Consider the following 123370-nt stretch of genomic DNA (forward strand, 5'->3'; position numbering starts at 1 on the left):
ACCACTCTTTAGGCTAAATTAGGCCCTGTTTTTATAAAATAAAGTTTCATGGGAATATAGCCAGTTGTTTACATAATGTCTATGATTGCTTTTTCTGACAACAGTAAGGTTGAGTAGTTACTACAGGGATCATACAACCTCAAAGCGTGAAGTATTTATTGTCTGGCCCTTGGCAGAAAACATTTGTTGCTGTAGGAAGAATATATTGGCTTTCTTCCACTCCTTTAACATGGCACATTCTTTGTAAGCACATCCCTAACGACCTTTGCACACACTGATCCCTTTGCCTAAAATTACATTCTCACATCTCACATCTAATCCTCTCCTTTTGAGCCTCCTCACCGTAATCATCTCCTTGAGGAGATCTTTGCCGGTCCCATCCCACCCCCGAATTAGATGAACTTTCCTGGTATCCATTCTCATTGCATCCCTCATAGAGCTTCTTGTGATGGCGATTACCCTAATTATCTGTGTCCTTATTTCTTAAATGTTTTATTCTCTCTGTATACTGCAAACCCATAAAAAAATTCTTGTTAGCCTGCTTGGCGAGGCTCAGTGGTTGAGCATCGACCTATGAGCCAGGAGGTCAAGGTTTGATTCCAGGGTCAGGGCACACGTGCCCAGGTTGCAGGCTTGATCCCCAGCGTGGAGTGTGCAGGAGGCAGCCAATCAATGATTTTCTCTCATCATTGATGTTTCTCTCTCCCTCTCTCTTTCTCTCTGAAATCAATAAAAATATATTTAAAAAATATTCTTTTTAAAAATATATATATTTTATTGATTTTTTACAGAGAGGAAGGGAGAGAGATAGAGAGCTAGAAATGTCGATGAGAGAGAAACATTGGCCAGCTGCCTCTTGCACGCCCCCTACTGGGGATGTGCCTGCAACCAACGTACATGCCCCTGACTGGAATTGAACCCGGGACCTTTCAGTCTGCAGACCAACGCTCTACCACTGAGCCAAACCGGTTACGGCTTAAAAAATATTCTTGTTCAATACCGAATCTTCTGTGCCTAACAAAGTGTCTGGACTATAATGCATGGATACATGCATGCATGAATGCCATACTGTATAAAAGGTACTTATTGTCTTATATATATTGTATACCAATATATGTTATAACAAGTAGCTCACCTAGTAGATGTACAAATGGTTACGAGCACAAATTAAGAGTTAGACATCCTGAGATTGAATCCCAGTTCTTCCATTTCATACATGAGGACCCTTAGACAAGTCCCTTAACCTCTTTTTGTCAGCTTCCCACCTGTAAAGTGGGCATAGTACCTACCTCATGAGATTTGTAAAGAAGACCAAATAAAATTAGCCTAGGGCCTGGCACACATAAAGCATTCAATAGATGCCATCTATAATTATACTAGCAGATATTAATTACTTTATAATTTTTATAATACAAGTCTTAGATAGATGGCAGATATATGACCCCCATAAGATCGACTCTAGTTTGCCCTGGAGTCAGGACTCCTGGGATAAGGTGAACCGAGGTCTCTCACTCAACTCCCGACACAGCCAAACATAAATCAAGCCAGAGCCATGGTTAAGCAATATTCTTTCTTTAATTCCCCTTTGCAAATGGAAGCCCCTGAGCTGGTTCCCACCCCCACCCCTAGGGATTCCATACCCTGGACCGCAGATACAATGCGCCTGCCTCAACCTGGTGGGAGGAAGAGAGGAACCTCCCAGGATGGTCCATTAAAAAAAAAATCCTAGTCTTTTAAGAAATGAGGCTGAGGACAAGAGAAGGGAGCCGGAAGACAAGGCCCAGGTAAGGCCGGATTGGAGATTTTGGGGTTGTGAGGACCCTTGAGAAGGGTTTGCAAGCACATCCCTAAGCTCAAGGCCAGCATGGCTGAGGGAAAGGAGACAGACAGATAATCTGACTCCTCAAGGTCCTGTCTGCCTGATATGAACACGGACACTCACCACCACCACCACCACCACCACCACCACCACCACCACCAAGGCCTCTGGATGGAGAATTTTCCAGTTACTCTGGGGAAGGGTTTGATAAGCATCCCCTCTGGCCCCTGATCTGGGGCATCCCTGGGGTCCTCCTAAGACCAAACTTGGGAGAAGGAACATGCAAAGGTGGGGGGAGCAGAGACCCCCACCCCACCCTGCTGCTCTACAGGATGGTGGCTCCAGCTGCGTCTGGACTCCGAGGGTCCTTCACACCGATGATGAAGTTGTTGGTTCTCCGGCTGCCATGGACCCAGGATAAGACATCTACCTTCTCCACATGGTGACCCCTCGCTTCCAGGAACTCAATCTCTTCCTCTGTGAACTCACCTGAAAACCACCCCACAACATACACACATTCAGAGTTTTCAGAGCACTAGCTCAGGAGTCCTATGGTCAGACCTGAGTCCTGGTCCTGGAAGCTCCACTGAGGAGGTGTATGACCTGGTCAAATTGCTTGACCTTTCTGAGTCTCAGTCTCTTCATGCATAAAATAGGGATCATACAAGAACCTACTACAATATATAAAGTTGTTGCAGGGATTAAAGGATATAATACACAGAAAGCATTGAGTTCAGAGCCTTGCATACAGTAAGTGATCCAAAATATACAATCATTCTTAATATTGGAAAAGGGATTTTGGGGTCTTATCTCCACCTGCATAGGCCAAGCTGCCATCATTGCTTGCTAGGATTGCTGCATAGCCCACTAACTGGTGTTTCTGCTTTCAGTCTTGCCTTCCTTATAGCCTATTAACACAGTAGTCAAAGAGTCCTTTTAAACCATTAGAGTCCAGTGTTTCCCAAAGTGTGGTACACATACCCCCAGGGGTATGGGAAGAGTTTGGTGGGGGTACGCGTTGCACTGGAGTTTGGTGGGAATATGCACTGCACCGAGCTTAGCTGCACCCAATTCTACGTTCTCATGAGTACGAGGGGTACTCAGCGTTACGAAAATTATAGAAGGGGTACACATATGTCAAAAGTTTGGGAAACACTGCATTAGACCATATCACTCCCCCACTCAAAACCCTCTATCAATGATGACAGAATCATTAATCAGCTGCCTCCTAGATGACCCTACTGGGGATTGAGCCAGCAACCCTGGCATGTGCCTGGCCGGGAATTGAACCAGGACCTCCTAGTTCACAAGTCAACGTTCAACAACTGAGCCAGCTGGACCCCTCTAACAGCTTTGATGAGTCTTAGAATAAAATCGAAAGTCCTAACCAAGGCCTCTAAGACCCACCATCAACTGGGTCCTCACTATCTCTCTAAACTCCTCTCTTCACTTCCTTTCACTCTCTTCCTTAACTCTGCTCTAACCTCCTTCATCAAAGAAGCCAAACATGGTTCTACCTCATGGACTTTGCACTTGCTTTCTCTCTGTTTGGAATGTTTCTTCCTAGAGTCACAAAACTGCCTCCCTCACTTCATTCCAATCTTCAAGAACTTCTCTCATCACCATCTAAATCAGCCCATGTTATCTTTACCTTGCTTTGTTTTCTTTCACAGTACTTAATGCTATCTGTATTTGTTTATTTATTTACTGTGTCTCCCTCCACTATATTATAAGCTTTTTAAAGGCAGCGGTGTTTTCTTGTTCATTATTGATCCCCAGAGCCTAGAACTGGGTGAGGACATAGTAAATGTTAAGCCAAGTCTTTCCTGGATAAATTAATAAGTCCTCGCCCTCTTGCACAATTTCCGGTCTTCATCGCTTGCTGGTCCATTATTCAGGGTGCTTCTTATACTTCCCCAACTTAAATTCTCCTCCCTACAGTACACCTACCCTATATGAAATGAATCAGGTCATATCCTTCCCCTACTCAACTGGATAACATCCATGTTCTTAACATGGACCTCCATGATAAGCCCTATAACTTCACCTCCCACTATTCCTCAACAAAAATATTGTCTTATTTTACCAAATGGGACAAAATAATTTTCTGTAACAGAAAGAGCAGCCCTGAGAGCCTTCTATGGGGAACAATATCTAACTAAAACCTAAAAATATTTTATTTTTATAGCTATTTATTGTCTATTTGTGGCATATAATGCCATTTTTCCATTTGAGATTATAAGATTTACTTTAAAAATACATTTAGGTTAAATGTGTTTATAGACACATTGTGTAAATAATGGTTTAGAAGATGTATAAGTGTGCCAAAAGTCATGAAAGTGATGGATACATTCTGAAATTTTGGTATTTAGTCCAACTATCTCTTGGCTGCTCTCTGACCCATTCTTTCTGGCTTTTGCACAGGCAGTTCCCCTATTCACAATGTTGTTGTTGTTGCTGTTCTTTTTCTCCTTCTTCTTCTTCTTCTTCTTCTTCTTCTTCTTCTTCTTCTTCTTCTTCTTCTTTTTAAATATATTCTATTGATTTTTTACAGAGAGGAAGGGAGAGGGATAGAGAGCCAGAAACATCAGTGAGAGAGAAACATCGATCAGCTGCCTCCTGCACACTCCCCACTGGGTATGTGCCTGCAACCAAGGTACATGCCCCTGACCAGAACCGAACCTGGGACCGTTGAGCCCGCAGGCCGACGCTCCATCCACTGAGCCAAACCGGTCAGGGCTGTTCACAATGTTCTTTACCTCCACATGCCAAATTCCTGCTCATACTTAAGGCTCAACCAGTTGTTACTGTAAAGCCTCTCAGAGTCCTCGGGTGGATGAACTTTTCCTTCACCAAGCCTCAAGTCTTCATGCCCATGTCGAGGACTGAAGCCCATACGGCAGGGCTAGGAAGAACCCCCTCATTCCAAGTAACATAGAAAAAAAGCCTCGCATTTGATAGAAACCAGAAGATATTAGTTGAGCAGAATTCATTTTCAAGGAATCCATCAGTTGGGATCCAAAGTGTCATCAGTCAACTATAGGCTGTGACTGCTGAGCATGTAGGTGTGTGGCTTCTAATGTGCTTCAGTCCAGGAGATACTAGAGCCACGCAGTCAAGAACGGAGCCTTTGGTGTCAGCCATGTGTTCTCTCAGTTCTGCCACTTACTAACCGATCATTGACTAGTTTATGGGTATCAGTTTCCTTCTCCATAAAATGGGGATAATGACTCTGAGCAAGCAAGGACCATGTCTCATTCAATATATAATCCCCTTTTGACTTGTATAATACATTGCCTATTGCAATAAAAACTCCCCAAAGGTGCACATACTTCCCCATTTACAAAATTAAGCATCTGTCCTTTTTAAAGGAAAGTCAGCCGAAACCGGTTTGGCTCAGTGGATAGAGTGTCAGCCTGTGGACTGAATGGTCCCAGGTTCGATTCCGGTCAAGGGCATGTACCTTGATTGCAGGCACATCCCCAGTAGGGGGTGTGCAAGAGGCAGCTGATCGATGATTCTCTCTCATTGATGTTTCTAACTCCCTATCCTCTCTCTTCCTCTCTGTAAAAAATCTATCTATCTATCTATCTATCTATCTATATATTTATTTTATTTTATTTTATTTTATTTTATTTATTTATTTATTTTTTTTTAAGAAAAGTCATCTCCTCACCATAACTTATAAGGCCCATGACCTGGCCCCTGCTGCCTCTCTGATCTCATCTCATCCTCACTCACTCTTGTTTCCTTTCTACTCCTAAAACACACCAAGCCCTGAATTCTTGCATTTGTTCCCTTGGCATACAGAGTTCCAGTTCTTTGCACGGTGGGTTTTTTCTCATTCTTCAGATCACAGCTTAAATGTTCCCAAAGAGAGGCCTCCCTCAATCATCGAGTCAGCCCTATACATACATTATCCTAATTCAATGCTCTGTAGGGCATTTATTTTGCTTTCTCTTACTATTATTATTGTTAATTTATTTTCCTGTCTGCTTGTAAATGCAGTATCCCTGGCATCTAAGATAATGCCTGTTGATACTCAATACAAACTGCTGAATTAACGGTTTGCAGAATAAACAACTGCATCTTGTTTTATAAATGAGAACATTGAGGCTCAGAGTGGAGACATAAATTTCCCAAGGTCACTCAGCCAGGAAATGGCAGGATGGTCCTAACCCCCCAGATCTTGTACAGTTAGGAATTAGCTGGAGGAAACCAAACTTGCAATGGCAGGGAGCTGGTGCTGGTTGAGGCAGGGGCACCCTTGGGAAGAACCTCTTTCTCTACCATGCCCAGTGCCCACTCCATGGGGACACTCACTGTCCACCTGTAGGAGGTTGGTCTGCAGGTCCGGGTGTAGGCGACCATGGGCCAGGCTGTCACTCAGGTTCCGGTTCAAGGTCAGGACATTCAGCAGAACCTGCAAACAGCCAAAGGGCAGAAGTCAGGGCTACCCCAGAGATGGGGTTTAGGACTCTATGGTCCTTCTTCCTGGTCCAGACTCCTTAGTCTTTAGATTCCTTTTGAGCTTCTCAACAGTCCCAGAAGACAGGCAGACCTTTGATGACTATCCCCATTTCACAGATGGGTAAATGAGGGCCAGAGAAGAAAAGTGATTCACTCAGAGTTTAGAGAGAGCCAGGGAAGAGGCACTGCTAGCATCCAGTCTCCCAGCCCAGCTGACCTCCCTTGTCCCTGGCCAGGACAGAGTTAATGGCTGGGCATAGTCTAGGTCACAATGTGGATACTTTGAGCTTATTGATTTGCAGTGTGGATAGGCTCTGGAACCAATGCCTGACCATTCTTACTAAACTGGACCTAAATTTTTAACCATTCTTGGCCTCCGTTTTTTTATATATGAAATAGAAATAAGGATTCCTTCCAAAGTTGAGAAGGTTAAAGGAGTTAACACACCTAACACCATGCCCAGTACTTAGTAATAACTCTGTATATGTTAGCTATTTTTATCTCTATTTTACAGGTGAGGAGACAGGTTCAGAGAGGTTAAGTGAATTCTCCAACATCACATAACTGGAAATCAGTAGCACTTGGCCTGGGACTCAGGGGGGTGTGATTCCAAAGCTCAGGTTAGTTAACTCGCCACCTGTCAAATTATGTACCTGGCACATATACATTTGTGGAATTGTTGTGAGGCATTTTGGAGTGTAGCAGACCCTTGCTTTCAAAATCCTAAGAAAGGCTGCTTCTCTATTCAGATGCTGAGTACAGCATGGAACTTGAGATTGAGAGAATTCAGGCAGCCCAGATGCCATATCACCTCTCAATCCCTCTGGCCCTGCAGTTTCTCCTGCAACCTGGGAAGACAGGGAGTTTCAGGGCTACATTTTCCCTCAGAAAGTCAGCACAGCCCACCTCCTTGGTGTCCAGGAGGGGCCTGCCGCAAAGCAGTTCCAGCCCTTGTTTGCTGTGAGTAACAGATGAAAATAAGCAAGAGACATGAAGGCATCTGCAGGCCACCGCTTGGCTCCTGGCCACAAAAGGCCTGCCGTGGAGGACGCCTCACCTGGGTTAGGCCGCTGAGGCCCCGGGCAGCTCCATTGGCCCCCAGGGCGAGGTAGGTTCCACAGAGACCCTCTGCTGGCCGGACCACAGTGGGCAGCAGGAAAGACAGTGGCCGCTTCCCCGGCTGAACCGAATTCTCCTGTTGGCAGAGGACCAAGGCCCCAAGGGAGGCGAGAGGTGGGGTGAGATAGGATAAGGACTACTCCATCACTCTTCCAACCTTCCTCGCTCCCTCCCCTACATCTTCCACAGCCCCAGTTTTCATTGGAGACTGGTCTCTCCCCAGGCCACAGTTTGCTTTATGTGAAATGGTCAGGGTCCTTGGATAACTGGGGTGGAGAGTGAACCCACTAAGTTTTGAGGCAGGGGAGGGGCCAAGCCAAGAAAGATGACTATGGGGATGAACAGAATAATCCCCACCCTGGTCATCTGTCTTCGTCCTGCGGGGCCCCAGCTTGAAGGATGTAAAGGTGCTGACCTCCAACTACACAATAATTCCTATTTCCTTTCTCCTTTGGTGCCCAGCAATAGGGCTGAACCCCATCAGCTCAGCCTTACACAGCCATAGACAATTAGTACTAAAAAGTACCTAAAGCACACTATCCTCCTTATACAGGTGAGAAGAAACTGAGGCCCAGAGAGGGGACAAGGTTTCTTTGGATCCACCAGGCTCCCAAGCCCCAGACTTAGGCTGGGATGAGGTAAGCACCGTGTCTGCGCTCCTTTTCTTTATAATAGAAGTTCCTAGCGGAAATAGGGAGGGAGGAGCAGCCATACTGTAACACATCCTCCCTAGCCTTGGAGTCTGAAGGGTAAGAGGGAAGCAAGACCCTACCAGGCTGGGTGCAGAGTGGTTGGCAGTCCTGTTGGGCCAGGAGAAGTCCAGCATCTGGCTGTTGAGTAGGATCCCCGAGGGGGTGATGAGGCCACTGCCAAAGGGCCGGTTCAGGGAGCTGGGACCGAGATTGGGGCCAGGTGAACCCTGAGCCCACTCTCACTCCTGCCCAGCCCCCACCTAGATGATGATCTCTTGTGCCAAGTGGAGTCTGAGCTTGCCTACCTGACCATGGCCACAATGAAGTCGTCAGGGCCCATGACCAGCACCTGGGCAGCCGTGGGAGCCCCATCCAGCTCGTACACAGGCAGGAGTGGGGCAGGGGCTGCCTGGGAGTCATTGATGTGGCCCCGCAGGTAGGCAGCCTCTACCTTGCTGAAAAGACATGGGGTAGGAGATGAACACACAGCAAGTTCTCATTCCATCCCACCTAACACTCTTTGTGATGTCTGTTTGTGTGATTATTTGATTAATATCTGCCTCCCGTTTTGGTCTGTTCCAGAGAACAGATTACATATTCCTAGCATATAGGAAATATTCAGGAAATAGTTGTTGAACCGAATGAATTTAGTTAGGTGTTATTCAGATTCTCTTCTAGAGCCGATTTTTAATTTATTCAGTGCCTCAATCAAGAGTCTTTTAATTACTTGACTTTACTCATTTAATCCTTTCTATGAAAGTACCTATAGGGTATAGTGAATGCTCAGAAGATATTTATTTTGACGTGAACAAACTGAATTCACTTAACCTGATGTTTGTAATCCCAAAATTAAGTTTCATTAAGAATTTATTGTGTGTGGGGGGCGTGGTTGTGGGGGGAGGTTTGTATACAAGAATCTTTACTTGCAGTTAGAATTTTTTTTGAAGACACAGAAAGACTTGTCACATAGTAAGCCCTTATGAATATTTATTGGATGGCCTGGACGGAGTGGCTCAGTGGTTGAATGTTGACCTATAAACCAGGAAGTCACGGTTCCATTTCTGGCCAGGACACAGGCCCAGGTTTCCAGTTTGATTCCCAGTAGGGGGCATGCAGGAGGCAGCCGATGAATGATTCTCTTTCATCATTGATGTTTCTATCTCTCTCTCCCTCTCTCTTCCTCTCTTAAATCAATAAAAATGTATTTTTTAAAAAATTTATTGAATGAATGGATTTAATATAGGTATGTGCGTGTGTTTTAGAGCTAAATATGCATTGATCTTAAAAGCAAATTTATGAAATCATGAAAATACAAATTTACATTAACTATATTTTTGGTTTCTGATTTTCCCTCAGCCAGCCTTTAAGTCAATTATATTGTAGTAGCAATTAAATGGTAACTATGCTTACCCCTATTGCCAATTAAAACTAATGATGATATTTGTTGAATATTTATTATGTATTAGACAACATGCTCAATACTTTGTATGAGTAACCTTGCTTGGTCTTTACAATTAACCATGTTGTTGGCACTATTATTGTCAGGCCCCCTTGTAGAAACAGATTTAGAGAGGGTAAGGCTGCATAGGCTGAGAATCTGGGATTTGAACTGAGTCAGTCTGACAAGAGCCCACAGTTTTACTATTATATTATCCTGCTAATATAGATACATTTTAATAAAAATCTCCACCACCTCCAATATTTTCTTGGAGACTCTTTTCATTGTTAATAGGCTTTCTTTGTCCACTAAAGGAGGACCAGATGGGCCCTTCTATGTGCCCTGAGAGCCATCTGAAGTAGAACAGCTCATTGTACAGATGGGAACACTGAGGTGCAAGGAGAAGCAATCAAAGTGCCACATTGTGAGTTAGGGTTGAGCTGGAATTGATATGGGACCTCAGGCCTATTTCTTCTAAAAATATATTTTTATTGATTTTTTACAGAGAGAAAGAGAGAGGGGATAGAGAGTTAGAAACATTGATGAGAGAGAATCATCGATCAGCTGCCTCTTGCACACCCCTTACTGGGGATGTGCCCGCAACCAAGGTACATGCCCTTGACTGGAATCGAACCTGGGACCATTCAGTCCTCAGGCCGACGCTCTATCCACTGAGCCAAACCGGTTCGGCAGGCCTATTTTTCTATCAGCTGCTTTACACCTGATCCTTTCCCTACACCACCACCATCTGTCCAGTCCCCACGGTCCTGCCATGGGACCCACCTTAGCATGTCATCCATGCTCTCAATGATGGTAGAATCATAGATGGGGTCTCCCAGTCTGCTGGCCAGGGCTAATGCAATCTTCAGGGTCTGAAAACAGAGCAGAGGTATGGCAGAGGCAGCCAGACTTCTCCCAGCACCCACACCCAGAATTCTTGTGTGTGAGAAAACTTGGAGGGGGTTTAGTCCTGCCCCATGGCAGTACCCCATCCCCCCACTCTCAGTGTCCCCCAGCACAGGGTCGAATGGAGGGGCTGGCCTTACCTCTGCCACCCAGTGAAGAGCCTGCTCCCGGGAGACCAGGCTGGTGAGGTTGAAGCCCTCGAGGATGTTGAGAGCGCTGATGAGGGCAGAGCCTGTGTGCGGGGGTGGGGGGCTGAGAACCAGGTGGCCTGGAAGGACAGGAAATGACCAGATGGCAGGGACAGTCAAGGCACCTCCACATCCCACCGTCACATAGACTGAGACCACAGCACTGAACTCCCTCGTCAGATAGGGGAAAGCGGTGACAGGCAAAGGGACACATGCAAGTTCACATGGCGCTTCAAGGACAGGGCCAGGACTCCAACTCGGAACGCTGGTCTTCTGTTTCCTCTTCCATATGAGGAAACTAAGGCTGAGAGGACTGTCATTTGCCCAGAGTTTCAATGAAGGCCATTGGCACAGCAGGGACAGATGTCCAGATGTTCAGATTCCTGGCCCACCATAGGGCAGGATACTATTCAGGGCCCCTGAGGGTCCCACCCCTGAAACTTCCTGGGAGCACCAACCTCCTCTTCCTATATAAGGCTCTAGTTACTAGATGTTTGGACACCAAAGGAATAATAATATCTGATATAACACAAACCAAAACTAATTAACTCCCTTAATCCTCACAAAGGGTACTTTTACCATTCCCATTTTACAGGTGAGAAAACTGAGGCACAGAGAGGCAGCTGGCCCAAGGCTACAGGATACAAGTGGAACCTAGAGTACTCAAGGTTCTGGCATTGCCAAGAGAATACAGGCTTGAAGGGGAAATGGAAAATCAAATACATATACAGTGCCCATTCTGATCAGGGCAACTTTCAACACCATCTCATCAAATCCTCATAGCCACCTTGAGAGGTAGACACTATTATCTCCATTTTAAGGAGGGAGTCATGGCTCAGAGTGGGAAGTGACTTGTTCAAGGTGAATGGCAGGTCTTCCTGGCTCCCTAGCTACGCTCTTTCTCTGTTCCATATGACATTGCCTCTGGTAGAGGAATTGGGCTCGAGATTGAGGTCTGGAAACTTGAACTCAGAGGCAGTCTCTTCTGGGGCTTGAAGTAATCTGGGCCTTTTAGAGCCGTGGTCGGCAAACTGCAGCTCATGAGCCACATGCGGTTCTTTGGCCCCTCTTCCACAAAATACCACGGCCTGGGCGAGTCTATTTTGAAGTGGCATTAGAAGAAGTTTAAGTTTAAAAAATTTGGCTCTCAAAAGAAATTTCAATCGTTGTACTGTTGATATTTGGCTCTGCTGACTAATGAGTTTGCCCACCACTGACCTAGAGGAAAGACAACTTATGAGCCTTCCTAGGGACCTAGGAGCCTACCACTTTGGGTTCAACAAACATGGACATCATCTATGTCATAAATTTGAATTTATGGGTTTATTATTTTTTTTGAATTTGACAAGTTAAGTTCTTTTCCTTCCGTGGGCCCTGTTTTCTTTTGGCACAATTAGAGGGAGGTCTATGACTGTCTTGAAAAGTTTGTTATAACCAGAAGCTTAGATGGACTTTAGTCTTATGAGTTCTTATTATGTGTAGGGCATTGAGAGGGGGACCAGGAATGGGACAAGACAAAAGAGAGTCCAAATCAACAAACCATATGGCTAGAACCCCAACTTCTAGGCCCGAACCTTTAACCAGACCTCCCTCCCCATATCCTAAATACTTGGGATAATTGACTCCAAAACTACTTCAGAAGGTAGGCTGACTCTGGCTTGCTTCATTAGTTAGCTGTCCAGGCAGCTCACTGCCTCAGTTTCTCTCCTGTTAAATGGGAAGGAGTCTCTAGGCCAAAAGCATACAGCCATGGACTGGGAGGATTTTCCTGAGTGGGGACCCTGGGAGCTGGGAGGAAAGTCACCTCGGTACACGCCACACACAGGCTTCTCCACGAGGGCGCTGTAGTTGCTGAAGTCCTCCTCAGTGATAACACCCCCTGCATGCTGAGCCTGGAAGGGAGAGAATGCCCCCACCACCACTTTGAGCCACACACCACACAGTGAGCGTGTGGATTTGGCCTGTGGTATATGTTTGGATCACAGACAGATCAGATGCTTATAACATTTGTGCCTTTTGCAATTCCCATCAGGAAGAGGAAAAAGCACTAACATTGAGCACCTACTATGTACAAGACATTGTGCTGGGTACATTCTATGAATGACCTTCTTAGGTCAGTATTTAAGGCTCCTTGTGATCTGGCCCCTGCCCTCATCTCGGCCTCATGTCCTGCTATTCCCCAGTGAGCTCTGGGTGACCTGCAGTTCCTGAACTCATGACTCCATGTCTTTGTGTATACTGCCCTCTCTGCCTATGAGAAAGGAAGATTTTTCACTTACAGCAGCACATGCTTGAGAGATATCAAACTGAATCCTGCATTTCACTACAAATAACTATAGCCACTACAAAACCATGGATGGCCCTGGTAGGAATGACAGTGAACCAATCCTGTACAAACCAATGGGCTCATTTCATACTACCCAGCATGCTCATTTTTCAACCCTAAATTAGCATAACACTAGGAATGTCCTCCATCCCCCCCCCCCCCCCCCTAGTATTTGAAACCTCTGACTTTTAATCCACCCTCAGTGAACTATACATTGAATTGCTTGGCTGGTGTGTGCTCCTTTGTTTGACAACTTTGTTTTTTGTTGTTGTTTTTTTAATTTGAAGCTCTGATGGACTTTCTTGATCCCCTTCTCCACCTCTAGGAGAGGATACACAATGCAGGTCTGGTTAATCAGAGCATTTGTTTTCATGGCACAGTGATTGGCTTGGGAATAGCCATGAGACCTATTACAGGCCAATGAGACATAACCTTGAGGCTTTTGCTTGAGTTACTGGAATGAGAAATGCTCTTTCCTTGGGATGGCTTACTGGAAGGATGGCTGCCGGGAGCAGGTGTGGAGAGGATCTGACTGAGAGTGAGTTCAAGCAGAGGAAAGTAGAGTTATAAGACAGAAAGAGAGACAGACCAAGTCTTGACAATGGGGATGGAACCCCTGGGTCTGGGTCCAGCCGACCCAAAGCCAGTTCTCTGCGGGACTTTCCAGTTAAGTCCATCAGAGGTGGCTTCTATCACCACATCCATCTCTCCAGTGCTCAGCACAGGACCTGGCACAGAGCAGGCGCTTTGTGATGAAGAATAAGTGATGGACCTACTCAGTTCCCACTACTGTATGGCAGGGATAGATATAACCACCCTGTTGCCCAGATGAAAGAACCACTGAGTTGGTCTGTGCATCCTTATCTTGAACATAATTTCCCACCGGGAATTTTAAACTATTGACAATAGTTCTAAAACCAATTACTGCCTCAGACTTAGACTCTTTGGGGTTAGTTGGTAAGCCCTTATGCTAATCCCCCCAGTTCCAATGAAGGAGGCCCTTTGCTCAATCCTTAGAAAAACCTAAGGGCAGGGTGAGGTTGTGGGCTCAGGGAGGCTGAGGCTGATCCCGGTTCTCCACCAAGCCTGGGAGGGGCAGGACAGGCCTCTGCACAGGTTGGCGCCAGCCCCGGGGAGCCCAGAGTTACCTCTCTCCATCAAGACAATACATTCCCATCTTCCCAGTAGGTTCTTCCTCCCTCATTCCTGTCAAGCCCTCCCACTCCAACAGCCACTGATCTGATTCCTATCACCAGAGGTTAGTTTTGCCTATCCTAGAATTTCAAGTAAATATATGTAGAGAGAAATCCAGGGAAAGAAGAGGAGGAAGGATGTCCCTGCAGGAGGGTCCATTGGGGCAGATGGGCTTTCTGCATGCTCACCTCGGCCACCATCTCCAGCGTGAGGTTACCACCAGCATAGAAGGCAGCGGGGCCGTAGGTGCCAAGTACATCCAGCACCATGGCCAGGTCAGGCCGTTGCATCAGGGAGCCAGGCAGTGGTGGGCGGCCCGATGGCAGGAACGTCTCATGAAAGTGCTCAGATGCATCGGGCGGCAGCTGTTCTGCCAGGGCACGTGCTATGGGCAGGGACAAGAGGCTGGGCAGGGAATGAGTGTCTGGCCCTAAACTCCAGCCCCCAAGGAGCCTGTTATGGGGGAGGTAGGGTTATAGGGGCCTCTCTAGATCTTCTCATTTGAGTCTGCCTCCTGATAAGGGTGGGAGAGATCTGAGGAGCAAACTGGAAGAGAGGTGCTTTACGGTTTGGGCCCCAAATCTCAGAGGTGTATCTCCCCCCTCCACCAACCGCATGCCTTACCCCTGACCCCCAGGCCCCACTGACCTAGATCATGGGTCACGTTGAAGCCATCTTGGGCCACAGCTGCTGCAAAGGCCAGGACTTGGTACCATGGCAGCCTGGGAAGTGGGGGGGCAGAGAGAAGGGGGTGGAGGAGGTCCTGGGGAGATGAGGAGGGTTGGGGGATGGGGAGGAGAGGAAAGGGTTCTGGGGAAGGAGAGTCCTGGCAAGGGAATGGGATATTGGGAGGGGGAGTTTGGAAGGAAATCATCCAGGAAGGTAGGAGGGCACCAAAGGAGCAGTGCAGGCAGGGGCCCCTGGTCCCCAGGGGGCGGTCTTTACCTGCCATAGAGCTGGTGAGCTTCATGTAGCCCCTTCACCATTCCGGGAACCCCCACCAAGAGCCCAGGCTGGGCAAGGCGGGCAGGCGAGGGAGAGAGGAGACCAGGTCACTGGAAGGGGGGGGGCTGGGCTGAACTCTGCAGAGCCCCAAGCCAGGGATGGGGGGATGGGGGGGCGGCACAGGGGAGAGACAAAGGCCAAGTACCCTAGAGGAGGGACAAGCTGTCCCAGCAGGCATCCTCCCTCCCATCTCCCTGACTTCCTTTCAGTAAATGCAGAAAGGCTTTCTTTAGCTGTCGTAATTGAGGGACTTATAAATTAAGCAAACCCTTTTAAGAGCTAGGACATAACCAATTTAGATGGGAGCCTGTCTTCATTGGGTTATACCTGTTTCTGCTTTTAAAAATAGTGGGCAAGAGACCTTCATTTTACCTTTTCATTATCATACCACCATTACTATGAGCTGTGTTGTGTATTTGGCGTTTACCTCTTCCCTAAATCTATATTTTTCCAAGTTATTCTATCTCTGCCTTTGCTCTCAATGGACAGTGGGTTTTGCTCTAGCAGTTTCTTTCTAGCCTCCCAACATGTGGTGGGCTGGGGAAGTTACAGTCCACAGGCTCAGAGTGGGACGTGTGGGTGATAGTGCAGCAACTTTGAGGTCTCCGGCTGCTCAGTGAGTGGCCTTTTTTCTTCCTTCTCTGTGCCAGATAGGCAAGGTTGCCACAGAAGTTAAGATGTTGCTGCATTGCCTGATATTCACCATCCAGAATTTTTTGTTCATTATCTTACTTGGGGAGTTGCCTGTCTCCCTCATAACCTAAGAGCATCCTGCTCAGCTCGTTTCCTCACCTCCATTGCAAATACTCAGCAAAGTAATGCTTGGGTGAGAAGAAGGGCAGTGAAGGGAGACACCCCCCCCCCCCCATAATTTCTTCTCACCAGGGTCCCCACCTTGGTTTCCCAGGATCTCTGCAGGGCCTCTTCCCGGAGGGCCCCTGGTGCAGACTCCCGGAAATCAATTAGGTGGCTCTCGTTGCGTCGGATGTCATGTACCAGCATCACACCCCCGCTAGAACAGACACAGAAGGGGGCGGGTGGTGATGAAAAGATGCTACCCCTCTGAACAGTTAACCTGCCACCCTTCAACTCCCAATGGTGACGGCTGTAGGCTTAGTTTGTCATCAGGAGGCAAGTGTTTGAGCCCCCTCCCAAATAGGGATTCAGAGATTCAGTCGCCCCACAAGGCAGGGATCCAGAGTTCAAGGACTTCTTTCAGCCTGTCACTGGAGACTTTAATCCCTGATTTAAAAAAAAAAAAAAAAAAGCAAAACACAAAAAAACAGAGACTGGGAGAGCAAGATGTTCTCCCTCCGCCCCAGACCATAGCTGGACCCCTGCCAGCTTCCTGCACCTGCCTCCTTGGTATGCCTCCACTCCCGCTCCCAGGACTGAATTATGTAAGAACAGACTGTGCAAAAACAAAAGGGGATTTCTTTGGTAGGGTCTGGAAGACTGGCCTTACAGGAACCAAGACACGGACTTGGTCAGCTTGTCCCCTTTCTGTGATGTGTTTCCATTTGAGACGGTGGTAGCATCTGGGATGGTGGCCTGCAGCCCAGCAACTAAGGAGTGGTAGCACTGTGGCAAAGTGGGAGGCACAGAAGGGGAAGCGGCTTCTACTCAGGTCCAGGGCGTTGCAGTCATAGGGAACTGTGTGACAGGTCTCTTCAGGCTCAAGAGATGTTGGAAATTCTCAACTTTTTAACAATAGGAAACACATTTTTAAAAAAATTTAAGTCTGCAAACCAAACGTGTCCGTGTGCTGGGGATGGCCCCTGGGTGGCCAATGTGTCTGTTTTAAGAATTCTTAGAGAGGGGCGTATTTTTTGGAGCTTAGAGAGTCCATAGCTTCCATCAGACTCACGGATTTGTGAGCCCGAAAGGTTAAGTATTGCTGCCGTAATTAATTACAGTATACCCCTACCTGTGCACCTCACGTTACAATGGACAACATCATTTTCCAAAAAAATTTTTTTTAAAAGAAAAGGCTTTTGAAAACGCCTCCTCTGACAGTATGGAAGAAAAAAGGGATGAAACTGTATGTGTGTAGAAAGAGCAAGGAGTTGGGGCCCACCTGTTTCTCTGCTCAAACTTGGAGACCCTCCACCGCCCCCCCTCCCCAGGTCTACAGACCAGGACAGGGAGTGAGACCTGGGGGACCCCAACCGTGGGGCGCTCCTTACCCGCCCAGGCCAGAACTGTGCGGAGCCACGATTCCCAAACACAGGGCCGCTGCCACGGCTGCGTCCACAGAAGATCCCTGTTTACTGAGCACCTCGATGCCCAGCGAGGTACAACGGGCAGCATCGGTCACCACGGCGCCCTGGTGGAAGATCTGGGAGAGGGAAGGGGCTGGTTGGGGACAGGAGGAGCCCCCTGCTTCCCTAGGGTACCCCCACTAACCCCAGAACCTCCACGGCGGAGGGGGGTGGGGTGCTGGTGCAAGCCCTGTCCTCTTGCCCCCTGGATTCACCCCTATTTACCTTCCTTTCCCTCACTACCTCAAGTGCCTCCTCTCTGATCAGTCCCTTCCTTGCTCTGTCCCCCCTCAAGCCTCGAGCCACCCCCCTCCCCCTGGGCCCTTCCTCCCCCGTTTCCAATGCCCGGCCCGCTTCCACCACTCAGCCAGCCAATGCCCACCTTCCTCTCACCTGAGGGTCCCCGAAGTAGATCTGCATGATGAGCGCCACGGTGACGCCCGTGGCAAAGGTGAGGCAGGCCGTGACGATGACCGTGAGCCCGTCCTGGCGGCAGGAGCACTCGGCGGCCGCGGCGGAGAACGGGTCTTTGCGGGTCTCGCGCAAAGGCGACCCGTCCTGGCTCCCCATCTCCGAGGAGGACGAGGGCAGCCGCTGCAGGCGCGCGGACTTCAGGAAGGAGTCCGGGTCTGCGGGCGGCGAGGAGCGGAGGTGGGAGTGAGCGGTCGCAGGGGAGGTGGTGTCAGTCTCTCACCCCGCCCTGCAGCCTCCCCGCACTCCTGTCAAACAAACCCCAATATAGAGCACCAGCGTCTACCCACCCCCATGCACCCCAGGGCGGGTGAGGGGGGCAGTCTGGGCTGGGAAGAGACAGGGAGCACCAGAAGGGAGGCTGGGCAGCTGGCTTACTGTCCCTAGGCCAAATTCCCTGAGCACCCGGGACCCACGACTGAGAACACTTCCTGGAGAGGCGGGAGTTGGACCCTCCCTGGAAACCAGATACTCCCAGAGCTGGGCCCAGCCTTCTATGCAAGGAGGCAGTTAACCTACACTGAGTGGATAGGCCTTGGCTTCCAACCTTGCTTCATTCATTCATTCATTCATTCAACAAATATGGAGGATCTGCTATGTTTCGGGCCCTATGCTAGATGCTAGGGGAAACCCTCTGGGGTTCACAGATCAATGGGGAAAGAAGGCAATAAAGAAGTAAACAGATGAGCACGTAATTACAAGTAAATAAAAAGGACGAAATAAGACAACAGTGGTTTGTGTTGGGGGTCTGCTTAGCTGGGGAAATCAGCCCCAGCCTCTCAGCCGCCTCTTAGCTTAGAAGTGCCTTTTAAGCTAAGAACTAAAAGATGAGCAGGAGCCACCCATATGTAGAGCAAGTGGTGAGTACTAAGTGTTCCAGAAAGAAGGAACAGCAGGTGCAAAGGCCCTAAGGTAGGAATGAAATGGCACATAAGAAGAAAAAATAACCACGCTCTGTGTGGTTCCAGTGTAGTGAGCTGTGGGGTGGAGGCCGGGGCAGATCACTGGGCCTTGGCTTAGTGAAAAGCTTGAATTTTACCCTAATGGCATGGGAGGCCATTGAAGATTTTTAAGCGAGAATTTGAAGCTATCTGTTTTATGTTTTAAAAAGACCCCTCTGGCCCTGGTCATTGTCGCTCGGTAGGTTGAGTGTCCTCCCATGCACCAAGAGGTCACCCGTCTGATTCCCCAGTCAAGGGCACATGGCCAGGTTTTTGGGCTCAATTCCCAGTAAGGATGTGCAGGTGGCAGCCAATTTATGTTTGTTTTTTTCTCTCTCTCCTTTCCTCTCTAAAAATCAATAAAAACACATTAAAAAAACAAACAAACAAACAAAAAACCAGGGGTCTTCAAACTACGGCCTGCGGGCCACATGCGGCCCGCAGAGGAGTCTGATCTGGCCCGCCAGGTTTTTTGGGCAGTGAGCGCAGCTGAGGTGTTACAGTAGGAATTAGTAGTTCATATAGTCCGGCCCTCCAGCTCTCTGAGGGACCGTGATCTGGCCCCCACTTTAAAAAGTTTGAGGACCCCTGCAAAAAACCATCCCTCTGGCTGCTATCTGGAGAATGGATCTGAGGATGTAGGCGTGGAGGCAGAAAGACTTAAAAGCCACTTCACTTGCTGAGTAACTATGGATAAGTCACTTCAAATGATAAGTTTCACTTTCTGCGTCCTAATAATGGAACTAATCGCTAATGGGCTGGGTGGTACAGGGAGTCCATGAAGTGATGTATGCCAAGCACCCCATGAGTGCTCACTCAAAGTTATTTCCATTCTTTTGCAACCTTGAGCAACACTGAGAGAGACCCTCTTCTATCCCATAGTTCCCTCTCCTGGGGGAACTTTAGGAACTAAAGGACCTTTAGGACATTTAAAAGCCTCCATCTCTCTACTCGAGATTTTTTTTTTAATTTCACCAATTATTAAGTTACTGATTTATTCAACAGAAGTACTTATTGAGTACCCTATTGTGTAAGTACTGAGGCAATAATAGCATTGATTTTACTGATATGTAAGAGCAACAGCAGGCTGAAACCGGTTTGGCTCAGTGGATAGAGAGTTGGCCTGTGGACTGAAAGGTCCCAGGTTCGATTCCGGTCAAGAGCATGTACCTTGGCTGTAGGCACATCCCCAGTAGAAGGTGTGCAAGAGGCAGCTGATCGATGATTCTCTCTCATCGATGTTTCTAACTCTCTATCCCTCTCTTTTCCTCTCTGTAAAAAATCAAATATATATATAAAGCAACAGCAGGACACTGTGAAAAGGTTAGTTTTGGGACCTGAATAAACAAGTCTTTTGGGAGAAAGATGAGTTTAATTTTAGTTATTCTGAATTTGTGAAAAAAACAGCAAGAATTGTCTGAAGGCAGCAGACCTAGTAGCCATCTAAATTTTTCTGCTTAGATACCATTCCCCATTCCATTTTCTTTTAAATAATATTACTTCCTTAATCATGCCTCATTCCCTTATTACAGACTAGAATAAGTATATGACCTAGGCCTATCTAATCAGAACAGGCACTTCTATACAGTGATTGGTTCAGGGACAGGCATATGACCAGTGCCAGGTCAATCAGGTTCAATCTTTGTTTTTATGCTGGAACTATTGGGAAAGCTGTCTATCTAGGTTACTAAGGTAATAAGATGTAAGCCTGTTGTTGCTGGGGGCAACTTGTCCTGATAAAATGGAAAGCTTTCTGAAGAAGAAGTCCATAAAAAGCAAAGCAAAGCAAAGCAAAGCAAAGCAAAAAAAAAAAAAAAAAAAAAAAAAAAAAAAAAAAAAAAGGAGTACAGCCCATTCCTTTTTAGGCACCTCCATACAGCTATGGCTAAAGCCCCATGCCCCTGAACTTTTCAGTAATGCTACCTAATAAAATTCTCATTTTAGATGTAGCTCAGTTTTAGCCAAGTTTATGACAAAAGAACCCCGAATAGAGTCGGCTTGACAAATCTAGAGCTAACGAGAGAGATCTTGGCTGGAGATTGAGGTCCTTTCTGGCTTGATTATTCCCTGAAGGGGAGAATCACTAAAGATTATTGAACCCTCCCCAGGAGTGACGTGATCAGAAGTGCAGGGTGTGCCCGGCCAGCATGGCTCAGTGGTTGAGTGTTGACCTATGAACCAAGAGGTTATGGCTCAATTCCCCATCAGGGCACATGCCCAGGTTTCAGGCTTGATCCCTAGTGGGGGGCATTCAGGAGGCAGCCTATCTATGATTCTCATCATTGATATTTCCATCTTTCCCTCTCCCTTTCTCTCTGAAATCAATAAAAATAACATATATATGTATATATATTATGTATATGAAGTGCATGGATTGGGATTGAGTGGGAGGCAGAGACAGGAAGAAGAGCTACCCTGTTTCCCCGAAAATAAGACAGTATCTTATATTAATTTTTTCTCCCAAAGTTGCGCTAGGTCTTATTTTCAGGGGATGTCTTATCTTTCTATGCGCTAGGTCTTATTTTCGGGGAAACACGGTAGAAGCCTATGGATAATACAGATAAGAAAGAATAAAGGCTTAGTCTACAGTGGTGCTGACAGAAATTGTGTGATGGAATTTGAAAGATATTTAGGAGGGGGGACATAAAACATTTGATCACCATTTGGAAGTAAGAGGAAGAGGGGGGTGATGGGTAGCTCCTGAGCTTCTACCTTGGAGACTGGATGAAAGGCAGTACTATTCATGGAGAAGGACATTGGGAGAAGAGCAGGCAGATGGAGAAGAGATGATGAGTTCAGCATAGAAAATGCTGAAGGTGAAGTCCTTGCAGGACATCTATCTGGAAGCAAATGCCTGGAATAGAGAGGAACACCTGGGCCTGGAGCTCAGAAGAGAGAAAAGACAGTATTATTCTATTACTCCAAACTTGGAGTGGTTATCTCCAAGTTTTGTGGGGATATATATATATATATATATATATATATATATATATATATATATATTTCAGAGAGGAAGGGAGAAGGAGTTAGAAACATTAATGGTGCCAAAACCGGTTTGGCTCAGTGGATAGAGCGTCAGCCTGCAGACTGAAGGGTCCCAGGTTCGATCCTGGTCAGGGGCATGTACCTTGGTTGTGGGCACATCCCCGGTGGGGGGTGTGCAGGAGGCAGCTGGTAGATGTTTCTCTCTCATCAATGTTTCTATCTCTCTATCCCTCTCCCTTCCTCTCTGTAAAAAAAAATCAATAAAATATATTAAAAAATACAAAAGAAAACATCAATGGTGAGAGAAAATCATTGATCACCTGCCTCCTGCATGCCCCACAATGGAGATCAAGCCCTCAACCCAGGTATGTGCCCTGACTGGAATTGAACTGTTACCTCCTGCTTCATTTATCAACACTCAACCACTGAGTCATGTTGGCCAGATACCTATCTCTGTTTTCCACAGGATTTGCTGTGGGGTGCCCAACACTTGATTCTAGGGTGTGGCAGGCTAGAGGCTAGCTGGACACAGCCATGGTTCTGGATAAGGGGATGGGGCAATGCCACAAGGTAGCACTACCAGATTGAGAACATAGGAGGCCACGTTAGCCAGCAGGCTGGCCCAGCTGGGCCAAAGGAGTCGTGCTTTGAAGCAGTGCTTGGAGACATGGCATTGAAATGACCACACAGGTATGATGGCAAGTTCCTTGGAACCTTAGTGCACAACCTTGGCATATAGTATAGGTTCCCAGCAATGCAGGTGACCGGGGACTCATCTGGATTTTTGTACAGATTAGGGCAGGGTCTGTATTAACTCACCACAGTGCTCCCTGAGTTGAGAACTCCCTCTGCTGCCATTCTTTCACCCTGAGATCTTCTTCCTTATTCATTTATCCATTCAACAATTTTTACTGAGTGCTTAGCACTATGTTGAATGGTGAACAAAACAGTCATGATCCCACCCTCATAGGGTTTACAGACATTGAGTAATTACAGATCACACAAATAAATAACACAGGTTCTGATAAATGCATTTGTATGGGGCCAGGAGAAAACAGGGGCTTCCAATCTCTAGGTTGGGAGAGACAGGCATTCCCAGTTGAGCTGGAAGGGGAAGCCCAGGGTAAGTGTACCCATGGTCATACAGTGAATCAGGGCAATGCCGGGGCAGAACTGGCACTCCTGACCCTGAATAATGAACCTGGTTCAGACTGGAAACTACCAGGACACATCTTCCCACCCCTCTCCCTGATACCTCCTGATTCCAGGGCTACTCCCTCTGGAAAAAATTATTTTAATTTGCAGCTTTGACTTTTGATGCCCATAAGGCTTCCTATTGTCCCCTCTCACCCCCTCCAGGCGAGGTGTGGTCTAGTTAGGTTGGCAGGGGCTGGTGGTCAGGGCCAGATAACCAGGAAGTTGTGGAAGGGGAAAGAATTTGGGGCTGTCAGAGCGGGAGGAACTATAGAAGAGCCAGGCTAGTGAGGGCTGAACCAGAGAAGCGAGGCCTGCCAGGCTGGTAAGGGCTAAGACTCAAGTGCAGGCACTGGGAGGAAGAGAGAGTGAAGCAGAAGGATGCTCTAATGCCAGGAAGTGACGTTGAGGGAAAGAAGGGTGGGGGATGGAGGGTGGGGGATGAAGAACAGAGCTGGGCCACATGGACAGCGGAGAGAGCACTTAGGGAAGACATGCTCCGAGAGCTTTTGGCCCTCAGGTCTCCCCCAGGCACTGTCTCCTCCCTCCCTACTCCCACCCCTGCAGTCTCTGCAGAGGGCTGAAGAGAACACAGTACAATTCTGGAGCCTGCTTCTAGGGCACCTTACTAACATCCCGGCCTGATCCATGGCTCTGGTGGGGGTGAGGGAAACCACAGGGCAGCAAAGGCACTCTGGTCCCCAAGGACTTTGAGAGGTCACTCAGTTCACCCCCCTGTCTCCCAATACCCAGCACATACATACAGGCAGAATCATATTCTCTCTGTCCCTCCCTGGCCATGAAGAGAGCCTCAGCTTCTCCCCCATGGTCCCTCCTTCCCACAATCCCTGGCTGTGGGAAGTTCTTAAGACCTAGCCTCTATTCATCCTGCTGCAATCTTCTATCCTGTTCTCTGTGACTGGAGAAAAGCCTCTTCTGGGTGATGACAGCTGTGCCTCAGGATCTCCCCTCCAACATTCCTTCCTTGTCCTTTGGTTCTTCCCAAAAGGCAACCCCCATCCCTCCTACTGCAGTCTCTGGCATCCCTCTCCCTTGTCGCATCCTAGGACTCCAAAGGCAGAGATGCGCTCCCAGCCCCATCAGATAATTAACAGAAAAAAAAGGAGAAGAGAAAGGTCCAGGAGGAAGGGAATACACTCGGGAGATGGAGCCTGGGAGGTGATGCTCGGTGCGGATGAAGGACCAGGGGCATCCCAGGGGGCAGCGATGGGGGTGGGGGTGCGGGGGGATGAGGGCAGCGGGCCTCACCTGTATCGGGGTCTCCCAAGAAGGCGTCCTCGTCCTTGCGGCCCCTCAGAGGGGCCGCGGGAGCCGGCTCATCCTCCGGCAGCCGCGGGAAGCTGGTGATGCTCATGTAGTCCACCGGCGAGTAGGCGCCCAGAGCGCTCTCCTGACTGGCCTGGTTCTCCGCCGCCATCCTCACCCGCGCCCCCCAGCAGCGCAGCGCCTGCCGGAAGTGGTGCGGGGGGTGGGGTGCGGGGGGTGGGAGGGGCCTGCGCTCCCTGGTCGCCGGGAGGGGGCGCCTCACCCCCACCCTAGCGCCTGTCGGGTCTGCCTCGCTCGCGCCCCGCTCGGCGCTGCCAGCTCGCAGCAGGCGCGCAGGTGGAGAGCGGGTTGTGTTTGCAGAGGGCGGAGGGCAGTTCCGGGTGGCGAAGTGGGAGATAGGGGAGAAGAGCACGTTGCAAGCGCGATCTCAGTGATCCAGGACACTTTATGCAGCCCCGGGGGGCAGATCCCCTCTTCCAGTTAGAGCTAGAATCCCCCTTTGAGACCTCCGTCTCTTCCACGGGCCGTAAACCTCTCCTCGACCCCGGTTCTTCCTCTGATCCCAGACTCCCCAGATCCCAGACCCTTTCGTGGATTCCAAGGTCCTTTTCCTCCGATGTCAGACTCCTCCTCCTCCTCCTCCTCCTCCTCCTCCTCCTCCTCCTCCTCCTTCTCCTTCTCCTCCTCCTCCTCCTCTTCCTCCTCTTCCTTCTCCTCCTTCTCCTCCTCCTCCTCCCCCAGATTCTTCTTTCGACCTTACCCCGCCCCTTGCCCCTGCCCCCTCCAGCACCTGCTTCATCCTCAGACTGCGTCCCTCCTTTGGACATCCTTTCTCATCTCAGGCGTCAGATCCCTCACTGGACCCTCCACGTTTCTCAGACGCCTCTTCCAAGCCCAGCCCCTTCTGGTACCTCTGACCTAAACTCAGAGTGTATTAGGATCCCTAAGAGCCAACGCCCAGATTCCACTCTGGAGAGCAGGATTCAGGACTCTGAGACGGGGGTGGGGGTGGGGGTGTGGGGGTGTGTGTGGGTGTGTTTGTGTCTCTGGAACCTGAATATTTACTCTCATTTTAAGAGTTTTTTTTTTTAAAAATATATATTTTATTGATTTTGTTCAGAGAGGAAGGGAGAGAGATAGTTAGAAACATCAGTGAGAGAGAGTCATCAATCAGCTGCCTCTTGCACACCCCCTACTGGGGATATGCCCGCAACCAAGGTACATGCCCTTGACTGGAATCGAACCCGGAACCCTTCAGTCCCCAAGCCGACGCTCTATCCATTGAGACAAACCGGTCTTGGCCATTTTAAGAGTTTTTGATGTGGTTCTGGAAAGAGTGCTGTAAGAAAGGAACAATGGTCATGAAGGTATGGCAGGAGTGAGGTGGAGGGAGTGGGGAGCGGGTCTCTGTAGTCTAGGTGTTTGTGTTCTATTTCCTGTACTACTACTTACAAACTGTGAGGTCTTGGGCAAGACACTTAATGTTCTTCAGTATCAGTTTCCTCATCTGAAAACTGGAGAGATTAATAGTATCCATCTCAGGGGGTTGTTGTGAGGATTAAGTAACAGGGAGAAAGCTTTTAGTGTAGTCTTGGCCCTACTCAATAAATGCCATTATTACCATTTTCATGTCTTTAATCTTGTGGATTCTCATCTCATTCCACTCTTAGGAATTCCGACTACATGATAGCTTGCATTACTTTCCCATCTCCAAGGATTAGGGGTTCAGTCTTTATTAGGCTTCTTGTCCAAACTTCCTTCATGCAGTTCACAGGGAGGGAGAAGGAGGGGGATGGTCAAGCCCCTGGGCATGCATCCCCTCTTTCACTCCAGGACAGTTTGAAAATCTACTGGGGATAGGGGTAAGGGGAAGTGGGGTTGGAGGGGAAGGTGGGGGGATCTATTATGGGCCCCGAACATGCATTGATACCTGTAGACAGAAGGGGGCAGTAACGGGTTGGGAACAGCTCTAGGACTTGGGAGAAGTTTTGGAGAGGGGAGAGGAAGAGGGCTGCCCAAAGCTGTGACTGTTCACACCTGGAACTGCGTGCCCATTGCTGGTGCCTTTCTCCCCACAGAGAAGCTAGTATCTTCTCAGTGAAGTCCATAGGGGTTATTATGCTTCAGTAAAATATTATCCCCCCTGTAGGGCATGTCTTAACTAAATGAGGTCTGTGTCCCGTCATTGATGTCCATTCCCTCAGTGGTGTGTGAGTCCCTTCAGTGGGGTCAATATATTTTTAGTAAAATCTATATCTTTAGTATCTCCTAGAAGGAAATCCATGTCCCCTCAGTAGGGTAAGTGACCTCCATAATCCATTAAAGTTTTATTAGCAGGGTCCATAGCCCTTCGGTGAGAACTGAGACCTCCCCTCCCCCCAGCAAGATCTGTGCTCCCTTCGTGGAGTCCATGTGCCTTCAGTGAAATGTGTGTCTGCTGAGTGTAATGTCTCTTCAATGAAGTGTCTGTCTTCTCTGTGGGGTCCATGCTCACCCCATGAGATCTGAGACCCTCCCCTCAGGACTAGGCAGGCTCTGGATCATAGGTTTGAACGTGGACATATTATTTTCTGTTTAAGGTGTGCCGGGTTTGTCGTTAGCTGGGCAGAGAACAAGGGAACAGGTGGGAAAGGAGGATGGGCCTGTTGTGGTCACAAACCCTGTGTAGGCTTCAGGAGATGGGGGTTGTCAGCTTTGGGCCTCAAAATCACTCTTAGAGCTAAATATTTAAGGTTCCTTCTTGCCTTGACAACCACTTTGTGAACGGATGGATGGAGTGAGCTTTCCTTCGTGGTTAGTGCAGGTGGGAGACTGAGGGTCCTGCCTGGCCCCTCCTTTCTGGAGTGGAACAGGTAGAGAGAAGCTAATGGTAATTGAGCCCAGGTGTGGCAGGCTGGCGTGGTCGCTTGGTAAAGTCAAGAGACCAGGAAGGAAAGAAGGATATGAGTGATTTCTCCTATTTGCATAGCCTTTGGTACAGGATTTCACAAGCCTTGGCTTGTGAGGAGGTTAAAAAGACTTGGAGTCAAGAAACTAAGATTTGGCCCTAACTTGGTCGTTGTTTTGCTCTGTGACCTTGCACACATTCCTTTTTCCCAACTATACCATTTGTGCAATGAGGAGGTAGGTTTATTAGCAAAGACCTGAACACACCTCCGAATCTTCAATGAATCTTGTACGTTAGAGCTGGATGGGACTTTGTGGAGCCAGGGAGAGTGAAGATTTATCTTCAGGGATGTGAGAAAATCTGAGCTAGCACAAGCAAACGGTAACAGAGAGGGGCCATGCCCTACGCGTTCCTGGGAGGATTTTTTTTTTTTTTTTTTTTCCTGAGGACGCGGAGGGGAAGAGTTTACTTTGAGGGAAAGCGATCCCAGAAGATACAAAAAAAAAAAAAAAAAAAAGCCACACCCCACTCCACCAGGCTTTTCAACTCTGTGGGCGACAGGCTTGTGCAATCAGACCTCGGGGAGACTCCACCTTGAACTTGACTCTCTCGGTTAGTCAAGCTTTTTCCCGCTCAAGCCCCGCCTTAACCCAACCTGTCATCTGCCAGCCCCAAGCCCCACCCCATCCCGGCCACTGCATGGGCCCGCCTCCTCTCCTGTCACGCCTGCCACCCCTCTGTCAATACAGAATCCTCCCCCACCCTCTCTGCTGCCACACCCGGCCTCGCCCCTTCTCCTTTTAAGCTACGGCCCCACCCCTTACGGGGAGAGCACCTCCCCCAGTACCTGAGCCGTGCTCCCCGTTCCTCCATTCCTGCCTCCGCCGACCTGGTCGGGCTCCAGAAGGCCCTCCGGGCAGCCCCGCCCTCCCCGCCCACATAGTCCCCGCCCCCCATCCCAAGGCCCCACCCCGGGCGGCCTGTTTTTCGCCCCCGACAACCGCAAAAACGGTTAGTGCGCTCGGAGCTGGGCGCTATGGGGCTTCCTGAGGAGCGGGGCCGGAGCGGCGGCGGCGGCGGCGGGGCCCGGGAGGAGGCTGGCGCGCCCAGCCGGCCGCGGAGCTGGTCGCCGCCGCCCGAGCTCCGCCGCGCCGCGCACGTCTCCTCGCTGCCGCGCTACCGCGAGCTGCACCGGCGCTCCGTGGAGGAGCCGCGAGGTGAGGCCGCGCCCGCGCGCCCCGGGGCGGGGGGACACGTCAGCGGGGAGGGGAACGGCTCCCCGGGAAGGGAGGGGTTGGGCGCGTTCCGTGAGGGGTCGGGGTGGGCGAACGGGGTTCCGAGAGGAGATGGGGACCCCCCTCGGGAAGTGGAGGGGTCCGTGAGGAGATGCAGGCTGTGGGTGAGGAGAGTTGCGGAGCAGATGGACTAGGGGTTCGGGAGGAGATGGACCGGGGTTCGGGGGGGAGACGGGGATTCTCTGAGAAAGGGGGGTTCCGTTGTGGGAGGAGATGAGGGCTCCCTAGGCGTTGGAGGGCTTTCCTGGCGACTTGTGGGGGTTTCCTGAGATGTGGGGGTCCTGTGAGGAGAGTGAAAGTTTCACGAGAAGAGGAGACTCCTAAGGGGGAAAGTGGGGTTCCCAGGGGCGAGGGGGCACCTTGAGGAGAGGAGGCCCCGAGGGGAGCATGCCTTGCCCGCCCGGCTCACACCAGCTCGGCCGTTGCCTCCCGACACCGGAGCGAGTGAGTTCGTCTCCGCTGCTGAGGGGCGACAGGAACTGGTCTGTTTCCTGTCCTGGGGTTCCCACAATTGGTAATTAAGTCCCAGATCTATTTTTAATATTTCAGAAATATTTAAATTATCCCAATTCAAGACTTAACAAGTCACATTTCAGTCAAGGTTTTTTTTTTTTTTTTTTTTCTGTCCCCCCCCCCCCCCCCCCAATGAGCGGGGCTGGAAATAACTCAGAAATTCTGATAGGCAGGTGCATGTCTTTAGGAACGTGTGAGCAAAGTTGCCTGGCCTTGCCCCTCAGCCTGAGGAAGGCATCAACACTGTTGAAGGCAGCATGGTGTTTGGCACTGGCACAAGCCAGGAATCCAACCCAGAAAAATCTAGATTTAGATTCTGGCTTTACCACTCATTTACTGGATGGTCTTAGGCAGATTTTAAGATATATATATTTATTTAAGGTGGAAGTGTATTGAGAAACAAGCACAGACTCCCACGTGGGGAGGAGGGAGAGTCCCCTTAGCAGATTTTTAAAGTCTTTCTGATATTCCTTTTCTTTATCTGTAAGTTAGGGATAATAATGCTTGTTTCATAGTTTTGTATGATGACAAAAGTGGGTAATAAGTAAAGTGTGCATTATAGAGTATCTGGTGCACATAGATAGTCAATAAATGATTGTTGGTTTGATAATAAAAGCGACATGGATAAAGCCATTACTGAATAATGCAAGACAGGATTGAATCAAGTGTAGAGCCATTGATTGCTGCAGACAGTGTCCAAGTTTGAGTCTTTAGACCTCTTTTCACTTCTCGTCCTCTCTATATTTTATCCCATTGTGATTGTATCTGTTTCCCAGGGGTGAGCTATAACTGCCACAATAATAATTCCTATTCTATACATTTATCTCTGTACCCAGGATCTCACTGATGATCTGGCTTCAAATTTATAACTCCATAGACCATTTTAATCATACATATTCAATATAACTGAGACTTGGATTTACCAATTTCCACCCCCAAACCCGCACACCTACCTAATTTTCTAATCTCTGCCAGTGTCTCTATCACAAACTTTAAATCTCTCATCACCCTCTCCCCTAATAAGGTCTATTTACATATCTTATTTATAGTGTTCTTACTGCTTATCAGAAATCATGTTTGATTTGATGTAAGAGATGGTTACTCAAACACATTTCACAGAGAAGGAAACTGAAACTTAGAGAGGATAACTAACTTGGACAAGGTGACAAAGCTACTTAGTTGTAGAGTTGGGATTTGAACCACTGTAGTCTTTTTTTATTGAATTTATTGGGGTGATATTGATTAATAAAAGTATGTATGCTTAAGAGGTGCTATTCTATAATACATCATCTGAATATTATATTTTGTGTACACCATCTCAAGTCTCCTTCCATCACCATTTATCCCCCTTTTACCCCCTTTCCCTCTGGTAATCACCATACTGTTGTCTGTTTATGAGTTTATTTGTGGTTTGCTTAATCCCTTTACCTTTTCCACTTGTCCCCCAACTCCTTCCCCTTTGACAGCTGTCAGTCTATTCTCCGTATCTACAAATCTTTTTATTTTGTTTGTTGGTTTGTTTTGTTCATTAGATTCCACATATAAGTGAAAGTATATAGTATTTGTCTTTTTCTGACTGGCTGATTTCACTTAGCATAATACTCTCCAGGTCTATCCATGCTGTTGCAAAAAGTAGGATTCTCTTCTTCTTCCTCCTCCTCCTCCTCCTCCTCCTCCTCCTCCTCCTCCTCCTCCTCCTCCTTCTTCCTTCTTCCTCCTTCCTTCCTCCTTCCTCCTCCTCCTCCTCCTTCTTCTTCCTTCTTCCTTCTTCCTCCTTCCTCCTTCCTCCTTCCTCCTCCTCTTCCTCCTCCTCCTCCTTCTTTCTTCTTTCTTCTTTCTTCTTTCTTCTTTCTTCTTTCTTCTTCTTCATAAATGTACCACAGCTTTCTTATCCACTCATTTACTGATGGGTGCTTGGGTTGTTTTCAAATATTGGCTATTGTAAATAATGCTGCAGTGAACACATGGGTGCATATATTCTTTTTGAATTAATGTTTCAAGTTTCTTCAGGTAGATTCCCAGAAGTAGAATTGCTGGGCCATAAGGCAGTTCCACTTTTAATTTTTTTTTAATCTTTTTTTTTTTAATATATTTTATTGATTTTTCACAGAGAGGAAGAGAGAGGGATAGAGAGTCAGAAACATCGATGAGAGAGAATCATCGATCAGCTGCCTCTTGCACACCCCCTACCGGGGATGTGCCCGCAACCAAGGTACATGCCCTTGACCGGAATCGAACCCGGGACCTTTCAGTCTGCAGGCTGACGCTCTATCCACTGAGCCAAACCGGTCTCAGCCCACTTTTAATTTTTTGAGGTCACTCCATACTGCTTTCCACAGTGGCTGCACCAGTCTGAATTCCTACCAACAGTGCACAAGGGTTCCCTTTTGTTCACACCTTTGCCAACAATTGTTGTTTGTTGATCCTGGATAATAAAAGGCTAATATGCAAATTGTTCTTACTGGCGGGTGTGTGTGTGTGTGTGTGTGTGTGTGTGTGTGTGTGTGTTTCCACAGATTGGGAGTTCGACATGCGCTGACCACCAGGGGGCAGTACGGAACATGGCAGGCGTTGATGATGAGGCACTGCTGCCCTGATGGGCCCGAGGCACTGCAGTGGGTTGGTGGAGCAGTTGAGCGGGTTGGGCAAGGCCAAGGCTGGTGCTAAGAGTGGTTGAAGCAGGCAGCCGGGGAAGGGAGGCCCTGGCTGGTAGCCGCTAAGGACTCTACCCGTGCACAAGTTTATTAATAATAGCCATTCTGACAAGTGTGCGGTGATATCTCATTGTGGGTTTTTAAAAATTGATTTTTGAGAGAGAGAGAGAAACATCAGTGTGAGAGAAAAACATCAATCCGTTGCTGCCTCATGTGCCTCAACCATGGATCAAACCTGTAACCTGGGTATGTGCTCTGACTGGGAATCAAACCAGCCATCTTCTAGTGTATGGGATAGTGCTTCAGCCAGCTGAGCCACACCAGGCAGGGTTTATTGTGGTTTTAATTTGCATTTCTCTGATGATTGATGACATTAAGTTCTTTATAAATTTTGGATATTAACCCCTTATCAGATGAATTATTGGTGAATATGTTTTTCCTTGCAATGCGCTGTCTTTTCATTTTGTTGATTGTTCCCTTTACTTTTTAGTGCAAAACTTTTTAGTCTGATGTAGACCCATTTGCTTATTTTTTCTTTTGTTTCCATTGCCCAAGGAGATATATCAGAAAATATATTGCTATGAGAAATATCCAAGATTTTACTGTCTATGCTTTCATCTAAGATTTTTATGATTCGAGTCTAACATTTAAGTCTTTCATCCATTTTGAGTTTATTCTCGTGTATGATGTAAGGAGGTAGTTTAGTTTCATTTTTTTTTTTTGCACATATCTGTTCATTTTTCCAAACACCATTTATTGAACAGACTATCTTTATCCTATTTATGTTCTTGCCTTTTTTGTCAAATATTAGTTGGCCATAAAGGTGTGGGTTTATTTCTGGGCTTCTATTTCATTAATCTAGATATCTGTTTTTATTGCCAGTACCAGGCTGTTTTGATTACTTAGGCTTTGAAATTATGTTTGATATCAGATAGTGAGATTCCTCCAACTATGTTTTTCTTTCTCAAGATTGTTGTGGCTATTTGGGTCTTTTGTGGTTCCATATAAATATTTGGAATATTTTTTCTAGTTCTGTGAAATACACTAATGGTATCTTAACAGAAATTACATTGAATCTATAGATTGCTTGGGTAGTATGGACATTTTAATTATGTTAATTCTTCTTATACACGAACATAGTATATGCTTTCACTTATTTGTATCTTCTTCAATTTCTTTCTTCAGTGTCATAATTTTCTTTTTTTAAAATATATTTTATTGATTTTTTACAGAGAGGAAGGGAGAGAGATAGAGAGCCAGAAACATTGATGAGAGAGAAACATCGACCAGGCGCCTCCTGCACACCCCTCACCGGGGATGTGCCCGCAACCAACGTATATGCCCTTGACTGGAATCGAACCCGGGACCCTTCAGTCCACAGACCGACGCTCTACCACTGAGCCACTGGTTTCGGCAAGGAGTTCTTCTTAACATATACCATTGGTTCCTTTCCATCCCTTAGTACTCGCTTTCCTAATGGGGGAGTAAAGAAAAACTTCTATTTATCTTCCAGATTTTAGCAAAATTATCTTCCTCAGGGAAGTTCAAGTTTTGGCTTAGTAACTATAACCTTGGGCAATTTTTAAAAATTTATGTATATATATTTTAATTAATTTCAGAGGGAGAGAAAGATAGAAACATCAATGATGAGAGAGAATCACTGATCAGCTACCTCCTGCACACCATACACTGGGGATTAAGCCCAGGCATGTGCTCTTGTCTGGAATTGAACCTGGAACCTTTCAGTCCACAGGCTGACGCTCTATCCACTGAGCCAAACTGGCTAGGGCACCTTGAGAAATTTTTAAATCAATAAAAGGATAATGAAAATAAGACCTATCTCCTAGGACTATGGTAAGGACTAAATGGAAAAATATAAAAAACTTAGAGGAACATCTGGCACAGAACAGGTTAACAATTGGGCAAGTAATAATAGACTAAAGAGCAACCCGGCTGTCATGGTTCAGTGGTTGAGTGTCAACCTATGAATCAGGAGGTCCCAGTTTGATTCCCGGTTGGGGCATGTGCCCAGGTTTCAGGCTCAATCCATGTGGGGTGTGCAGGAGACAGTCAATCAATGATTCTCTCTCATCGATGTTTCTATCTCTCTCTCCCTCCCTTTTCCTCTGAAATCAATAAAAATATGTTTTCCTTTAAAGCTGCTCACTAAATAACTGCTGAGAGTGAGTGAACAAATTAAGACAATAACATCGTCATGGGAGTCTCTCTGGGTAAATGATTTCTTTCTTTCACTAATTAATTCATTAAAAAATTGCCTACCCTGTGCTAGGCATTGTGATAAGCTCTGGGTGGCTACAATTGGAATAGTTTGCAAAAAGTGAAGTGCAAATTTTGAGGAGAGAAGAAAGAAATTTGAGTCAAGATTCAGCTCATGGGAATAGATGGAAGCTGTGATTTGGTCCTGTGCATAGACTGGTAAGACATCTGAGGATAAATATGTCTGAGAAGCTTAGTGATGTTAGGCTTTTCTTTCTGTTGCAGAGTTTTGGGGAGACATTGCCAAGGAATTTTACTGGAAGACCCCATGTCCTGGCCCATTCCTCAAGTACAACTTTGATGTGACTAAAGGAAAAATATTCATTGAGTGGATGAAAGGAGCAACTACCAACATCTGTTACAACGTACTGGATCGAATTGTCCATGAGAAAAAACTTGGTGACAAAATTGCCTTTTACTGGTAAAAACATCTATCTTATAATCTATGGTAGATAAAAGTCATCCTTCACATTATATAGTGTTCCATAGTTCATGAAGTGCTTTAAAAATCCATGAATTCATTACAACAACCTGGTACAGTTAGCAAACTATAACTAATTTAATATCTCAGGTGAGGAAAAGTACCTCAAGGAAGTTATTAAAATCACATAAATAGCATGTGACAGAACTGATATACAAACCAAAGTGTTTGATTTCTAGTCTGGTGTTCTTTCCTCTCCACCTTCTAGTTGGAGAGAAAAGAAGGAAGAGAGTAAATGGAAAAGAATAGGACTAAGTAACTTTCTTTCTCATTTTTGCTTTGGGAGAGAAATTGGTATTAGATTTTCCACTACCACCAGCACTGTGCTCAAGTTCTTAAATATCTCATTTGATGCTCACAACAACCAAGAATGCACTATTTATTTTCCTCATTTCACATATGTGAAAACTAAAATTCTGAGACACTAATAAGTGACTTATCCAAAGTTATACAGCTAGCAAGAAGTGGGCTGAGATTCAATCCCAGGTAGTATAATTCCAGAGCTTACACATTTGACCATGATACTACACTATCCCTCTAATTCCTTACATTAGTCTCTCAACAGCTTTACAAAATATATATTGTTACCTCCATTTTACAGGTGAAGAAATGAAGCACAGAAGGGTTACACAGTGAATAAAATCATAGAATAAGTGATAGAAGCCAGAATTAAAAACCAAGTCTGTCTGACTTCTTGCTTATAAAAAATAGGCCATGCTGCCTCCCCAGCAGGAATTTCCTATAAGCCCCTCTTACTGGCAACATAACTCTACAAGAAGTGCTAATATACTGAACCCAAATAGGACCGTAAAGTTCCAGTAATTGGGATGTTGCTTCTGCCATCATCTATGAGCACTCTGAGAACTGATCCTATTTTTAATTGAGCCATATGTAGCAGACTGAATGTGTCATTAAAGAATTAAATTTGTACTTGGTCAAAATTTTCCCAGTTTATATGATATAGTGAGAAAAGCCCTAACCTGAGAGTCAGGAAATTTAGATTCTCCTCATTCTAACTCTGCCATTCACCTGCTGTGTAAGTACAGGGAATTCTCTAAGAGTCAATTTCCTCTTTCATAAAATGGAAATAATAATCCCATCCTTATCTTTCTCCTTAGATAGTTATGAAAACCAAATAAGACAAGCTGAAAACACTTATTTATTAGAAAACAATGTACAAATGTGAATGAGTGTATCATCACATTGCTATTGCTCAATTTGGAATCACCATGCCACTGAAACTCATGTTCTGCATCTGTTTAAGTTTTCTTTAGCTCCTGCCAACACTTGAGCCCACCTCTTAAGTTCCTTAAGGATCAGAAAACCTTTAAAGATCTGCACAGGAGATGCTTGTGTATGACCCCTTGCCCCAGTTTTAAATAATTCAAGTGCATGGTGTTCCAGAGTCCTGAGGTCCTTCTTTCTAGTTTCTCACCATCCATACGTGAACAGGCTCCAGAGAGCCTCTCTTTCCCTATTTGTAAGATTAGGAGAGAGACTAGATCAGTGTTTTCCAAAGAATGCTCCAGAAACCACTGATTACTAGAGATATAGTAAAGTCTCCAAGAAGCCCTACAGTAAGCACATCTGATTAACTTGGTTAACATGAGATTCCTACATTTATATGAGCCCCAAACACTTAATGCAGCATGCTATTAACATCATAACAAGAAATATTGCCCAGCCAGTGTGGCTCAGTGACTGAGTATTGACCCATGAACAAGGAGGTCACGGTTCAATTCCTAGTCAGGGTACATGCCCAGGTTGCAGGCTTAATCCCCAGCAGGGAGCATGCAAGCAGGCAGCTGGTCAGTGATTCTTTTGCATCATTAATGTTTCTAACTCTCCCTATCCCTTCCTCTCTCTGAAATAAATAAAAATATATTTAAAAAAAGAAGAAGAAATATTTCATGGAACACCAATTTAGAAGTACTGGATTAGATAATATCTAATTTAAGTGCAAAATTCTGCAACTCCATAACAAGACATCCTCACTCCATTTTTACAATGGTCATTCAACCAACAGAATTGTTAAAGTCATTGGGTACTTAGCTCTATGTAGGTGTTATGGATACAGGAGTAGAAGAATGGGACACAAGTTCCACATGGGCCATTATTATTCAACCAGAGGCCCAGTGCATGAAATTTATGCACTCGGGGTGGGGGGGGGGGTCCCCCTCAGCCCAGCCTGCAGCCTCTTGCACTCCAGGAGCCCTTGGGGGATGTCTGACTGCCACGGAGGTGGGAGAGGCCCCCACCACCACCACTGCACTCACCAGCTTTTTAAAAAAAAATTTATTTATTTATTTATTTATTTATTTATTTATTTATTTATATTTCATTGATTTTTTACAGAGAGGAAGAGAGAGGGACAGATAGTTAGAAACATCGATAAGAGAGAATCATCGATCAGCTGCCTCTTGCACACCCCCTACTGGAGATGTGCCGGCAACCAATGTACATGCCCTTGACCGGAATCGAACCCGGGACCTTTCAGTCCCCAAGCCGACGCTCTATCCACTGAGCCAAACCGGTTTCGGCTGCACTCACCAGCTTTGAGGCTGGCTTCTGGCTAAGCTGTGCTCCTCATGTGGGAGCACTCTGATCACCAGGGGACAGCTCCTGCATCGAACTTCTGCCTCCTGGTGGTCATTGTTCATCATAGTAACCAGTCATTTCACCATTTCGTCAATTTGCATATTAGCCTTTTATTATGTAGGATTCTTTTTATTTTTTTATTTTTTATTTTATTGATTTTGTACAGAGAGGAAGGGAGAGAGATAGAGAGCCAGAAACATCGATGAGAGAGAGTCATCGATCAGCCGCCTCCTGCACACCCCCTACTGGGGATATGCCCGCAACCAAGGTACATGCCCTTGACCGGAACCGAACCTGGGACCTTTCAGTCCCCAAGCCGACGCTCTATCCATTGAGCCAAACTGGTCTCGGCTATGTAGGATTCTTTTATGTTCACAGTAAATAAATCACGTTTGTTATAAGAAAGTGAAGTCCAAATATGCAAGATATGTGGTTACTTCCCTTTGTTAACTTCATATTTTTATACAACATGCTATATTGCCATATCTTCATCTATTTCTTTAGAAAGTATTTTCTTATTTTAAATCTTCAAAATTTACAGATTTTAAATCCCACTCCCTTCCTCTGAGATTTATCTGTCTGTCCAATTTTTCCATGCCTCTGATTCTATCTTATTCATCAGTTTATTTTGTTCATTAGATTTCTTGTTCGTATATTTTTATTTTTAGATTCAATTATTGATAGATATGTATTTAATGCAATTTTATTGTTCATATATATTTTCTTTTTCTTTTAAAAAAATATATTTTATTGATTTTTTACAGAGAGGAAGGGAGAGGGAGAGAGAGTTAGAAACGTTGATGAGAGAGAAACATTGACCAGCTGCCTCTTGCACACCCCCTACTGGGGATGTGCCCAAAACCAAGGTACATGCCCTTGACCAGAATCGAACCTGGGACCTTTCAGTCCGCAGACCAAGGCTCTACCACTGAGCCAAACCAGTTTCGGCGCATATATATTTTCATCTTCCTCCTCCTCCCCCTCCTCCTCCTCCTCCTCCTCCTCCTCCTTCTCCTCCTCCTCCTCCTTCTTCTAGAATACACTTCAACATTTCATGTATTACTGGTTTGGTGGTGATGAACTCCTTTATCTTTTTCTTGTCTGTGAAGCTCTTTATCTGGCCTTCAATGCTAAATGATAGTTTAAAAAATATATTTTATTGACTTCAGAGAGGAAGGAAGAGGGAGAGTTAGATAGAAACATCAGTGATGAGAGAGAATCATCAATTGGCTGCCTCCTGCATGGCCCCTGCTGTGATCGAGCATCCACAACCTGTGCATGTTCCCTTGACTGGAATTGAACCCCGGACCTTCTGGTCCGCAGGCTGACACTCTGTCCACTTAGCCAAACCAACCAGGGCCTCAATGATAGTTTTGATGGGTAGAGTAATCTTGGCTGTAGGTCCTTGCTATTCATCACTTTAAATACTTCTTGCCACTCCCTTCTGTCCTACAAAGTTTCTGTTGAGAAATCAGCTGATAGTCATATGAACACTCTCTTGCAGGTAACTAACGGCTTTTCTCTTGTGGCTTTTAAGATTTTATCTTTATCTTTAATCCTTGGCATTTTAAGTATGATGTGTTTTGGTGTGAGCCTCTTTGGGTTCCTCTTGTTTGAGACTCTCTGTGATGCCTGGACTTGTAAGTTTATTTCTTTCACCAGATAGGGGAAATTTTCTGTCATTATTTCTTCAAATAGGTTTTCTTTTCTTAAAAAATTTTTTTTTTCAAATAGGTTTTCAATATCTTGCTCTCTCTTTTCTTCTTCTTCTGGTACCCCCATAATGTGAACGTTGGTTCCCTTGAAGTTGTTCCAGAAACTCCGTACACTGTCTTTATATTTTTGGATTTTTTTTTTCTTTTTGCTCTTTTAATTGGGTGTTTTTTTCTTCCTCAGATTCCAAATGTTGATTTGATTGTCCAAATCCTCTACTGTTGAATTCCTGTAAATTAATATTTATTTCAGTTAGTGTATGCTTAATTTTTGAGTAGTCTTTTTTTGTCTTTGACATTCTCACTAAGATTCTTGAAAATCTCACTGAAGATCCTTGAAGCTCTCATGCAGATCCTTAAGCAACCTTATAACCATTGTTTTGAACTCTGTATCTAGTAGCTTGCGTGCTTCCATTTCTTTCATTTGTAACATAGTCCTTTGTCTCCACATTTTGGCTGCTTTATGTGTTTGTTTATATATATTATATTAGGTAGAGCTATTACGTTTCCTGGAATTGGTAGAGTACCCTTATGTAATATGTGTCCTGTAGGGCCCAGTGGCTCAGCCTTCCCAGTCACCTGAGCTGGGCACTCTAGGTGCACCCTTGTATGGGCTGTGTGCACAGTTTTGCTATAGTTGAGCCTTGATTGGTGTCACTTGGAGGAATTGACCTCCAGACCAATTGGCTGTGAGGACCAGCTGCATCTACAATGGAAGAGCTGCTATGCAGGAGATACCACTATGTAGCAGGACTTGCTTTAGTGGGGCTCTGGTGCTCATTGAGCCTACCCTTTGAGTGTGTTGTTTATGGACATGTAGAGTTGTAATCTGGTATGGTCTGAAAGCTGTCTACAAGGTCACTGGCTCTGGGCCCTCCTGGGAGGTGCAAAGTCAGCCACTGCCTGGTGCCACCCAGAAGGAACTATAGAGAGATCTCTGCAGATTGCTGCTATTTGTATTGGATTGGAAGTTCCCAGGCAAGGCCCAGTTGTGAGGCAAGGCAGGCTGGCACTAGTGCTGGGTTGTAGGCCTTTTATTGATAGTTTTGAAGTATTCTAACTCCAGCTTGTTTAAGAGGTTCTAGCAAAGTCTGAAGCATGAACCAGTACAGGCCATTCATATGGAAAAGTAGCTACAAACAGCTTGAGTAGGGCTGAAAATTGGATGGGGTTGGGTCTCAGGGAATCACCAGAGTAGAGCCAACAGTGTGGGCCATGCTGATGGAAACTCTGATATGGCTTCCAATCAGCTCTGCAATGGGGGAAGTTCAAACACAGGAACAATGATCCCTGAAACCACCCCTCTTTGGGAGAAAGCCGCCCCCAAGTTCCTATCCTGATGCCAGACAGTCCAGTTCCTCCCTATATGTCCCTGGATTTCTCCAAAGCTGCCACCTGGTGCTGAAGCTCAGAGGAATTGGGACCATGTAAGTTTGTGTGCTGGCTCTTTAAGAGGAACACCTGGGACTCCTGCAGCCTCCACAATCCCTGTTGGTTTTTATAGCCTGAAGTTACAGGGACTTCTCATCCTAGCTCTGGAACTCTGGGATTGGGGTTTGGTGTGGGGCTGGGACCCCTTGCTTCTCACAGGCGGCCTTGGAGTTATCCCTCTTGATTAAAGAAATGCCATATATGCGTGTTGGACCAGTCTGTTCCTCACCTTCACTCCTCCTACCAGTCTCAGTGCACTTTCTTCTTTATTTCTCTAATTGTAGGACTTCCATTTAGCCAGTTTTCGGGTGGTGCTGAATGATGGTTGTTTTGTATTTTAGTTGTAATTTTAATGTGGTTGTGGGAGACAGTGAGTGCCAGTGTTTAAATATGCCACCATCTTGGTTCCTAGAAAATGTTGACTTCCTATTATAGTAGATGAGAACTTAATTCTTGTATACTTCTCCTTTCATTTTCTAATATAATTATAGCTATGTTTTTAAGTTAATTTAAAAATCAGTGTTTACAGAAGAGTAATATTATGATTGCATTTACTTTTATGTACAAATTTTTGTTTTTTTTTCTGAAGTTAAAAATTGCCTGCCATTTTTCTTGCACAACTTGCCTTTATCATATACTCAATATTTTTCAAATGCTCTATCATATCCTTTATATTCTAGGAAGCCTTCCTTTTCCTCCAAAGTTCTTTGCCTTGGAGCCCACCTTCTACCTGCCCTAATTTTCATTAATGTTTTTTACAATGTCAGATTTTTAATGATTTGCTCCAGTTGATATACTTCTATGGAGCCATAGTATGACTTTATTTTCAACCTATACTGTGTCATTTAGATAGTTGTAGTGCCATTAGAAAACCACATTTGTAGCTTGTTCCTTGTTTAGAGGCATGTCTCATACATACTAGTATACTGAAATACCCTCAAAAGGAAGTAGTGCTCTTAGGAAACTACTCTAATTAGCCAAAATAGAACCATGTTAATGAAGAATTTGGCCTTTTACTTTTAGCTTGATACATTGTAAATATTCATGGAATAATGGTATTTTTAGAACTTGAAGCAGTTTAGAATTCATCTAAGCCAACTCTCTTTATAGATGGGTAGACTAAGGTCAGAAAGGCTAAGTGATTTGCTTAAGGATTATATATTACTTAGAGATGAAGCTGAGACTAATCAGATATTCTTTTTTTAAAATATATTTTATTGATTTTTAACAGAGAGAAAGGGAGAGAGATAGAGAGCTAGAAACCTCGAGAGAGAAACATCGACCAGCTGCCTCTTGCACACCCCCTACTGGGGATGTGCCCGCAACCAAGGTACATGCCCTTGACCGGAATCGAACCTGGGACCTTTCAGTCCGCAGACCGATGCTCTACCACTGAGCCAAACCGACTTCGGCTAATCAGATATTCTTAATCTTAGTCAACTATTCACCATATGATACTACTTCCTTATTCTAGTTGTTCAACACTTGGCTTTGACAATGAAAAGAGGAACTATTCATGTTAGACATAAATTCAATTTAAATTAACTTTCTTTAAAATATCAGAGAAGCCCTAACTGGTTTGGCTCAGTGTATAGAGCATCAGCCTGTGGACTGGAAGGTCCCAGATTTGATCTGGTCATGGGCATGTACCTTGGTTGTGGGCACATCCCAAGTGGGGGGTGTGCAAGAGGCAGCTGATCAATGTTTCTCTTTCATCGATGTTTCTAACTCTCTATCCCTCTCCCTTCCTCTCTGTAAAAAAAAGCAATAAAAAAAATATAAAAAAATATCAGAGAAAATGTGTTATCAGGTTTAAATGGCTCAGACCCTGGTTTAATGGAATTCTGTTTTAGAAGAATAGGCCTATATGAAACAGCCTGAAGCAATTATGGGCCACACTGCAAAAAGTCACTTATGAGTAATTCACAGAAGGGAGAAAGCATGTAGGCAAGCAGTATAACAAAAATTAGGAGGATGGATTTTGGTGTCAAACTAACTTAATTTGAATCTATTCTGCCACTAACTGTATGATTGTGTACAAGTTTCTTAACCTTTTCAAGTCTCAGTTTTCTCAACTTGAAATGTGGATAAAAATAGATGTGGTGTTTTTTTGGTTTGGTTTGTTTGTTTGTTTGTTTGTTTTCATCTCATGGAGTTGTCAATTGAATAGGATAAAAACAAACAAGCTCATGTGTCTGTCTCCTGGTACATTGAAAGCACTCAATAAAATTAGCTACATTATTATTATTGGAACAGTGAGAAGTCCTAATCTCTCTGGAGTAAAGAATTTATTCAGGGAATAATTTATTCATTCAATAAATACTTGAGAACTTACTCTGTACCAGGCACCATTCTGAGCAAACCAATAAAGTTCCTGCCCTCATGAAAGTTATATTGCAGTTTGAGAAGACAAACAATAAACCAATAAATGGCAGGTAGTGATAAATGCTATAGAAAAACAGAGTAGCATAAGGAAAAAGAGAATGAGGATGAAGAATAGGGATTGATAAGGGAAGAACTCTGGTAAAGGTGACCTTTGAGCAGGGATCTGAGGGAAATGAAGTGTGCTATGCAGATAGTTGGATTGGAAAGGAGAAATATTTCAGCAACACAGAAGAGCAAGTGTAAAGGTTCAGAGGTGGGAGTATGCTGCTGCCTGGTATTTTTGAGGAGTTACCTGGGAAGTTCGTGTAGCTGAGGACGTGTGAGCTAGTCAAAAAGAGAGCAGGGGATGAGGTCAGCAGGACACTAGATCAAGTAGAATCTTGAAAGTCAATATAGATTTTGGGGTTTTATTCAAAATGGGGACCACTGGACAATCTTGAGTATAGATGAGGCAATAATTTGAATTATATTTAGAATCTGTCTTTTAGGTTGAGAATAGACTGTGTTGAGACTAAAAGGGCAATAATATATATACTGTGTTGAGAATAGGACAAGAGTAGAAGCAGGGAGACCAATTAGGGTGCTACTATAAAAATCAAGGTGGGCAGTCATGGTGATTTAAACTATCATAGTAGTAGCTTGAAGGTTATTAGTAAAAATCTGTGTCTATTTTGGGTGAAGAACCTATGGAATCTGCTTAGGTTGGGTGTGGGGAGTGAGAGAGAGAGAGGAATGAATCAAGGTTGTTTTCAACAGTGGATGAGGTCCAGGAATGGGAGGTCCTGACTATTATTGGAGACCTCTGAAAAGATTTTATACAGGTAATGATGTGGTCACAGTTGGGCTTATGAAGATTAATCTGGATACATGGGAAGTGGGAGTGTGAAGTCAGAGAACTAGGAGTTTGTTATTCAGGGTAGATTGCCTAAACTGGGATATTGGTGGTGGGAATGGAATGGAAAGATGAAATTTTAGAATAATTTAGAGGAAAGAAACCAATATAAGTAACTGAATGTGTAGATAGTGAGAAGAAAGGGGGAGAAAAGGAGAGAAAAGTCAAGGATCCCTTTAGTCTATATAACACTTTACCGTTTTCAAAGGCACACATTTATCTGATCCAAGGGTTAAATTTGACCTCCAAACAAGATTTTGATTTCAAACTTTCACTTTCTTCTTCCTAGTATGGCAGGTAGAGGTGTTAGTGGGGACTTGTGTGTATATGTATGAGAAGGTGATCTGTGAAAAAAGTTATTGGAATTAGTCATCCAAGGGGAGATAGTCAGTGAAGGATATCATGGGTAGCTTAAGGAGTGGGGGCTGGCTAGTTAATGGGAAACCAGTGTACAGTAGGGAGTTGAGGGATTAATGAAAGGATTTATGGGGAGAGGGTGAAAAGAAGGGTTCATGACTATTATTTTGATTATTTTATTTTATTTTATTTATTTATTTATTTATTTTTTTTAAAAAAATATATTTTATTGATTTTTTACAGAGAGGAAGGGAGAGAGATAGAGAGCTAGAAACGTCGACGAGAGAGAAACATAGACCAGCTGCCTCTTGCACACCCCCTACTGGGGATGTGCCCGCAACCAATGTACATGCCCTTGACCGGAATTGAACCCGGGACCTTTCAGTCCGCAGACCGACGCTATTTTGATGATTTTAATAGCTCCTCATATCTAGGTTTTTCCAGGAGAGGACTCTCATCTCCAAAGCCCAATAAATTTAGTATAGTTCATTCTTTTCATTGTTTGCTTTCAGTTGCCTGTGGCTGTTATTATCTTTGCACCATCTCACCCTTCATCCTCAACTGAAATGATTGCAGTTTCTCCACAGTTCTGAATATTATGCAAACCTTCCTTAGAAACTGGAGCTTCTGTGAAGCAGGTGACTTTACAAGTGACCTTATGATATAAGCTCTGCTCTTAGGATCTCTGTGTGCTCCTGACCTTGAATTCCTGAGTGTGATATTTAAAACTCTCCAGATTCCTGTGGGGTATGTGTAAGTGTGTGTATTTGAGAATGTGAAGATGGTTGGGAAAGTGAGTGAAACCCATGTTCTGACAAGGAGTAGATTGTCAAGGTAGCATAGAAATCCAGAGTCCTAGAGTATATTGTCCTAGCATTCATATACAAGCACTCTCTTAATTATCTAGGTCTATCCTGAAGCTCATTTCAGTGATATGAGAATGGAGGAACATTTTTGTCCTCCATCTATATCTTCAATGGTTTCACAACAGTGTATTTATTGATTAAAATATACTTGGTAAGGAAGTTGCCTGTGGCTGACCATTTGAATGGTCAAATCAGACCATTCTCTTTCCCTCTCTGAGCCTTCCTTTTGTGGGAGTGGTAGGAGATGAACTATGGATACACTTCAAAGTTCCTTCCAGCTCTTATATTTCAGACTTCTATGATTGTTTCTGAAGAGGAAGTAGCTTTAGAAATTCTGTTGCAACCAGTAGTGACTCTATGGTGACTCAGTAGGCAGGCCGGGCTTCTGTTGAAATAGTGAAAGAAAGGGAGGTTAGAAAGAGAGTCTCATCTCTTTTCCTGGGACAATACTGTTGCTGGTAGCATAAGCATTTTAAGCTATTGGGAGATACTAGGTGGGGAAATAACTGTAACTGGGAACCGTCTTTTTCCACTTGAACCAGGTGGGCAGATTGTGGAAGAGGACTGGATGATTTCATGTTTAAGATGCATCTCTAATCTGCTTCTCTCACTTCTCCCTGAGCTTCATGACCTTTGACACCTTAAAGAACCTCTCCCTAAAGTAATAAAAATGAGATAAGTAGGTTGTGCTAACCAAATGAATAATCACATTTTAGAAGTTGGTGGGATATAAGTAAGAAATATATAGTAATAATAATAATAATAATATCTTACATGTTTTATATATACACCAACATTTGTAATAATATATGTATAATAAATGAAGACAGACTTGAGACTTGATTCAGTGTCCTGAGCTCCATGTCAGCTACCTGAGTTTGTGTCCAATTTGATTTTTTATATCGGTGTGTTCAGTAAAATTTAATGAGGAGAATGACTTCAGATAATGCTCTTTTTCCCACCTATAAACTCTGTGGGCATGTGTGTGTGAGAACAGGATACTTTCTCAAGTTATTTCTGGCACTGCCTTTCAGAATTTCTGTCACAAATGTAGAGAACTATAGTGGAGATGCTGGAGGAAGGGGAGGAACCCAGTATTGGACTCCTGCCTTTCTTTAAAAATATTATTATTTTTTATAATATATTTTATTGATTTTTTTTGCAGGCTTTTAAAAAAAATATATATATTTTATTGATTTTTTACAGAGAGGAAGGGAGAGAGATAGAGAGCTAGAAACGTTGATGAGAGAGAAACATTGACCAGCTGCCTCTTGCACACCCCCTACTGGGGATGTGCCCGCAACCAACGTACATGCCCTTTGACCAGAATCGAACCTGGGACCTTTCAGTCCACAGAGCAATGCTCTACCACTGAGCCAAACCGGTTCGGCTTTAAAAATATTTTTAAAGTTGATTTCAGAGAGGAAGGGAGAGGGAGAGAGAGATAAAAACATCAATGATAAGAGAGAGTCATTGATCAGCTGCCTCCTGCATGCCCCTTACTGGGGATTAAGCCGAAACCCAGATATGTATTCTGACCAGGAATCAAACCATGACCTCCTGGTTCATAGATGACACTCAGCCACTGAGTTACACTGGCTGGGCTGGGCTCCTGATCTTCGAAGATAGCAGGTAAACAGGTAGAACTATTGGTTCTTGCCTTAGGGCAGACTCACGTACACAACAGTAAATACAGAAGGCCTGGAGCTGGGGACGGGCTTTCCCCATTTTCCTGGATTTGGTATGGGAGAGACTGGGCCCTGGTAATGTTCCCCAGTGTCTGATACCTTGATCCACTGAGAATTTGAGATTCTCGGTTTCTGTCTTTTGAGTCATTTAGTCCACTTCCTATACTAAACAGGAATTGTAGTCCAAACTATCTCCATCCACCAACAATCCCCGCAAATGATCATCCTGTTCTGGGCCACTATCAAGGCCACAGAGTTTGCTCACTACCTGACCCATTAACTGTTAGGCAGTTCTGTTACCAGGTGCTTATAGATATTCTAGGAGCCCAGCGCGCAATATTGCACGGCGCTGCCCACCCACCTGCAGCCCCTTGACTTCACCTGTCCACGCAGAGCTCCAGCGCGCCTGGCCCAGCCCCCAAACCCTTTGGCCTTCTCTGGCCACTTCACGCCAGGACCTCAGTCCCTCCAGTTGCCTAGGGCTGGTCCCGCCTTCTCTGGGTGCCTCCCTGCTTCCATCCCATCTCAGGAGCAACATGGTGGCTCCGCCCCATCATGACACCAAAGGAGAGCATGGAAGCCGCTTGCCTGCTGTGCTGTGCTTCTTCCTCTGGCAGGTGGGCCACGGGGCACTCAGAGTGCAAGCAGTGGGTGGTGTAGGACTGGTAAGGGAGGCGCTATGGGCTCTCACCCCTGCCCTCCATGGCACAGGATGGTCCTGCCTCCTCCTGGCACCTCCCTGCTTCCACCGGTCACTGGAGCAATGTCCCAGCTAATATGCTAATGACCTGGTTGTTACCCATTATGGAGTCTTGCTCTTTATCAGATTTCCTCTCCATAACTTTCTCTCCATTCTGTTCTCTACTCTTGGTCTTAGTTCTGTATCCTGGTGCCACATAAATAATCCTATTCCCTCCAGCCCCATAGACATTCCTTCAGGTATTTGAGGGCAGTTATATCCTTTTGCCAGGCTGATGGTGTAGAATTATAGTAATTCAAATATAGAAGACACCTTAAAGATCATCTAGTAATTTTCATTTTTTAAGCATTATATCCTTTTTATTCAAATTAATATATATGATATATTGATATAATACAACAATATATAGTGATTAACAGGAACAGACTTTGGACTCTACTTGGGATTCAATCCTTAAACTTACTGGTTGGGCAAGTGGCCTTACCTCTTTTAATCTCAGTTTTATATCTGAAGATGAGGATATAACAGTTCCTAAGACATATTGTGGTGAGGAATAATTGCAGTAATCTGTGTAAAGGGCTTAGTGCTTGGCAGTGTGTTAGCTACTTTTATCACTGTGCCAAGGCCCACACCTAAAACAGGTAAGAGCAGAGCTGATCTTGGTTGAAGCATGGGTGGGAGAACCAGAGCCCCAGTCTATTGTTTCTTCACTTGTCACTGGGCCCCTGGGAGGATGTGTGTGGAACCTCTAGGGATTTGCAAAGCTAGTTTGAAAACCCGTGATCTAGTCCAGTTTTCTTGTTTTAACAACTCTTTCATCATCCATGTCAGTCTCCTCTGGACATACTCTGGTTGGCCGATATCTCGTTAAGTATTCTATTATAGCTGTGGTTTGTCTTGGAAGGGGAACTATTACCGTTTTTGCACTGAATTTACATATCTAAGATTACATTAGCCCTGTTGACAGTCACACTCTACCATTCAGTTTACAATCTCACATAATACCTAAGAGTTTTCTATTTATTCTAATAGTAAACTATGTCTCTGTGTTGTATGTGTATATTTGTTTTTTGGAACCTGGTAATGTTTCACACTAATACTTGATAGATGAGGAACTAGAGGTTTTTGTTATTTGTTTTTTAAAATATTTTTAAAATTTTTAAATGAGAGAGAGAGAAGGAGGAGGAGCAGGAGGAGGAGGAGGAGGAGGAGGAGAGAGAGAGGGAATTGATGTGAGAGAAACATGGATTGGTTGCCTCCTGCACACACCTGACTGGACCAAGGATCAAACCGCCAACCTGGGTATGTGCTCTGACTGGGAATCAAACTTGCCCCCTTTTGGTGTATGGGATGACGCTGCAAACAACTGAGCTACACCCGCCAGGGCAACTTGAGGAACTTGAAGTTTTGAGAGTTGATGTGACTTAGCTAGAATCACATAGCTGATGTAACTTGTTCTTGACAGAAAAACACCTACATGCTTTGTTGTAGACACTATGCTTCAACTCACAGCCTTCTTTGACAATTTGTCATTTGTCTAGCTAGTAGTTTACTTATAGGATTTGGGCTGGCTTTAGAAATGTCAACTACACTTTATAATGATAATTTATAAGGCTAAAAATATTTAAGAGCCCTGGCCAGTTTTCTCAATGTTTAGAGCATTGGCCCACAGACCAAGAGGCCCCAGTGGGGGCATGTGTGGGAGGCAGCCAATCAATGTGTATGTGTGTCTCTCTCCCCAGCTCCTCCCTCCCTTCTAGAAATCAATGGAGAAAATATCCTCGGTTGAGAGTTAAAAAAAAAAATCCAAAAACATTTAAATCTCAAAGAAATAGCATTCTTTCCTTAGTTGAGATATTCTCATTCATGTATTCATTAAACTTTTTTTTTTTTTTTTTTACACTGACTATTATATATCGTCTGTATCCTACCTTGAGAATAGTGGGTGGGCGCACAGGACAATAGCAAGGGAACCAGGAAGGAGGCACTGACGATAGTTCAGAAAATATACGATATTGAAGATAATGGTAGAGGTCATGAAAAGTAGTCAGCTTCTGGAATATTTTTTATTTTTATTTATTTTTAATTTTTTTTTAATTTTGTATGACCTGGATTTTCTTGGAAAGATAGTCAACCTAGAAAATACAAATAAGCTTCTGGAATGTTTTGAAGGCAGAACCCATAGGATTTGCTAATGAACTTGATATGGAGTATAAGAAAATGGAGTCAAGAATATCTAAGGTGTTTTTGTTGTGCAACTGGAAAAATGGATTTTCCATGAGTTGAATTGGAGAACCTGGGAGTAGAAACTTTGGGGAAGGATCAGTAATTTGTGTTTTATACATAGATATGTAAAATTGCAGTTATAACAAATGTGAGGGAGCCAATGAAGTATTTCAAATAAAGGTATGACATATTCCCCAATGAGAAAATAAAAAGAAATTCCCTAATGAGTAGTAATGTTGAACATCTTTTCATCCACTTATTGGCCATTCCTATATCTTTGGGGAGATGATTATTTAAGTCCTTTGCCCATTTGAATTGGATTAGTTGTTGGATCTGCTGCCTCCTACACACCCCACACTGGGGATCCAGCCCACAACCTGGGCATGTGTCCTGACCGGGAATTAAACGCTGACCTCCTGAGCAATACTGGCTGGGCTTAATTGGTTGCTTTGTTGTTGTTTTTGTTCAGTTTTAGGAATTCTTCGTATGTTCTGGATAGTAATCCCTAGGATATATATGATTTTCAAATATCTTCTCCCATTCTTTTTTTTTTTTTAATATATTTTATTGATTTTTCACAGAGTGGAAGAGAGAGGGATAGAGAGTTAGAAACATCAATGAGAGAGAATCATCGATCAGCTGCCTCTTGCACACCCCCTACTGGGGATGTGCCCGCAACCAAGGTACATGCCCTTGCCCGGAATAGAACCCGGGACCTTTCAGTCCGCAGGCCGACGCTCTATCCACTGAGCCAAACCGGTCCCGGCTCTTCTCCCATTCTGAGGGTTGCCTTTTTACTTTGTAGATAGTGTCTTTTGATGTATAACATTTTAAATTTTTGTGAAGTCCAATTTTTCTATTTTTTCTTTTATTGTTTCTGTCATTGGTGTCATATCCAATAAATCATTGCCAAGTCCAATATTGTGAAACTTTTGTTTAGTTAGGTAAGGGTCCAACTTATAGATAGCCATGTTCCAGTAGCAGGTTTAGAAAAAAATAATTTTATTTTATTTAATTTATTTTTTTAGTAAATTAATTTTTAATCCAATGTGACTTTTAAAAAAATATATATATTATTGATTTTTTTACAGAGAGGAAGGGAGAGAGAGAGAGAGCTAGAAACGTTGATGAGAGAGAAACATCGACCAGCTGCCTCTTGCACACCTCCTACCGGGGATGTGCCTGCAACCAATGTACATGCCCTTGACCGGAATTGAACCTGGGACCTTTCAGTCTGCAGACTGACGCTCTACCACTGAGCCAAACCGGTTTCGGCAGAAAAAAATACTTTTATAGATATATGCCAGGCATATAGCAATATGCAAGGGAAATCTGGTGCTTGTCCTTATGGAGCTCACAATCTAGTGGAGCAAGATTTTTGCCTATGAGCTGGAATTTTATTTAGGAAGGAAATGTTGAGGATATTGTATTTTTCCTTATTTCAGGGGAGTGGGGTCATGTCTATAGGAGCAAATGGATGACTAAGAGTTCCTAGCAATGCCAAGGATTATAAAAGTAGACATTTGCAAGCTTCCTTGCCTGAGTTTCTTAAAAATATATTTTTATTAATTTCAGAGAGGAAGAGAAAGATGGGAATATCAGTGATGATGGGTATGTGCCCTTGAGTGGAATCGAACCTGGGACCCTTCAGTTTGCAGGCCAGTGCTCTATCCACTGAGTCAAACTGGCTAGGTGAATAGGGCTGAATTTTTGAATCTTTCAGGAAGTTTTCAAGATATTGACCATAGGTTAAAGCTCAAAGTGATGGCAGTCTTCTCTGCTTCTCACAGTACTCCTGGAAGTTCTTAGTACACAGCCTTCTCCATGTTTATTTAAATACACACCAAATTGGCACAGTGGAACAATTTGGTACCACTGGATATCAGAAACTTGGGGCTTAGTTACAGATTTATCCATAACCATCCTGTGTGGCCTTGGCAAACCATTCTCTCTGGATTCTTATGTCTTTAAAATGGGGATACTACCTGCTCTTCAAGTAGCTGTGAGGATCATGTGAAGGAATATCCTCTAAAGCAGTTTTATACTGTTCTCATGTAAGGAATTAGCAGAATTTTTATTTTTATTTTTTTAATATATTTTTTATTAAATTATTATTTTTGTACATATACCATTGCCCCCCCTCCTGTACATACCCTCCATTCCCAGAGTTTTGTGTCCATTGGTTGTACTTACATGCATGTATACAAGTCCTTCGGTTGATCTCTTATCTCCCCCAGATCTCCCCAACCTCCCTGCTGTAATTTGACAGTCCGCTTGTTGCTTTACTGTCTCTATATCTATCTTTTGGTTCTTCAGTTTATAATGTTCTTTATCATCCATAAATAAGTGAGGTCATGTGGTGTCTCTCTTTCATTGACTGGCTTGTTTCACTCAGCATGATGTTCTCCAATTCCATCCAGGTTGCTGCAAACGATGAGAATTTTTTCTTTTTTATGGCAGCATAATATTCCATTGTGTAAATGTACCATAGTTTTTGGATCCAATCATCTGCTGACGGGCACCTAGGCTGTTTCCAAATCCTAGCTATTATAAATTGTGCTGCTATGAACATAGGGGTGCATATATCCTTTCTGATTGATGTTTCTAGCTTCTTGGGATATATTCCTAGGAGTGGGATTACTGGGTCAAATGTGAGTTCCATTTTCAGTTTTTTGAGGAAGCTCCATACTGTTCTCCACAGTGGTTGCACCAGTCTACATTCCCAACAGCAGTGCACGAGGGTTCCTTTTTCTCTGCAACCTCGCCAACACTTGTCATTTGTTGATTTGTTGATGTTGGCCATTCTGACAGGTGTGAGATGGTACTGCATTGTTATTTTGATTTGCATTTCTCGGATAATTAGTGACTTTGAGCATGTTTTCATGTGCCTCTTGGCCTTCCTTCTGTCTTCTTTTGAGAAGATTCTATTTAGATCCATTGCCCATTTTTTAATTGGGTCATTTATCTTCCTTTTATTAAGTTGTATAAGCTTTCTGTAGATGTTGGAGATTAAACCTTTATCAGTGATAACATTTGCAAATATGTTCTCCCATACAGAGGGCTTTCTTGTTGTTTTGTTGATTGTTTCCTTTGCTGTAAAAAATGTTTTTATTTTGATGTAGTCCCATTTGTTTATTTTCTCTTTAGCTTCCATTGCCCTAGGGGAAGTATCAGTGAAGAAGTTCTTTTGGCATATGTCTGAGATTTTGCTACCTGTGGATGCCTCTAGTATTTTTATTGTTTCCCATCTTATGTTTAAGTCCTGTATCCATTTTGAGTTTATTTTTGTGTATGGTGTAAGTTGGTGATCCAGTTTCATTCTTTTGCATGTATCTGTCCAATTTTCCCAACACCATTTATTGAGACTGTCTTGACTCCATTGTATATTCGTGCCTCCTTTGTCAAATATTAACTGAGCATAGTGATTTGGGTTGATATCTGGGTTCTCAATTCTATTCCATTGATCTATATGTCTGTTCTTGTGCCAGTACCAGGCTGTTTTGAGAACAGTGGCTTTGTAATACAGCTTGAAATCTGGTGTTGAGATCCCTCCTACTTTACTCTTCTTTCTCAGGATTGCTGTGGCTATTCAGGGTCTTTTGTTGTTCCAAATGAACTTTTTTTTTTTTTTTTTTTTTAATATATTTTATTGATTTTTTTACAGAGAGGAAGGGAGAGAGATAGTTAGAAACATCGATGAGAGAGAAACATCAACCAGCTGCCTCCTGCACACCCCCTATTGGGGATGTGCCTGCAACCAAGGTACATGCCCTTGACTGGAATCGAACCTGGGACCCTTCAATCCGCAGGCCGACGCTCTTCCACTGAGCCAAACCTGTCTTGGCTCCAAATGAACTTTTGAAGAGTTTTTTCTAGGTCAGTGAAATATGCCGTTGGTATTTTAATTGGGAGTGCATTGAACCTATAAATCTATAGGTTTGGGAAGTATGGACATTTTGGAAGTATGGACATATAGCTTTGGGAAGTATGGACATTTTGATGATGTTGATTCTACCAATCCATGAACATGGTATGTTCTTCCATCTGTTTACATCTTCCTCTATCTCTTTTTTCAGTGTCGTGTAGTTTTCTGTGTATAGGTCTTTTACCTCCTTAGTTAAATTTATTCCAAGGTATCTTAATTTTTTTGGTGCGATGGTAAATGGGATTGCCTTTTTAGTCTCTGTTTCTGCAAGTTCACTATTGGTGTATAGAAATGCCATAGATTTCTTGGCATTAATTTTGTATCCTGCTACATTGCCAAAAGGAATTAGCAGAATTTTTATTTGAGCTACACAAACCCATGTGAGATAGGCATGTCGGGTTTCATTACTTTTATTTGGTCTATACCTCAGCTAAGTTTTTTTTTTTTTTTTTAACCCATATTAATAAAACCTTTTCTCCTTGGAACTGACTTTTAGGACCCATTCTCCTGTCTCTGAAAGGGAGAAATAGAATCAGGCAGTCTAAGATACATTCAATATTATCTGATCTAACACCAACTTTCCTCCTCCTTCTGACTCACCCCTTTCATCTTATATTTTACAGAGAATGAAATTGATGCTCAAAGAGAGGGGAGCCATAACAGGTTTGGCTCAGTGGATAGAGTGATGTCCTATAGACCCAAGGGACCAAGGTTCGATTCTGGTCAAGGGCACATGCCTGGGTTGTGGGCTCAGTCCAATGTGTAGAAGGCAGCCAGTCAATGATTCCCTCTCATCATTGATGTTTCTATCTCTCTCTTCTTCTCCCTTCATCTCTGAAATCAATAAAATATATATATATATATATATATATATATATATATATATATATATATATATATATTTAAAACAAGAGAGAGAGGAAATTTCATGCAAATTCACTCATTGAATTAGGGGTCAACAATAAGTCTGGGTCTGGTGACTCCAACTAAATACCTGAAGATCTTCTTTTTTTTAAAAAGTATACATATAGTGTGTGTGTGTGTGTGTGTGTGTGTGTGTGTGTGTGTATCTACATATCTACCCTGTTTCCCTGAAAATAAGACAGTGTCTTATATTAATTTTTTCTCCCAAAGTTGCGCTAGGTCTTATTTTCAGGGGATGTCTTATCTTTCCATGTGCTAGGTCTTATTTTCGGGGAAACACAGTATATATCTATATCTATATCTATCTATCTATCTATCTATCTATCTATCTATCTATCTATCTAGAGAAAGTTCAGAGAGGAAGAGAGAGGAGGAGAGAGAGAAATATCAATGATGAGAGAGAATCATTGATTGGCTGCCTTCAGCACACCCCCTACTGGGGACCGAGCCTGCAACCCAGGCCCCTGACCAGAATCCAACCCTGGACCCCTCAGTCCACAGGCCAACACTCTGTCTACTGAGCCTAACTGGCGAGGGCCTGAAGTTCTTTTTAATAATCCAGATTCCTGGTCCTCTCTCAGCCTATTGAATCAGAATTGCCAAATGATAAGGCTTGGTTCTTATATTATTTTAACCTCCTCAGATGCTTCTGTAGTGGTAGACAGTGATGTGGTGACAATATTTTAAATATTATTTAGATCAATAACCTTAAACTTTATTTTTTAAATTTAATAAATCTTTATTGTTCAGATTATTACAATTGTTTCTCTTTTTCCCCCCAGAGCTCCCCTCCACCAGGTTCCCACCCTCTGCCCTTAAATCCCCCCCCCCACCCCCCACCACTGTCCTCATACATATGTGTACGATTTTTGTCCAGGCTCTTCTCACACACCCCCACCTCTTTCCCTCTGAGAATTGTCAGTCCACTCCCTTTCTATGCCCCTGATTCTATTATATTCACTATTTTATTCTGTTCACTTGATTTTTAAAAAAATATATTTTATTGATTTTGTACAGAGAGGAAGGGAGAGGGATAGAGAGTTAGAAACATCGATGAGAGAGAGTCATCGATCAGCTGCCTCTTGCACACCCCCTACTGGGGATATGCCCGCAACCAAGGTACATGCCCTTGACCAGAATCGAACCTGGGACACTTAAATCCCCAAGCCGACGCTCTATCCATTGAGCCAAACCGGTCTCGGCCACTTGAATTTTATTCACTTAATTTTTAGATTCACTTGTTGATATGTATTCATTGTTCATAATTTCTGTCTTTACCTTTTTCTTCTTCTTCCTCTTCTTTTTTTTTCTTTTCATTTTTTATTAAGGTATATGTGTACATATCTTACCATTGCCCCCCCCCCTCACCCCCCACCTTCCTCTTCTTAAAGAATACCTTTCAGCATTTCATATAATACTGGTTTGGTGGTGATGAACTCCTTTAGCTTCTTCTTATCTGTGAAGCTCTTTATCTGACCATAAATTCTGAATGATAGCTTTTCTGGGTAGAGTAATCTTGATTGTAGGTTCTTGCTGTTCATCAGTTTGAATATTTCTTGTCACTTCCTTCTGGCCTGCATAGTTTCTGTTGAGAAATCCGCTGACAGTAGTATGGATGCTGCCTTATAGGTAACTAACTGTTTTTCTCTTGCTGCTTTCAAGATTCTCTCTTTGTGCCGAAACCAGTTTGCCTCAGTAGATAGAGCATCAGCCTGCGGACTGAAAGGTCCCAGGTTTGATTCCGGTCAAGGGCATGTACCTTTGTTGCGGGAACATCCCCAGTAAGGGGTGTGCAAGAGGCAGCTGATCGATGATTCTCTCTTATCAATGTTTCTCACTCTCTATCCTTCTCTCTTCCTCTCTATAAAAAAATCAATAAAATATATATATTTTTAAAAGATTCTCTCTTTGTCTTTTGCCCTTGGTATTTTAATTATGATGTGTCTTGGTGTGGTCCTCTTTCGATTCCCTTTGTTTGGGGTTCCTTGCACTTTTTGGACTTATAAGTCTATTTCTTTCACCAGGTGGGGGGAAGTTTTCTGTCATTATTTCTTCAAATAGGTTTTCAGTATCTTTCTCTCTCTTTTCTTCTGGCACCCCCATAATTTGGATGTTGGTACTCTCGAAATTGTCCCAGAGGCTCCTTATATCACCGTCATATTTTTTTTTATTCTTTTTTCTTTTCTGGTTGAGTGATTTTTGCTTCTTTGTATTTCAAATCTTTGACTTGGTTTTTGGGATCCTCTAGTCTACTGTTGGATCTCTGTATATTATTTTTTATTTCAGTCAGTGTATGCTTAATTTCTAGTTGGTTATTTTTCATATCCTCAAGGGTCTTACTAAATTTATCGCCCTTTTCTAGAAAATTCTTAAAAAACCTTATAACCATGGTTTTGATCTCTATATCCAGTCATTTTTTTTCCCTCCATTTCTTTCATTTGTGACATGTTTGTTTGTCTCTGCATTTTGGCTGCTTCCCTGAGTTGATGGAGTGGCTTTATGTGGTAGGTGACATATGGGGCCCAGTGGCTCAGCCTCCCCAATCTGCTGAGGTGGACACTCTTGTTGCACCCCTTTGTGGGCTGTGTGCACAGTCTTGTTGTAGTTAAGCCTTGATTGCTGTTGGTATCACTGGGAGGAATTGACCTCCAGGCCAATTGGCTGTGAGGATCAGCTGTGTGTTTACTGGGAGAACTTCTGTGCTGGATACATCCTTATGAGATAAGACTTACAAACACCCATGTGCTTAGCTTGGATCAATAGCCTTAAACTTTAAACATTTTACACTTAAAAGAATTTCTGGCCCTAGCTGGTTTGGCTCCTGAGTTCAATTCCAGTCAAGGGCACATGCCCGGGTTGTGAACCTGATCCCCAGTAGGGGGCATGCAGGAGGCAGCCAATCAATGATTCTCTCTCATTGATGTTTCTCTCTCTCTCTCCCTCTCCCTTCCTCTCTGAAATCAATAAAAATATATTTTTAGAAAAGAATTTTGATAAATTATGTAATTCTTCACACATTTTAAACTTTATTCTTAAACATCCTATATAGTAAAAGGCTAACATGCAAATAGACTGAACTGCAGAATGACCAATCACTATGACGTGCACTGACCACCAGGGTGCTGACGCTCGATGCAGGAACTGTCCCTGGTGGTCATTGTGCTCCCACAGGGGGAGTACCATTCAACCAGAAGCTGGGTTAATGGTTGGCAAGCGTAGTGGTGGGAATCTCTCTCACCTCCGTGGCAGTGCTAAGGACACCTCGGGAGATGTCTACCTGCCAGAGCAGGCCTAAGCCAGCAGGCAGACATCCCCTGAGGGGTCGCATGCTGAGGGATTCCGGCCCCTCCTCTCCCCCCAGTGCACAAAGGTTGTTTTATCATAATGCTAAATAATTGCAATGTGCAATGTGTTTTATATTTTATATATCTTTTTCAAAATCTTGGAACTGCAAGTTTAGCTCGTATAATTTATAGAAAATGTCCACCATATAACCTAATTTACATACCAGTTCTTATTGTCAATATAATCAACCAAATCAGATTTACTTTCTGTTAGAAAATAACTTCTTTCTCAGTTAAAATAAATATGTGACCCTGTGAATTCTATTTAATGTCTGAATTATAATTCTATTAAGGCAAGTTGTCTTGTCACTAGTATGTCACCTGAATGAATTAAGATGTCACTTCTTTCTTTTTTTAAAATATATTTTATTGATTTTTTACAGAGAGGAAGAGAGAGGGATCAAGAGTTAGAAACATCGATGAGGGAGAATCATCGACCAGCTGCTTCTTGCACACCCCCTACTAGGGAAGTGCCGGCAACCAAAGTACATGTCTTTGACAGGAATCGAACCCAGGACCCTTCAGTCCTCAGGCCGATGCTCTATCCACTGAGCCAAACCAGTTTCGGCAAGATGTCACTTCTTTCAATGCTGATTTCTTACAGAAGCTCTATGATTTGCCTTCTTGGGGCTTTCTCTGTCCAGTTATACATTCTCAAATCATCCCTTTGTTTGACACTTTGGAGGTTATTTATTTATTTATCTATTTTGTAACTCAGCATTGTACAGGAATAATAAGGTTTGGGGAAAAAGAGAGAAAAAGAGACAGATTTTTAAAACTATATATTTTATTGACTTTTTTTTACAGAGGAAGGGAGAGGGATAGAGAGTTAGAAACATTGGTCAGCTGCCTCCTATACTTCCCCTACTGGAGATGTACCCACAACCAAGGTACATGCTCTGGGCTGGAATCGAACCTGGGACCCTTCAGTCTGCAGGCCGACACTCTATACACTGAGCCAAACCGGTTAGGGCGGAGAGAATTTTTTTATAAACTGGGAGAAGGGTGTTTGTGAAAGAGAAAGTGGGAAAGGAGACCCAACTAAGGCAGATTGATGTTAGGAAAGATTACATATGGATTTTGGGAATCTGGTTCCTTATTCTCTTAAAACTTTTCCAGCTCATGTACCCACAGGAATAGAATATCCTAGTTAGAAAACAAGGATGTAAACTATGCTACCTATCTAAATAACAAAGAACTATTGTAATGAATATTTTTAGTGTGTATGTACATGGTATCCCTGGCTTTCTTCCCACTTTCTTTTTCTGCTCCAGGCATACTTTGTTTTAGGCAGCATTCCAAATGCTGTGATAATAAAGGATCTGAGAGGGTTGCCTTTACTCACTTGTTTTGGGTAAGGCTAGCAAAGGGCATAGGATGGGAGGAATAAATGTATTGTATATGATTTCGCTCCTGGAATAGGTATGAATGCAGTGGGAAAAGTATATGATTTCCCTTCTGTACTAGCCCAGGTCTGCTTTCTCAACAGAGAATAAGTACAGAATCCAACTGGCACCAAAACCACCTTGGCCAAGGGTGACAGGCACAAAGTCCCTGGATCAAGGCCTGAAAATAGTTGGCAGAAGGACAGGGTACAGTAATAGCCCACATTGCAAAGCAGGAGTCCCATAGCCTGAACCTCAGATCCAGGGGCTTCTTCCATTTCTCCCATGTCATTTAGAAGTAGAATGCCGTGACCTAGAGATATCTAGAGTCTAGAACTTTTAATATTTAAAATAATTAAAATTAAAATTAAAAATGAAGTTCCTCTGTTACATTTCAAGTGTTCAATAGCTGTACGTGGCTTGTGGCTGCCATGTTGGATAGCAGTGCTTCAGAATAATGCTGCTACTAATGCGCTAAGTAACCTCCAAGCCATTACTTCCCTTCTGTGCATTAGGTTTCTCATCTGTAAATAAGGATGGTGGACATCAAAAGCACAGCCATCCTCCTCTGGCTTTCTATTGATAAATCTTTGGAGTGTGCTTTCTCCCACTTCTTCCTCCAACCTCTTCTCCCTCCTCTCCTGGCTACTGACAGGAGTACCCAGAGGGAACATTAAGCTACTAATTGGTCAAGTTATGTTGTTCCCACTCTTTGCTCCCTTGGTGAAAGGGAAAGTGACTTGGGATGTACTTACATCTGAGTGCCTCACATTTGTTCAGTGATTTATGGATCATACAATAGAACACATTATTTCTTTATTTTACAGAATCAAAGAATCTCTAAGTTGGAAGGGTCTTAAAGGTCGTCTCAAACTTCAGCAAATATGAATCACTTGTGTTACTTATAAAAATTGAAATTCCAAGGACCCCACTCCCCGGAGAATGATCTAGTAGGTATCCTGTTCTGCAGCTATGTGGTGCTGGGCTTTGAAATTTGTGTTATTAATTTGTCTGACCACAAATTAATACACACTGGTCTTGCGTGGTCCCAACCACATTATGAAGTCTGTTTTTTAGTATTCCTGCAAATCCCAGATTCTACATGTTATCTCCAGAGTTAGTGAGCTCCTGAAGGAGTATCTTCCATCATTGGACTGCTCTGACAGAAAGGCTTTTCTTATATTGAACTCTCCTATTTGATTTAGATCTTCTATTTATAGTTACATAACACTCTTTTGCTTCTTTCCCATAATAATCCTTCAGGTTCATTCATTTATTCAGCAAATATTTATTGAGCTTCTATTATATATACTAGAGAATATACAAGGTTCTTTGCAATGCACTAGGCATTCAGTAGTAAACAAGACCAACTTGGTCTCTGCCTTTAGAAAGCTTATTGTCTTGTAGGGGAGACAAACGATTAGGGGGAAAAAAGTAAATAAAAAAATTATAGCTTGAGAAAAATTCTATTTAAAAAAAACAGAATGTCCTGGCTGGCATTTCTCAGTGGTTAGAGCATCAGCCCACACACTGCAGGGTTGAGTTCGGTTCCAGGTCAATGGCACAGACCTGAGTTTCAGGTTCGCTTCCTGGTCAGGGTTAGAGTATGTGTGGGAGGTAACCAGTCCATGTGTCTCCCTCACATCTATGTTTCTTTCCCCATTCCCCACTCCTTTCCTTCCATTCTCTTTGAAAAGCAATGGAAAAAAATATTCACAGGTGAGAATTAACAGAGGTTTGTGATGAAGAATAACAGGAAGGGCTGGTGGCCTTATGGTGGTTGGGAAAAGCCTCATTAGGGAGGTCAATGGGGGGAAAAAGGAGACATGTACTACTATTTGTAATACTTTAAACAATAGAATAAAATAAATAAACTAAACCCAAAACAAACAAATAAAAGGGAGGTGACATTTAAACAGATTTGGGATATGAGATAGAGCAAATCACTCAAAGAGTTGGGGAAAGCTAGTAAAAGAATATGATGTGTTCTATCAATAGGAAGACTAATGTATTTAGAGCCTATTTAGCAGAATAGAACAATGACAGAAGATGAATTGGAGGGATACAAGGCATAGTAAAAGTTTAGATTTTTCTTCCATATGTAATGGAAGCCATAGGATTTTAAGCAAGAGGTGATGTAGTTTGTTTTATTTATTTTATAAACCATTCTGGATGATATATGGATTGGAAGAGGGAGTAAGAGTGAAATGGGAGACCAGTTTGGGGCATTGTGATTATCTAGGCAAAAGGTGAGGGTACCCTGGCTGGTTTTGCTCAGTGGATAGAGCGTCGGCCTGCAGACTGAAGGGTGCTGGGTTCTATCCGATTAAGGGCTCATGCCCACGATGTGGGCTCGATCCCCGGGGGCGGGGGGGGGGGGGGGAGGGAGCGTGCAGGAGGCAGCTGATCAATGATTCTTTCTCATCATTGATGGTTTTTAAAAATATATATATTTTATTGATTTTTACAGAGAGGAGGGGAGAGGGACAGAGTGAGAAACATCAATCAGCTGCCTCCTTCACACCCCCTACTGGGGATGGGCCTGCAACCAAGGTACATGGAACCTGGGACCCTTGAGTCTGCAGGCCAACGCTCTATCCACTGAGCAAAACCAGTCATGGCTCATCATTGATGTTTTTATCTCTCCCTCTCTCTCTCTGAAATAATATATATATATATATATATATATATATATATATATATATATATATATATATATATATTTTTTAAAGATGAGGGTGACTTGAAATAGGGTGAGGCAACAGATATAAAGATAATTGAGACTTATTATGTTTCTCAATATCCTCTCTTATTCATGCTAAACAGCTCAGTCTAATAGAAGGAAAGAGTCGAGGAAAAAATATGCAGAGAAAACAGTCCTTCACAGAAGCTTTGAGGGCAGTATCTAACTGGTAAGATATACCTTTCAGAGGAGAAACACCCAGATGAGAAGAGGAGTCAAACTTGTTTTGGATAAGGCTAGCAAGAGACATATGATGGTAGGAATAAATGTGTATCATTTACACAAACAAGTGAACAAGTTTGACTCCTCTTCTCATCTGGGTGTTTCTCCTCTGACAGGTATATCTTACCAGTTAGATACTGCCCCCAAAGCTTCTGTGAAGGACTGTTTTCTCTGCATATTTTTTCCTCGATTCTTTCCTTCTATCCTGTGCTTAACTTTTCTGTTAGTCTAGGGAACTAAAATTTCCAATCCAGTGACTATCCCTCTCATATAGAGAGGGGGAGTCCTAGTCTTCTGTCATTAATAAATTATCAATTTTCAATCATTTGACTATGAACTTTAAATACTTATTGTGCAAACTGCACTTGGAGGAAGCAGAGTATAAGAAGACATGATGATCCCTACTGTGGGAAAGCCCAGTGTATAATGGGAAAGATAAAGCCTCAGTAAATGTAATACAAGGTAGAACTGATAGATCACCAGGAAAGTGAGATAAAGGGCCTTGGGAAGAAGAAAGAACTGTATCAGCTTTGGGGTGGGTGCGGAAAAAGAGAACATAGGGAAGGCTTCATGAAACATGTTAATTTGGAACATCTGGGCTTGTGAGAGTTGGGGACAAGGAATACTTTTTTATATGAAGTGTTCAAGGATGACCTCACTGAGAAGCCAACATTTGAGCAATAGCTCAAAAATAGGGAATAAATCATGTGGCTATCTGGGGGAAGAATGCTCCAAATAGAGGGCAAAAGTTCCGAGGTTAAGTGTGCTTAGTGTTTCTGCCAAACAGGAGACCATGTGGCTGGAGCAGATTGACAGGGAGAGGAAGAGAGAATGGGAGTATATGTAAGGACAGAGAGGTAATGAGGGTTTACTGGTGGTCTGTGAGATCCAAAAGGTTGGTGACCGCTAGATTAGATCATATAGGAACTAGTTGGCAATTGTTAGTTTTACTCAAAATGGTATGGGAAGATATCTGAGCATTTTGAGTAGAGGAGTGACTTGATCTGACTTACCTAATGGTGATTTTGGTCTAGGATGGTAGAAATATTTATGAAGAGAAGTAATCCTAATTCTAAATATATTTTGAATTAAAATGGATTAAAGTAAATTTGGAGAGTGGAAGGGTAAGTTAGGTAGAGAAATATCCCTGGAGTATGAAGATGAGATAACTGTATACCTTGGATTGTCCCATACCATATAGCCTTCAGGTAAAGGGGAAGTTAGTTTGGTCTATAGCAAGGGTTCCCAACTGGCAGCCCACCAGCTAAATCCTATTAATAGTTTTGTTTGACCACAGTGCTTTAAACTTTTAAAATTTAGTTTTCAACACTTAAAATTTCAGAAACAGATTCCAGGCCTCCCTTAAAGACTGGGGGGGGGGGGGGGGGGGGGGCAGGGAAGCAAAATTGAGCTTTTATACCTGAAGTGTAAAAGTTGATAGGAGCTAAGTTTATGTACTTAAATTTCTCCTTTTTCTAGTCTTAGTTCCCTTCTCCTCTCAAAAAATTTAGACTGTGTCATTTCACATGCATTGCTGTTTTCCTATAGAAGAGTTAAGAGGAGCCCTGGCAGGTGTGGCTCAGTTCGTTGGGCATCAATCAATTTCCAGTGAGGGCACATGCCCCGGTTGTAGGTTCAATCCAGTAGGGGGAGTGCAGGAGGCAGCCAATGTTTCTCTTTTCTCCTTTCCTAAAAATCAATAAATTATTCTTTTTAAAAATGAATGAAAAGAAAAGGAAAGTTAACTATTTCTTGTTGCTATCAAGATTTTTTTATATGGTCCACTTCACTCATTTATGTCACCTGCCTGGATCCTGTTGATTTTTGAGTTTGCAACTCCCAATATAGAGGAAAGAGGACTGGACCCTGAGTCCTGGTGCCTATTCTGCCTCAATCTACCATGTGACCTCGAGCACAAAAAGTGCCTCTTGGATCTCTTTCCAGTTAGGAGACTAAATTGGATGTTCTTTGAAAAATTCTAACATCTTAGAGGGCTTGAGGTCTTGCAGTATGTCAATACTCTGTACCTTCCCCCTCCCAAACAGCCGGGGAGCCCAGCCCCGTATGTATATCAGAGAAAGAAGACACTGGAAGGAGTAAGGTGCCTATATTAATAATGTATAACTTGAGTCCAGAGCCAGGGAGATGAATGTACACTGGTGTGTGTGTGTATGTGTGTGTGTAATTAGAAGTGGGCTCAAATAAGCTGTTCTTGTATAGGTTTGTGCTTATCTATTCCTGTGTATTTTCTATGTACCAGGCTCTATTTTAGGTGCTAGGAGTTAGCAATGAGCAAGACAGACAAGGTCTCTGTTGTAATGGAGTTTATAGTCTAGTGAAAGACACAGATAATATACAGTACAAGTAAGTAAAATACATGAGATAACTTCAAATAATGGGAAGTTCCATGAAAAAAAAAATGATTTGATAGTTTCTGGAGGGGCAAGCTGTGCACATAGGTGGGTTTATAAATGTGGTATGTGTACTTGCAAAAGGTCCCATGTTTGACTCCTGGGTCCATATATTTATGCTTATTTGTACCTATGTATGTAAATGGGCAGCTTTTATGCCTATAATATTTTGTATGTTACATGTAATATTATGAATTTCAGTGTACACAGTGAGCTGGTATATTGGTATGCATGTGGAAACATGTGTGTATGGGTATGTAGTATATTCTGCATTTAGCCTTAACTGGAGATGTTCTGAAGTTCCTAAGGCACGTCAGTGGGCCAGTTAAGGAAATGTCTTTTTTGTCTTTGGAATTCAGGGCCATTTGCCAGCTTTCTCTCTCCTTGTTTCTTCCCATATTAGAAAGCTCTCTCTGCCTGGCTCCTCTCAGCCCTAGGGGGGGCTAAGCCAAGGAAAGGAGAGTAACTTACTCATTAAGCCAGGAAGTGGAAAGAGGCTAATAATCTTGTGTGTAACCTCTAAAGGTCTGGCTTCTCTGCTAGCCCCTCTCCTTTACACTATGAGGGGAAAGAGTCTGGTCTTGAAATCAGAAGATCTGAGGATCTATTCTTGGCTCTGCCATTTATGATTGTGTGACCTTGGCCAAGCTATTATATCTCTCTGGGTTTCAGTTACCTTCTTCATAAGTACTCTGGGTAGCATAGTATTTAGGGAGAGCGATGTGGTGCTGGTGCCTGAAGGAGGAGGGAAGGTATTCTGAGCAGGGACAATGGTATGATCAAAAGTGTGGAGGTGGGCCTTTGTGTGTGTTTAAGGGAAGCCAAGAGAAACCCACTTAGAATAAAATTCAAACTTCTTACCATTGCCTACGAGGCCCTGCATGATCTGGCTGCTGTCTTCTCATTCTTACCCTCCTTGTTCCCTATACTTCAGCTAAACTGGCTTCTTTCTGTTCTCTGAAATGGCCAAGCTCTTTACCACCTCAGTGCCTTTCCAAATTTCAGTGTTCTCTCTGCCTGGGTACTCTTCCCAATAATTCACATAGTTGCCTACTTCTCATTACTTAGGTCTTAGATCAAATATCACCTCCTCGGGGAGAGGTCTTCCTTAACCATCTTATTTAGAGTATCATCCTCTAATGTTTATCAATATTTAAAATGCACATAGGTCTAACTGGTTAGGCTCAGTGGGTGGAGCATCAGCCTGTGGACTAAGGTGTCCGGGGTTTGATTCTGGTCAAGGGCATGAACCTTAGTTGCGGGCACATCCCCAGTAGGAGGTGTGCAGGGGGCAGCTGATTGATGTTTCTCTCCCATTGATGTTTCTGATTTTCTATCCCTCTCCCTTTCTCTCTGTAAAAAATCAATAAAATATATTTAAAGTAAAATGCACATATCCTTTTACCCAACAATTTTACTTCTAGTAATTCACCTTACAGATATATTTGTAAGTGAATAAAATAACATATTAATAAAGATACTGATTGAAGAATTTATTTGTTAAATTATGGCACATACAAACAGTAGAATATTATGGTACATACAAACAGAGAAACCAAGATGGCAGTGTAAGATATACACCTATACATGCTGCCTTTCACAATCACACCAAAACTACAACTAAAGGACAAAATGACTATCACCCAGAACCACGGGAAAGCGGCTGAGTGTAAGTTCTACAACTAGAAGGAAAGAAAAAAAGCGCATTGAGACTGTATAGGACCTGCAGAGCTGTTGAAAAGCAGAGGTACAGAGGCACGTGTGGAGAGGGCTGGCAACTGTATGCGTTGTATTTTTTAAGTGGGAGGGAGACACAAGCTCTGACTGCTCTGAACTCCAGTTTCCAGCAAGACTCTGGGGACCCAGACTCCTACGGGGAGAAACTGGACTGTCTGGCATTGGGTCAGAAAGTGAGAGTGGCTTTATCGCGGAGGTGCACGCAGGAATCACTGTTTATTGCACTGGGATGTGGGACCGTGGGTTATGGAAATGCAGAGATGCAGAGAAAGCTGACTGGCAGCCATCACTGTTTGCCACACCCTAGTGATTCCGTGAGACCCCGCCCTGTCCAATTTACAAACCCACCCTGAGTTGTGTGCAGCGGGCTTTTGCATATGAATGGCCTTCCCTTTTGCAGCTTAACCTAACAAATTTGCAGCTGGGTCAGACAGCTCTAAAACTTCCAAACCCCAAACAAAGAGGAGAAATGTTAAGATCTCGCTGTAGTTCCTGCTGGGTGGCCTAAGACAGAGGCTGACTTGCACCTCCTTGAAGATTTAGGAGCCAGTATACCCAGTGGTCAGTGTGAGACAACACCAGATTTCAACTCTTCACATCCATAAGCGACACACTCAAGAGGCAGACTCAGTGAGTACCAAAGCTCCACTAAAGCAAGTCATGCCCCATAAGAGTGTCTCCAGCACAGCAGTTCTTCCATTATAGACACAGCTGATCTTCACAGCCAATTGGCCTGGAGATCAATTCCTCCCAGTGTACTAATGGCAATCAAGGCTCAACTACAACAAGACTGTGCATACAGTCTACAAAGAGGTGCACCAAGAGTGTCCACCTCAGGTAATTGGGGAGGCTGAGCCACTGTGCCCAATAGGTCACCTACCACACAAAGCCACTCCATCAACACAGGGAATCAGCCAAAATGTGGAGACAAAGAAACATGCCACGAATGAAATAAATGGAGGAAAGCAAACTACTGGATATAGAGTTCAAAACCACAGTTAAAAGGTTACTTAAGAATCTTCTAGAAACTGCCTAGAAATTTAGTGAGACCTCTGAGGAACATAGTGAGACCCTCAAGGATCTTAATGAGAATGCCAAAAAAAAAAAAAAAAAAGGACCAGTCATAAATTAAACATACACTGTCTGAAATAAAGAATAATATATAGAAATACAACAGTATACTAGAGGACCCCAAGAATCAAACCAAAGATTTGAAATAGGAAGCAAAAAATAACCAATCAGAAAAACAAAAAGAAAAAAGAATTTAAAAAAATATGAAGATAGTATAAGGAGCCTCTGGGACAGCTTCAAGCATACCAACATCCAAATTATGGGGGTGCCAGAAGAAGAGAGAGAGAAAGATACTGAAAACCTATTTGAAGAAATAATGACAGAAAACTTCCGCCCACCTGGTGAAAGAAATAGACTTACAAGTCCAGGAAGCGTACAGAACCCTAAACAAAGAAACCCAAAGAGGATCACACCAAGACACATCATAATTAAAATGTCAAGGACAAAAGACAGAGAATCTTGAAAGCAGCAAGAGAAAAACAGTTAGTTACCTATAAGGGAGCATCCATACTACTGTCAGCAGATTTCTCAACAAAAACTATGCAGGCCAGAAGAGAGTGACAAGAAATATTCAAAGTAATGAACAGCAAAAACCTACAACCAAGATTACTCTACCCAGCAAAGTTATCATTCAGAACTGAAGGTCAGATAAAGAGCTTCACAGACAAGAAAAAGCTAAAGGAGTTCATCACCACCAAACCGGTATCATATGAAATGCTGAAAGGTATTCTTTAAGAAGAGGATGAAGAGCCGAAACCGGTTTGGCTCAGTGGATAGAGCGTTGGCCTGCGGACTGAAATGTCCCAGGTTCGATTCCGGTCAAGGGCATGTACCTTGGTTGTGGGCAGATTCCCAGTAGGGGGTGTGCAAGAGGCAACTGATCGGTGATTCTCTCTCATCGATGTTTCTAACTCTCTATCCCTCTCTCTTCCTCTCTGTAAAATATCAATAAAATATATATATTTTTAAAAGAGGACGAAGAAGAAAAAGGTAAAAATAAAAATTATGAACGACAAATACATATCTATTAATAAGTGAATCTAAAAATCAAGTGAATAAAAAATCTGATGAACAGAATAAACTGGTGAATATAATAGAATTAGGGGCATAGAAAGGTGGTGGAATGACCATTTTCGGGGGGGAAAGGGGCATGAGGGGTGCAGGAAGAGATTGGACAAAAATTATACACTTATGGATGAGGACAGTGGCGGGGGTAAGGGCATGGGGGGCACGAATCAGATGGAGGGGAGCTATGGGGGGAAAAGGAACAATTGTAATAATCTGAACAATAAAGATTTATTTAAAAAATAGAATATTATGCAGATGACAAAGAAAATGAAACAGCACAATAAGTCTTGATATCAATGTAAATTAAGTTTTTCAAAAAGCAAGATTATTGAGCTCTATACTTAAGATTTATTGGATTTATAGTGTACTCATAAAAACAAGACTCAGAATAGTGTGTACTGTATGCTACCATTGTATAAAAAACAGTAACAATCCTATATAATAAAGAGGTGATATGCAAATTGACCCTTACACCCTCACATCATCACAAGATGCCACCCCCATGTCATCACAAGATGGCCAGCAGGGGATGGCAGTTGGGGGTGATTGGGTTAGCAGGAGAGAAGTTAAGTGTCTATCAGGCCGGCAGGGGCGCAGTTAGGGAGTGATCAGGCTGGCAGGCAGAAGTGGTTAGGGACAATCAGGCAGGCTAGTGGTTTAGAGCAGGAAGACCCAGATTATGAGAAGGATCGGGCCCAAACTGGCAGTCGGACACCCCCTGAGGGGTCCCAGATTGGAGAGGGTGCAGGCTGGGCTGAGGGACCCCCCTTCCCCGCCATGCACGAATTTCGTGCACTGAGCTTCTAGTATAAGGCTTTTATGTTTGTCTGATAGGCCTGCCCTGTGGTTATAGTAGCTCTTTCCCACTTCTACCCAAACTGTGCGTAGTTGGGATCTAGAGAGTACTTTTGAACAGCATTAAAATTCAGTTTTTTAAACTTTTAAAATTTCCATCTTCAGTGATATCCCAAGGACTATGAAAGATGCTAAAAGTGTAGACTTCTTCCAAAGTGATTATCTTGGTCATGCCACATTAATTCAGTTTCTCTATCTATACTTTCCATCCTACAAGGAATGGCCTTGTCTGCATATTGACTATTTCTGGAAACTTATACAACATAGGATAACAGTGGTTGCTAGTAGGCAGGGTGATTAGGGGTTGGGGGAGGGAATTTCTCATCATATATCTTTTTATGCAGTAACATTTGCATTTATTACTTACTTAAAAAGTAAAATTGAAAAAGAAAAACCAGCCGAGGCCGGTTTGGCTCAGCAGATAGAGCATCGGCCTACGGACTGGGAGGTCCCAGGTTTGATTCCGGTCAAGGGCATGTGCCTTGGTTTCGGGCACATCCCAGTGGGGGGTGTGCAGGAGGCAGCTGATTGATGTTTCTAACTCTCTGTCTCTCTCCCTTCCTCTCTGTAAAAAATCAATAAAATATATTTAAAAAAAGAAAAACCACTGAGGAGGAATATTCTTAGAGCTAAATATTCACATATAATCATGAAAGTTCTTTAAATGTCTTTTATTTATTTTTTAAAAAATATTTTATTGAATTTTTACAGAGAGGAAGGAAGAGGGATAGAGAGCTAGAAACATCGATGAGAGAGAAACATCGATTAGCTGCCTTCTGCACACACCCTACTGGGGATGTGCCCGCAACCAAGGTACATGCCCTTGACCAGAATTGAACCTGGGACCTTTCAGTCCACAGGCTGACACTCTATCCATTGAGCCAAACCGGTTTCGGCTCTTAAATATCTTTTAAAAAAGTATTTCTTCTCAAGTAATGGTTATCATAATCTGAAATTATCTTGGTTGTATTTGTTACTTATGTATTTCTTTTTAAAATATATATATATTTTATTGATTTTTTTTATGGAGAGGGATAGAGAGTTAGAAACATCAATCAGCTGCCTCCTGCACACCCCCTACTGGGGATGTGCCCGCAACCAAAGTACATGCCCTTGACCGGAATCAAACCTGGGACCCTTGAGTCTGCAGGCTTACGCTCTATCCACTGAGCCAAACTGGTGAGGGCTACTTGTGTATTTCTTCCATTATCATTGGAATATAAGCTCCATGTTGTCAGGGATCTTGCTTCTCTTGTTCATCAGTGCCTTATGTCTATACATGTATATAGTACATAGTAGTTATTGAATAAGCGAACAAATGAAGCAATATCAAAGAAAACCTGGTGAAGCCCAGGGAGGACTGGGAGGCGAGGCTGAGGAAATCAGCTGATAGAAACTGGTGATTCTCAAACTTTAAATTTATATCACTATCACCTAATGATTCTTTATAACAGCTTGTAATGAAGAAGTAGATTATTGAATCCAGTGATTCTGATTCATTAGGTTTCAGTAGGGGCTCAGGAATCTACATTTTAACACGTTTCCCTAGGTGACTTGGGTGCAAGTGATCTGGAGACCCCACTTTACATCTGTGATATAATTTCTCATTAATACATCCCTAGGATAGAAGATAAAGGACCATCATCCCATTTTATCAAATAAGGCTGAGAGATTAACAATACATTTTTCGAATGACACAGCTTGTGTATAAAGTATACTTTGAAAGGGCAAACTATCTGACCAGTCAGTTCAAGGTAAAATTGTAGATGGCTCACCCTCATAGGACATTCACAGGCTAGGTGTTACTGAATGAATTTAATGTTTCTATTTTTTGTTTGCGAAAGAGAATATACTCCCTAATGACTGGTTCTTTCTGATTTATCTCAGGGAGGGCAATGAGCCAGAGGAGACTACCCAAATCACATATCATGAACTTCTGGTCCAAGTGTGTCAGTTCAGCAATGTTCTCCGAAAACAGGGTGAGTGGGAAGGTGGGGGGAAGGGAGTAGAGGGCTTGGCCTTGGGGTATTTGAGGACTTAGGGGAAGTAGATAAAGGGATGGGAGGAATCTGGTAATGGAAATAGAAGAAGTCATCTGGGGTGGTGGTGGTAGTGGTGGCTGGATGAGAGGGAGTGAGTAGCAGCAAGAAAGGTCCATGGTCCATGGTCTTTGTCCTTTTCCTGCAGGCATTCAGAAGGGTGACCGAGTGGCCATCTACATGCCCATGATACCAAAGCTTGTGGTAGCAATGCTGGCATGTGCTCGCATTGGAGCTCTCCACTCCATTGTGGTAGGAATTTGTGCTGGAAAGGGGGCCTGGTTGGGGATGGGCTCTGTAGGTTGGGCCTGGATGATGGAGGATCTTAAGAACCAGACTAAGGAGTTAAATTTGTTTTTGTTATAGTTTCCATATCAGTTATACAATTTCTTCTAGGATCCTGACTTAGGACTCTAAAGTTTGGGGTATTTTAAATTTTTTTAAAAATTATTATCTGTGTACATATTTTAACATTGGGTCCCCCCCCCCCCCCCATACATAACCTCCCTCCCCAGAGTTTTGTGTCAGGACTCTAAAGTTTTGTTTTTTTTTAGTTTTTTTTTTTAAATTATTATCTGTGTACATATTTTAACATTGGGCCTCTCCCCCATACATACCCTCCCTCCCAAGAGTTTTGTGTCAGGACTCTAAAATTTTTATGAATGACTCCTTTCCTTGTTCACTTATCCCTGGGTCCCCCTCTCCCTCAGTATTTCTTCCCTTCCCTAGTTTGCAGGCTTTTCTGCAGAGTCTCTATGTGAGCGGATCCTGGATTCCAGTTGCAGCCTTCTCATCACTGCAGGTGACTAATTTTCACCCCTTCTCCAGAAGCCCTATACCCCAAGTCATTGTTCTAATCAGCTAGTTGAGTTTTGGACTGCTCAACGTAGAGCAAGCATGTCAAATTCAAAGGCTCACACAGGCCAAATAAACAAGATTTAAGTTTATGTGGGCCCCCTAAAAAATAAAAGCTTCAATTTTCATAGAAACGTAGGTTTATTTTGATAGAGACATGCTGAATACAAAGGGATGAAATAAATGAGTCATCGTTAACATAAAATAATAGAACATTTTAATAAAAAATAATACTTTTTCTTGAACATTAACTTACATACCAGACACTGAATAACAGCACAAATTAATAAGAGTAATGCAAATAAACCTATTTTTCTGTCCTCTGAAAGCAAAATATTTCCTGTTGCGCACACCAAACAAGTCAGTCAAAGACTAATTATGTGGCAATCAGCTGCTATAATATTTGCTGCTAGTATTAGTAGAGAGAAATGGTGTGTGTGTGTAAGGCATGTAAGGGAAATGAATACAATATGATTATAGTAACCAGTCATTAGTGAACATTATAGTTTGTTATTAATAATTATGTATAACTGGATATTATAAAAATTAAGTTATGAAATTTTTATTAAAATGTTTCTTACATACAAAAACATTATATTGGCTGGGTCACAAAAGTATTCGTTGTGGGCTGCGAGTTTTACGTGCTTGATGTGGGTGGGAGGGACTGCCTACTCTTTAGCTCTTGGTTCTACCTCAGCCAACCCTCTGTCAGCTCAAATCAGCTGGAAGAACCAGAGTTAAAAGGCCACTCAGGAAGGACTCTGTGAACATTGTGCTCACTATGGGGAAGGGGTGAGTAGTGTGGTGCCTTCCTAAGGCCTGGAATGTCTGTTGCTCCCCAAGATGCCTTCTACAGAGGGGAAAAACTTGTGAAACTGAAGGATCTGGCTGATGAGGCCCTGGAGAAGTGTCGGGAGAAGTAAGTGTGTTTGGCCAGCTGGCTATTGCTTTGGTCAATTTGGATTTTCCCCAGGGCTATGTTTCCTTTGTCTCTCCTACCCTGATGGACATGGGCGGGCCCTACCAAATTCTCTTTTGAGCCTACCATTCTACCACTTCAGGCTTTTCTTTTCTCCAGGGGTTTCCCTGTGAGATGCTGCATTGTGGTTAAGCACCTGAGGAGGTCAGAGCTGGGAACAGGTGACTCTCTCAGTCAGCCCCCGCCAATTAAGAGGCCATGTCCGGATGTGCAGGTGAGTTTGGTATTGCTATGCCCTCTCATGGACTCCAATGGCTCCCTTTTCCTGCCCATGAAGTTCTTGATGTCCTCCTTTGCTTCCTCATTATAATGCTTGTATCTGAGAGCCATCCTAGAAATGCATCCTTGGCAGGGCTAGTTGGGAGCCGAGGACTTTGAACTTGAAAGTAGTTAGGGAGCCCTTTGCAATTTGGGACCTTAGCATGAGATATTGTGAGGGAGACTTCCATGCTGGATGGCATGAGGGATCCTCAGGGCTTGGACTTGGGTTAGAAATGGGCTGACTTGGGTGACTAAATATAATTATCGTGATTACAAGTCTATGGCTTGGGTTGGGTTCCTGTGGGGTCCCACTATGGAAGGATCAAGATCTGCGTCTCAAGATATGGCTCTCATTAGAAGAGGAGGCAATCGTCTGAAAGCCTTTTCTCTCACTTCTCTATACCCTGCTCACTGCTTTCCATGGGCTCTTAACAGGGTAAGCTGAACGAAAAACCCAAGTGCATCTGGCCCCAGGTATCCACCCATGCACTGCCTTGGGCACTGCTTTCCTGCGTGCTTGTCTGTATGTCGAATGCTTTTTGCCTGTTTGCCCCATTGAGGTGTCTGCCAGACCTAACCCTTTTCTCATATCCCTGGGTCATTTGATATTTAAGTCACCTGGAAGTGTTGTAAAATGAAATGTCTATTGCTACCTCTCTGAACTGACATAGAGCATGGATCTCAGGAAAGTAACAACATCAACTCATTTTTCTCCTGCTGCTCAGGCCTTTTGTGGGAGAAAGGACCAAGTAACCTGTCAGAAAGTTTATACTGTGCATTTAGTTGGGGCGGAGCCAGAAAGAGACAGGAGGAGAAGCAGGTAGATGAGGTATAGATCTTAACCTTGGGACTTCACCATCAACCTGGAAATTTGATATGTATTACAAGTAAAAGCCTAAGTTTTTTATAGGACAGCAGAGAAGATTCCTAAATTTGTTTATATACTACTTTGGGATTTACAAATTGCACATATATCCTGATGTAATTAAATACTAAATTGAACAAAAGTTACATTGTAGGTAGTTCTATGAAGGGAAATCCCTAAGTAGGGAGTAAAAGCAGATTAGTATAGAGGAGAGAGAGTGGGTTTGAGTCCAGAGACCAATTTTTAGCCGTATGACCTTGAATAAGTTTCCTCTGCTCTCTGGGGTTCAGTTCTCTCATAAGGAATGGAAAGATGATAGTACATGCTTAAAAGGAAACAACTTTCCTTAATAAAACAAAGGAGAAAACCCACAATTCTTCTGAGTTTTACCATCCTCATAGGGTATCTTACTCTAAATCTGCTATGATTATAACTTCTTAGGCTAATGGTAAAGATAATCCCCTTTTCTCTATTCTTATTAGCATGGTAGAGACCCATCAGGCAGAGCCCTGCCAGTGTGGCTCAGAGGTTGAACATCTTCCTTTGAACCAGGAGATCCTGGTTCACTTTCTGTTCAGGATACATCACATGCCTGGGCACCTAGTAGGGGTCATGTAGGAGGCAGCCCATCAATAATTCTCTCTCATCATTGATGTTTCTGTCTCCCTCTCCCTTCCTCGCTGAAATGAATTAAAACAAACAAAGAAACAAACAAACACCACACACACACAAAAAATAACACTCAGGCAGAGACCTACTGTAAGACTTTTTCTCTTGAAGAAGGTAACATACTTGGTGATTAGAGTATGGAGACAGGCTTTGGAGACAGACTACTTGGGTTCAAATCTTGGTTCTATCACCTGTTATGGGAGCTTGGGCAAGTTATATAAGCTCTCTTGCCTCAGTTTCCCCATCAGTAAAGGTATTCAGGACATAGTAACTACTTTGTAAATGTTAGCTTTTATTGCTTTGAAAATAAATACACTGGCATTTCTAAGAGGGAAACCAGAAAAGATATAAACTCTTATAATTTTTAATACCAGAAACCATCAGGCCACAGACTCCTGGATTTTTGTTTCTTGGAGGTGAAGACAACCAGTTACCAAAGACCATAAAAATGGGCTTACAAAGTCCAGGTTTGTTGGCCTGAGAACTGCAAAACTGCAGAATTCCTGGCAGAGCTCCAACCCCCTTCAAGGGAGGGCCTGCACAATTTGTATGTGCCCTCCTCAACTGTGTCACCTTCAAGCTTCCTCATGTTTCTCTCACACCTGGCAGCTTCCCTCCCTGAAACTACCCTGGCCCAAGTTCAAAGGCCAACTAACTCCTCAATTTGTATTGCAGAAAATTCAAACTTTTTCCTGGTTCAAAGCTCTGGGCCCCTTATAGGCACACACCTAAAACAGAGCCTATGTTTTAGGTGTGTGCCTATGGCAACTATCTTTAATATCTGCAGCACTAATTGAACTCACCCTACATCCTGGTGCAGATTATCAGCTCCACATTTGAAGCATGCCTCCCTCACCTTCTTACATATTCACAAAGGAAATAGTTTTATAAGATTATAAGTCTTCTCATTGCCACAGTGTAACATACCCTTACATGTACCTAGTGCCTTTTTTCTGACAATTCACACCAGTGTTGTAGACCAGTACCATTTGCCCAAAGCACTATTGACACACTTCTGCTTAAATACATTAATGACCTCATCTAAAGTAGATTGTTTGCAAAAAAAAAAAAAAAAAAAAAAATGTTCATGTGACAAGGTATGTGTAGACCCATATTGCTATTCCACTAAAACATAGAGTATGTTGCCCTAGCCCAGTGGTCGGCAAATGCGGCTCGCAATCCACATGTGGTTTGCCAATCTGTTGACTAATGAGTTTGCCGACTACTGCCTTAGGGAAAAACTTAAAAAACATTTTAATAATATACTAATGTCTTTAACCTGAACCCAAAACTTCTGGGTAAGGCTATTGCCTTACCAGTTTGACTCAGTGGATAGAGTGTTGGCCTGCAGGCCAAAAGGTCCTAGGTTCAATTCTGGTCACCGGTATGTACCTTGGTTGCAGGCTCCTCCCTAGCCTGAGCCCTGGTCAGGGCTTGTGCAGGAGGCAGCTGTGTCTCTCTCACATTGATGTGTCCTCTCTGTCTTTCTCTCTCTCTTCCAACCCTCCCTAAAAATCAATGGAAAACTATCCTCAGATGAGGATTAACAAAAATTAAAAAATAGAGTGTGTTTTTTAGCTCATTGGTAGCTTTTCTCTCCTCTTTTTTTTTTTTTTTTTGACAATTTACTCTTTATTGATTAAAAATGAAGGAAACATGCAGCAAAATACAAAGTAAAAAAAAAGGGGGTGAGTCAAATATTTTACATCTTCCATAATCTAGAACACGTTGTAAGGTCTCCTCTTTTTCTTCTTAAAATTTTAATGGTGCCTCACTTGGCCTGAACTTGTCATTCTTATGATACTTATGTGCCAGAAACTTCAATTTCTGTAAACTAAGGGGCATAGTAATGGGAGTGGTTGGAGATTCATTTTATAATTCATCAAAGTATGTCTAACACTTTGGGTTTTTTTTAAACAAAACTAGACACTTGATGCGCAAAATTCATGCAAGGGGCTTGGACCTCACAGCCCCTTGCAGCCCTGGCTTTGTCCAGATGGTCGTTCTGCTGTTCGGTCTAATTAGCATATTAGCTCTTTATTATATAGGATATGCACACCACATATTATCATATAAACATACAACTGGAGTAAGGTGTTTCTCTTACAATATTATGTCTACCTGCCAGCCAGGGCCATTGAACATACTAGAGGCTAATGAATATGAAAAGGCTTTGTGACAACTAAAGCAAACCCTAAACAGTTCCCATCATCATACCCTTAAATTCATCTTCCAGAGGAGGTCAGTGGAACTGAACTAACTTCTGTTTTTCCTGACATTAATCAGTCTTCCCCACCCCCCAGGATAAACCAAGGGTTGATGTTTACTAGGTGATACCTTTCTCTCTTGATGTCCCCACATCATGAGAGACCATCGGGGCAAGAATGACTATCTTCATTTTATTTTTATTTTTATTTATTCTCACCCAAGGATATTTTCCATTGACTTTTAGAGAGTGGAAGGGAAGGGGAGAGACAAAGAAATATCAATGTGAGAGAAATAGATCAATTGGTCACCTCCTGCATGCACCCCAGGGCCTGGGATTGAGCCTGCAACTGAGGTACGTACCCTTGATTGGAATTGAACCCAGGACATTCAGTCTGAGCTCTATCTATTGAGCCAAATCAGCTAGGGCAACTATCTTCACTTTAGAAAGGAGTGACAAGGTAAAGTGACTTGTCTAAGGTCATATATAGCTAGAAGTGGCAGAACTGGAATTGAAATCCAATGCAATTTTTGGACAAATTCAGGGAATCCAACTTCTCTCAGCAAAGAACAGACTCAGAAAACTAGTTGTTCAAATAAGTGATATAATCAGGAAAGTAAAGCAGTTTCAAGCGGAGTTTAGAAAAATTTAAGGATGACAGATCCAGAAATAGTTCTCAAAGGCACTCCAGTATAAGAGGACATCCCTCTACTAGAAGTCCACCTTGGTCTTTCTCCACCAACTTAAAGCAAGGCTTCTTTTTTTTAATTTTATTTTATTTTTTTATTGATTTTGTACAGAGAGGAAGGGAGAGAGACAGAGAGCTAGAAACATCGATGAGAGAGTCATCGATCAGCTGCCTCTTGCACACCCCCTACTGGGGATATGCCCGCAACCAAGGTACATGCCCTTGACCGGAATCGAACCCGGGACCCTTCAGTCCCCAAGCCGACGCTCTATCCATTGAGCCAAACCGGTCTTGGCAGCAAGGCTTCTTGATGAATGGAACCTCAAACAAATGTCTTTATGGAAAACTTGTTGGTTTTGATATAAAGCAGTGATATAAAGGCAAGGGCAGAGCAAAGTTCTCCAGGTGGAGAACGAAGTCTGGACATGCAGGAAAAGATACTTGGACCAAGATCTATTGACCTCTTTCACTACTAACTAACAGAACCAGATGCCTGCCTCATCTGTAGGCTCTCACTAATTTTGCATTTCTAAATTGTGTGGTGTTCGCATCCCTGCCGATGAAATACTATTCCCATAAGTACATATGTGTGTATGCAGGTCTGTGTGTGCATATTCATCCAACAAAAATTTATTGAGTGCCTTTTGAGAACCAGGCATTTTGCTAGGTGTTGGGGACATGGGAAAAAAAAGCAGACATGTCACTGCATTCATAGAGGTCACTACTGTAATCAAGCAAACAACTAAATAAAATAACTAGAAATATGTGCTGTGTGGGAAAGAAATATGGTTCTGTGATAAAGAATACTGGCAGGGGGTGATGATGGAAGTGGAAATCTATCAGATACTGTTCAGGAAAAGCCTGTCTCTGCTCCATTCCACCCTCAAGGGCCCTTCTTCCTTCCCAGCACCCCACCTGCCAGTCCCACTCTGGCTTTTTCAGGTGCATTTATCTCCTGTCCCCATTTGACGCTGTTCACAGTTCTTTCTGGTTCTTTCCTATCTACCTTCTACAGATCTCCTGGAATGAGGGGGTTGACTTATGGTGGCATGAACTCATACATGAGGCAGAGGATGTGTGTGAGCCTGAGTGGTGTGATGCCGAGGACCCGCTCTTCATCCTGTACACCAGTGGCTCCACAGGCAAACCCAAGGCAAGTGTGTGTGTGTGTGTGTGTGTGTGTGTGTGTGTGTGTGATGTAATGACATGAATTTTACTCTACAACCCTGAGTTTCAGAAATGTCACATTATCTTTTTTTAAGAATATATTTTTATTGATTTCATAGAGGAAGGGATATATGTGTGTGTGTGTGTGTGTGTGTGTGTGTGTGTGTGTATAGCAGTGGTGAGAGAGAATCATTGATTGGCTGCCTCCTGCATGCCCCATACTGGGGATTATGCCTACAACCTGGGCATGTACCCTGACCAAGAATTGAACTGTGACCTCCTCCTTCATAGGTCGATGCTCAACCACTGAGCCACACCGGCCGGGCTCACATTACCTTTTCTAAATCAAATTAAGACACTAAATTGTGAGGCCTAGGGTGAGATAATTCGAGTGGGGGCTTTCATAATGCCAAGAAGAGGAGAAAAGGGTCAGTCCATGTGATTTATATTGATGTTTCTTGCCCATGCCTACATGGTTTTGTTGAAGGAGAGATACCTCGTCTACTCAAGGTCACAGGTGGGTACAGGAATCCCTCTTGGGCTCCTAGACTACAGCTCTTAGAGTTCAGTTTCTTCAACATACCACACTTTAACATCTAGTTCCTCCCAGAGCACAGTAAGAGCCAGAAAATACTTAAAACTCTGTTCCATTGACTTGAAAGATATATTACTCTGCCTTCCACCTATCCCATCCCTAAATTCTTTTCTCCATATTCTTTGGAATATCCCTTAATGGGCCTTTAGAAACACAGTTTTGACCTCTCTTTCCTAGGGATGGGATATTGATTGAGAGAATAATATTGTTTCTTCCCCACCCTCCCCACTTTCATTTTGTCAATGGGTAAATTGAGTATGTGTGTACAAATGCATAACAGAGACACTATTGTGTACCCAAAGTGTTCATGTGTCAGAGTGATGTGGGTAGCTCAGAAATACCATCTTAGGGTGTGGGTGTGAATGATGGACTGACTGTACATGTATGTGAGGTGTGATATGGGAACATGGAGAAAAGGGGATGGAAGAGATGGATGTTGTGAAAGGGGTGCTGGTAGAGCCAAAATCTTTGAGGAGGATATTCCTCTAGCTCTGCCCAGCCTGTATTTGGTGGTCAGTGGGGGTGAACCCACGCCCCATCCTGAGGCCCTATTCTCCCCCCAGGGTGTGGTACACACAGTTGGAGGCTACATGCTCTATGTGGCCACAACCTTCAAGTACGTGTTTGACTTCCATGCAGAGGATGTGTTCTGGTGCACAGCAGACATTGGCTGGATCACTGGCCATTCCTATGTCACCTACGGACCAATGGCCAACGGTGCCACCAGTGTTTTGGTGAGAGGGGAGCTGGGACCCATGGCTACTTGGCCTACTTGGGGGTGGACAAGATGATCCTGGGTAACTGCCTCCAATGGCTACTTGGTCTAGGAAGAGGACTTACAGAGCTTTACTCAGTTCTGTGGGGATTATGAATCATAAGTGGGAAGTTCTCTTGGCTTATCTGATAAAAGAGTGAAGGCACGTGTTTGTCAGAAAGGGCAAACTACTGAGTCTGAGGTATGATACTTGGGTGGGGGGACTATTGGGAAGGACCAGGAATGACCAGTCTTCACTGGGGTTAGTTTGAGGGGATCCCCACGTACCCGGACGTGAGCCGCATGTGGAGTATTGTGGACAAGTACAAGGTGACCAAGTTTTACACAGCACCTACAGCTATCCGCCTGCTCATGAAGTTTGGAGACAAGCCTGTCACCAAGTGAGACCCCTCCCCAGCTGCTGCCCCATGGGTGTCCCTCAGAGTTGGGTACTGGCCTTTGTACATAGTCTTTTCCTTGCCACTGTTCCAGCTCTCTGATCTGGAATGGGGGTTGGGTGGGGGGAGGACAGAAGAACATGGGCATGTCTTCCTGATTCCCAGTGGTACTTAGAGCCTAACTCTCTCCCCACTTCCCTGCCCAAGGCATAGCCGGGCATCCTTACAGGTATTAGGCACAGTAGGAGAACCCATTAACCCTGAGGCCTGGTTGTGGTACTACCAGGTAGTAGGCGCCCAACGCTGCCCTATTGTGGACACCTTCTGGCAGACAGAGACAGTGAGTAAAGGGCCCAGAAGGTTGGGGCTCAGGGATAATATGGGAAGACTTACTCAAACCCCTGATCTCTTGACTTCTACAGGGTGGCCATATGCTGACCCCCCTCCCTGGTGCAACACCCATGAAGCCTGGTTCTGCTGTGAGTGAGGCTCCTTTGCTGTCCTGGGCTAGACAGGGGTAGAATTTTGGGGCATTTGGCCTAGGTAGAGGGTGGAGGATTGGTCTGAGATGTGTGATGAATTTGGGGCTCTGCCTCTCCCCAGGAAGTAGAGTTGAGTCACAGTTGCTTCATTTCTTTCCTTGGATGCTGTCTCCTGTTTGCTTCCAGTCCTTCCCATTTTTTGGCGTAGCTCCTGCAATCCTGAATGAGTCTGGGGAAGAGTTGGAAGGTGAAGCGGAAGGCTATCTGGTGAGGCCCTGGCCCTTTGTGGTCTCTGAGGAGGAGTTGGGGAAAAGGGTCCACCAAGGGGTATTTTACTTTGCTTCAAATTTAGAACTTAATCTCTCCTGGTAGCTGTTGTAATTAAAGTTCCATACTTAAAGGTTTATCCTTTGTAGAGATCCTGCAGGGAGTCATTCTGGATACTTTGCCTGCCTCTCTGCCTTTTGGCCCATGAGACTCTTAGGGGCTCTGTTCAGATTCCTAATGGTGCCTTTTTGGGCAGCACTTGAATCCCAGCTTTTTGCCTCTTAGCCATCATCTCATCCATCTGCTGCCACAGGATGTTATTGATTGGGGCAACTATTTACTCATATATGGGTCCCACATTTTTATACAACTGTTTTCATTAGCGTCAAACTGAACCTGTTTTTCCTGAGGGATTACCCAAAAGGACATCAAATTTATTAAGTGCTTATTATAAATGGAACATTGTGCTAAGCATATACTACCTGATATCAATTTAATCTTTAGATTATTTTCTCTGATTTACAGATGAGGATCCTGAAGCTCAGATAGGTAAAATTACTTACCCAAGGTCACACAGCTAGTAGGTGGCATAGTTGGGATTCCAAGCCTGAATTATCTATCTCTAAAGCCTGTACTTTGTACTACATCTCTGGAATGGCATTCAGGCCATTTCTCCTTAGATTTGGCAAAGCTTTGATTGTCTTTCAGTGAGACAGTGTAACAGATGTGATCACTGTGCCTTCCTCTCTCCCCAGGTGTTTAAGCAGCCCTGGCCAGGGATCATGCGCACCGTCTATGGGAATCATGAACGCTTTGAGACCACCTACTTTAAGAAGTTCCCTGGGTACTACGTGACAGGAGATGGTGAGCCTTGGCTTTTCCCTACCTCTTCCTTTCAAGACATGTACTTTTCCCTTTCATTTTAAAGAAGAATTGGCAAAGGGTGAAGAAACAGAGGGAGAGAAATGTGTCCTATATGTCAGTGTCTAATATTGAGGCAGAGCTACAGAGCCTGTAAGAGTACTGCAGGATTGTCTCAGCATGGTGCCATCTGAGATTTGATGTATGAGGAAGGATTCTTTTAAAAAATATATATATATTTTATTGATATTTTACAGAGAGGAAGAGAGAGGATAGAGAGTTAGAAACATCATTGAGAGAGAAACATCGATCAGCTGCCTCCTGCACACCCTCCTAATGGGGATGTGCCCGCAACCAAGGTACATGCCCTTGACTGGAATCGAACCTGGGACCTCTCGGTCCGCAGGCTGACACTCTATCCACTGAGCCAAACCGGTTTCGGCATGAGGAAAGATTCTTGTTGTCATTGTTCCTGTGTTGAGAAATGGGGCATGTGGCAGTATTACAATGTCATGTGTGTCCCAATATCTGGAGGCTGTGTTTGCCCATGAGTCCATCCACCCACAAATATTTATTAAGCATTTACTATGTCCAGGCACTGATCTAAGCACAGAGGATATTACCATGAATAAGGTAGGCAAGTTCTCTGCTCTCATGGGGCTTACTTCTTATTAAAGGGATACAGACAGTAAACTTAGCAAACAAGTCATCTTATTTTAGTGATAAGTGCTATGAAGGAAAAGTACTCTAAACAGAATAATGGGATAGAGTGTCAGCTGGGAAATCTGGAGCAAGTGCAAGTGTTCTGTGCAGACATGTGCTTGAAATATCTGAGGAATAGACTGAAGCTTGTGTGGCCAGAGTGTAGAGAGCAAAGAGAAGAATGTTATATGTAGTTGGAGCGGTAGATAATATAGGGCCTTGTGGGCCATGGTGAGGAGTTTGATTTTATTTTTTAAATTAAATTAAATTAAATTAAATTTAATTTAATTTAATTTAATTTAATTTTTTTTTTTTTTTGGCGGTGGGCAGTTTATTCCACGTCATGCAGACACCGACCCACACGCTCAGGCGGTTAAAAATAATACATTTTTAACCGTCTCCCCCCACGTCCCTGGAGACACAGAAGACACTTGGCTGAGTGGGTGGGTCCGAGGGTCCAAAAGCCTCCGCCCTGGGACCAGGCAGCGGGTGGCCCCGGTTTGATGTGGGTCCAGGTGGAGGGGCAGGGCCTTTCTCCCCAAGAAGAGTACAGAGACAGGGCCAAGGCCCAGGCAGGAGGCCCCACTCGCAGCGACCGGCAGCAGGCAGGCCGGGGCCAGGGTCCTTCCGGTCCTTCCTGAGGGCCCGGCCGCCAGGCTGTCCACGCTCAGAGGGCGTGGGAGCCGAGGTGCCACTGGCTTGCTGGGCGGGCGGCACCCTGGAGTCCGAGGTGCTCAGGCCTGGGCCTCGTCCGACCGCCACTTCTGAGTGTGGTCCTTGTGTGCGTCGGGGAGGATCTGGTTGCGCATCCCCCCGAGGAGGTTGGATGTGGCCTCCGTGGCCAGGATGAGGGGCCTCACCACCGTGGGGGGCAACTGGCGGATCACACCGCCCACGGCCCCTGTCAGCCCCTTCTGCTCGTGGCCCCGCGTCGCCACGTCACAGAAGGTCTGAGCCGTGTCCAGGAGGCCCTCTCGAACGGTGTCGTAGGCCTTGGCCACGCCCTCCCGGAGGTCGGCTGGCTGCTGGCCCTTGCGCTTTCGCAAGGAGTGCTTGTCCTGCAGGGAGCGGGTGATGGGGGCCGCTGGGGACAGGATGTCATGCACCGTCTCGTCTGTGGCCTGGATGGCCTGCACCAGCTGGTTGCTGAGTTCCAGGGCCGCAGACGCCGTAGACGAGCCAAAGGAGGCCCCGCATGAGGCGCCCGTCCTTCCGGTACTGCTCGATGGGCAGCCACAGCAGGTCCCGGAACCCTTGGAAGAGCTGGAGGACGGAGTACATGGGGCCCACGCCCCGCAGCAGCCCAGGCAGCTGGTTCTTGCGGATATCCTGTAGCCACTCGTTGAGGGCGTAGCCCAGGAGTTTGATTTTATCCAATGTACAGTGGGAGACTTTTAGGGGTTTTGAGCAGAGAAGTGATGAGGACGGATTTACTGTTAAGAAAATAATTGTCTAATTTATGGAGAATAAACTTTGGACGGGTATACTAGTTATCTATTGTTGTGGAGCAAATTACCCCAAACTTGGCAGCTTAAGACAACAAATAGCCCTGACCGGTTTATTTCAATGGCTAAGTGTTGGCCTGCACACCAAAGGTCTTGGGTTCGATTCTCAGTCAAGGGCATGTTCCTGGGTTGAAGGTTCCATTCCCAGTTTTCACATCAATGTTTTTGTCTCCCGTCCCCCTTTCTGAAGAATTGGTGGAAAGAATACTCCCAGGTGAGAATAAAAAACAAATAAACAAAACCTAAACAAATACTATATTATCTCTTAAAATTTCAGAGGATCAGCAACACAGAGTGGCTTAGCTGGCCGTTCTTGTTCAGTCTCATGGGTTACAGTCAAGCTGCTGTTCTGAAGGTCTGGAGGACCCACTTCCAAGCTCACCCGTGTGGCTGTTGGTGTGAACCCTCAGCTCCTTGCCACTGGCCTCTCTATAAGCCACTCATGACATGGCAGCTGGCTTCCCCCAGAGCAAATAATCTGAGAGAACACAACCAAGATAGAAGCCACAGTGTCTTCTATAATCTAATTGCAGAAATGACATCTCATCACTTCTGCCAAATTATATTGACCACACAGACTAACCCTAGTGCAGTGAGAAAGGACTACACAGGGGTATGAATACCAGGAGGTGGAGATCAGTGTGATCACTGTGGAGCCTGGCTGCCACAGTAGACAAGAGAAGCAGGAAGACTTCTATGAAGCTAGTGCAGCGGGTGTGGTGGCTTGGTAATGTGGATCATATACCTTCCTGTGGGTATTTATTACATTGTGCATTTCTTCTCTTCCCAGGTTGTCGGCGAGACCAGGATGGCTATTATTGGATCACTGGCAGGATTGATGACATGCTGAATGTATCTGGTGAGGGCCAGGGACCACTTTCCTTTCTCATTAGCCCTGATCTCTCAGCAAGTCCCAGCTAAAGCCTTTTGAGAACCAGGATGTCCTTTGGCCAAATTGTGTTTGGGATGAAGCCTTCAGTTCTGGGCCCAGGTTTTGGAGGAAGAGTGAAACACTGGAATGTGCCTAGAGGAGGGAAACTGGAGTGGTAGGGCAACTGAAGCATGCCATGTGAGAAAAGAATGAAGGGCTTTTCCCATTTGACCAGACCAGGTCTGTCCCATTAGCATAGATGGAACAGCGGTAGAGGTAGCGGCCGGGATCTCTCTCATGCATTTCCTTTCCCTTGACAAGGACACCTGCTGAGCACGGCAGAGGTGGAGTCAGCACTTGTGGAACATAAGGCTATCGCAGAAGCAGCCGTGGTCAGCCACCCTCACCCTGTGAAGGGCGAATGCCTCTACTGCTTTGTCACCCTGTGTGATGGCTATACCTTCAGCTCCACTCTCACCGAGGAGCTCAAGAAGCAGAGTAAGGAGCCTTCCTGGGCAGACACTGTGGGTTTGTCCTGATGTCCCGGTTATCACAGTAGGTTGTTGAAGAAGGCTGGAGTAAGCTGCTCCCCAAACCACAAACAGGCTCCAGGGGGCTGACTGCCCCTTTTCCATTCAGTCTTCACTAATCTCTCCACTAAGATAATGGCCAGCATTTATAGAATTTTTTCTCTGTACAATCACTGTGCTAAGTGCTTTAAATGCATATAATCACCCCCAAAATTGATCCAATTGTTACCCTCCTTATAAAGATGAAGAAATGGAGGCTCAGAGAAGTTAGATCACTTGCCCAGGGCCACACTGCTAGAAAAGTGGGATTTCAACTCTAGCAAGCTGATTCTAGAGCCAGGCGGTGGATTAAGATAAATGAGATAGTAGAGACAGTGTGCTAAAAAGAGACAGGCAGGCAGCAAGCATGAGAATGACTGTGTGCAGGGCTTGACGAGGAACTAAGTGGGGAACAAAGCTATCTTTACTTTGGTTTTGGGGAGCCTGGCTAATGGTACTGAAGAAATGCCTAATGATTTGTTGTTATAGTTAGAGAAAAGATTGGCCCTATTGCCACACCGGATTACATCCAGAATGCACCCAACTTGCCTAAAACCCGCTCAGGTATGTTCAGAGGCTGGAGGGATTGGATTGGGATTGAGGTTGACTGAGGCCCAATGGTAGTGGAATGTGTGGATGGAAACCTGTGGCAGTGTTGGAATGGGTCATTATAGTCACCAAATAACCTGAAGCCTGTGGTCCCCCAGGGAAAATCATGAGGCGGGTGCTTCGGAAGATCGCTCAGAATGACCATGACCTGGGAGACACATCTACTGTGGCTGACCCATCAGTCATCAGCCAGCTCTTCAGCCACCGCTGCTTGACCGTCCAGTGAACAAGACTGCCTTTTATCATGAACTCCCCCTGCTTGGCTTTCCAAAATTTTGCCCACCCTCCCTGTCCCCATCCAGGAGTGCTAAGGGCCAGGGCTGACCCACACAGAGGACCAGCTTTACCCCTGGGTGGAGGCAACTTTCTGTATTGCCAGGAAAACAAGACAGGACCCAGGTCAGTATCAGGCTGCAGCGCTTGCAAAGAGCTCTTGGAGCCCAGAATAGGGACATGGAGGTCATGTCCCCAAACCAAAATGAGTGCAAGTGAGGCCTAGACTGAAGAAGCAGGTAGGCAGCTCTATAATCCTGTCAACTCTCAGGAAGCACCAGTACTTACCTTGGGCATGCACTTACCCTTATAAACACCCGTTTATGAGACCTAGAGTAATTATTACTTTTAAAAACACTTTGCTTCTTCTGCTCTGGGTCTTTGTGCCAGAAGGCCGTGCTTGCCCATTTGCTCTAGGCGCTGTGCAAGCAGGCTGTTTCCAGATCACTTGCTTCTTTGCAAGAGTAAATGTGTTTTTGTTCCTAGGGCCAGAGGAACTTGTCTTCCTTGTCCTCTGTTCCCACCCTCATCTGAACACAGTTGTGCCCATGACAGTCACTCTCAAATGAAACTCTTTTCTTGCCTTGGTTCTGCTCAAGCCCTGTGGTTGTTGGAATAAAGTCTGTGACCTCAAGAAGGTGGTGACTTGTTTTCTTAGGTATCTTATAGTCTATATACTTGCTAGCTGCTCTTATCTGCGTGAGAATTTTAAGGGGAGTAGCTTTTCCCAGGAATACCCCAATATCCTTCTAAAACTTTTGGTTTGGGCAAACTAGGCAGGTCTACACTCATAGGCCCTTTGACAAATTACTGAGCTAAACAGGAAAACAAATGAAGCCAGTTCATAACTGTGATGTCCCATCATAGCTGCCTTCCCTCCAGCTCCTGCTAGGGCCCCTCTCTTCTCCCTATGACCCCTTGGGAGCACTAGTGAGTGACTGAAGACTGGAACTTCAGGGCCCTATTCAAAGGGTCTGGAGCTAGGGTGACTCTGATTAGAGCCAAGTCACTTCCCCTGCTCTAATCCACCTTAAATGAGTTGACCCAGATTAAAGCTCCTACTTCCCCTAATTGCACACACCAAGGAGTCACAGAATCAGAAATGTAGTTTTATTTAAGGCAGAGGTAGGGAAAGGCTATGCCCTTCCACCCCCGCCTCCTACCCCTCAGTTCTATCCCAAGTCAGACACTGGGACCTGCTAAAAAGGCTCAGGGGCTGACAGGAAGGTGCAGGGTATTGGACTCTTACCTCTGATCAGCTTCCTTTCAGTTGTACCCATACCCCCAGGATTTAGGGGCTTCTAGATCTCACCTAAGGGAAGCACAGCTTTTCTGGTCTTCAAATGGGACAAACTCAGAATTCACCCTTCTCTAGAAGAGACTAGCCCTCCAAAGATAGGAGGAGAAAAGCACCTCTCAAGAGGGTTAGGAGAGGGATGACAAGTATGAGGGATAGAAGGTCTCTTGAGCAAAGTCTGGGCTGGCCTGGCTGTGCCTTCACACAGGGAATGGGTTGTCCAGAACTGCCACTCCTGCTACCACACCACCATCTGCATGTTCGTTGGCTTTGGTTCGAAGCAGGTGTCCCACGTGCTTGTTCATCACAAGTGTCTTTCCCTGCCTATAGAAATGGGAACAGGAGACACACAACTCTGTCACCTAAGCTCAGTCTTCAAACACATGACCTTCCCTGGTTCCAGCTGAGCAGTACATGGGTCACCGACTACACCTAAGAAAGTGCTAGGATTTTAGAAACAAATTTGGGTTTGCATCCTAGCTTGGAAAATACTAGCTCTGTGTCTTTGAGCAAATCACTGAGCCTTTCTTAATATCAATTTTTTTCAATTCTAAGTGGGGATAATACCTCTCACTTTGAAAGACAGTCATGAGGATTAAATAAAGCAGGAAAAGCACATAACATGATGCTAGTCTCACATTGCATGTTCTATAATTATAAATCTCCTTCCCTACTTCCCTCTCAAGATGGCTATGGTGATGGGGAAGGTGTGAGGTGATGGGGAAGGGTTGGGAGTGGCAGGCAGAGATGCTGTAAGTGGTTAAAGGGGATGATTACAGAGAGGGCAGGCTCTGGTGCGAGCATGGCAGGATCTGGTATTCCTACCTTGCCCTGACCTTGGAGTATTTTGTAGGAAGCAGTATGAGGGACCAGGAACTGTTCCTTATAAATACCAAGTCTTTCTCTATTCTTGATTCTTTAGTGCTCAAATCCAAATCCAGAGGCCGCTCAGATTTTAAAGCCACTGAGTATCCTCTAGCTGGCCCATCCCACCTTTCCCGACCCCAGAAGACTGGGACTGGACCTAAACTCTTCTTCCTTGGTCTCCTCCTAGTCCAGGCTTATTTTCTCATCCATATGGCTACTACTTGAAATTTCCTTTATAGTTACAAAATACTTCTCATCTGGGCTTCATTTGATAGCCCTGTTAGAGCCCTGTTAGGTGGGCAGGTCTTAGGTCCTTGGTTTTATTTATTAAATAAGGAAATGTAGCTAAGGATGGGTAGAGCTGTGACCTGTCCAGTGCTTCCCTCCCGGTTTTCTTGGTTGGGCCTCTGGCAAGAAAGCCCCTCCGGACTGGCTCACCTGACATAGACTCCAAAGATGCCCAGCTCTGAGACACACGGGACCACTCGGACAGGGCATCCCGGCCGTAGTAGGCAATTTCCAAAAGGCTCAGGCTCAATCTTCTCCATGAGAATGTAGGAGGCTCTCTCCTCGCTGTCTTTCAGCCGCTTCAGGGCCTGCACCATCTCCTCCCCATAAAGGTTGTTACCTGCAATTCCACTGGCCAGTCACCATGGACCCTGTGTCCACCTTTTCCACCCCATTCCCCCACTTCTGGGGCCATCTGGGCAGTTGGCAGCCTCAGTTCCTGACACCAGCTCACTGAAGCCAGAACAGGCCTGGCTCCCAAGAAGGAACGGTCACCTTAACAAGAGTCTTGACTCACACAATGAACACACCCTCCCCACACCATCCTGCCCTGGTTCTCCTCCTACCTGTCTATGGCTTTTACTTTTCAGCCTCTCTGACTGGCTCCTGCCCCCATTAAATGTTGGGATTTCCAAGGAATTATTCTCTCCTCCATGTACACACTTTTTTTTTTTTTTAAAGGGAGATTTCTTCCAAAACTCCATCTATATTCTACAACTCGTTAACTCAAGATCCCTGCTCTAGACATCACATGAATATCCACTGGGTCCCGAAAACAAACTCAACATGTCTAAACAGAGTACATTACTTCTGCCGAAACCTGCCCATCTTGGACCTTCCTACTCCCCATCAGGCAAAAGATATTCCTGAGTCATATTTAACTCCTTCCTCTCCATTACCTCACCCATTCAGACATGTCTCTTCAGTCTGCACCCCACAATGTCACAGTGCTAGCCCAAACCTCTACATTGCTCTTCTGGACACCTATGCCAGCCTCCTCTCTGATCTTAAAACTCTTATGATGTCCCACTACCCTTAGAATAAAATCCAATTTCCTGCATATAGTCAATGTCCTTTATAATTATGTCCCGAACCATCTTTACCAGCTCAAAACCCTGCCTCCTCTTATTTCCCATGCCTCACCATAACTTATTAATCTCCAAACACTGGTGGACCAGTGCTTTTGCTTAAAGTTTCTCCTCCTGTATGGTATCCTCTTCCCCATTTTCCACCTGGTAAACTACCTATCTCCTAAAACTAAGATAAAAAACCATTTCCTCTCGTTCTGTAAGGCAGAAATGATCCCTGCCTTCAAGAAGTTCACATTAGGCAGGAAAACATCTAAAGTCCTGCTATGTCCCCATCCCACTTCCCACAATCCACCCACAGGCACCTCAGACTAAACTGTCCAAACCCTCAATGCTGGTGAATCAGATTCCCCTGTGCTCACAGCACTTGTCACAGTGTCTCCTGGGACACTGTCCACGGTGAAAGCCTGTGTTCACAGCAAGTGCTGGTCAGCACTGGTGACAGTCTGCTAGGCCCTTTCCCCTGAGCAGCCCAGCAAAGGGGGACCCACATACCTCCACCTTCTCTCTGGGGCTTTAACACAAACCGGCTAGGAGCAGCAAGGGCCTCAGCAAGGGCCTGGTCCCCTTCTTCACCCTGGTAGGAGGTAAGAAAGCAGTCACTGGCAGTCTTAGGCTAAAGGGGCAGGAGGTGAGGTCCTGCTGGTTAGGCAGAGCATCGGGGAGAGCGGTAAGCCTCTTTAGACTGGATGCTTGTGACCCCTCAAGAAGACTCCTGCAGCAGCAAGTTCAGGAGAATAAGTTTTCTCTGGCAATACTTCAGGGTCTGCAGCAGAAGACCCGGAAAGGGGCACAGGTATTCCCTCACCCTTGCTGTCTGCCTCCGCCTTTCCTCTGGTTGCCATCCCCATCTCCACCTTTGCTGAGTTTACAGTGGATTCTTGCTCCCCTCCCTACAACAGAGCATCACTGACCCAAGTCTAGTCCAGTGTCAGCTCCAGCCTCTCCGATGGGTCCCTGCCACCTAAGAGGCGGGTGGTGGGAGAAATGGGCTGTTTACACACCAGATCCAGTGAGTACTGGCCAGCAAAGGTGGCACGGAGGCGGGCCACAGCCTCAGGCTGGTCAGGGAGCAACATCTCCAGCACGCCCACTCTGCTCAGCTCCTGCTGCACCTTCTTAGTCCCAGCCAGCTGGGTGGCAATATCTGGGCACTTGACTGCACATGACCTCTCCAGCAGCAGGCGTGCTTCCCAGTTCTGCAGAGAAAAAACAAGAGGAAATATACTTTATTTCACACCAGCTGTCCATCAAGTGCCAGGTATCGTACTTTCTATTCTCATTCATTATCCCCAGGGTCGTTGCAACATCCTTGTGAGGCAGGTGTGTCCCCTCCCAATCTGCAGAATTCTTGCCCTCAGGAAGCTCCCAGTCTAGCTCAATGATACATGACTATGATGAAAACGGAAAACATTAATGTGAGAGAGACATATTTATCACTTCAATTGGTTGCCTCTTGCACATGCCTGACTGGGGCCGGGGATCAAACCAGCAACCAAGGTACATGCCCTTGACCAGGAGTCAAACCCGAGACCCTTTGGTGCGCATTGAGCAACACCAGCCAGGACTCTCTCCCTGGAATTCTTTTCCAAAGGATGATTGAATCCTTCTCATTCTTAAACCTGGCCTTCAAGTCATCTTCGCAAATCGCCCTATTTAATGTGTGTTTCCCCATAATTCTCTACTTTTTCACCCTCTTGTTTAATTAAAAGAATATCCCCCAATTAGAAGAAAAACATTTTTTTCTGTTTTTGTTTACTTTCTGGTGTCCATCTGCCTGACCAGATTGTGAGCTCCATGATGACTAGTCCCTTTTTGTCTCTGTTTCCTGCCGTATCCTCAGTGTTTAACACAGTTTCCTGCCTGGCACTTTGTAGGTTCTCAATACGTATTTGTTATTGTTGTTTAATAAGATGAAATCAGAGTGACAGGTAGAATTAGACAGATGAGACTTAATAGAGAAGAAGTACAGTAAGTCCTCAACACTGACGATAGATTCTTAGAAACTGCAACTAAGCAAAACAATTTTACCACAAGCTAATTGATATAAAAAAGAGTTAAGTTCCTATGGCATATTTCTGGTCACAAAAACATCACCAAAATTCTAAATAAAGACCCAAACTCTTCTATTATTAAAAACCAAAATAAAAGTGAACTATACATACATTTAAGAAAGATTTATAAAAACAAAATAATGACTTTCTAACCACTTAGTCCAACCCAGGGTTGCGGGTAGAGGAGCCTATTCCAGCAGCTCTGGGTGCCAGGCAGGAACCACGCCTGAACATGATACAATTCCACCTCCCCCGGCTCCCCACACACACACACACACTCACTAGACTGGGACAATTTAGACATGCCAGTTCACATAATGTGCACATCTTTGGGATGTGGGAGGACACCGGAGTACCATGCAGGCATGAGGAGAACATGCAAACTCCAGAGATAGTGGCCCCAGCCCGGATCATTTCCGCCCCCCCTCATTAACATTATAATGAGACAACATTATTCAAGGACGTGCTGTACTCAGATTAACAGAATAATATGAGCAAAGGCCTATAGGTGGGAAATCACAGGACGAAAAGTCCAGTGTGCCAGAAGTTTAGGGTGTGAGAGGCAGGGAAACAGTAGAAGGTCATGTCCAATCTAGTCCCATGCTCAGGCTTTTCTGTGCTGTAGATTAGGGGCAGGGGAATGATATACTGGGAATGCCACTGGACTGAGAGTCACAAAGCCTGAGAATCCCCAGAGGGACCTTTGGCAAGCCTGCATCTCCCCAAACCTTGGTTTCTCCTTTTGTATAATGGGAATACTTATATACCTCACAGGGTGGATGTGAGGATTCACTGAAATAATGGATGTGGAAAGTAATTTTGAAACTACATGGTAGGGATAACAAGATAAGGTGATATTATTAACCTTATTAACTATCATCAACATGAATGGGGAGGTGATAAAAACTCTCTGAGGCAGATAAAAGAGTGGGAAGAGTTGGCAGGAAGGAAATGGTCAGTGGTGTGGTAAAACTGGTTTGCATCAGCTTGTAAGAGCTGACTTACCCATGTCTTCCTGTGTTTAGAGATGTTAAATTGGGTAGCTTGAAATTGGCCATGATGGGGAAAATTTACACAATACAAACCAGCAAATGCTACAAATTGGGACTTTCCCTTCAGAAAGATGATTGTTAAACACTACCAGCATATCCCCAGAAACAGTGTGAATGGCTAAAGCACTGTGGATTCCTGAGCACTCAGATTCTAGAATTCAGTGTTTATAGAGAGTGAGAGGTAGCAAAAAGATTATAGGATTGGAGATTCCAGCAGCAAGTTCCCTGAGGAAGTATGAGTCCAGAGCTCAGGGAAAACCCGGTTTGTCGTGACACCTGAGTTGGGTCTCGAGGAGCGATCGTAGGGCCCGGAGGCGAAGAATAGTTGAACAGAAAATACCAACCTGTTCATTGTACTGACTCGGCATGTAGCCATCCCGGAAGTAAACCACAGCAATTTCCTGGCCATCCCTAGAACACAGGGTGGAGAAAGCTGTTGGGTTAAATTGTAACTGAAGTTTTCAGTACAGTAGTTTGATCTATTTCAGGGCACATCAAAATGAGTTTGGCTACTTTGAAAGCCCACAGGGGCAGCCTAGACAGGGGTTCATTGGAACCAGTGAGAGTAGATACCCACACCTCCATTGCTTCTACTAAAAACACGGAGGGGTTAAAACCAAACAAACAAGCACACACAAACGTGAAGGTGTCCAGAAAATAATGCATTAGAATATTCCACATCTAGAATCATTCTAGGAAGGCCAGAAGGAAACTAGAATCAAATTAGGTAAATTTTTAAAAATTGGGCTTAAAATTACTGAACAGCAGTAATGCACTTGTATTTACTGTGTAAAGAAGTTGAAAACAGGCTGAGATTTTTTTTAAAATAGTGGGAGTGATGGTAGGGAGATGCAATATTATGGGTCTAGTTAAGACACAGACTGTCTTTTGAACTTTACACCTTTCTTTGGTTTATTTAGTATTTTCTGGTTATGCCCTGGCCGGGTAGCTCAGTTGTTTGGAGCAGCTTTGTAATATACCAAGGTTGCTGGTTTGATCCCCAGTTAGGACACATACAACAGTCAACCAATGAATGCATAAATAAGTGGAATTACTATTTGTTCTCTCTTCCCCTCTGTCTAAAAATCCATTAATAGCCCTAACCAGTTTGGCTCAGTGGATAGAGCGTCGGCCTGTGGACTCAAGGGTCCCAGGTTCAATACCAATCAAGGGCATGAATCTTAGTTGCAGGCACATCCCCAGTAGGGGGTGTGCAGGAAGCAGCTGATTGATGTTTCTCTCTCATCGATGTTTCTAACTCTCTCTTCCTCTCCCTTCCTCTCTGTAAAAAATCAATAAATTATATATTTTTAAAATAAAAATCAATCAATCAATAAAATTTTTGTTAATTTCTGATTTATCTGGAAAGTAAATTAATGACTTTATCTTGTTACGACAAAAGTACATTTTGAAAGTAGTAAATGGTATTGTGAAATTCCATGAAGGTTCTTAATTTTAAGAATTACAAAGTCCCAGATCTAAATATGTGTGCTATAAGCATTACTGTACAAAAATGTGCTACTAAAGTCATCGGGCGGTGGCTTAGAGCACAGACCCAGCCCCTTGAGGTCTTCCTGTGCAGCACCTCTCGGCAGCACCTCACTGACAATCATAATGATGACCTCGAGCCTACACGAGCAGGTCCCAGACCAATCACAGAATAAGACAGCTTCTCATCTTCCTCCCTGATTGTCCAGCCCAACTGCTGAGGCCTGACTTAACTAGCCACCAAGAGGGATAAAATTTTGGGATGCCCTAGCCAGTTTTGCTCAGTGGATAGAGCGTCAGCCTGCAGATTTGAAGGGTCCCAAGCTGGATTCTGGTAAATTGGACATGCCAGGTGCAGGCTCACTCTCCATAGGGGGCATGCAGGAGGCAGCCACTCAATGATTTTCTTTCATAATTGATATTTCTCTTTCTCCTCCCTTCCTCTCTGAAATTAATTTAAAAAATTAAAGAAAAAAATTGGGAGCCTAAGGGTATATGAAAACCAAGATTATTTTAAGAAGGCCCTTATCTAGAATGTCAATAGCTCTAATATACCCCTTTAAAGCAAAATTTGGCTAGCCTTCTCCAAAATTTCCTGGAATGATGGGATATTTCAGAGTTCACCCCTAAAATTTAGAAGGAAGCAAGCTATCAGTTCTCCCAGAAGAGAGGATCATTTGGGAGAAGTGGGTGAAAGGACGAGTTTCCATAACCAGTTCTCTACTGGATCCTTGGGGAATGCACCCTGAACACTTACAAAAACAGCTTTCTGTCTTGGTCCAAAGTTCCCTTTTCAGCGACATCTTCAAATCTTCGCCGGATGACATGGATGTTCCTGGGAAAGATGGGCAAGGGTCATGGGGAGTAGATGCTCTGGTCTGAGTGCTCGCCCCAATCTCGGGGCTGTATTTGGAGGTCTTCCCCGCCTTCCCTTACCTGGCCAGTAGCTCATTCTCTATGGCACGCTGGTCAAAAACGTTCCTTTCCTTCTCCTGAGCAACCAGTAGCACCAGAGCTCTGGAGAGAGAGCACAGGCGGCCCATCTGCTTATCCTCCCTCCACACCACCCCCTTCAGGAGCGGGAAGGAGCGCACAGCTTCCCTGAACCAGATGTTCTCTCCACTCAGGACTGCCTCCCGCATAGACACCCGAGGCTACAACATATTATTTCCTGAAAATAGGAAACTTGAAAAAGTAAAGATGTCTATGCCCCTTCTCTAATAGGCAGGTGAAATATTACAATGATGTGCAATTTTTGTGCAAATTAAAATTCACATTTAAAAACACCTCAAAAACCCGAGAACTTTTTCTTAAAACTTTACGTAATCCTAAAATCTTTCTGAAGAATAAACAGGTAAGAGTAGTAAAGAATGTTTTATACAGAACAATGCTGGGGGTGAGACAGACAGAAAAATTATGAAGGAAAAGAATGAGAGCTTAGAGCCTAAGAGTTGGGCCATTAGTGCAGGCAAACAGCCTCACAGCCTTTATAACTCTCGGCAGCACCTCACTGACAATCATAATGATGACCTCGAGCCTACACGGAAAGATTAAATTATAGTTAGCATCTTTTATTTGGGAAGAATGCCCAAAATTATTCTGGCTTTTAAAGTGTTAAGCTTTTCTATTCCTAGGACAATTCACTCATTCCCTAATGATGTCAGGCAAAGAGGTTGCTGTACCCATAAACGCTGAATCTAAAGCAGGATTCTTCTGCCACTTTTCCTCCCCCTTACTTGGCTGAGCCGTAGAGCTCCCAGGCTTTGGCGATCCCCAGGGCCAGCCCCTTGCTGGGATTATTGGAGAGGATCCTGGCCGCGTCTTTGGTCTTATTCAGGACACTGAGAACATGTCTGTTGGAGGAGAGATGTCTGTTTAGTAATTGAATGGATCTGAAAGACGCCTATACCTGAGATACACTTATAGAAACATCACTTTGAGAATCAGCTGAGCATTAAAGAGCACCTTACCATCACATTCCTGTAGGATCCACCTAGGCTAGAATATGCGGGCTACCTTAACCCTAGCTCCTGGTGCATATGCACAGAGAAGCCCTGAGACCCTGTGAGTTCCCAATGAGCTGGAACCCCTTTCCCTGAGACCCAGGAACTGTCTGGATCCCTGCTGTAGACCCTCTGGAAGTACAGCAACCTGGAGCATCACTGCGGGCTAGAATCAGATGCCAGCCCTCAGGTGGGAAACCTGTGTGTCTGTCTCTGCCTTGGGTTCTGACTTCCTTTCAGGCCTCCGAACAGGAAGATCCTGTTCTCCCTGCCTGAAATACTAACTTGTACAATAAGGGGGTAGGACTAGATGAACTGTGAGGTCCCATCTTTACCTGAAATGCCAAGACATAATTACAATGGAAACTGTGCCTGTGGGGAGGGATGACACGTGACCCAGGGCCCAGGAAGGCATAGTCAGAGTTGGAGAAGTGGAAATCCCTGTCCTTGCCTGTGACTGTAGGCTCATCAGGCTGTCACCTACTGGTGTGCCCAGGGCTGCCAAGGGACCCACCGGTGCACAGCTGGGGTCCGGGAGGCCAGGCCCCCGAAACTGGCAGAGATGGTGTTGATTTCAATCTGTTTCAGGGCTGGGGAGCCATCTGCGTTGCGCTGGAACATGTAGTCTGAGCGGTTCAGGCCCAGGAACACAGTCTGTGGGGAAAACTGAAGGCTGAGGACAGTTGCCCAGGGGCTGACTCTGAGGGCCTAGCCACGGAGCAGATAGGTACCACCAGCACTACACAAAGATTAGAGGCACTGGCTAACACTCCCAAACACAGCGGGGTCATTGTTCTGGTCATCCCAGGGTTGGCCAGTGATGTACACATCCAGTGGGGACAATGAGAGGCAGATTTCCATGAGTTTAGGGCCTGGGATAATTTCTTTGGTTAAAATAAAGAGGGTCAGGTCTCAGCCTGGGGTGGAGTAGAGAATGTATACCTGGGCAATGCCCTCTTTCAGGACTTGCTTGTAGATATCAAAGAGACGAGCAGTGAAGGTGTCCCTTTTGATGGTGCTGGAGGAGGAAACAAAACATTTTCTAGCTTACACTGTATTTTAAAGGTCAAGGAGTTCCACCCCGTCCATTGATTCTTGAATCCTCTCTGGGTTGTATTGGCCCAAACCTGAACACCAACCAGAAAATAGTGGTTTAGAACCCAGCTCCAGAGCCAGATGACCTGGGTTCAAATCCCAGCTCTATCACTTACTAGTACACAACCTTAGAGAATCATTTTATCTCTCTGTGACTGTTTGCTTAACTGAAAAATGAAGAGGAAAACAATTATATTTACGTCACAGTTGTGGTGAAGCGTAGAGAAGATATTACATGTATAGAACTGAACACAGAATCTGGTCCCAAGAACCAGAAAATGGCATGTGATATAACCATTCTGTACTTAAGTGGCTCTGATGACTATATGCTAACTTCACATTCACTCTCTGTAGTTTCCCCTACTCCTTGGGACCTCCCAGACAAGTCTTCTATTCCTCTTCCATGCCGTCCTCAGAGCCTGGAAGACAGCAGTTATGCCCCGTGCCCCAACAGGAGTTTTCTGACGCAAGCCACGTATCCTGTTTTTCTCTTGGACCTGTTCTCCTGTGCTGTGATTCCTTCCCTGTCGGGGTCAGCTCCCCCTGCTAGTGCTTTCACAGTTCTGTGGACCTCTCCTGTATAGCACTGATTGCAGCTGCAAATTTCCACTTTATCTGTGTGATGATTAGCGATGTTTTTCCTATTTGCCTATAAACCACATAAGGGTAGAGACCGTGTCTGCTGGCTCATGATCATGGCCCAGCGTGCCGTTGTGACACATGGTGGGAGCCCATCCAGTATGGTTTTCTGGAGTGTCAGGGGGACGCCATCCACAGGTAACTAACTAACGCCACACCTGTTGTCCCTCAAGATTCAGGGTGGTCTCTGCATGCCTGCTCAACCCTGATCCGCAGGCTCACCTTGTTACAGCGACCCGCTGAGCCCAGCAGCTCAGGCCCGCCCTGAGGTTCCTCTGCTCCCCAGCCAGCTCTCACAGGGTTTCCCAGTCCTTGGTGAGGAGTAGAGCCCCCAGCTGGGCCTCAGCCTCCTGGAAAGCTGAGACACATTTTCCTTCTTCCAAGGAGGTGCTTCCCTTCAAACTTAGACCCTAAGAGGCTAGCTCACATGTTCCTGGGGCTCCTCTCCCTTACAAGCTAGGGTTTGTGTGTATTTCAGAGGAGAAGGGAACAGAGACTTCAGAGACAGGCTGCAGAGAAGGTCTCCCACATAATAGCATCTTTAGGGTAAAGATCATAAATCAGACCAGTCACATTTCCCACAATCCAGAATCAGAGGTGGTAGGGTTTACACATTCATGATTCATTGTGTTTTTAGCTCCAAGTCAATGGTTTCCAAGCTTCATTTACCATTATGATCCTTTGTCAGATTCACCCTCACACCAATGTACACATTTTTGAAAATTTAATCAGACATGCCATTACATGTCTTCTCTCTGTGCACGCAGGTGCGCGCACACACACACACACACACATACATTTATATATACTTAATTCTAAAATAAAGAATGTAATTCTAAAGTAATTTCCGTTGCCCAAGGGCCTAAAGGAAAATAAATCAAAAGGAAAGGAGTGGATGGAGTAAGTCATTTCAGGTGTTCTGTAGCTTTGTTGCCCAGTCTGTGCCTCATCCACCCAGAGAGGCCGTGACACAATAAGGGTCACTCAGGAGAAGTAGATCTGACTTTGAACCTAATAACCTCACTTGCCCTCTGTTTTCTCTAAATTTCAGTCTCTTCCAAGAAGGGGATCACAGATCAGAGAATCACAGAATGTCAGGGTTGAAAGGACCAACCTCCTCATTCTACAGATGGAGAAACAAAGGACTTGCTTGAGGCCATGTTCTTAAATAAATGGAGAGCCAGGATTAGAAGCCAGATCTCCTGACTTCTACTACATTCTGTTTCTCCTGGGGGGTGCTTGCATCCCACTCTACCAAGTCAGATCCCAGCAACACCTCATGGCTTTCCAGTCTCCCAGTCCCCTCTAGCAGACCCCGGCCCCCCAGTGTCCCACCACCTAGTACCTAGAAAGAGTTTTCTCCAGAAAGGCAGCGTTCTGGCTGACGGCATCCACCAGCTGGTTGAAGTCCATCTGCACAGCGTAGGCCTGCTCCAGCAGAGCACTGGGGACCGGTGAGGGGAAGAGCGTGAACGGGGCATAGCTCACCACCTGATGGAGGAGAGTCATGTGTGATGACTACGAGGGTATTTCCTTGGCATTGATACGTAAAATTCTGCCTCTCCCAACAAATCCCACTTGGCCTGAAAAACTCCCCAAAAGTTTTTCTGCCTCTGTCCCCAGGTCTCATGCCCACTTGAATTTGAAATCAATAGTACAATATATAGCTATTCTTCGTTGTCCACAGGCTAACGGCTGAAACACTATCTTCGTACATTTTTTTCCAATCTTTAAATTGATTTTTAGAGATAGAGGAAGACAGAGGGAGAGAAAGCGAGAGAAACATCAATGTGAGAGTAGAACATCAATTCGCTGCCTCCTGCGAGCCGCCCACCAGAGATCAAGCCAGAAACTCGGGCATATGCCCTGACCAGAAACTGAACCAGCAATCTTTGGGTGCCAGGGACACACCCAACCAAATGAGCCACACCAGCCAGGACACAGTCTTTATTCTTTTGATAGAACCCCAGACACAGAGTAATATTTTTCTATTAGAAAAGCTATAGTACATACAGGAAACACTGCTTCATAGTGAGGGAAACAACAGAGAGTGATGGGAAGAAGTAAGAAGTCCCCCTCTCTAACGGGGCTGTCGGGCCCTAGCCGGTTTGGCTCAGTAGAGCATTGGCCTGCAGACTGGCCAAGGGTCCCGGGTTTGATTCAGGTGTGGGGCATGCAAGAAGTAGCCGATCAATGATTCTCTCTCATCATTGATGTTTCTATCTCTCTCTTCCTCTCTGAAATCAATAAAAAAACATAATAAAAAATAAAGGGGCTGTCAGAACTCTAATCAATTGTTGGTATGTAGGAAAGTGGGCCAGGGTTAACAGCTGATCTGATTTTTCAAGACAAGCTGGGTATCTAGATTTTTTAAAAAAAACTTCATGATTTAAAAAAATGTTGGCTCTAACTTTTCAAAGACACTCTGGTAAAAACACACACACACACACACACACTAAATAATGCTTGCCCCTGGGCAGTGAAACAGTAACTAGAGAAAACATTCTATACTAAATATCCTTTTGGACTTTGTACCCTGTTCAAGTGTACTTTTTAAAAATTAATTAACTCCCTAAACACTGCAGGAGCCAACTATTCAATCTGCACACAACTGGTTTGTGACTCTGATCTACAAAGTCCCGACTTCTTCCACCCAGTATGCAAAGCCCCTTGGCTAGCTGACTTTGGCCTGCCTTCTTTCCCACTCTATCCACTTACGTGCCCTGCATTCACTGAAACTTTTTTATTTATTTATTTTTTTGCCTTTCCCTGCATTGGGGCCTCTGCTATGCTGTTCCATTCCCATATTTGTCTTTTAACAAACTATAGAAATGATCCCTGGAAGTGTCGTCTTCCATTTGTCTTTTAGGATCTAGTTCAAATGCCACTAATGAATTGCTCCCTCCTACAGGTGGCCTCTACAGTATCCTGGGAGAGGCAGTAAAGCATGCAAGTTCAGAGCATGGGCTCAGGAGGCAAACTCTGGGGTTGAATTCTGGCTCTGTCAATTACACCACCACTTAATGACTTGGAGCAAGTTACTTAACCTGGGTGAGCCTTGGATTCCTCATCTCAGTTGTGTTGAGGATTAAATGAATCAATGATTCCAAAGTGAAAAAGATACTTCCTATCTTTTTCTCTGGATTGGGAAATTGAGGACTGTGCCTTTTCTAGGTTCCATTAACTTCCAGAAAGACCAAGTGTTGGACTTTCACACAATACTTGTTGATTAACAGAAGAAATAAAATCTTGGAAGAGAAGTACTACATTCTGGGTTCAAACAGTTCACAAAATCTCAAATTCACAAACCAAGCAATGATATTCTTAAAGCCAGAGGCACACCTCCACAGTATCAGCCTACCTTTAGTGACAGCCATTCTAACTGGCTCGGGTCTTTTCTACATCAACCATAGAGAAACACTCATACAGGTGCCCAAACAGCAAACACTTATTGAGTTTGAACTCCCACCAGCCCTCTAACTAGGTTCTGGACACAGAGAGACAAGAGTGTCTTGGTAAAAATGATGATGGCAGCTCTTTAGTTACTAATCTGAATAGTCATAAGTATACTGTTAAGCAAAAAAGTAAAGTACACAAGAGCTTGTCTAGTATGCTTTGTAAAAAAGTTGGGAAAAGGAATATATATATTTATCTCTTTATGAATAAGCTATCTGAAAAAAAATAAACAAGAATAAATGTTCTGTTTATAAAACATAGATTACCATCAGGGCAGGAGAATTGGGCAGTTAGGGAATATGGAAGGAAGAGTTAAACTGTAAACTCTTATAGTCTTAAAAGCTTTTTTAATTTGTTTTTTTAAATATATGTTGTTTTTTTAAAATTGATTTTAAAGAAAGAGGAAGAGGGAGAGAGAAAAATATTGATGAAGAACCATCAATTAGCTACCTCCTTGCACACCCCCTACGGGGGATTAAGCCCAATGTGCCCTGACCAGGAATTGAACCAGCAACTCCCAACACAACTGAGCCACACCAGCCAGGACTCCGTTTTATTTTGAAGCATGAAAATGTCTTACCTGGACACAAAATGAAAAGGTTTTTTATTTTTTAAGGATGAGATTTTTTAAAAAGATGTGATTTGGACTCAGCAATTCTACTCTTATATATCAACCATAGAGAAACACTCATATAGGTGCCCAAACAGGCATCTATGGGGATGGTCCCAGTACTGCTATTTGTAGTCATAAAACATTGGAGATCACCTAAAGAGTCACCAGTAGAAAAAAGTTAAACTGTGATTCATCCACACCTAATACTATACATTAGAATGAAGCTGATCCTAATGGAGGAAGTTGGAAAGAGTTCCAAAACAGATTGCTAAATGAAAAACAAAAACAGCAATATGTATAATCCATCTTATTTGTAAAAAACAAAAAAACACACAAACAAACAAACAAACAAAAACAAACCAAACCAACATTATACAGGTTTGGCCCATGTGGCTCATGCACTGAGAGGGCGACAGTTTGATTCCTGGCCAGGGCTCGATCCCGGGTAGAGAGCATGCAAGAGGCAGCTGATTGAGGTTTCCTTCTCACACAGATGTTTCTCTTTCTTTCCCTTCCTTTCCCTCTAAAGATCAATAAAAAGTCTTAAAAAAAACAAACAAACAAATTATACGGGGGGGGCTGGGTGGAGGTGGGCAAAGGGGGCAGGGGTGGGAAATGGAGGACATCTGCAATAGCATCAACAATAAAAATAAAAAATAAAAACTGTCTTAAAAAAGAAAACCCTATATATTTCTTTATAAACATATACATGTGTATAAGTGCACAGAGAAAGACCTGGAAGGATGTGCCACAAACCAACTACAGAGAAGGAAGTGTGATTAGGGGTCCTAAAAAATAATAGCTAACTGGCCAATGTGCTTCCCATGAATTATCTTCTAACTCTCTTACCAATTTGATGAGGTAGGCCCCATTATTATCCTTTTTTTAATATTTGAAGAACTTGCAGCTGAGAGAGCTAAGTAACTTGCCTAAGTCACACTTCAAATCCCAGACTTAAATTTGATTATTCTGGCATGGTGTTTTTCACTTTACATAATTCTAAAGGTCAATGCCAGTTATTAAAGAAAAAAAAAAAAAAGCAAAAATATGATCTCTGACCCAAAGGAGTTGCTTCGGGCCTGACAGGGGCCAGATGGTGGGCAGAAGGACACAAAACAGGACGTATAATCAGTGCCGTGTGGAGGAGCCAGGGCTTACATCTGAGCTGGACTGCTCCTTTGTGGTCTTCAGCAACACTCCCTCAGCCAAGGCCCGGTCCACCGCCTGCCGGGCCAGCTCCTCCAGCTGCTGCTCACCCTGCAAGAAACTCCCCCAGCGACTGGCCATTCCAACCTGCAACAGAAGAAGAGGGGGCTTGGTGACAGATAGCCAGGGGCCAGCAACCACTGAAACGGGTGGTATGATACAGGGCAGCTTCATGAGCACAAAACAGAAAGCTTGACAAGCAATTCCACTGCCACGCTCTCTTTTGATTCCTAGAATGATTATTATTCTCATAGTAAGGAAGCAGAGGTTCCGAAGGGTGAAACTACTTTCCTCAAGGTAATGAACTGGTAGACATGGACTTGAACCCATGTCTCTGGACTCTCGGCTCAATGCTTTTCGTTGTAGAGACACTATTGCCTTATGTTATTGGAGCAAGTTCCTTCCAATCCCAAGCTGCAGACTCTCTACCTGTGTGAAACAAAGGAAGGTGGGGGAGACCAATGGTCTCTAAAACTGGATGAATAGTTTGGGGGTGGGGGTAGGGCTTGAAAGGTAATACAGATTCCTAAACCCCATTCAGAAATTCTGATTCAAGAAGTCTGGGGGAAGGGAGGAACTGAAACTGTATTTTTTTAGCAAGTTTTCCTGGGATGGGACCACTGCAAAAGATAATTTTCCTCCTAGCCCCTAAAACCTAGATCTCAAATAAATTACATGGGAGTGCTTTGCTGACCTTCAAACCAGAATATCCAACTGCTTACTTGGAGTCTTCACAGAACCAGAGTAGAATTTGTTGTCTCCACACAAATCTCCTCTGATTAACCTGCCCAGGCACCCACACCTTGTGTATACTTCTGGTATACCCTATTCTCCCCAAATCCTGTGCAGTCTGTCTAAAGATACAGTCCTTGGAATTCCTTGATTTCTCTCCATCTCCACTGTCAGGAGCCTAGCATTAAACCCAAGACCCAGGGTTCAGGGTGGGAGATCTTCAATGACCAGAATACATCAGCTCCTCTCCTTCCAGGTCCGGGCACGTGGGGTAGTTTGGAACACTTCCCACCACTCCCAACCAGGTCCATGACTTCGTTTTAGAAGCCACCCCTGTTCTCCTCCACCCAGGGCTTCTACAGCCATTACATCTCCCTGCATCGTGTCCGTCTAGATCACTTCCAGCGCCTACCATGGTAGTCAAGGAATGTAAAATGAATGAATGACCCGAAGCCTCAAAACGCCCACAGGAAACCCGGTTGGACTTCATCCCGAGGGCGGGGCCAGTGCCTGTGCGGAGCCCGGGGCAACCACACGGTCTCCGGCCCAGGCAAGCCTCCCTTTATAGGCTTGATCGCTCTGAGGCTGGACAAAGTTTGGTCCTACTCGCTCCCACTTTAAGAAAAAAAGACCACGCGGGCTCTAGTCTCACCCGCACCATGTTCCCGACCGCGCCCGCATCTGAAGTCAGGAGACCTGGGAAATCTGAGCCCAACCCCCTCACTGGATATGTTTCCTGGTTCCAGGCAATGACTTGGATCTGCAAGATCACTGGCCTCCAGGGTTCCAAACGCGGGCCGGTGCCCTCCCTCGCGTCATGCCTCCGGAGGAAACCTGACCCTCGCCGGCCGCCGTTGCCTCGTCCCCAACCTACTTGTGCGTGATCCCGCCGCGCAGCGTACTCGGGTCTCTCGCGCCGTTACCCGCGGTCCCGGGGGCGGGGCCTCCGCGGGCTCCAGAGCGCCTGCGCGGACCGCCCCTGAGGCGGGGCCTGAGGAGCGAGGCGGGGAGGAGGCGGTGCCTGAGAGACGGACGGCGCCCGGGAAGGGCCGGCCGTGTGAGGGCAGCCGCGGTCTTAGGGTTGCGTCGGCCTGACCCAGACGGACCGGACTCTGGGAAGGAAGGAGGAGTCGCGCTGCGGGTTTGCACCGCTCGTAGGTCGTCCGAGCTGGTGATGTCCAATGTACAACGGGGACACCCACCCAGAATGGGGCCGCCGCTACCTCGGGGCTCGCAGCTGGCGGGCGAGGCGTGGTGACGGAGGCTCAGAGTGGGGTCCGTTTCCCACTCAGTCCCAGAAAAGCCCACCTGGTTTCTCTAGTCTCGGGTCAGCCGCAGGAAAAGTCCGAGAGAGGCGAGAGGACGGCGTTTTCACACCTTCCCAGCGATGTTAAAATTAGGAGCTGGTGATGGTGACCGGTGTTTCTCAAAATGCCCAGTCTCACTGCCGTCAGGGTCTGGGGCAGTTTTTTTTTGTTTTTGTTTTGTTTTTAATATATTTTATTGATTTTTTTACAGAGAGGAAGGGAGAGAGAGAGAAACATCGATGAGAGAGAATCATTGATCAGCTGCCTCTTGTCCACTCCCTACTGGGGATGTGCCTGCAACCAAGGAACATGCCCTTGACCGGAATCGAATCCGGAACCTTTCAGACCTCAGGCTGACGCTCTATCCACTGAGCCAAACCGGTTTCGGCTTTTTTGTTTGTTTTAATGCAGATTCTTCTTACCTACCCCCACCTCACTCCTCCATGGCTTCCCTTCTTTCTGGTTTGTGATAGGATTCTTCTCAATGCGAAGCACCTGAGAGGAATTTTAGTTAAAACCGAATTTCAGTCCAGGCTCTGGGGAATTAGCCATGAATAAGACACAGCCTCTGCTTTCACATCTGATTAGGAAGGTAGACTTGTAAACTGTGCTTTTCTGGGGAGTCGGGGAAGGCGTTAAGGGTATTGGATGGGTACAAATGGGTAGGCAGTTCAGAAAGTAGGGATGGCAGTGAGAGGCAGGCGTGGGGACAGTGTGCCAAGCAGCATGAGCAGAAACAGCAAAGGCAAGTCATTCTCAGTGGCTAAGCCTGATTTAGAGACAATTGGGCATTCCCAATTGGTGTGGATACTGAGAAGGGTCTGGGAGTTGGAACAGGCTTTTAGAAGTAAGGTGACCAGACGTCCCGTTTTTAAAAAATATATATATATATATTTTTTTATTATTGATTTTTTAGAGAGGAAGGGAGAGAGATAGAGAGCTAGAAACATCGATGAGAGAGAAACATCGATCAGCTGCCTCCTGCACACCCCCCACCAGGGATGTGACTGTAACCAAGGTACATGCCCTTGACTGGAATCGAACCCTGGACCTCTCAGTCTGCAGGCCGATGCTCTATCCACTGAGCCAAACCGGTTTCGGCGATTTTTAACAATTTGTCCCGCTTCCCCGCGGCATTTTAAAAAAAAATTTTAAAGTCCTGATTTTTAAAAATTGGGACTGTCTCGCCAAAAGTGGGACGACTGGTCACCTTAGTAAGAAGGAACTCAGCCTTGGAGGGAGAGCCTTGGATGCCAGGTTAAGGAGTTTGGCATTTGTCCATTGAGCAGTGGGGAGTAGTCTTAAGACTTTTAAGCAAGTGAGAAATGTGGTCTTTTATGTGTTTGATGTTGGTTACAGTGTGGCAAATGGTTTGGAAGTCTGAGCTAAGGCCAGAAAGAGTGAGCTCCCACGAGGCTGTGAGATGATGAAGCAGTGGCTGAGGGATGGAGAGAAGGGGACAGATTAAAGAGATACTAGGAGAGAGTACTATGACTATAAATCAGTGGTCCCACCAAGGGGCCAGGATGCTTTATTTAAGAGGTTATTCTACTTCTTAAATAAAGCATTTACATTCTCTGTCTACAGTAGGACAGACTGAGCCCTCCCATCGTGTTAGAGGGAGGGAAGGGATAGTAGTCTGGTTATTTCAGCAGTGTTTCCATGGTGTCTTTCCTTGATCTCCTTTTATACCTGAGGAAGAGTATGAAGCAGCAGTTACTATACTAGGCCCCAGGTGGCAGGACAAGCCTGCTGTGTTAACCAGGAACAAAGAAAGCTATTTCTAGTTCAGCATAAAAATAAAAATCATGACCCAGGATTTTCTATGCAGGTCCCCCTCCTCCAAGATGGGTGTCAAATGATATATCAGGTGTCTATTGGTGAGATTTGGAGAGGATGCCAGACCTTAAAAGCATTTTGGTTGAGTCCCCTCACATTGTATGGTGCTTTTATTCCCATTTTATAGATGTGGCCGCTGGGCCTCAGAAGTTACGTGACTTATTCACCCACCGGCACCCAGTTTGTGGTAGAACTGGGAGTGAGGGGCTCTTGGCCAAGGGTCTACCCAGCGAGATTTTGCCCTTCCTGCTCCATCTGCCCAGATGCTTTGCTCCCAAATCTTGCTATGACTGGCTTCTACTTGTTATTCAGATGTTTCCTCTTCATCCCATCTGTCTGTAGCACATTATCCTATGTATTTTCTTAATAGCCCCTATTAGTGTCTGAAATTATTAATTTTATGTATCTGGTCTTTCCCTGCATTAAAATGTGAACTCCATGAAATTGGGGACAATACCTGTCTTGTCCACCACTTGACTAGTTCACCCAACACCTATAATGCTGCCTGCCACAGAGTAGATGCTCAGTACTTCCTGAATGATGGAAATCAGCTGGGGAGGGAGAAAAGAAAGGAAACCAACATTGCATGAAAGCTGAGAATGCTTCAGGTGCTTCTCATAAACTACCTCATTTAATATCACAGTCTTTCAAGATGGGTACAGAAGGTCCTCAACTTCATTTTGTTCAACATTGTTTCTTTAGAATTGTAGGAACTTAACTCCTGTTTATCCCAATTAGCCTATGATAAAATTGGTTTTGTTATCCATTGTTCTGCTTAGAGTAGCACAATCTTATCAACGACATTAAGTGAGGACTTATTATACTGTATCTCCATAGGGTGGATAAGAAGGTATGCTAAGTTAGGTCAACTCAGTAGTTTATTAGTTTTGTGGCCATAGACATTTTTAAGAATCTCCATTAGACAAACTTTTTGCACACCATGAAGAGGTATTCACAGACCTCCTAGGCGAGTGGTCAGCAAACCGTGGCTCACGAGCCACACGCGGCTCTTTGGCCCCTTGAGTGTTCGAACGCCACTTCTTCAAAATAGACTTGCCCAAGCCGAAAACCGACTTCTGCGCATGGGCCACAAAGTTTCAATCGCACTGTATATGCGTGCTCTCATGTAGTATTTTGTGGAAGAGCCACACTCAAGGGGCCAAAGAGCCAGCATGTGGCTCGCGAGCCATGGTTTGCTGACCGTATGTCCTAGGCCCACTCAGGGATTCCAAGTCAAGGAACCCAGAATTAGAGAACTTGCCCGAGGTCTCTCTAGTCTCAAGACTTTGCTTCTTTTCAAGCCTGGACCTCTTGAGCGGGGCATCTCTGCCACCCCAGGGTCTGCATTGTACGTGGTCTGCAAGGTGCACGTGGCTGCTGTCTCTCTTTAGCAATGACATCACACCGCTTGGTATGTTGTTTATGAGGCTGTTTCCCCATTTGGCTGAGGTCCACTGCTTGGCCATTCAGAGTGGAATTCCTCTGTCTTCCAGCCCTTAGTGCAGGCCTGCGGTGCTGCTCCGGAATGCCTGTGGAATCAAAGTGAGGCTGTTCCCATGTGTTGAGGATTTACTGTGTGCCAGGCCCGTCCCAGATACTTTATATGTGTTATCTCATTTACACTCCCAGAGTAATCCTGGGAGGGAGAAGGTACTGTCCCTGTGTTACTGAGAAGAAACAGAGACTCAATTGGGCTTCGCCTTAGGCCAGCTTGCAATGATTGATGGCACCTGGACTGACTCCAGGGCCTGTACTCCCGTCGTGCACGCACTCTTAAAGCCGTGGCTGTTAACGGAGACATTTCTCAAACCCCAAGGTCCTCAGAGACTTTCTACTAACAGGCTTCTTCTCCAGCTCTCGTTTTATCCGTGAGGAAACGAGCCCAGAAAGGATAGAGGACTTACAGTCTCTCTTGTTTGTTTTTACCCTCTTATGGGCAGGTTGGGATCTGCTTTTATCACCACCATACCAGGCAGGTAGCCCAGTGCCTGGTTTAGGTCAGCACTCAGTAAATACTTAAAAAAAAAATTTTTTTTTTAAATCTTCACCCAAAAATATGTTTTTATTGAATTTAGAGAGAGAGGCAGGGGGAGAGAGAAACACTGATTGGTTGCCACCCATACACGCCCTGACTAAGGATCAAACCTGCAACCTTTTGGTGTATGGGATGATGCTCCAACTGAGCCACCTGGACAGGGCACTACCTTTAAATATTTATTATGAAAACATCGAGAAAGGTATGAAGATTAGTGTAACAATCACCCTTATACTCACCATCCAGCTTGTGAAATGAAACATTGCCAATTAAGCTGAAGGTCCTCTGAAGTATACCCCCCAGGTAAAGACTCCTGAATATGCTGTTGGCTATTCCTGTGCAACTTTTTATTGAGATATTAATATGCTATGAAATTTAACATTTTAGTTGGAAGTGGAATTGGAGGTGGTGTTCAGAGCAGTCTGGAGCCCCAGTCTCCTTCCGGCCAGGGCAATCCCGCGGCACAGCCCGCCGTCCCTTCTCTTCGCGCACGCAGTGTGCTCTCCGCCAGGACCTCCTTTCGCCACTTCCCCGGGATTCCGCCTTACAGCCCAGCTCCCTATGGATGAGCCTGGGTCCCCAGGGTCTGGGCTAGAACTGGGGTTCAGAGCAGTCGGGGGCCCAGCACAGTCGGAGTTTTATCTCCTTTCCGCTAGGGAACGCCCGCCAGGCACTCCGCCTCCCCCTCCTCTCTGGCTCCGTCCTCTTCGCGCGCCGCGTCTCCGTACCTTGGGCTTTTCCAGCTTCTCCAAGCCTCCTTCTGGTTTTCTCCTTGCTTCTCGCTGTAGAATTTCCAGTCAGTCAACCTTCCTGTAGTTCTGGGCAATGTCTGTTTTATATTTTATTGAAATTGTTGTGTGCGGCTGCAGCTAGGTGTTCACCTGGGCGCAGCCATCTTGGATCCTCCGAAATTTAACATTTTAAATTTAACATTTACAAATCAGTTTTTACTACATTCACAAGATTGTGCAACCATCACCACTATCTAATTCCAGAACATTTTCATCACCCCAAAAGAAATCGCATACCAATTAGTAATCCCCCATTCCTCCCTCTCTCCAGCCCCTGACAATCACTACTTAACTGCTTTTTATATCTAAGAACTTGCCTATCTGGATATTTAGTATAAATGGAATCCCATTTGTGGCCTTTTGTGTCTGGTTTCTGCCACTTACCATAGTGTTTTCAGGGCTCATCCATCTTGTAGCACTTACCAATATTTCATTCCTTTTTATGCCTGAATAGTTTTCCATTTTGTTCTCTATCCAGAAGTTGATGGACAATTGAGTTGTTTCCGCTTGGGGCTATTATAAGTAATGCTACTGTGAACATTAATATACAAGTTTTTGTGTGGATATATGTTTTGGATTCTCTTGGGTATATACCTATCAGTGGAGTTGCTGGGTCATATGGTAACTGTTTAACTTTTTGAGGAACTGCCAGATTGTATTCCAAAGTGACAATACTATTTTACATCCCCACCAACAATTTATGAGAGTTCCAAGTTTTACATTCTCACTAACACTTGTTATTGTCTGATTATGGCAGTCCTAGTGGTAGTATCCTCGTTCTATTTCAATTTGCATTTTCCTAATGACTAGTGATGTTGCGTATCTTTTCATGTGCTTTTTGGCCATTTATTTTCACCTTTGGAGAAATGTTTATTCAGGTTTTTGCCCATTTAAAAAAATTGGACTAGTTGTCTTTTTATTGTTGAGTTATAAGAATTTTTTGTATATTCTGGATACCAGACTCTTATCAGATATAGGATTTACAAATTCTTTCTCCCATTTTATGGATCATCTTCCTGGTTTCTTGATAGTGTCCTTTGAAGCAGATATTTTAAAATATATATATTTTTATTGATTTCAGAGAGGAAGGCAGGAGAGAGAGATAGAAACATCAATGATGAGAGAGAATCATTGATTGGCTGCCTTCTGCACACCCTCTACTAGGGATTGAGCTGCAACCGGGCATGTGCCCTTGACTGGAATTAAACCTGGAACCCTTCAGTCCGCAGGCTGATGCTCTATCCACTGAGCCAAACTGGCTAGGGCAGCACAGATGTTTTGATGAAGTCCAATTCATCTATTTTTTCCTTTGATTGCTTGTGCTTTGAGTGTCTAAGAAACCATTGCCAAATCCAAGATCCTGAAGATTTACACTTGTGTTTTCTAAGAGTTTTATAGTTTTCACTTTTACATTTAGTTTTTTATTAATTTTTAGTTAATATTTCCGTATGGAATGAGGTAGGTCCTATGCATTTTTAACCCTTTTACTAGGTATGTGGTTTTAAACAATTATATGATACTATTTTTCCTGTTTTTTTTTTAATCTTTAAATGGTAATGTATGTATTCTTGAACAGCTTGCTTTTCTCATTCAGTCTTATGTTGAAAAGTCACCCATGTTGATAAGAGTAACTAGTTCATTTGTTTTCATTGTGCCATAGCTTTCATTGCATAAAAATACCACATTTTATTTATCTTTCCCTCTGTGAAGGTCCTTTGGCTTTTCTTTAGTACTTTGCTGTTGCCAATGATAAACAATCTATGTGCCTTCTCGTGCAGTGTGTAGAAGGTCATGAACATATTCAGATTTACCAGAAGACACAAAATGTCTCTCCTAAGTGGTTTTGCAGATTTGCACTCCTCCCAGCAGTGTATTAGAATTCCCCTGTTCTGCATCCTCACCAAGACTCAGTATTGTCAGGCTTGTTTGTTTTTGCCAGTCTGGTGGGTGTGAAATGATATCCCACTGGGATTTTCCAGATTAATAGCAGTTTACTTTCCAGTAAATATATGCATGGATGGGTGGATGCATGCATAAAAACAGAATGGATGCAGCTCTTTGATGAGATGACTCTGTACTCTGCCTGTGGCTAGAGGATGGCAGAGCTCTGGGTCTACACTGTGTTGCTATGTGTAGGGAGACCCTGGAGCTTGGAAGTGTTGGGCAAGACTGAGAACTCTATATATGGGAGAAGAAAGTTGTCCCCTGGAAACCAGTGATGGGAATCTTTCCCCGGGGAAAAGCTACAGTCCTCCTGCCCTTCCATATCCCCATACTTTCACCAAGAAGGGGGGGGGGGGGCAGAGAGAAGCCAGGAGGGAGTTGTGTAAGGATGAAAATAGGGTCCCATCGTCTTAGGAATGACCCTTTGGGTGGGGGGAAGGGTTTATCATGGACTCTGCATTGTTGGTATTTCCCTTGTTTATTCTACTGAGTTTGGGGTGAAAATGCTAATAAGCCAAAGAACAGTAATGATCATGTATTGAGCACTTATGTGTGAGGCATTGTGTTTTTTCTTTTTCTACATATTATCTCATGTAAGTCCCTGGAGTAGGTGCTGTTATTAATCATGCTTTAGAGATGTGGAACAGAGTAACTGAGGGACTGCACTCAAGCAGTCTGACCCCAGAACTCTTTTTTTTAAAAAAAATATATTTTATTGATTTTTCACAGAGAGGAAGAGAGAGGGATAGAGAGTTAGAAGCATCAATAAGAGAGAATCATCGATCAGCTGCCTCTTGCACACCCCCTACTGGGGATGTGCCCGCAACCAATGTACATGCCCTCAACCGGAATTGAACCCGGGACCTTTCAGTCCACAGGCCGACACTCTATCCACTGACCCCAGAATTCTTAAGCACTGTACTGTATTGTTAGGCTGGCTCAGCTAAACCCAGGGATGCAAAGAAAGGAGAGGTTTTTCCAGGCTTGGGTGGGTGGACAACACAATACCCACTGGGCAGCTGGGAGCGGAGTGAGAGGCCCCTGGGAAAGATGGTTTTTGAGAGGCAGGTGTCCCAACCCCAGTGGATATCCCCATTCAGCAGGCATCCACGGGTACCTCTTCTGTGCCAAGTTCTCTAGCTGCTGGGAATGCAGAGTGGGATCTGTCTGTTCTTGGGTGTCAAGAAAGACCTAGTCTTGGGGGTAGTGGAATACAGATGATAAATAAGCAGACACACCAATAAAGGTAATAAATTTAAAACTAGGAATATGTGATACCAATGGGGAAGAGAGAACATTTATGGAAGGGACATAATTTGGCTAGTGTAGTCAAAGAGGTCTCTTTGAGGAAGTGACATTTGGGCTGAGACGTGAAGGACAAGAAGGAGGCAGCATGCCCTAGCTTAGGGAAGGAATATTGTGGGTGGTGGGAACAGCAGAGGCAAAGTCCCTGAGGCAGAAAAAAGTTTGGTGTCGTTTATAAACTCACAGAAGGCTGGTTTGTCTGGAGCAGAATAAATGAAAGGGTGGAGCTGCCTGAGATGAGGCTGGGGAGTTGGCAGGGCCTTTAGGGCAGGATCAACAGATGGATCTATAGTTTACAAGTTTAAGCTCCAGAGTCTTACTTATGCCTAAGGATTGGGTGTTGGCATACTTGGGAGTGACTGAATCCTAATACCAGGTCTGAGAAAGAAGTGAACCTTATCCAGTGTCTAAGGTTCAGAGTGGGTGGGAACAGTTCTTGGCATTTGTCCCTAGACAGGTAGAATAAGAATTAGGAAGGTGTGGGCACTCCCAAGACACACCTCAATTGTGTCCTTCAGTAGGTAAAGGGTTAAACAAACTATGGTACAGCCATAATTTGGAGAACTACAAATGGAACAAGCTATAGATACAAGCAAAACACTTGGATCAATCTCCAGGGAGTTATGCTAAGAAAAGCCAATCTCAGAAGATTACCTACTGTATGATTTCATTTATATAACATTTTTAAAAATATATATATTTTATTGATTTTTCACAGAGAGGAAGGCAGAGAGAGAGAGTTAGAAACATTTATGAAATGGTATATGTACAAAGATAATAATTTAATTTTAAAAATTAAGAAAAAAGAAACATCGATGAGAGAGTCATCGATCAGCTGTCTCCTGCATACCCCCCACTGGGGATGTGCCCACAACCAAGTTACATGCCCTTGACCGGAATCGAACCCGGGACCCTTCAGTCCACAGGCCGACACTCTATTCACTGAGCCAAACTGGTTTCAGCTATATAACATTTTTTGATTGACAAGTTTAGAAGTGGAGGACAGATTAGAGGTTGCCAAATGTAAAGGATGGGATGTCATTGGAACTATTCAGTATCTTGACTGTGGTGGTGGCTCCACAAACCTACACAGGTGATAAAATTGTGGAACTTACACACACACACACACACACACACACACACACACACACACGCATGAGCGTATGTATACATTGACTCCACATGAAACATGGTTATGCCCATTTTATGATGGAAATTGAAGCTTCAAGAGAAATACAGAGCAAGCAAGGGACAAAACTAGACAGTCTGACTCTGGAGCCAGTGCTATCAGACCCTCTTCTGACATCTCTTCCCCAGACTTCCTATTTTTGGCTTCCTCCCTCCTCCATACACTGGCCCTCCCAGCCCCCTCCCTACTGGCAGGCGACTGATGGCCCTTTTCAGCTTCCGGGGTGAGGGAAGGGGTAGGGGGGGAGGGAGCCTCAGCTCTCTCCTGGCTTCTTTTATGCCCATGGCCCCCACCCCTTTCATTCATATTCTGAGCATAGTTTGGAGCCTGGGGTTGGGACAGAATATCTGGATGGTGGCCCCTAGGAGGACACCTCATACTCTAGGATGTCCTTCAGCCCTTCCAGCCAGCTGCCTGGCAAGGGGAGTCTTGGAGGGGTTGACCACCCAGTCCCCCGACCTACCTGCTGTGGACAGAATGTGTGTATCCTGTGCACTGCAGAGGAAGAGCTAGCCAGCAGGATGCCCATATCTGGCAGGAAGGCCAGCACACCAGAGGGTGGGGGAGCTCTGGGCCTCTCAGGGATGGTGGCTCTGGAAGCTGATATGAGCAATAGCAACTGCTGGCATTATCTGGGCTCTAAGAATAGCTTGGACTGAAGAGTTGGGGGCTGGGGCCAGGGAAGAGGGCAGGAGCCTATTTTAACCGCCCTCTCCATTCTTGCTGGTTGGCCTAGAAACTAGGAAGCCTCCATGTGGCTTACCATTTGGATGGTTTTCATGGACACATCTTGTCAGCTATTGGGCTGGGAGAAAGAAGGTTTCCTGGGGACTCGGATCCAGGGCTGAGGGCAATGAGCCCACAACTTGAGGACCGGCTCTTACCAGGCTCACCCCACTGACACAAAGTGTGGCCTTGCTTTTTCAAGCATCGTGTTGGAAGTGACCCTTATTCATTTAGCAAATACTTAAGAAATAGGTAATACATACATGATTCAAAATTCAAAGGTATAAAAGGGTATGCAAAGGAAAAAATCAGTCTCCTGTTCCTAACCCCCAGCCATCTATTCCCTTCTGCAGAGACAATCACTCTCACCAACTTTTAAAAAAATATATATATGTTTATTGATTTCAGGGAGGGATAGAGAGAGAGAAATGGCTGCTTCCTGCACGCCCCCTACTGGGATTCGAACCCTTAATCCTGGCACATGCCCTTGACAGGAATTGAACCCGGGACCTTTCAGTCAGCAGGTCAACGCTCTATCCATTGAGCCAAACCAGCTAGGACTTCACCAACTTTTTGTTACTATCTTCCAAAGATGGTCCCTTCATAGGTAAGCACATAAATAAACAACTATTCTTTGATATTTTATATATTCCACACATATATTTTTATATATCTCACCTTTTCTACTTAATGAAATATCTTGGAAATAGCAATAGTAACTTATTGAATGTCCATTATGTACCAGGCACTTTTCTAAGCACTTCAGATGTTTTGACTCTTATAATGTCATCAGAATCCTGTGTGTTAGTTGCTCTTTATGAATATCCATTGTTGAGAAGGTAATTTTCCTCGATTTCACAGCTGGTAATTGACAGAGCCTGGATTCAGTCACAGGCAGTCTGACTTTAGATAAGGTGTTCTTTGTCACTACTCTATACTGCTTCTCATAGGTGAGTCCTATTATTACAAAGCACCCTCTTACTCTTCTTAAGGTCAAGGTAAGAAATGTATATTGAATACTTGCCAGGGCCAGGCTCAGGCTGGGGTTCAGCAGAGAATACGAAGGACTAGATCTCCGCCCTCATGGAATTAGCATCCTACTGCCCACGACTACCTGTCAACCAAGGCAGGAGGGAAACCCACACATCCCATACTCACATGTGCATATACAGGTCTGCTGTTCGCACACACCCTGTTCCTTTGTCCACTGGTCCTTTCCTCACACAGCCCCTGAGTTGACAGCCTTTGATCCCACCGCTATAGGTGGGAACATGGAGGTCCAGACAGAGGTAGACACAAGAGATCATGGTGTGGGCCTCATGAACCTCATCCCCTGCCCCCTGGGATCCATTTCAGCGGGCCCAGTGGGGGGTGTTTCTAATCCAGGACCCAATCATTGTTTGAAGTTAGGAACAATTGAAGGGCAACGGAGCTATAGATAGATCCACAGCTGCTGTCACCTGTTCTAGCGTGGGCACTGGGCCTGAGCATTGTCTACATGGGGGCGCTCTACCAGTGAGGGCCCACTGGGGGTGGGAGGTTGGCCCAGCTCAGCTCTAGAGAGACTGAGTCAGAGGCCAAGACAAATAAATATCGAGTCTCACAGGGCAGAGAGATTGGGTGAACAGAGAAAAATCAACACCCTTAACCTGTTAACCGAGCGGGACCTATAAATACATCAAACATAAACACTATCGGGAACGGGTAGGACATATGAATAAGTCCTTGAAATATATGTTGCGCCCTGAGAGGGACGGTATATATTTTTTGTAATCTTTATAATTGTTTGTAAAATTTATAATTATTTATATTTTATTGATATTTTACAGAGAGGAAGAGAGAGGGATAGAGAGTTAGAAACATCGATGAGAGAGAATCATCGATCAGCTGCCTCTTGCACACCCCCTACTGGGGATGCGCCCGCAACCAAGGTACATGCCTCTGACTGGGACCTTTCAGTCCGCAGGCCGATGCTCTATCCACTGAGCCAAACCAGTTTCGGCTATAATTTTTTAATTCGATGTTTCCATTTTTATTTTTTGGTATTCTTTTCCATTTGTTTGTAATTTCGTATTTTCCTTTGTGCTTTATATATAAATAAATGAAAAAAATATATTTCATTTATTTTAATTAAGTATAAATAAAAAAAATAATAATATAAAATTATGTCCGCTGGGCATGATGTACTGACACGTCCTAGTGAAAGAGTATGCGCCCATTGTACATTGCGTAATTAAAAAGGGAACTCCCCGGTTAACAGGTTAAGAGATAAAAGATACTCCCACCAAATACACAAAATGCTGACATTGGTTGGGGTTAGTCTACACAGCTATGGAGACAGTGAGAGCCTAAGACTAAGGATGAACTCAGATTCAGCAAATCAGAGACCCAGAACAGTTCAATCCAGCAAAGGTCTTTCGCCCACTCCTCCATCTCCAGGAGGGCTGCATGTGGGCATTTCTCTGTACGGCAGTCAGATCCCGGTTTCTTCTGGGCAGTCTTAGGAGGTACTCTTGGGAGTGTTCTGGGAGGCCCTGAGTCTTTGAAAGGGAGAGGTGCTGCTGGGTCTAGTCATAGCTTTAGTTCTCTGTGATCTTAGGCAAGGACCTGTCTCTTCCCCTGTGCCTCAGTTTCCCCAACTATTTAACGAGAGAATTGGTTTGCATGAGCTCTGAAAGGCCCTTTCATCCTCTGATGCTTGCCCTGATATTTCCCCTTCTGTGTCTAACCTCCCTCCCTCTTGCTGCAGCTGAGCCCACAGTCCCCTCCTTTATTTGCCCTTCGTGAGGATGGGGGACAGCTGGTTCCCCACCCCCTCCCTCTAGTAACCTTTCAGCCATAAATCCATGCTGAGGCATCGCTCCTCCGGATAAACAGTCCTGATGCCTTTTGGCTGCCCTCATCCTATTTCTGCTTGAGGTATCAGAGCTGGGGCCCACTCAGGCCCTCTGCAGCTGCCCAGGGCCTCAGGAGGGGGACAAGCCTTGAACAAGCAGGGCCCCCACCACCCCCAGGGTGCAAGGGTAGAGGGCCCCTCTTTGGGCCTCCCCACCTCACAGGTGGACCGTTATGGCAGCCGCCTCCTAAGTCAGCCTTCCTGCCACCGGTCTCGCCCCTTCAGTCCATCCTCCACACCAGCTGCCACAGGGATCTTGTGAACACATAAATCTGACCACATGGTCAGATGCCCTTGCTCAGAACTCTTTGATGAAAAACATAAAAATGCCTTTGATGGCTCCCCAACTCCTGCAGGATAAAGCACCAAATCCTAATCTGGCTTTTGAAGCCCTTCACAGTCTAGTCCCTACTGCTCCGTCCAGCCTTACCTCTCTTTATGCCCCCTGTGGCCCAGCCTCAACCTGGCCCAGCCTCAGAGTTTGGGTTCATGCTCTCCATCTTCTCTCTTCTACCTTCAGTGCCTCTCCCTGGCCAGGACCCTCCTCTCTCACCTGGATGGGCACAGCCTCCTTATCTCTTGCCCCTTCCAGTAAATTATCTATAGGGCAGCCAGAGTGATCATTATTACACTTCAGACCACTTCCTGTCCTGCCCTAACAACATCCTGTCACACATGCAATAAAGCCCAGAATCCCTTCCAAGACCTACAAGATTCTCAGCCAGCCCCTGCTACCTGTCTACTCTCACTTTTTAAAAAATATATATTTTTATTGATTTTTTACAGAGAGGAAGAGAGAGGGATAGAAGCATCAATGAGAGAGAAACATCAATCAGCTGCCTCCTGTACAGCCTCCACTGGGGATGTGCCTGCAACCAAGGTACATGCCCTTGACCAGAATCGAACCTGGGGCCCTTCAGTCCACAGGCCGACGCTCAATCCACTGAGCCAAACCGGTTTCGGCTACTCTTACCTTTTAAAACCCTCCCCTCGCTTCCTCGCCAGCGGCACTACCATAGCATTGTGACAGGGCCTCAAACACACCACCAAGCTATTTTCTGCTTCAAGGCTTTTTATTTACTGTTCTTTTGGCTTGGAATATTCTTCCTTTGGCTCTTACCCTGCTGTCTCCTCCTCTTTCTTCAGGTCCATCTTGAAAGTCTCCTCTTCAAAGAGGTTCACCCTGTCCATTCAGAATAGAGTTCAGCCACATTACTCTCCACAGCATTACTCTGTTTAGTTCTTTCATAGCATGTGCCACAATCTTTCATTACCTTAAAACCTGCGTTTGCTTGTTTATTTACTGCACATTTATGAGGGAAGGGACCTTGTTGTCACGCCCCTCTCGTTGCCAGTCTTGATGTCAAATTTGCTTTTATTCTTTAAACTCTTTCATTCTAACATCTTTCTTGAGTGCCTTCCTTTTCTAGACACAGATGATGTCAAATGCAAAGTGCATTGAATTCATGTGTCTCTCCTAGTTGTAGAATTTTACAGAGTTCTTCAGTGCCTTTTCCAAAGGACTTCCAGGCACCGGGGTGCATTGGTGGCAGATATGTTTTGGGATAGAGTTAGTTTCTAAATCACTTCTTTGCCTACCTGCCTGGCATCTTGGGCTAGAAGAGGAGAGGCCAGAGGGACTGTGCCCCTTTTGGGCTTTGCCCCATTGCTCAATGCTCATGGAAATCTCCCCCAAAATAGCCCCGGCTCAGCAGCTCTGTAGGTCTGGCTGATACTAAGCTGTGGGCTCAGGAGTCTTGGCAACTACTTGCTTTTCTGAGTCCTTTGGTGGAAAGGAGTTGGGGACACCTAGGTTCTGGTTCCAGATGCTCTGGGAGTCTTTAAAAAAATGGAGGGAGCAATGTAAAAGATTCAGAAGAGTATAGAGAATAATTAACAAACCATTTACGTACTTTGTCATATTTGTTTCAAATCTTTTATTCCAGAATCCTAGCACTGCAGAGTTCTAATGATCCCAGATTAAATACCCCGGGATTCTAATGACCGGGGATTCCAACACCCCAGAATTCTAAACCTAGGTGCACATATGTGTTGGTGCTGTACTGATAATGCTGGGAAGAGAAGGGAGGAAGAAAGACTTAGGGCCTCTACCATGGCTACTCAGTGGATGAGTTTATTGGAATGAAAAAACAAAGCTTCCAGCGTTGCTAAATGCTTAGAATCCTCCAATCCTAAAGTTGGAGCAAATCTCAGAGGTTGGCCGGTCCAAAGCCTCAAGCAACCTCTGCTTGACTTTTCCTTGCTGTTGGCAGGTTCACTTTCTTCCAAGGCCTCATCTCCAATCGCCAAATGTCTCCAAGTGTGAAAAAGCCATTTTTGTGTGTGTATGTCTAAACTCATGCTGCCTTGTAACTGCCCCATTGACCTGCTCTTGAGTTTACATCAGTTATGCAGGCTCCCTCTGCTCCAGAACAGCTCTTTCGGTATTTAAAGTCTGTACTTAAGCCTGGTGGGTATGGCTAAGTGGTTGTGTGTCAACCTGTGAGCTAGGAGATCATGGTTTGATTCTGTCAGGGCACATGCTCAGGTTGCAGGCTTGACCCCAGTGTGGGGTTTGCAGGAGGCAGCTAATCAATGATTCTCTCTCATCAATGTTTCTACCTCTCTCTCTCTCTCTCTCTCTCTCTCTCTCTCTCTCTCTCTCTCTCTCTCTTTCTTTTTCTCTGAAATCAATAAAAATATATTTAAAAAATGACTATTATTAAAAATAAATAAATGAAGTTGGTACCTTAAGTCCTTGAGATTGTAGCATTTGTTTTCTCATTCAGGTGCATCTTGGATTTCCTCATTGCGTTGTCTTACCTGTCTGAGTTCATCTCAGCAGAAGGTGTGCCATGGGTAGTAAGAGTGAATTTACAGGGCTGGTCTAGACTCACTTCTTTTGGTTGATTTCTTTTGGTAGGTTTCTCAGTCCCAAGTTTATACACTGAACAGGTACTTATAGGATTTAGACCAACTTTATTCTTGGTATCAGCTAGGCTTCTTAGAAATTCTGATTATCCAGGCTAATGGTACTGCTGGGACCCTAGGCACGAAGCCCTGCTTTCTGAGCATGTTTGAACAGCGAGCACAGTTTCCCCCACCCTCTGGGTGTTTTGTAAATTGCTTTGGCCCAGATCCTTAGCCCCTGACCCATAAGGAGATTAAGACCCTAAAATATAAATGATCTATCAATTTTGGTCAATTTTCTTATTCAACATTTCAAATTTTCTTACTTTCTGGTATGTGCAGATGCTCTGCACGGTGCTGGACATCTAGACCAAGCTCTTCCCATTAGTGTGAGGAAGCAGGCAAGAAACAATCTAGATTCTATGATGAGAATGGAAACCAAATGATATTCTCACAAATATAATGTGGAAAGAAGAAAGGAGTACATAATGCAGGATTCCATTAATCTAAATGAGGAAAGCTAATCTGTGACATTAGAAGTAGAGGGAGTAGGTGAGGGGGCATGACTGAAGAGGATGTGAGTAGGATGCTGGTAATTTCAGTTTCTTGAACTGGGTGTGTCTACTTTGTGAAAATTCATCAGACTGTACAGAATATTCACCACAGCCCTGATTGTCATGGCAGAATAGTTGGGAACAATCTACATGTCCACCCGAAGGAGTCATTTCACAACATGGGGAAATATCTGTAGGATGAATTCCTAAAAGAGTCTTGGCATTTGAAATTTTGATAGATATTGCTAAATATGGCATATATTTGCAACATGGTTTTCATGTACCATATGTGCAATAAAGTTCATCTTATGCATACAGCTCAGTCAGCTTTACAGAATGAACACACCTGTACAGCCACCACTCAGCTCAGTACACACAGCATTTCCTGCATCCCAGAGGCTGCTCCTGTGCCCCCTGTGGTCCTCACCCTCCCTCGAAGGACCGCTCTTTCATTTTTATCATACGGTAGTTTTGCCTGTTTTGAAGGATATAGGGTTGAAAATGTGTCTTTTGTGTATTTTTTCTGTGTATTTTGTGGAATATAGATACCTCTGTGTATTTGGAATTGGTATCCTGTTGGTACAGACAATGTCTCTGTGTGAGCTCAGCCTGACGTCTGCCTGTAATCCTGGCTCTGGGATTACAGTGTGTCCAATGTCTGGGTGTCCAGTGTCTAAGGTTCTTGGATCCTTTGATTCTCTGACTAAAATTCTGTGGTATCGCCAGGGCCTGAACGGGATGATGGACAGGAGTGCCTGGAAGTGCCCTGACGCATTCCAAAACCCCTCATCGAGCTGAGTGCCAGCACCCACAACCCTTGTCGAAAGGGTGCGGCAGGGGGCTAAGAGTGGGAAGTAGGCTTCCTGTGAATCTTGGGTGTCAGAGTATGAAGGGGCTCCTAAGTGGTCTAAATTTCCTCCATTTCCTTTCTCTTCAGCCAAAGCATTCCTTTATGTCTGTGGTCCCAGGTCTGGTTTTCTTTACGTGTAATTTCCCCAGGGGACTCCAGGGAGGTGGGGCTAAAGGTTGGGTAAAGAGACAGCATCTAGGTGTTCGGAGAGGGATGTCTCACTCTCTCTGCTTCTCTTTTTGACCTGGTTTCTGACACTGCTTATCTGTGAAATGTGGTCAGCGTTTTCCTTTCTCTGGGCCTCAGTTTCCCTGGATGTTAAAGAAAGTTGGACTAAATCGTCCCAGAGGGCATTCCGTGGTTCCCCCTCTCCGAGTCTCCTTGCGCTCCGAGAGTTCTGGAGTTTGTGGGTCTTTTTCTGGGTATATGATACTCCCTTTGACTCAGTTTCTCTCCTCAAGCCCCTCAGTTTCCCCAAATCTCTCACTGCTTTGTCCCTACCCATGTCAGTCTCTGAATCCCAGCCTCCCTGTCTCTCAGTGGAGTGTCTCTCCTCAGCCTTTGTGCTCCCCTGACAATGGGAGGTAA

The 123370-nt window shown here is 44.5% G+C and overlaps 3 protein-coding genes across 11 annotated transcripts; 1 reads left to right on the forward strand and 2 right to left on the reverse strand.

Moving 5' to 3' along the window:
• Window positions 1-885: 885 nt before the first annotated feature.
• GGT7 (gamma-glutamyltransferase 7) lies at window positions 886-24477 on the reverse strand. 5 transcript variants are annotated; one of them, XM_084887717.1, is made up of 15 exons: window positions 24279-24477; window positions 17812-18047; window positions 17344-17495; window positions 16052-16169; window positions 15098-15165; window positions 14801-14874; window positions 14341-14537; window positions 12437-12524; window positions 10585-10712; window positions 10322-10410; window positions 8406-8555; window positions 8181-8298; window positions 7347-7484; window positions 6150-6242; window positions 890-2308 (listed from the first exon to the last, which is right to left on the reverse strand). In XM_084887717.1, exons 1-15 carry the CDS (start codon window positions 24445-24447, stop codon window positions 2246-2248), a joined length of 1881 nt encoding a protein of 626 aa, XP_084743843.1. In that variant the 5' UTR covers window positions 24448-24477; the 3' UTR covers window positions 890-2245. The 5 variants fall into 5 exon arrangements, with proteins under 5 accessions (XP_084743845.1, XP_084743843.1, XP_084743842.1 ...); XM_084887715.1 differs by having other exon boundaries at window positions 894-2308; window positions 6143-6242; XM_084887716.1 differs by lacking the exon at window positions 15098-15165 and having other exon boundaries at window positions 891-2308; window positions 6143-6242; window positions 14801-14915.
• Window positions 24478-28147: 3670 nt separating this feature from the next.
• On the forward strand, window positions 28148-87195 carry ACSS2 (acyl-CoA synthetase short chain family member 2). The gene is made up of 18 exons (XM_084888557.1): window positions 28148-28400; window positions 34148-34343; window positions 70831-70922; window positions 71131-71234; window positions 71712-71784; window positions 72681-72756; window positions 72916-73030; window positions 78521-78658; window positions 79831-80001; window positions 80289-80422; window positions 80627-80759; window positions 80842-80898; window positions 81088-81168; window positions 81924-82032; window positions 85027-85095; window positions 85429-85605; window positions 86166-86240; window positions 86384-87195. Exons 1-18 carry the CDS (start codon window positions 28220-28222, stop codon window positions 86509-86511), a joined length of 2109 nt encoding a protein of 702 aa, XP_084744683.1. The 5' UTR covers window positions 28148-28219; the 3' UTR covers window positions 86512-87195.
• A 451-nt stretch (window positions 87196-87646) lies between these two features.
• Window positions 87647-105404, reverse strand: GSS (glutathione synthetase). 5 transcript variants are annotated; one of them, XM_084888574.1, is made up of 13 exons: window positions 105311-105404; window positions 103657-103791; window positions 99775-99920; window positions 97638-97713; window positions 97210-97349; window positions 96429-96545; window positions 95629-95709; window positions 95450-95527; window positions 93549-93615; window positions 91103-91297; window positions 90594-90675; window positions 89161-89350; window positions 87647-88179 (listed from the first exon to the last, which is right to left on the reverse strand). In XM_084888574.1, exons 2-13 carry the CDS (start codon window positions 103783-103785, stop codon window positions 88056-88058), a joined length of 1425 nt encoding a protein of 474 aa, XP_084744700.1. In that variant the 5' UTR covers window positions 103786-103791; window positions 105311-105404; the 3' UTR covers window positions 87647-88055. The 5 variants fall into 5 exon arrangements, with proteins under 5 accessions (XP_084744700.1, XP_084744698.1, XP_084744699.1 ...); XM_084888572.1 differs by having other exon boundaries at window positions 105089-105324; XM_084888573.1 differs by having other exon boundaries at window positions 105095-105322.
• Window positions 105405-123370: the final 17966 nt, after the last annotated feature.

The sequence above is a fragment of the Pipistrellus hanaki genome (assembly GCF_964339955.1).
Source record: "Pipistrellus hanaki genome assembly, chromosome: 6".
Lineage (NCBI taxonomy): Eukaryota > Metazoa > Chordata > Mammalia > Chiroptera > Vespertilionidae > Pipistrellus > Pipistrellus hanaki.

Excerpts from the sequence above, each read along its gene's own strand:
- GSS (XM_084888572.1), bottom strand. Across the intron at positions 99,921-103,656 it reads AGGAGCAGTCCAGCTCAGAT|GTGGTGAGCTATGCCCCGTT; the intron begins GTAAGCCCTGGC and ends CTCCTCCATCAG. Across the intron at positions 95,710-96,428 it reads GAGCTCTACGGCTCAGCCAA|AGCTCTGGTGCTACTGGTTG; the intron begins GTAAGGGGGAGG and ends CTCTCTCTCCAG.
- ACSS2 (XM_084888557.1), top strand. The coding sequence starts at position 28,220 with ATGGGGCTTCCTGAGGAGCGGGGCCGGAGCGGCGGCGGCGGCGGCGGG. Across the intron at positions 85,606-86,165 it reads CGAGGAGCTCAAGAAGCAGA|TTAGAGAAAAGATTGGCCCT; the intron begins GTAAGGAGCCTT and ends TTGTTGTTATAG. Across the intron at positions 86,241-86,383 it reads CTTGCCTAAAACCCGCTCAG|GGAAAATCATGAGGCGGGTG; the intron begins GTATGTTCAGAG and ends GTGGTCCCCCAG.
- GGT7 (XM_084887715.1), bottom strand. The coding sequence starts at position 24,447 with ATGGCGGCGGAGAACCAGGCCAGTCAGGAGAGCGCTCTGGGCGCCTAC. Across the intron at positions 14,875-15,097 it reads GCTCACCAGCTCTATGGCAG|GCTGCCATGGTACCAAGTCC; the intron begins GTAAAGACCGCC and ends CCCACTTCCCAG. Across the intron at positions 14,538-14,800 it reads CAACGTGACCCATGATCTAG|CACGTGCCCTGGCAGAACAG; the intron begins GTCAGTGGGGCC and ends CCCTGCCCATAG.